A 143,413-nucleotide genomic window follows, 5' to 3' on the forward strand; every position below is an offset into this window, starting at 1 on the left:
GGGTCACGGCCCTCCTCCAGAGGGTGGGTCTGAAGTCTGCTCCATCCTGGGGCACAGGGGAGGAGAGGTGAGGAATTTCTTTTATAGGAATCTAAGCTATTGGGATGGTTTGTGTTGGGACACCTTTGCTTAGGCAAGGGTCTTTCACTCCCAGACCTATTTTATGTTTTAGTTGGAAACAGGGTCTTACTGGGTTGCTGAGAGCCTCACTAAGTAGCCGAGGCTGGTTTTGAACTCGGGCGTCCTCCTGTCTCAGCCTCCCAAGTGCCGGAATTACAAGAGCGCGCCACCACGCCCGGCTTGCATGTTGCTCTTTTAATGGCAGCGATAAGCCATTAGGCAGATTCCTGGTGGGGAAGAGGATGTGGCACAGGACACCAAGCAGGGGTGCAGCGTGGCTCTCTGGGGATTCCTCCTTTCTGGGAATCGGTGGGCGTGGCCACACACTTTGCCGGGAGGTGGCAGAGGAAGCCCCTGGAATGTCAGCCCTTGACCAGGGTTCCTCCCACACTAGGGAGCTCTGTGTCTCCCCAACACGGCGAGGGGCTGCCGGGGGAAGGTCAAGCCCCGGGTCTTAATACTATTTTTGAGACAAGATGAGCATCTTTTTGAATAAGATTTGCCTCTGCTTCGCTATTTTCCTTGATTTCAATGGATCTCTGTGACCTGTGATTTCCTGTGTTAGGACTTAGTAATCACTGCCGATAGCGTAGGAGGATTCCTCTGCTCGTCCTACTCTAGACGATCGATCTGGGCTTCAGAGGAGGTTTAGCTTCTTGAGCTTGGTTTGGGGTGTGGAGTCTCCTGACCGGGCTGCTTAAATCATACTTGAAAGAAAACTTCCTTCCTTTGTGGAAGTTGGTGGGGAGCCTGTGCCCCTGGGAGCCCACGCCGTTTCTTGAGTGTTAGTGTACGGCTTTACTAGCGGACTGTGTTCCCACCGCTTTTATGTGAAATTCCATTCTTAGAATTTAAAATTCACCAGCAAGTCACAAATTCGGTTGCATGAGACTTTCTGGCAGGCGTACTAACAACTCGGGCAAAAATTTTAATCTGAAATTAGTTGTTACTTTGTAGAAGAAGCTGAGGATTCGGCGTCTGGGGGCGGGGGGCAGGCTGTGACCCCGTCTGAATGGCACGCTGTGTACCAGGCGATATTTCCACGCTGACCCGCGGGAGCAAACTCTACATGGTGTCCTCACTGTGGCCAGCCAGCAAGGAAAACACCAGACGCCACTGCTGTGCAAATAGTGGAAGATTTGAGGAGCGGCCTGACATTTCAAAATCCTGGTGGTAGCTAAAGAAATCAAAGCCTAAATGGTTCAAATCTGAAAGCAGAGAGCCCCTAGAAGGCTCCCGTCAACTCAGACAGCAGTCGGCTGAACGGGAACGGTTCTCTCCAGCCCCATTTGTAGATAAGGTTTCTGTTTCCGCTGTAAAAATTCTCAGAGATAATTCTAGTTTTTAAAGACGTTGCTGGCTCCCTGGAAACCACAGAATGGATATTATTCTCAGGGAGGTCCCCCAGGTCCTGATTTTGCAAAAAAAAAAAAAGGACCCCCCACTTCCAGATTTCATTATGTTAATTAAAAGTGTAATTTTAAGTGCATTTTGGTCTATTTTGGGGAGGAGATGAAACTCTGAATAGGTAATGTCATCCTATTGAATAGGTAATGTCATCCTCTGAATAGGTAATGTCATCCTGGGACTGCCCGTTCTGGGGATGTAGTTTGGTTTCCTTCCTCTAGAGGGCGACGTCTCCCGGGAGGATTTCAGGTGCTTCGTGGTGTTTCAGGGTGGGGTTCAGGGATCCCTGGCAGCCAGTGAGTGGGTTTACACCCCAGCAGAGCTTGTGGGTAAATTTAGGACTGACCTAGAATCTGTTTCAACACATTCTTATTACTATTATCACTGCTATTACTGATAATAGTGGCTGTTCATACTATCTGAAGTGGGGATAAATTTTCAATTTGTTCTGGAATGATACCTTCCCAGGAGGCACTAGGCTCTGAAGCAGCTACCCTGAAGAGCACTGGAAGACTGGGAAGTTTTAAAGAAAACAACTAACATGTATTTAATCACAAAATTTTAAGTGGACCCACAGATGCTTGGGAACCAGATTACATTTGCATATTCATCGCATATGCAAATTTTAAAATGAATGAAATTAAAAAAATTTAAACTGACAGGGATGTTAAAATTAGCCAATACAGTAACTCCTAAGGTATTCCTTATCTGCCTTTTGCTAATTTCCCCTGATGGACAACTGGTTTTAACAGATTTTTAAGACATTTACACAAGAAATAGTTCAAATACTTGCTCATTAAAATATATATTACTGACTCTCAGATTTACAATTTTATTTTTATCATTATGTTTTTGGTGCTGAAGATTGAACCCGGGGCATTGTACTTCCAAGCTACACTCTCAGCCTTGTTTATTTATTTTGAAACAGAGTCTTGCTAGGTTGTTAAGGGTCTCAGTATGTTGCTGAAGCTGGCCTCAGATCTGGGATCTCCTGTCTCAGCCTCCTAAGAACTAGGATTACAAGACTTATGATTTTTTGCTTTAAAAAATTTTTTAGAACCTTAAAACACAGAATTTTAGCTCAGAGCAGAGTCATCTAATTTAGTTGGTCTGTTTGTTAGAGTCATTTGGCTTAATAAGACACAGTAGGTTCAGGAACACTGAGATTCAAGGTCAAAGGAGGAGGTAAAAATGGCCAAGGCGTGGCCCTTGTTGACAAATACGAGACTTCTGCTTATTGTTGGCGTGGGGGCAGAACTGCGGCCTTGGGCATTTTTGTGCACACTGTGTGCTCCAGGTGAGAACACGCTCAGAGAGGCACGTGACCGTCCAAAGCCCTGTGCTCATGTCAGCGCTCCGAGGGCTCTCACCTGCCCGGCGCCGTCCAGCAAGCACACGGCTGGTCTGGAACGCGGGCAGGGCACGCCTCCGAGGATGTCTTAGGGTATGGTGTGGAGAAACATTCTCCTTGCATTTGCAAGCTTTCCTTTGGGGGAGCGTCTTGTAAGTTGGTTTAGCAGAGGAGCAGTAACTGTTGTTACAATAAAAAAAAATCTGGAAAGGAAAAAGAGAGAAGAAAAAGGAAACAAATACACAAAGTTCTGCCACACGCTCTCCCAGAGGCAAACTATTGGTGTTTTAGGGGTCTGGCTGCTCTCTCAAGCACAGTCGTTCTTGGCCTCCAAAGCTGCAGACCCCGGCATGTTGAGAGGCAGGAGCGGCCAGGGAAATCTTCAATGGGAAATTCTTTCGCGAGGTCCCCTGGTGTGTGCTAGTTGACAGCGTTCCTGGATCCTATATGTTAGGAATTGGCCACTGGAAGGAAGACCTCATGGGTCCGTTTAATTTCGAAATTAAAACCCGAACAGCAGCTGGAGATGACTCAGATCTCAAGGGAACCCATTCCAGGAAACTGGGTTTTCTCTTCTGGAATCTTCGTTAGTGGATCCGGCGGCCCAGCACGGCACCCAGAGGTGAGGGCGGCTCAGCTGAATCACAGGTGGCCCCGGGGTGCTCCTGGGGCAGAAAACCCACAAGACCAGCCCCTGCGAAGTCTCTGGGCCACTGCCTGTTCAAGCAGTTAGGGTAATTTACACATAAAAAGTCAGGCTGGGAGAGATTAACTCGCTATTACCATGGAGACAAAAGCAAGTCGGATTTTGCCAAGTGTCTGTTTTAGACACAAAATTTCTCCTCTATCCTTGATTACGAATCGGAAAATAATTGGACTTTTGGGCACAATTTGAGAGCCTTTTAGCCACGTTGCTTTAATACCACAGAAGACAGGGGTTTCAGAGAGGCCAGTAGCTCCGAAATCCTCAGCCAAGAAAGGCAGAGATGCACCTAAGCACAGGGGCCCGGAGCCCCAGTCTGGGGCCCCCATCATGTGTGCTGTTGGCACTGGCTGGGGGTCTGTGCAGTCGCTTTTGAGGCATTTGCTAGTGCAGGCGCTTCCTGAAGGTTACCACTGAACTAGGCTCTGCCTAATGGTTATAATTAGCAGGATAAATGGAGACAGAGTCTTGTCTGGTTGCCACATATTTAAGGACCTAGAATGCTTTTTACATGTGCATGGTGGCGTCTAGCTTTGCAAGCCAAAGCAGATATGGGACTTTCTGCTTCATGGTTATTATCTTGGATGCTAAGAATACGTTTTTAAGAAAATTTCCAAATTTCTGAGCAGTGAATCTGGAGTTTCTTAGAGCTGCCGCTACAGAAGGAAGGAAATTAACCCGCGAGGAGCTTAGCTCGTGTCAGGTTGCTCTGTACCTCTTACATTCTGAGAAGGAAGAATGCCGGGGGTGTCCACACAACCCCCCGCACTGCTCTGTGATGCCACGTGAGCTGCGGGACCGGTGTTGCTATATTTGATTTTACCAGGTAGAGCAGAGGATTTGGAACCAGCAACTCAGTGCTTAACCAGGGCCTGCGGGTGACAAGGTCGAGCTACCAGGCACAGTCAGAAGAGCTCAAATTCTGCTACCTCAGGAAACATGTTCAGAGTCAGAGTCAAATAAATTATTATACTGGAGCACTTTCTCAGAACAGAAACGTGAGATCTGAGCTGTAAAATAAATAGTAGAAAACCAGCTTCTGATGTATTTCTTTGGAGAAGTTTTCTTAGAATCCTTCCAAGCATTTGCTTTTGAGGAGTCCCCCAAAGATGTGTCAAGCAACAGGACAGATTCAACTCCACTCTCCTCCTTTCCTAGCTGGGGACCTAACAGGTCCTGCCTTTGCTTCCTTCCTGGGACTCAGGCAAGAAAGGGAGAAAGAGTGAGAATAAAGGAGAGAATCCATTGCTCCCATCTTGTAGGGGGCACAGGGTGGGGCCGGGCCAGTGTGGGTGAGCACCCAAATTCATTGGGAGTTGAGTTTTCCTTCCACTGGGGCATGTGCTCCTCTCCTGCTGTGGCCTTGGGCTATTTCTGCAGCCCCCACTGTGAACAGGGCAGTTAGGAGTTAAGAGAAGTCCTGGATCTCAAGAGGAGGACAGCCTGGTTTTAAAAAAAGACATGCTTGGAGAAAACCAAATAAAAGACTTCAAAATGGGAGCTCTGGATGCATTTAAGCCTTTGTTTTAAAATTATTTCCTTGTGTGCATGTGTGGGTCTCTTTCTTAAAAAAGATTTCCAGACGTGGAAAATGAAAAAGCTCTTGAGTAGGCTTAATGAAAAGTCATTTCACAGAATTGCAAAATAGCTTGGGAAAGTCTTGGGGATATGATTCTAAGTTGAAGGGCCTTGTCGAGCAACCTTTGTAACAAGGGGTACCTTTGTAAATTTCAAGTGGGAGACAACTAAATGCGCAAAGAGACCCCGAATCCTTTCTAGAAGGAGGTTGGGTAAAAATGAAGGAATTAGAAGTACTAAATAGCAAGAAGGGTGTGAGATTTGATGAACTTCCCTTCCTGAATCCCTCATCTTGAGGACAGGGTCTGTGAGGACGGACACCCCGCGCTGCCCAGTCCCAGGGGCCCTAGCAGCCCATTCTGACTTTTTCCCCCTCTGCACATTTTTGAAAGAAGACTCAGACATTTGTCGCCACCAAAGAAGTCTATTTTTTTCCCCCAAAGACAATGGGAATTTCCTCGAGATCTGGGCCAAATCCAGCCCAGCCTGTATGTCTTCCTAGGGCTCTTCCTCCGGGCTTTAGAAAGGCAGGCTTGGGTTTCTCTGTTGTCTTGTTTAATTTACGTGGCCCTGGGAAATCACCTCCCTTCATCTTGCTTTAGTTTCTCTGCTGTAGGATGGGGAAGAGCAAGCATGGGATTATGGGAGGAAGGCACAAGCTCCCCTCTCTGGGACAGAAGTCCTGTCTGCATTATTATTTGTCTCTTTCCTGAAAATCATTGAGAAGGGCCGGGTAAGGGGGAGAGCTAGGTGGGACGACTGGCTGCTTTGAGGAGACAGTGGTTGACATCTCTGATGAATCTAAATGAAAAAAAAAAAAAAATTCCGCACCATTTGCTGCCAGGAAATTGGGTTTTAAAAATGGAGACTCTAGGACGTGATAAATAATAGGGTAGATTTAAGTGCAAACAAAAACATTATCAAATATTCAACAGCTGGGCTGGGAACCCATGAGCCACAGGACGCGCTGCTAAGCAGCACGGCAGGAAAAAGTGTGCGAACCGGAAGTGCTCACCCACCTGGGAGCGCAGCTCCAGGAGACCACGTGAGAAGGCGTGCGCGTGACGTCATGGCGCGGGAGGCCCTGGGGCTGTGACGTCATCACGCAGGCGTCCTCTGACCTGCTTCCCACAGTGGGAGGGAGATTCGCCCTGGCCTCCACGTCCTCCCCTGCTCATCTCAGGACACCTGAATGGATTCTGGAAAAAACAATTCCTGTGCACTGTGTATTTGTTTATTTCTCTGGGTCCCATTGCGGAGCCCTTCATTTAAGCAGCTACTCCTGTAAGGATTGAAATGGGAAAACAGGTATCTTCACGTGTGGTATGCAACAATTTAAAATCCATTTTCCTTGGAGAGCAGTTGGGGTAAGAGATGGCTAGAGAGGTTTTACGGATTTCATCCTATTACCATTTAGATTTTACTGAGCACTACTGAAGACTTGGGAAGTATTTTGGAATGGCTCCAACCTGACCCACCCAGTGTCTAATACGTGGCAGAAATAGCGGAATCAAAGGAATGCGTGCTGTGATACGGGGAGGGTTCAAACAGCAGTAGCAAAAGCGCCAAAGGCGTGAGTCACCGGCCTCTGTCCATGCTGCCCGCGGAGGCCCCGCGGCTCTTCCCGCCCTGAAACCAGACCCGGCGCGGTCGCGCAGATCTCAGGCTCCGCTTCATCCCACGTGGATTACATAGGCCTGTGATCTGTACTGAGACCTCATAATATTCTCGTTTTCTCGTTCTTGAACAAAAATGCTAATTAAAGTCATACATCTTCTGCGTGGAGTAAATGTTTTAACTAGTTGAACTGGATACTCCAGAAGATTTACATTAAAAATTTTAGGCGATTCCATATTTTATATATTTTACTCTTTTTGTTTGTTTGTTTGTTGGCCCAGAGGATTGAACCGGGGGCCTGCAGCATGCTAAACACATTCTACCACTGAGCTATACCCCCAGCGGCTGGCATTATACATTTTTATTGAAGTTGTGATGCTTAAACTGTGGGGATGGTGATGCAGGTACTGACATAGGTACCTTTTAGGATCACAGAGAACATGGGCCTCTGCCCAGGAAACTCACACTCACAGATACCGTTTTGTATACAACTGTGGGAAAGTCATAAACCCTTTGAAGCTATCAATCTCATATTAAAACTTGGGTCTAGAACAATGACAAGGATCACAAGTCCTTTTGGAAAGAGCAGGCTCTGTTCCTGAAAAGACTCTGGTGGGATTCTCACTCTTTTTTTTAAAGTTTTTCTTGTTGGTGCATTGTATTCACACTTCCTAACGGGATGCGAGATGGTGCAGACATGCACGCACACTTCACCGATTAGCCCTCAGGCTGACGACAAATTATAATAAAATCAAGGGTAGACACGAGACGATGCACGGATTTTGTTCAAAAAAGCACAAGCATTTTACTTGGTTTTACTTTTTGAAGAAAACCCAGGAATGGTATCAAATAGAGCAAGGAAGGGAGGTAAAGCTTGATGGAAAGTCCTGGAAGCCTCCCAGGGAGGGCAGGGCTTGAAGGCTCTCTGAGGGTGAAAGGGCAGTGGGCGTGTGGGCTCATCCTCAGCGGAGGGAGAAGCCAGCCAGCCCTGCGGTGCGTCTGCGCTCTCCTGGGGAGAGTTGGGTGTGGTTGTGACTTTATTTCAGGACCAGTGCCCGGCTGAAGCACCGAGGCTCTAAGACAGGGCATCCCGCTCCTCTGTTGCCGTAACCTGAGTCCAGCAGGTGCTGACTGGCCAAGAGGACTGGGCTGTTCCTGCATTGCTGCCATTACCAGCGCCCACTGCCGCCACCGCACTGCGGAAAGCAGTAGTTGTGGGGGCGACCGGCTTCCTGAGCTCCTGGGAACAACGGCCCTTCTCCTCCAGACGTATCTCCAAATGGAGTGACGGGTGGCTTTCTCCGGCAGCTGAGGCCATGCCGTGGCGTTCTCAGAGTCTGAGTCACAGGGAAGGGCTGTTTCCTCTCAGGTGATACTTTCTGTTGACCTTTCCTAGAAACCCAAAGCCACAGTGGGTCTTGGAATTTGTTCTCTTCTTCCTGGTATTGTCTTTCTCCATCTCGCTGATTTCTGACCTGGGCCTGCGCCCTGGGCATGCTCTTTCTCAGGACGCAGGCAGGAGGGTTTGGCGGCCAGTCAATGACGTTCCTCTGCGCCCACTGTGCTGCCCACTGTGCTCCCGTCCTCGGGTGCGGCCTCAGGGAGGGGCCTGGCTCTCTGCGAGACTCCCTGCCCTGAGCCATCTTGCTGAGTGGTCCATCCGGACGCCAGTTCACGGCCTCATTCATAGCTAAGCCACACCACTAATCAGCCATATGAAATTTCCTCTGCCACAGTCTCGCGATGGCAAGGCTCAGAACGCCAGACTATCTTTTCCTTTGGCTTCATGTGTGGGAAGTGGGACTCTTGCTTTATACAACCAGCAACTACAAATCGAATCATGGCTGGGCGAGCCCCGGGGTGGGAGGAAGGGGAAGCTCAGGGCCCAGGGCGCAGGCCCAGCCACAGCCCTGTGGCGTGCAGGTCGTCCTAGACGTAGCTTTTGCAGCAGCTCTGGATGTGCACATCGGATGCGCTTTCCTGTGTTTCATACGACTCGAGTGTTTCTCCTTAAACCTTATAATTTTGGCGCCATATGCTTTGCTTCTTCCTTTAAGAATACGATTTAGAGGCAAGGAAAGATAGAGTGTTATTAGAATATCAAGGGAAAATGTATACATTGTTTTCCCACTTAGCAACCCCTCCCAGCGCTTGGAAACCACCGTTTTCCTGTTTCTAATAGTTGGACAACTTTCAATACCTCATATGAAAGAAATTGAGGCAGATTTGATTTTTGGCAACTGACTGATTAGCATGACACCCTCAAGTCTCACTTACATTCTAGTGCGTGACGGGGCGCCTTTATGTCGTATAATCTTACACTGCACATACACGCCACATTTCTATACTCAGCTGTTGATGGGCATTGGGTTGTGTCCACCTCTTAGATATGGTGAATAATTTTGCGGTGAACATGGGTGTGTGCGTTTCTCCTTGAGATTCTGTCCCCACTGCCTTTGGATATATACCAAAGGACTGCCGAATCAGAGGGTGATTCTGTTTTTAACTTTTCAAGAAAGTCTCCCGCTATTTTCCATATCACCTGCCCTGTTTTACATTCTCACTAACAGTGTGAGAATTTCAATTTCTCTAGGTCCTCATCGACATTATTTTCTGTTTTTGTTTTTAATAGTGGTCACACTCATGGGTGTGACATCTCATTGTGAGTTTAATTTGTAATTCCTGATGATTAGTGATGTTGAACATCTTCTCATATACTTGTTAGTCATTTTTATGTCTTTTTTTGAGAAATATCTATGCATGTCCTTTCCCCTTAATCTAAGATTGTTATTTTTTTGTTATGGCAATTGGGCTATTTATATATTTTGGAGAGTAACCTCTTATCAGAGAGGTACATGGTTTTAAAATATTTTGTTTCATTTTTTAAATTGTGTTTTCAGTGTGTTGATTTTTTTCCTTTTTTGGAAAAAAGTTTTTAGGTTTGAAGTAGTCCAAGTTGCCTGTTCTTTTGGTAATAACCTCATTTTGGGTATTATATCCAAGAAATCATTGCCAAATCCAATGTCATGAAGCTTTTCCCTCATCTGCTCTTTTAGGAGTTTTATACCTTTGAGCCTTAAATTTAGGTTTTTAACCCATTTTGAGTTAATTTTTGTGTTTTTTGCATAAGATTCGGGTCGACTTTCATCCTTTTGGCTCTGGATAGCCGATTTTCACAGCACTGTTGGTTGAAGAGACTGCCCTTTCTTCTTCGGGTCACGTTGGCTTTCTTATTGAAGATCTTTGGATCATTTAGGGGAGGGTTTATTTCTGCCTTTTTATTTTCTTCCATTGGTCTTTGTACCAAAATCATATTATTTTGATTATTTAGCTTTTTAATGTATTTTGAAACCAAGAAGTGTGAAGTCTATAACTTTGCTTTTCTTTCTCCTCAAAGTTTTGGCTATTTGGGATAATTTGTAGTTCCCATTTTAGTATTTTTTATATTTCTGAAAAAATGCTTTTAATATTTTTATAGGAATTTCATTGAATTTGAAGATTGCAATGAACATCTTAATAATAACGATGATTATGGGATGTTTTTCCATTTATTTGTATCTCTTTAATTTCTACAAGCAATGTTTTGTAGCTTTTAGTGTAAATCTTTTGCCTCCCTGGTTAAATTTCCAAGTATTTTATTCTTTTTGATGATATCATATATGGGATAATTTTACTAATTTCCTATTCCATGGTTTATTGTTATTGTATAGAAGTGTAAATGATTTTTGTGTGTTGGCTTTATATATTACAACTTTGTTGAATTCTACTACTAGTTTTAACAGTTTGTGTGTATATGTATATTTATACATATGTGTAATCTTTAGGATTTTCTATATATAAGGTCATATCATCTATGAACAGATTGGATGTATTTAATTTATTTTTCTTGTTTAATTCCTCTAACTAGGACTTTCTGTACCATGTCAAATAGAAGTTGTGAGAAAAGGCATAAGTGTCTCCTGATCTTAGAGGGAAAAATCTCATTTCTCACAGCTGGATATGATGCTAGCTGTGTACTTTTCCTTTATGGCCTTTATTGTGTTGATGTAACTCCCTTCTGTTTCTAATGTGGATTTTTTTATTATTAAAGGGTGTTCAATTCTGTTAAATGTGTTTTCCATATTAATTGAGATGATCGTGTGGGTTTCCCTCTTTACTCTGTTAATGTGGTGTATCACCTTGATTGAATTACTTGTCAAACCATCCTTGCACTCCTGAAATACAACCCACTTGGTTATGGTGTATAATCCTTTTAACATGGTTTTGAATTTGCATTGCTCAAATTTTGTTGAGAATTTTCTATCAATATTTTTTTTCTTTTTCTTTCTGGCGGTACTGGGGATGGAACCCAGGGGCATTTTACCTCTGAGCTATTTTTTATTCTTTATTTTGAAATAGGGTCTCACTGAGTTGCAAAGAGCCTCACTAAGTAGCTGAGGCTGTGCGTGAACTCGGATCCTCCTGTCTCAGCCTCCCGAATGCTGGGATTACAAGTGTGCACCACCACTTCCAGCTTCTATCAATATTTATCAGGAATATTGGACTGTAATTTGCTTTTCTTGTACTATCTTTGTTTTATTTTGGTTTCAGAGTAATATTGGCCTTATAAAATGAGTTTGAAAGTGAGTCTTCTTTTTAAATTTTTTTCTTTTTTGGAGTGGGTTAAGAAGGATCAGTGTTAATTCTTCTTTAAAAGTTTGGTTGAATTCTCCAGTGAAGCCATCTGTTCCTGAGATTTCCCTTGTAGGGAGTTTTGGGTCACTGATCAAACTCCACAGTAATTCTGAGTCTATTCAGATTTAAAAAATGTATGCCTAGTGTTGGTAGGCTGTGTATTACTGGAAATGCATCTGCTTTTTCTAGCTTATCCAACATTTTGGCATATCTGTCCTCACTTTTTCCAGTTCTCCAAAGCCCTTTCAGTCTTTGAAACCTCTCAGCAGCGGGAATGTTCTGAAAGCCATTTCCGGTGTGCAGTTTGCTCTCATCTCCCCGCCAGCCTTGGAAAACCACAACATCTTTGAAACGGGGTGTGAAACCCGTTGAGAAGCATTTGGGCTTTTGGGGTACAAATATTTTTAAAAGTTTATTTGAAATTGACAGATACTTAGCCAGGAATGATGGCACACGCCTATAATCTCAGTTCTTGGTAGGCGGAGACAGAAGTGTAGGTTTGAGGGCAGCAACTTAGCAAGATCTTCAGCTACTTACTGAAACCCTGATTGAAAATTAAAATAGGGCTGTGGATGTAGCTTAAAGATAGAACGTCCCTGAGTTCAATTTGTATAGACGCGCGCGCGCATACACACACACACACACACACACACACACACACACACACACACTATGTCAGGTATTTGAAAACCAGAGAGAAAGATGCTTTCGATTTTAATTCACAGTGATGCTGATTGCCTTTAGTTGTTGTAGTTAACTACAGGTCTTTTTTTAAAAAAAATCTTTAAACTCTAACAGTAAAATACAAATTATGGTAGCAATATCCTTAGATTAAATGCATTTTAGTTGTTTAAACCAAATGGAACTTCCCGCCTCACTGTAGCCTATCCTGTATCATTTCCAATACCAAACAGTATGCTCTGAAACTCAGTACAAGAAAAACAATGGCACTAGTAACTAATGCGTGACAGTCGTGCTGGTGATGAGGTTGGCTGTGGCCTCTCCCTTGGGCTCTTTGGAGAGATGGGTCATCTGCATATCCCAACCCTCTCATTTGGTTCCTGGGAGGCTGTGGACCCACCACCAGGGCTCGTGGATCCCCACTCGCAGTTAACGGAGTCCAAGAGAACAGACATCTGCAAAACTTGTGTGATTTGAGTTCACTGGACGCCTGGGTGGGTGGAGATGCTAGTGCTTCAGAAGAGCGAGAACATAGCAAAACCAGACACAGTAACAAGTAGCCCACTGCTTGCAAAGCAGGCAGCTGTTTCCTGGGATGTAAATAGCTATTATTGAAAAATGATGTAATAGGGTATAAATGTGGCAAATTCCAGGTTAAAGCGCAGTGGGCTTCTTTATCCTGTGTCTTGGCCTCTCAGACCTGCTGCGTGTTACTGTCTATTGTAACTATTTCAGAAGCAGGCTGGGGATTCAGTGCTTCCCAAACTCTCCTCCTCATGGGATCTCCTCCTTTTTCTCTAGAAAATTCTGTGGAATGAGTGTCCCATGGCATCTACTTTGGGAAATGCTGACCAAACCTACTGTGGAAGAGATGGCAGTTAGCAATCATTTCCTACCCATTCTGCATCCAGCATTTAGCAAGCAGCCTATCACAACCCTCCCAGGAGGCTGCTGGCAAGAGAGGTGTTATCACTGTTGTTATCCTGCTATAGACGAGCAAACTGAGGCTTTGAACAACTGAGTGGCCGCGATGGTTTTGATATAGACGGTCCCCCAGAGACACTCCTGTCTTAGGCCACGCAGCCAGGCTTTGAGGTGGAGCATGGCTGGGGTGGGAGGCACTGGGGGCATGGCCTTGGGGCCTTTGTCTGTCCCTAGCTCCCCCCTCTCTTTCTCTGCTTCCTGGCCACCGTAAGGTGAAATCAGCTTTTCCTCTGCCAAACTCTATTGCCCAGCCATTTCTGCTTTGAAGCCTGTCAATCTTGGACTGACCTCTGACATCATGAGACCCAAATAAACCTTTCTTCCTCTGAGCTGTGCCCATCAGCTACTTTGGATATAGTGTTGGAAAAGCTAGCTATGACTTCAATGGTTTTCCGAAGGGAGGGTGTGGTGGTCTGGTGTCCAGGGTTATCTTGGTCTCCCCAACATCACTGGCTCCTTATCTGATTCCTAAGAAGCCAAAATGGAGGCTATGGAACTTTATTGACTAGTTATCATGGAATCATGCTATTGTCATGGAGGGAAATCCTTTTTCTGCTTTTCTTCTTACCTCATTCATGTTCAGATGCCATTTGAGTCCTGAGGTGTCTCTTATTAATTGTACAATTTGGGTTATTTATGCTCTGGACGTCAATTTCTGTACCATAAGCACAGATATAGACCCCTATCTAAAAGGATCATGCAAAGATAAATTTTGAAAAATTGTCACATAGCAGATGCTGGACAACTCTGATAACATAGTATTAAAAACAGTGGTTCCATAACATTCTAGACCCCTGGTGTTGCCAATACCCTTCCTCAACACCATTACTTAAACTCTTAACCAAGGAACCTTTGACCAGTTGGGGCAAGGAGAGCCACCGCTGTGTACAGCTGCAGGCAAGAGCAGCTACGCAGTTCATGGGATCACTGCAAAGTGGAGGCGAGGGGCCCCGCCTTCAAATGTTATTAAGAATCCCAAGGCAGCAACAGCAAAACACCAAGAGCCAAACCCCCGGCCTTCTGAGCCCAAGGACCTGTGGCAGCTTTGAATACAGCCAGAGACAAAGTCGGGAAACTAGAGCCTCAGGCCAAGGGGCCAAGAGGAGGAGACAAGAGGTGCTTTCCTGCTCAGGGCTCTTCATCCTGGACAGAGAGACCAAGGCGGCTTTCTGGAGTGGTCTTGGGAGGCCCCAGCACCCAGGCCGATCTCATTGGATCAGGAAGAGGAGGGTGAGGAGGCTGATGTGAAACCTTGAGGTAGGAAGAGAAGGTGTCAGCAGGGACGGGTCTGATGACACGGGCCACTGAGTCCTTGTGAACCTGAATTCAGGTTTGCGTTGGCAGCTGGTATACCACGTGGGAGACTGTGCAACAGGCAGCCCCAGGTCTGGCCTCACAGTGCTGCTAACTAAATCCCCCTGGGTTTCTTCACTGTGAGACTGGAGGTTGGCATAGAGGAGGGAAGGTGCTAACTAGCCCCAGGGAAAGGGTGAGAGTTGAAGCGGCCCCTGTGGCCACCATTGGCTTTGCACGCCCGGGACTCAGGCAAAGCCTACTCTCCCCACCAGCTGAAGCTCCCCTCTGCAGTTCCTTTAAAGACTTTAAACACAACCTACAAATTGCACCTGGCTGTCATGGTCCTGCCACCTGCTGTGCCTGTGAGGGTCTATTCTCTTGAACCGGCTTCATCCCCATACTGGAATAGAAATATGCTCTTTCCAAGTTGCTGCCTGACTCAGTTTGGGAAGGAAAAAAGCCTTAATTGCATAATCCTTTAGCAGTGGCCAAAGTAATGCAGTCACTGGATTCCAAGATCCTCACTTGCATGCTCAATTAAAACTACTTTTCAGCTGGGCGTGGTGGTGCACACTTGTAATCCCAGCATCCAGGAGACGGAGACCGGAGGATGGCGGTTCATGGACAGCCTCGGCTGCTTAGCGAGGCTCTGCAACTCAGTGAGACCCTGTTTCAAAAATGAATAAATAAAAAGACTAAAAAATAGGGCTGGTGGTGTAGCTCAGAGGTACAATGCTCCTGGGTTCCATCCCCAGTACCACACACACACACACACACACACACACACACACACACACACACAACGAAAAAACAAAAAAAACCTACTTTCACAACAGGGATGCACCCTGGGTTTATTAATCAGTAATGGGTATAAAGAAAGAGAATGCTTTCAGGTTGTGGTGGAACCAGTATGAATGTCCATCCCAAAAAAGCGAATCGTGCTCTATGCATTGTGGGTAGGAATATCTGGCCAGGAAGTGAGCAGATAAGTCACGGTGTCATCTGTGTCCGGCTGTCTGTCTACAAGCCTTAGTTGGGGCCCTCCACCCACCCCTCACATTTTCCTTCCTCCCTCCCTCCCTCCCTTCCTTCCTTCCCTGTCATCTGTCTGTACGTATGCATGTCTGTGTACGTATGTACCTATCTGCAGTCATACATCACTTAATGATGGGGATCCATTCTGAGGAATGCATAACCAGGCAATTTTGTCATTGCGCCAACATCATCAAGTCCGGGGAAACCAGACGTCACAGGGTGCACGGACATAGACATAGATGGCTGCAGCATCCTAGGCGATCTCACCTTATGGCACCACATTGTGTATGGGGTCCTTGTTTACCAAGTATCAGTATACGGTGCGTGGCTGTGTATCTGTTTTTGCCTGTGTCTATCCATCTGTTCTGCCATCTAGTTTATCAGGTTGTTTGTGCTGCTGATTCAAAGAATGAGCCAGATGCAGGTCCCCTCGGATGTCTAAGAGTCACGGAAAGCATTGGGTTTTGAAGAATTCGGCAGCGTGAGAGTCAACATCTGCTCACTCTGTTTTGCTCTGTTTTTCAGGTTCATACTTGGTGCTCAGACAAATTGAAAATGAGGAGACATCGGCATTTGCCCCTTGTGGCCGTCTTTTGCCTCTTTCTCTCAGGCTTTTCCATGACTAATGCCCAACAGCAACAAGCAGGTAAGGCCCAGCAACATCCTTGCTTTTAGAAATGGGGATAGTGTGCTTTGATATTAGGTCTTAGACATCAGGAGCTTCATACAGAAGTTAGGCATGTTTTTAGGAGGGAGCTCAGCTATAGAGTTATCTGGCAGTGTTCATCCAGTGAGAGATGGCTTGTTTTTACTAAAGCGTGCGTTTCGTACCTTGGAATTGGTTTGAAAGGGGCTTGCTTCTGCATTGGGTATGAGCAGGTAATTTTCCTCTTAGGAGTTTCAGCTTTTGAAGAGCTTGTCCACATCCCCGCCATCAGTTTTCACTGAAAAACACAAGACCACCCACTCTCCTAACTCTGGAGAATACATAGGAGTACCTTTTAAAACTCTGGAATCATGGGACCTTTAAAAATTCTGCTTCCTAAAACTATTTTAAAAATAGATTCTAGTAACCCTATTAAGAATTTACTTTCGGAGTTTTAGAAAGTGAGAAAAGCTTCATGCATTGCATACTGGGAGGAAGTGCCTTGTCTGTCTCCTTTGCCCAGGGCGCGGGGCCGATGACAGGATCCTCCCGCTGCCGGGCCAGGTTGCTCTCTTGGGGCAGGCTCGGGCCAGCTCAGCGGAAGGGGAGGGCTCAGGTCGGCCTGAGGTAAGCAGTGTCAGAGAGCAAACCTGGGATCCCTCTGATCTGGTCAAGAGGGTCTCGGGGGTCAAACTGCCACAAAGAATCGCCCTTGAGTTCAGAGACACCAGGAACCTTCCTCCCATTCTGGAGCATGTACTGGCTTGAGTGGTGGTCACTCAGTACAGGACGACTGTGGCTGGGCACCGTGGCCGTGAGTCCAGGTGCCTGGGGTCCCACTCCTCGGTAAGTCTGCCTGTCTGTCCACACTGCAAATCTATCAAATGAAAGCCAGGTGTGAATTATTTAGTAATAAATAGAATAGTATTAAGTGAATTCATTCAGGAAGTTTTACTGATAGGAAGTAATGCTTGAACAGTAGAAAAATCTAAACCAATGTCTTTTTTTAAAGATGTCAAAAATGGTGCCGCTGCCGATATAATATTTCTAGTGGATTCTTCTTGGAGCATTGACAAAGAACATTTCCAACTTGTTCGAGAGTTTCTGTATGATGTGATAGAGTCTTTAGCTGTGGGAGAGAATGATTTCCATTTCGCTCTGGTCCAGTTCAACGGAAGCCCTCATACCGAGTTCCAGTTAAATACATATCATACTAAACAGGAAGTCCTTTCCCATATTTCCAACATGTCTTATATTGGGGGAAGCAATCAGACTGGAAAAGGATTAGAATACGTAATTCACAGTCACCTCACTAAGGCTGCCGGGAGCCGGGCCAGTGACGGAGTCCCCCAGGTCATTGTAGTGTTGACCGATGGACGCTCGGAGGACGGCTTCACTCTGCCCTCAGCAGAGCTTAAGTCTGCTGACGTTAACGTGTTTGCAATCGGAGTTGAGGAGGCAGACGAAGGAACCCTAAAAGAAATAGCCAGCGAACCACTCAAAATGCATGTTTTCAACCTAGAAAACTTGACCTCACTTCATGACATAGTAGGAAACTTAGTTTCCTGTGTGCATTCATCTGTGAGTCCAGAAAGGGCTGGGGACACGGGAACCCTAAAAGACATCACAGGTAACAGCAATGCTGCCGAGCTGCTCCCCGCCCCGCTAGCTATTCTTTGTAGTTGAGCTTGGCAACCGCTGGTCTTAAAGCAAAGCCGAGGCCAAGAGATGGTGGGGGTGGGGGGTGGGGAAGAGATGAGTGTTCCCAGGTTTAAAAACAAAGGTTTGAGCATCCTTCTGCTGTCTCCTTCTCAAACACCTACATCCCAGACTAGGCCTTTGCTTTTTGAGACAGCTAATATTTTGACCAGAATTCACATTCTGCTGTGATCCCAGAAGAGGTGTTCTACTTTCCTGAGAAAAGAAAGTCTCACCTGGCTGGGCCTCCTGTCTGCGATTGGGACGGGGGCTTGTTTCTTTCAGTGAAAGCCCCAAGTTGGGAGGTCCATGAGCCAGGAGGGAGTCTACCTTGGGGTCCAGCGGGTAGCAGAGAGTACTCTTTTCTGCTCTATGGAAGTTATTTCAGAGAATTGATAGAATCCAAGTTTTAAGACACCTTAGATGTGATGTCCTTGGAAGAAAGTGATACCTAGCAGGGAGGTTGATACCTAGAAAGTGATACCTAGCAGGGAGGTTGGCCGGCAGCTGGTGAAGGAACCCTGTGTTGGCCCTGAGACCGGACTGACGCTGTGTCCTCCATGCCATAACCAGGCTCGAGCCTCTGGCTTCTCCTCAGGCGGCCTGGCTGTGCTGATGATGTGTGAATCTTACACTGATGAGTTATTGCACCGTGACATGGGCGGAGCTAATCGGTCACAAATTATTCAACCAGTCAAGCCTGCCTACAGCTCACCTTCCAGTATTAAGTGAACTGGTGGGAAAGGAATCTCCCCCCCCCCAAATCAATCAATCAATAAATCAATCAGTCCATCCATCCATCCATCCATCCAATCAATCAATAAAAATGTTCCGTACGGCAACAGTCCTGATGAGTGCCCAGGGCGAGGCTTCCCTGTTGGTGATGGGACACCAGGCAGTGTGTTAGCACATTTGCCTAGGTAGCCATTTGGCATCTGAGAGCTAAGGATTCTGGTAAAACAGGCAGGGAGCTTCAGAGGACTAAGGAGGCGAGGTGTGAGCCCTGAGATGGAGAGAAGGGGAGAGAACGAGGGCGTGGCCTAGAATTTGAGGTGGACAGGGAGCTCCATGGGCTTAGTATCAAGCACCTCCTTATAGGAGATGGCAGCAAGGGCAGCAGTCAGGTTTCAGAGTTTGGAGGAGTCAGAGTTAACTCAGAACAGCTGCTGTGGGGTCTAATGAGGCCCTACGATGCTCAGGCAGCAGCTGCTAAATTGTAGTGAGAAGTCCAGTCGCTTTTAGAGGTTGACAGACCATGGTGCTCTCAGCACGGACCTCAGTAGCGTAGGTCCATTAGCATATATTAGCATAGACCCCCTTAGCATGGACCCTATTAGAATGGATCCCACTGCCATGCATCTTTGACTTTCTGCAGACACTCTTAAAACCAAAGGCGTTACCAGATTTGGAGTTTGCAAAGAGGACATGACCGAGAGGAAATAATACTCTTTTGGGGGGTGGAAATGCAGGGTGGTAGCTAAGTTCCTGCAAGAGCCTGCCAAGGAGCCCTTGGCTGGGCGGGGAAGCATGCAAGAGCTGGGAGAGGCTGGAGGCCTCTGAGGGGTGGAGGATGGGAGGCCAGGAGGAGCAGGGAGCCAAGTGTGTCAGCAGGGCGGGCTCCGGGTCATGCTCACAGCACAGCCCGGCTGCGCAGAGGCGCAGTAGACAGAGGCCCCTGGGGATGAGCACGCCGGCGGCCGGGAGGCTGGCGCTCAGCATTGTCCACATGCACGGGGTGGGAGCCGCTGCCCTCCCAGTGGGCCCATTTCTCAGAGAAAGGGATGAGAGATGATCTGTGTTGTCTAACACTGGGCAGTGTTCTATTCCAAATGACGTGCCTCCCTTTGGCATGATGATATCAGTATTGTCCTGTCAGGTCACAGGAAAAGAGAGTGGGTGTCCTCAAGGTCACCCCAGATGGACACTCCAGGTTTTGAGGAAATGACAAGGGATACCTACAGTGACCTACTCTGACAGTCCAGTAGTCTCTGTCTCAATGATCTGTCGCTTTGAGGCCTATAGGGATAGCAATACACCTGTCACATCAGAGAAGGGATGCTTAGAGGGGTGTTCTTTTATGTCTTGGCAACTCATGAGACAAAAAACAGGCGAGTTTGCCTTTACATGTAGCCATTATATAAAATAACAAAATTGAGAATGAAAATTTTCATGCGAATGAGACAGGAGTCTGTCAACACAGCGCATGTTCACACAGATGATAAAAAACAACAACAACAAAAAAAACCTTTGTTTTTATGCCGAGAAAGCATCTCTGCCTTCTAGTGTCTAAGTCACTAGCAGCACCAGGTCAGAATATTAATGCGTTTATGTTGTCTTTTCTACTTAACTGTACTCTGCAACTCCTCTGGCACCATGACCCACTGCATGTGCTGCAGCAAAAACAGAGTAAGACACAGAGAAATAAACCCCAAATCTAAGCCTCTTCGTACGGCTCTTGGAAAGGGCACGTGGGAGGGGCCTAGGAGACTGTTAGAGAGTCAGGGATTTTGCCTCTCCTGGGCCACTTGACCCTGGAGAGTGTTCTGGATCATAAAATAAGAACATTTTATAGGTAAAATGTGAAAGATTGTCACTGTTCTAAATGAACCTTACTCGAGTCATCAGTCTCTAATGGTTGTTTTAAAAATTCCCCTTTTCACCTTTTTTTTTTTAAAAAAAAGGATATAACTAAATCATGAAACCTTTATTGTAAAAGGAAAGCTAAAGACAGCAAGGAGTTTAGCATAAACTTTCTTTACTCTGCAAAACAAGATCTCAAAAACTTGCGACATATACCTACAATTTTGAGTTTTGCATAGGAAATAAGAATGTGATTTTTCTCCCGCCTTAAAAACAGAAGCACATGCTCACCCCAAAATAGCTTTTCCAGTGCTGCCGAAGGAGCCTGTGGTTTTTCCTTGGGTGTTGTGAAAACTTTCCGCAGACAGTGCCACAGAGGGTGTAGCCTGTGAGCCCTAAGAGCACAAACCCAGACACCCCCAAAGTCTTTCAGTTTTAGATAGCTCTGGCTTCTCTTGGCACTGGTCTTGGTCGTGGGCGTGCCTGGCCATGCGCAGGCCCCCGCGGCTCCTGGGACCGTTTGGGGCTCTGGCTCTCCTGGGTAACAAAGCATGCTCTGTGTGTCCATCACTGTGTGTGTAAGAGGATGATGTATTTTACTTGGTGATGACAAATTATCCACCATTTTTATGACTTGCTGCTGTAGCTATTCAGCCTCTTAGAAGAGGAATATTCTCAGACTGTCCCTCAGCCTTCATCGACTTCATTGGCACAAATGTAAATTGCAGCCAAAACTAAGCGATACGTGCAGGAGTCGTGCCATTCCTGTGACTCAGGTACCTTTTCTTTAGTTGGCCACATCAACCATGGCTCATTGCCTCCTACATGTTCCGATGTCCTGAGTAAGCACCCTCTGTGTCCCTTGGAATCACGATTTAGGCCTTGGCATGAGGAGGTTTTGGTGATGTGTCTTGCGAGGCCTTTGCCCGATGCCAGCCCTCTCTGTGGCCTGTGACGCAGGTCGGACTCTTAGGCGCTGCTCCCTCCCCAGATCCTTAAGGAAGCTTCTGTTTTGGCTGAAGAGTGGTCAGTGTTTTGGCATTCTAAGCAAAGGTCCAGTCTTTCTTGACAGTATAGTGCCATAATTATAGAAAACACAAGATCGTAATTACTATAGCCAAACAATGATCCTTGTCATTGTAGCTTACAAAAAGTCTTGCGATAGCAACATTCCCAAGTTATTACATTCCCCTAGGCAAAGAATTAATTTATGAAGATCAGTTGTTTGGCCCTTTTGTGTATTTAGGGAGGAAAGAGCAACTCCAATGGAAGCCCCCACCCCTTAGGCTTACTCCATGGCCAGAGCCGAGAGTGCTTTTTCTCCAGAGCAGAATTATTTTAAAACATTATTATTATTATTATTATTATTATTATTATTACTTTGGGGTACTAGGGATTGAATCTCAGAGCTAGACCTCTAGCCCTATTTTATTTTATTTTATTTTTTAAACAACTTTTGAGCCAGGCGTGGTGGCGCACGCTTGTAATCTCCACGCTTGGGAGGCAGAGACAACAGGATGGCGCAGGTTTGAAGCCAGCCGTGCTGGCTTAAGAGACCCTGTTTCCAAAAATAAAAAAAGTATAAAATAGGTCTGGGAGTGTAGCCTGCAGGTAGAAGGGCTTCCAGGAACCCTAGTACCACAAAAAACAAAAACAAAACAAAACAAAAAAACTTTTGAAACAGGATCTCACTAAGCTGTTGAGGGTCTGGCTAAGCTGTCATCAACCTGAAATTTTCCTATCTCAGCCTTTCAAAAACTAGGATTACAGGTGTGTGTGTGCCTCCATGCATTGCAAAATGTTTCAATTTATGAAGATTTGTATCTTTTTTCTCAGTGAGAAAAAGCCAATTTTTCAAGCTCAAAGACAAATTATTTTTAAATAGAGAATGTTTACTTTCATTAGGATGTTTAGAATGAATGGTCTTACATACAATATTATAATTATGCCCAAAATATAGTTTTCTTGAACCGGATTATAAGTATATATGCTCACATAAATCACATAAACCCAGAATGTAAATATATATGGTCACATAAAATCCCTTCTTGTTCATAAAACACACTTAAGTTATTAAAAACATTTACTGGAATAATTTTTAATTTTAATAATTAATAATCAATAATTTTAATTGTTTTGCTTTCCCGCTAGTTTAACTCAGTCTGATTTAAATGTTCTAAAGGAGCCTTTTAGAGATTCTGCCCTGTCTGGACTTGTTGATTGCTAGTCTTTGCCCGGCATTTTAGTGTAACTCTTATTCCCAAAATCAGAGTAAAAGATTCTTGCTCACCATGATGGGGAGAGAAAGAGGTTTTGGTCAGCCATTTTTTTTCCATCCTTCAAATAAGTTCACACTTCATTCTGATTAAGGGTTTAGTAGGTGCTCATGTCCTGCTAGGTAATAAGTTTAGGATGTCATAAAAATAAGGTGGATAATTATGTCATGACTGGTTTCATATCACTCTGCTTAACCCTGTTCTGCATTACATGACTGAATACAGAGGCAATGGTAGGAACTAATGACCCAAACGTCTACCCATTCCGAACCTACACCGGAGGTCTGGGCGACTGAATAGCATGCCACAAAGCCAAGCCCAGCTCATCAGAGTATTTTTTAAATGAAAACGTAATATGTGGTTTGAGTTCTGATTCGCAAAGTGCATGCACTCTACCGTGTTGGTCTTTAAGGAAAAGCAGAGAGAAGAGTTGTTGTCCTGGGGATACAAGTCACCAGATTGTGACCTGGGACTCTGTATGCAGAGTTGCAGCTGTGCGTACGGACTCTTAGCATCACACAAGGAGGCGGGAGAAGTGGCCCCAAATGAGAAATCAGCTGTGGCTTTTGTTCATGATTCATTTTCTCTTGTGGGCATGGCGATGCATAACCCAAGCAACTACATGTCCCTCCAAATGTCGTAGTTACTTTCCAGAATATCTAGCCCTGTAGATTTCCGTTCAGAAAAGTGACTATGATGTTTTAACACTTAGGTACAAACGTGCACAGAGGAAAATCTGATAGACATGGCCGACCCCCACTGTGACTACTAAGACGTTGCCTCTTATCCACTCAGAATGCAGAATGAAAGGAGAATTTCACGTTCCTTAATCAACATGTGTTTTGTTTGTCCATATTTCGTGTTTCTTATTGGTTTCCAAAGAAACATGTCAGAACACCGAATGATGCATGTGTCACTTGTCCTAATGCTTTCACATTTTTTGCATTTCTTTCTTTTAAAGCACAAGACTCTGCTGACATTATTTTCCTTATTGATGGATCAAACAACACCGGAAGTGTCCATTTCGCAGTCATTCGGGACTTCCTTGTAAATCTCCTTGAGAGACTCTCGATTGGAACTCAGCAGATACGAGTAGGGGTGGTCCAGTATAGCGATGAGCCCAGAACTATGTTCTCCTTGGACACCTACTCCTCCAAGGCCCAGGTTCTGGATGCAGTGAAGGACCTGGCGTTCGCCGGGGGGGAGCTGGCCAACATCGGCCAAGCCCTTGACTTCGTGGTGGAGAACCACTTCACCAGGGCGGGGGGCAGCCGAGTGGAGGAAAAGGTCCCTCAGGTGCTAGTCCTCATAAGCGCTGGGCCCTCTAGTGATGAGATCCGAGATGGGGTGGTGGCGCTGAAGCAGGCTAGCGTGTTCTCATTCGGCCTTGGAGCCCGAGGTGCCTCCAGGGCTGAGCTTCAGCACATAGCTACGGACGACAACCTGGTGTTTACTGTCCCGGAATTCCGTAGCTTTGGGGACCTCCAAGAGCAATTACTGCCCTACATTGTTGGTGTGGCCCAAAGGCACATTGTCTTGCAACCGCCAACCATTGTCACACAAGGTACGTATGCTCTTCTTGCCCTCCGAGTGGGGCGGGGCGGGCCGTGTGTTGGTTTTGAGAGAAATAAGATAGCGCCAGAGGGATTTGCCTCCGGAGAACCCGTAAGTACCACAGCCCAGTCCTTCCGAGATGCGCCAGCTCCTGGATGTGCAGTGTTTGGGAAAACTAAAGGTTGGTGGGTGAGCGCACTGCTGGAGGAGTAGTCATGGAGAAGTGTGTTTCTCCGGCCGACTCGATGAGCCTGCTGCTTTGACAACTACTAAACGGCACTGTGTTGTCTGGACACAGTCCAGTCAGCCTAAAAAGGGATCGGAGGGCTCATGGGCTCTGAGAAAGCTACTCCAGGGCAACGAGACGACCTCGAAGTGTGTGCGTAGCTAGCCGTCTCTTTCCAAAAGCGGCAAAGCAGTTTGGTGTCTGCTCAAAGTCCCCCTGCACAGGGTCCGTGAGAGCCACTTCTGAAGGTGGGGGTGCAGAGTGTTTACTGTTTGGAGCATTTATGAAACATGGAACGTTTTCCCCTGTGCTTATCAAGTTTTGGAGTTGAATTTTTGTTTGGCAAGGTTATGATATACGATCAAAAGGGGAAGGCGTTGGGCCAAAGAGCCATCTGGAAAAGAGTCATTTAAAAACACATAATAACCAGCCAAGTCACATAGGAAACACACATTAACAGACATGGGAGATGCTGGGGCATCAGGGATGCTCAGGTCCCCACCGGATGGACCGAGACATCAATCTCTTTTCAGACTGCATCAATTTCACGAGCTGGCCAGGCAAAGCAAATGCCATTCAATGGACTAGGGACACAGTGGCCCCCAGAAATTTGCAGAAGCACCCACTTACTTCCCAGTGCTGCCTACGCACACTGGAGCATGCTCGCACAGTCAGTGTTGGGACTGAGGTCTGGATCTTCTCGTCCTTCCAGCGCCTCCACAAACTGCAGGTGGAGTGGACACCGGCAAATTAACGAGGCCATTGCAAGACTCCGAACATCCCCCACAACCCACGGTGTAGATCGCCCCATGCAGAGGCGCTCCTCTGCACAGCTCTTATTGGCTAGTTTTATAAGAACAGCAACATGTCTAGGTCTACAAGATACCATTGTAAGAAAAAATTGCTTTGCCCCTTGTATCACTGCGCTTGAGGAAGGTTTTCACTGGAAAAGGAGTGACAATAATTTAATACTAAACCTTTTTTGGGGGAGCACACCATTGTATGGAATTAGAGTGGAACATTTTAAAGTCTAGATTCAAAATTTTATTGACCCTGTGATGGACGTGGCCTCTGCTTAGTAGCACCTGCTTAGTAGCATCAGCAGTGGTAATTACTGCCTGCATGTACAGATGAGAGCACTATAATTCCTGACCCATCATTGTAAAATTCAAATTGAGTTAGAGCAAATTGCCCCCAGATGACATTAAGACAGGGCTTTCATTGGAATGACAATTGTAGGCAGAACGCTCAGGACCAGCCCCTCTACTCAGGGAGCATCAGAACAGAGTCCTGGTGCCACCTGGCTCTCGTTGTAGACCTGGCTTCTGGTCCTGGGTCTGCTGTCGACCAACTCTCACCATGGACAGGTCACACAAACTCTAAGATCTGATTTCTTGAATTTATGGCAAAGAAATTGTTTCAGGAGAAGGTTCAATTTCTTTCTTAATAACATTTTTATTCAATTGTCCCTATGGTGGACTCCCCTCTAGCTACCCATAGTTTTAACTCTTCATTTACAAACATCATCTTTAACCTAATGATCACCTTGTAAATATGCAATAAGTATTCGTGATCGCCTGGTATGTGTCATTTATCCCAAGTCCTGGAGACACAGAGTGGGTGAAGGGGACCGAGGTGTCTGTTGCTCTGTTTCTGTATAACAGGGAGATGAATAACAGAAGTGTAAACCAATGACCAAACAAAACTGTCCCCGGGTGTGATAAAGTAGAGGAGGGCACTCAATGGGGGCTGTGATGGCTAGAACAGGGGAAGAGAACGTAGAGGGCCCAAGAAACCCCGGATGGAAAGGAGACCGGCCCAAGAGGAGAGAGAAGACTGCTGCAAGCAGAGGTGGCAGCAGGCAGGCGGCTCTGCAGGGCCAAAGAGCGCCTCCCAGGCCCTCAGGAAGTAGCAGCCTGGGGTGCATGAGCACAGAGCCTGGAGTCCAGGCTCACTTGATAAGAGCGAGGCTGGAGAGACAGCAGGCCGGGGTGGCAGCCAGCGGCTTTACTGCAGGTGTTAAATCTGAGGGAGGCCGGAGAAGGCACCTGGCGGAGAAGTGGGCAGGAAAAAGTGTCCTGGAGGAGTGCGGCCAAGAGGGCAGGAGGCCTCGGGGCCAGCTGGAGGGTCTGGGTGACAAGAGATGTCCCCAGGAGGAGGCCTGGGGAGGCGCAGTGAGCCAGGTGGGAGACCCAGGTGACAGACGTTAGGAAAAGTGTTTGCGGCCTAGGGAGGGGAAGTTGGTGACGACCCAGTAGGACGGAGGCCAGGACCATGCGCTGGGTGGTCCACAGGTCACTGGTGCGCCTGGAGCGATGCAGTGCGGTGTGGGGCCACAGTGCTGCAGAGAGGAAAGGCAGGCACAAAAGGCTGTGGTTTGGTCGGAGCAGCAGGGGGCTCCTTTGGCTTCTCTTCTCAGTGTTGGATGAAAGGAGATCCTGGCGTGGCTGTGGCAGAGGGCGGAGCAGAGCGTACAGTCCTGAGCAGGTCCTTTTGGTACCCAGGGTGGCAGGCTGGCGCCGGTTTCCATGGGCTTCCCAGGAACATCCATTTGTTGGGTAATGCCCGGAGACGAGAGAGGACCAGGATGGAGGCTTTGTCAGGAGGATCTGATGGGGTCCTGGGGATGGAGGGAGCCAGGCCATGGGAGTCAGAGAGGCCATGGTGAGGGGCATGGGTAAGGGCGTGAACTGGGAGGGCTCGATGGTCCTAGATTTGGAGGTCAGTGGGCAGAAGGGGGCACATGGCTGGGCTGGAAGGGAGGAGGCTGGCCAGGGTGTGTGCGATGTCACGGGGCTGGGGTCTATGGTGCCTGCAGGGCAGGTATGGCCCCAGAAGCAGGTGTGGAGTGGACAAGAAGACACACTTTCTTGGGCCTGCTAGGGTGTTCAGGTGACTGGGTTCCCGAGTCACAGAGGATGGTGAGGGGGATTGGCAGGAAGACGGCCCAGGGAAGGGTGGAAGGCCGGGTGCTCTAGAGGACGAGTTTGGAGACAGTCGTGGGGGACAGTGGGGTCCCCTGGAACCCCGGGCTGTCCAGGGCTGCTGGGAACAGACATCCTGGGCATGTGCTGGTGCCAGTCATGGGGGCAAAGGCTCCACGGGGCAAAGGCCTCTTACTAACGGAAGGGGACTTCTGGCACAGAACCCCTGAGGGCCTCGGGTGTGTTTAGAATTCACAGAGCCCATTCCATGCCCAGCTGGGCTCCGTGTCTGCCAGATCTGGACAGCGGTAAGCACCCCATGGCCCCATGGTGCCATGCGTAGTGGCACGGTGGTAGGGGACCACTGCATAAGGATTTAGCTGCTGCATGTGCTACATGCAAAAAAGCCACAGGTGATGACTCTGTGGAATACGCATGTGTACATAAGCGTGTGTGTATGCACATACGTGTGAATGAGATGATACGTCCACTACACACCTACACATTCAGGATTATCTGCGAAGATATTGTAAACCCAAATCAAAGGGCCCCCTGAGCGCCTGGGAGTCTTTAGTTATTTAAATTCTAGAAATTGGTAGCAGGAAGGACAGACTGCCTTTCTCCTGCCACCATGCTCACTGGGTGGCTGCTAAGCTAAATTTGTCTGTATACGAGAGAGAGGGGGGGAGAAGAGGGAGAGAGAGAGGAGAGAGAGAGAGAGAGAGAGAGAGAGAGAGAGAGAGAGAGAGAAAGAGAGAAAAGAAGAAGAAGGAGGAGGAGGAGGAGGAGGGGGAAGAGGAAGAGGAGGAGGGGAGAGGGAGAGAGAGAGAGAAAAAAAGATGAGAGAGAGAGAGAGAGAGAGAGAGAGAGAGAGAGAGAGAGAGCGCACGTGGAGGTTCTAAGCTGAATGGAGGAAGAAGGCAGGGCCTGGCTGCTCATAGCCAGAACCATCACCACAGAACAGTGAGAAAAGGTTAAATGACCTTCCACATGCACGGCTGTCCCAGTAGATAAAGGAGAACTTTACCAGCGTATTAGGGCGTGCCAAGGCACCCTGTCTTGGAAGGCAGAGCCCTTCTGGGTCACTGGGGCGTGCTGCTCCTCAAGCCATTGCTTTGAGCCCCCACCCCTGAGCTTCGCCCCACACCTTTTCCTCTGCTGGGTGTTGCCAGATCAAGCTGCCATACTCGCTGGCTGACGTGTGGGGCGGCCGAGGCCGGGCACAGCTCCCTCTCGGGCCAGCAGCTGTGCCCTCCTGCCCCGGCAGCACCTGGTGGGGCAGTGAGGTCTAGTGTGCTGTCGTTCCCATCCCTGAGCAGGCTGTGTGTGTTCTGAGGCAGCAGCCAGGCCAAAGCTGCAGGCAGCGGCCTCCTTGAGGCAGCTTTGCTTTGTGGTATCTTTACATCCTCCCAGCCTTCGTCTGTTAGGATCTCTGCAACCCAGGTTCCTTAAAGTGAAGACTTCTGTGGCACCTGATGGCTTTGCTGTGAATTTCCCCTTTTAAGTTTTATGATGCTAAGTCTTTTTTTTTGGTGGGGGGGGGGTCCGGAGAAAGGAAGCCTTGAAACAAACAGGACAATGGGGGTGTTTGTTCCCATGCAGCTTTTGTACTCGGCTGTGCGTGGTTTTGATGTCAGGATTGTGCTGCAAAGGGCCCTCGAGGGTGAGACTTGTTTCTTTAGTTATTCAAAATCTGGCTGCGTTCTGACCAAGTTAGGAATTGGTGGCCAAGGACTTACCGCCTTTCTCCTGCCAGCATGGCCACCGGGTGGCCGCTTAGCTCAGTTTGTCTTTGTACCTCTGTTTTGTAAAATGTATCAAGAGTCGGCAGATGCCACTCTTGACACATTTGGGGCCATGGGGCACTTACTCGCTGTCCAGAATTCCTCCCAGGGTGCCCCTGATGTCATGCTGGCCAGAGCCCAGGGGCCGTCCGTGACGTGGAGTTGGCTTTGTGGGTGGTTGCTGGATGTGACTGGGAAGGTCATTCCACTTACCTCTCCGTGTTCCCGCCTACAGTCATCGAGGTCAACAAAAGGGACATCGTCTTCCTGCTGGACGGGTCATCGAAGCTGGGGCTGGCCAACTTCAACGCCATCAGAGACTTCGTTGCCAAGGTCATCCAGAGGCTGGAGATCGGCCAGGACCTCATCCAAGTGGCAGTGGCTCAGTATGCAGACACCGTGAGGCCCGAGTTTTATCTCAATAGCTATCCTGGTAAAAAAGAAGCCATAACGGCCGTGCGGAGAATGAGGCCCCTGGAGGGCTCGGGCCTGAACACGGGCTCCGCCCTGGAGTTTGTTCGCAACAACCTGTTCACCAGCTCGGCCGGCCACCGGGCCGCCGAGGGGGTTCCCAGGATTTTGGTGGTGATCACAGGCGGCAAGTCACAGGACGACATCAGCCAGCCGGCCCAGGAGCTGAAGAGAAGCAAGATCATGGCCTTCGCCATTGGGAACAGGGTGGCCGACCAGGCTGAGCTGGAAGACATCGCCTTTGATTCCTCCCTGGTGTTCGTGCCCACTGAGTTCCGTGCCCAGCATCTGCAGGGCATCTTGGGCAACCTGATGTCGCCTCTCAGGACCCTCTCTGGAACCACTGAAGGTATGGTGGCCACAGCTCCACATGGAGCAGGGGAGCTTATGGGCAGAAACTCTGAGAGCAAGACAGAATGGTGCTGTGCTGGTGTTTAGCTGAGGGATAATTATTTAATAGTGAAAATAATAGCCACAGTGGAGACTCCCTTCGACTCCCTTTCCCCCTCGGCTGAGGATGTAAAATGTCGGACACTAAAGCTGTGTGACCTGCACTACAGGACCACAGGCCAGGTGTGTCTTCTGGTCGAGGAGGTCATGCCTCAGCTCTTATCCTGGTCGGGGCAGTGTCCTCGGCTGCTCTTGGTGACCTGGTTGGCCTTCTCTCGCCTCTGAGGTGGACCCGGCTCCCTCCTTGCCACGCTGATTGTGCTAGTGAACAGCTGGCCTGAGCCGCACAGGAGGCGGCAGCCTGGGCTTTGACCCTCTCTCCTCTCTCTTCCCAGGGTGTCCTGCAATGGGAAGGGCATGGAACGGGTGGGTGTGCAGACCAAACCTCGGGCTTTTGAAAGCCCTCATTTGATGTGGTTGTTGGTGAAGTTATTTCTGAAGACATTAAGAGGGCCTCTGAGCTTAGCTATTGATATATGAACAGAGAGAAGATGACAATTTTGGAGGCAGGTCTTTTCGCCTCACAGACTGTCCACCCGAGGACTGCATGGTGCAGGACTGTGCTGCGTGGATGCCGGCTCCCTCCTCACACTCTGATTTTAGGAGCCCTGAAATCTTATTTTCCTAAAACTTCAACTAATTCTTTTATAGCCCAAGTTCAGCTGGTTAGCACATAGGATCAGTTAGTTTAAATTATTGTGAGGCATCAGGGAGAACTGGGTAATATATTTTAAAATACTTTTATTATTGTATTGTAATTATATGTCATAGTGAGGTTTAAAGTGAGAGAGACATACATGCATCTAGCACTTGGTGTGTTTCTGTTTTTTTTTTTTTTAAGGTGCATGTTAAATGGACTGAGGAAGAAAACAGTTGTTCCTTAGTCCCCATGAGGACTTGTTACCCAGGATATTCAAGTCCTTCATGTAAAACGGCGTAGTGTTTGTGTGTAACCCACATAATCCTCTTGTACACGTTACACCATCTTGACATTACTTATAGTATCTAGTACAATGTAAATGCTAGTAAAATGCTGGTCTGCCATATTATTCAGGGAGTAATGGCAAGACAAAACCCTGTACATGGTTAGTACAAACTCAGTTTCTCTCAAATAATTTTGATCCAAGTTTGGTTGAATCCAGAGACATGGAACTCACAGAGACGGTGGGTCTCATCTGAGGCTGATACCTTTTATGTTTATGTGTAGGTATAACCTCGGCCAAGTACAGCAGATCACCTCCCTGCATTTTGCTGGTTGCCCACGATTCCGTCACATCTGGGAGGGACCACCCTGGGTGCCTGGTTGGATTACTGTGCAGTGTCCGTGACTCCCCAGCAAGAGAGGGGTGCCATAGGGGATGGCAGATGAGAGTCCACAGGAGACTTGCAGATACAAGGACCTTCTTTTGGTTGTTTTTAGTTTTAAGAAGCTCCTGCTCTTAGGCTAACACGGCTGGCTCTCCTGAGCTGCCGACGGAGGGCTCCGCGGCCATGCCTGTGGGTGAGACCGGAGGACCCTGCAGTACTCACGTAAGCCAGCCATAACTGTGCTCTGAAAGATGAAGAGTGCGAGCCATGCGTGGTGGCGCACACCTGTAATCCTTTCACTTGGGAGGCTGAGACAGGAAGATTGCAGGTTCGTGGCCAGCTTCAGGGACTCTGTGAGGCCTTCTGCAACTTAGCGAGATCCTGTTTCAAAATAGAATATAAAATAGGGGTGGGGTGTAGCTCAGAGGTAAAGTGCCCCTGGGTGGTTCAGTCTCTGGTAACACACACACACACACACACACACACACACACACACACAAAGGATGCAGTGATCCAGCACCCAGGGACGGCTCAGCGAGGTCCTTCTGCTTCTCCGTTGTCCAGCTTCTCCCGACCCAGGGATCCTGATAATGTTGTTGGTGGCAAACACTCTCGCTCTGGTGCCGTGTGTGTCTGTGAGCCCACGGGGCTGCGTGCACTTGGCTGTGAGTGTGCCTCACGAACGCCAGCCTCCACCAGGAGACGGCGTGCAGTCGCTGCCGTGTCCTGCCAGCCGGCGCTTCGCCACGCTGATGCCCTGTGTCCTTCGCTGCCATGCGTGCCGTGTCGCGGGCACACATGGGGAACGCTTGTGTTGCGCGTCTCACTTTGTTTTCTGTGCTTCACTGCAGTTCACGTAAACAAAAGGGATATCATCTTCCTTTTGGACGGATCGGTCAACGTTGGAAAAACCAATTTCCCTTATGTGCGTGACTTTGTCATGAACCTAGTTAACAGCCTTGATGTCGGAAGCGACAATATTCGCGTCGGTTTAGTGCAGTTTAGTGACACTCCCGTAACGGAGTTCTCTCTAGACACATACCAGACCAAGTCAGAGCTGCTGGCGCATCTGCGGCAGCTGCAGCTGCAGGGGGGCTCGGGCCTGAACACGGGCTCGGCCCTGAGCTACGTGCATGCCAACCACTTCACCGAGGCTGGCGGCAGCAGGATCCGTGAACACGTGCCGCAGCTCCTGCTCCTGCTCACGGCCGGGCAGGCTGAGGACTCATATTTGCAAGCTGCCAACGCCCTGGCGCGGGCGGGCGTGCTGACCTTCTGTGTGGGGGCCAGCCAGGCGGATAAGGCCGAGCTAGAGCACATTGCTTTTAACCCGAGCCTGGTGTATCTCATGGACGATTTCAGCTCCCTGCCGGCTTTGCCTCAGCAGCTGATTCAGCCCCTAACCACGTATGTTAGTGGAGGTGTGGAGGAAGTGCCCCTCGCCCAGCCAGGTAAAGCTCCCTGGGGCGCAGCCCCCTCCCTCCTTTCTCCTCCTGCCTCCCTGGCCAGAAGTGGCCAATCAGAACTCAGGGGCCTAGTGAGCCGCGGTAGGAAGAGGATTGGCTCACTTTGGTGGAAACGTCTTGAATGGGGTTTAAGACAGTGTACTGGCAAGTTTAGATTTTAGGTGTTTGTTGGTGAAAGCCTAAAGAAGTCTGTTTATGTCTTGTCCATGTCATCTGAGCCTTTACTCAGAAACATGTCACTCCACCAGTGCCTACGAAGATCTCAGAGTGGGAAATCCAGGTGGGAGAGAGGGGGGGAACGGGAGGGAGAGAGAAACCCTTCCGTACCTGGACATGCCTCGGCACTGCTTAAAAATGGAAATCCTTTTCTTTATATGATATTTTTATGTTCCAACTCTTCTGTATCCAAAAAAATGACACCTGCTTCTTTACGCAACAGCAGAGGATTTCCAAAGGGGGTCCAGATGAGATGCCGATGGCGGCGGTGTGAGATGGCTGTATCTGTTCTATCCCTTTGCCTACGTCACACAGACGCGCGGCAAGATCAAACCATTGGAAACCTAGCTAAGATACTTCTAAGCACTATTTCAGCTGGAAATAATATTTACATGATGCAGTGTGGCCTCCTCTGGACTCCTATCCATGTGTTCTGCAATCCAGCAGATTAGAAAGCACTGACAGTCCTGACTCACGTGGCAAGAATCGACACTCTGTGGGGTCTTAACTAGCCCATCACCTTCAAGATACTGAAAAGACAATCCACTTCGAGCAGATACATGACAACTCAGGTGTCCTTGGGTGGCAAACTGATATTAGCCTCGGTCACTAACGACCGAGGTCAATTTCTTAGCAGAAGTCCACCAAGGACTACCTTTCCCGTAGTTTTATTTATAGCAATGTGATCCCACTGGGTGATCAGAGTCCTGTGGGGTGGCTGCCCACTGGTTTGCTCTGTTGAGGGCTAGGGAGGTCAACTTGGTTCTATTCTTTTGCAAATCTCATTGCTTAGGAATAGTACGGTTTCTGACAGGCTGTGGGTTCTCCCTTCTTGCCGGTCCAGGGATCCATGCTGGTGGTGCGGGGCTGTGCCCACTTGCTGCCTGCCAGGATCTCTTCCCTCACTGTCTCCCCATCGCTTGCTTTGCAGAGAGCAAGCGAGACATTCTATTTCTCTTTGATGGCTCTGCCAACCTTGTGGGCCAGTTCCCCACTGTCCGCGACTTCCTCTACAAGATAATCGAGGAGCTGGACGTGAAGCCGGACGGCACCCGGATCGCTGTCGCTCAGTACAGCGATGACGTCAAGGTGGAGTCCCACTTCAGTGAGCACCCAAATAAGCCAGACATCTTGAATCTCGTGAAGAAGATGAAGATCAAGACGGGCAAGCCCCTCAACCTGGGCTTCGCGCTGGATTACGCGTACAGGCACATCTTCGTGAAGTCTGCGGGCAGCCGCATTGAGGATGGGGTGCTGCAATTCTTGGTGCTGCTGGTGGCCGGGCGCTCGTCCGATGCTGTGGACGGGCCCGCGAGTAACCTGAAGCAGAGGGGCGTAGTGCCGTTCATCTTCCAGGCCAAGAACGCCGACTCTGCCGAGTTGGAGCTCATCGTGCCTTCCCCGGCCTTCATTCTGACTGCAGAGTCACTCCCCAAGATCGGAGATCTTCAGCCTCAGATCGTGAATCTCCTGAAATCTGTGCAAAATGGAGCGCCAGCGCCAGGTAGGGGGAGCCCCGTGGCTGCTTCTGCAGCCCTGGGCTTTGGGCCTGAGTTGAGGGGGGCTGCCGCTGGCCAGGGCCCTCCACCAGAGTCCTCCTGGAGGCCTGCAAGGGAGGTGGGAAGTTAATAGGTGGTGTCTGTAGGAGACACGAGTCTTCTCTCTTTGCTTTGATTTCCCAGCTGCTTTCTAGGGAAAAGCAGGAGAATTTAGGTGGTTATTTTTAAGAGCATTAGAATATTTTATAATAAGATGCATTATAAAGATTTAGAGATCAATAATCTCCCCTCTTTTTGCAATTTTTTTAAACTATAATAGAAGCCGCATAACACGGTTGCTGGATAGCTGTCTTCAGGTCCTCCTAATGCCTTTATATGGTTTCTTTATTGTTAGAATTCCTGAGCTACATTTGTTAAAAATTAAAAGCTTTGGAGGAGGTAGAGAGGTTCCCATTATAAAGGCTGCATTAAAATTTCCAGCTACTAACTTATATGACCAGGATGTCACGCCTAACCACTTCTCATTGGTCCACAAAAATGTGCCAAGGAGCGACGGGTTTTGCTTATACTCCTGGGGTTGAAAGCTGGGGTCCTAGAGCACCGTGGCTGCCCGTTCACAGGAGGTGTCGGGGAGGACACGGGAGCCTCCGTGTCTCACAGAGGGCAGGCGGCTCTGCCATCCCAGGTTGCCCTCCACCTCTGGTCTGGAGTAGACCTTTGTAAGTTAACCCCTGTTCCCGTGTGGCCGAGTCCTGAGAGGACTCTGTGAATTGGTGAATTAGCTTCCTGCTGCTGAAGAAAAAATCAGAACACATTTATTGGCTTGCAACAAAATGAATGTATTACTTGAGAGTACGGTGGCTGGGACACAAAGCCAGCCTCGCCGGGCTAAGCCCAGGTAACCACGGGCCTGTGTCCCCTGGAGGACCTAGGAGTTTTGCATCTCTGAACCCTCTCCAGCTCCCGAGGCTGCCTGCATTCCCTGTCCTCTGTCCTCAAAGATGGCAGGGCTCATCTTCCCTCTCTGGCCTCTGCTCCCGTCCTTAGTCTTTCTAACTGGGACCTTGCTGACTCACTCTCATAAGACACTTTGAGATGGACGGCACAGGGCCACCTGGGTAATCCAGGATAATCCTGCTCCGAATCTTACACTTAGTCATGGGTCTTTTCCCCAAGCTCAGGGATTGGAGCTGGACCCCCTAGAGACCTGCCACACTAAGGTGCATGTTCCCCAAGGCATCAAGTATCTTTCTCGCAGTTTCAGGTGAAAAGGATGTGGTATTTCTGATTGATGGCTCGGATGGCGTCAGGAGCGGCTTCTCTTTGCTGAAAGACTTTGTCCAGCGGGTGGTGGAGAACCTGGACGTGGGCCCCGATCGCGTGCGCGTGGCCCTGGTGCAGTACAGTGACCGGACCAGGCCAGAGTTCTACCTGAATTCCTACATGGACCAGGAGGCGGTCATCAATGCCATCCGCAGGCTGACCCTGCTGGGCGGGCCGATCCCCAACACTGGCGCCGCCCTGGACTTTGTCCTGAGGAACATCCTGACCCGCTCTGCGGGGAGCCGGATGGAGGATGGTGTCCCCCAGCTGCTGCTTGTGCTCACGGCTGAGAGGTCTGGTGACGATGTGAGGGGCCCCTCGGGGGTCCTGAAGCAGGGCGGGGCGGTGCCCATCGGCATCGGCATCGGCAATGCGGACATCTCTGAGATGCAGACCATTTCCTTCATCCCGGACTTCGCCGTGGCCATCCCCAACTTCCGGGAGCTGGGGACAGTTCAGCAGGTCATCTCTGAGAGGGTGACCCAGCTCAATCGGGAGGAGCTGAACAGGTTGAAGCCGATTTTTCTGCCCCCAACAAGCCCAGGTAAAGGAGCAAGTCTTTGGGTCCTTGTTCCTCATAATCACCTGGGGCTACTTGTTTAGATCTTGGGTTACATGGTGTTTTTGTTCTTACTACCCCTGCTGTATCTAGTTATCTGAAACATAAGGATCCCTGTGCCCTTTGGGGGGCTTCGGTGGAGGGGCTAAGATTTGTGGTTTTGGCCAGATTAAAGCCTCCAGGAGGAAGGCACACACTTGGTTTAGATTCTGACTCATCTGCTGAGAGCACCCCCTGAGGGTCGATGCCTGCTCAGCATGCCTTCTGAGTGGCCCTGGGAGCCTGAGCTGCAGCCCTCTGCCATCCAAGGGGACCTGACCACCGGCACCCTGATGTCAGGCCAGGCCAGGGTCCCTGAAATATTGGCATCTACAGTGCTAAAGTGCACAGGTTGCCTTTGAATCTGCTGGGGGCTGGGATGTGCTCCCCTGTTCCCGCTGCATTCTGTTTCCCCCTTTCCAGACCTGAGAATGGCAGGCGCTCTGGGAGCCGAGAGGAAGGAAGGAGGCTGAGACGCTACAGTGCATGCCTGCCAGCCTACTCTCCCTGGGCACAGCGGCACGGCGGTCACAGCGCTGAGGGGGAGGGTGCTGTGGTGGTATGGTGTGGAGAAGGGAGAGAGGGCAGATGGGAGTGGCCCCAGAGAGGATACTGACCAGAGACGCAAGTCAGAGTCAGGCACAGGATGCGCCCTGCGCGTAGTGAAGGAGCCCCAGAGGGCCAGCTCCTCCACGATGGTATCTAGGACTGGGTGGGACAGAGTGGCCTGTCTCCGGGCTCCTGTGGACTGTTCCAAAGTGTTCTGTGATCAGAGTAGTGTGAGAAACAGTGGGAGAGAGTGAAAGTGCTACCCCCCTCTCTCTGGTTTGTGGGAGCTGTGTGTCTCTGACACCGCAGGGGAACAGGCATCCCCAACCTTTCTGAACACAGAAGTTGCTGTTCCACCGGGACTCGAGGCCCAGCCCCGCTAAGGGTGCACTTTGAAGTATTGTCCCCGTGTCTGTTTCGATGGAAGTTTGGGTCCTTGGCTACTGGCTCCTTTGCTCTTCACATTGGCCACTTTCCACCCTCCCCTTCCTTCCATTGCTGCTTCTCCTCCCTGGGCTCTCTGCACCCTGAGAAGACACAAGTTAATCAAAGAGAACTTCTGGAAGGTGCTCTGGCTCCCAGTGCATTGTCCAGGTCTCAGCCTCACCCTGGTTCTTGGAGGCCCGTCTCTGCCTCCTCTCCTCTGGCCTGCTCGGCAGCCATCTGCAACTCTCCTCCTGTCTTCTGCCTCCTCTGTTCTCCACTGAACCCGCTCATCCGACTCATGAGAAACATACACTTCTTTTTCTTTTTCTCAAAAAGGTCCCTCGATGCCCTGCTCCCCCCTCCAGCAACACCTAGCTCCTTTAAAAAAGAATTTTTTTTTTTTTTTTTTTTTTTTTTAGTACTGGGGATGGAACCCAGGGGCATTCTACTGCCGAGCTACACCCCCTGCTCTATTTTTTAAAATTTATTCTTTATTTTGAAACAGGGTCTCACTGAGTTGCAAAGGGCCTCACTAAGTAGCTGAGGCTGTCCGTGAACCACGATCCTCCTTTCTTAGCCTTCCAAATGCTGGGATTACAAGCGTGTGCCACCACGCCTGGCTTCCTCTTTAATTTTTAAATTTCATTTTGATGTGTGGTACTGAATATTAAACCCAGGGATGCTCTATTCCTAAACTTCACCTCCGGCCAGATTTTCAAAATTTTATTTTGAAACAGAGTCTCCCTAAATTGTCGAGGCTGGCCTTGAACCTGCAGTTCTCCTGTCTCAGCTTCCCAAATACTGGGATTACTGGCATGCACCATTGCATTCGATACCCCCAGTCCTAAGCTGGTCTTGAACTTGAGTTCCTTCTGGCTCAGTTTCCCAAGTACTGGGATTCGAGGTGTGCGCCACTGCACCTGACTCTCCTGGATCCTTTTAAAGGACTTGTCTATACTCTGTGCAGACCTCTGACCACACCCCAACCGTGGCTCCCCTCCCCCCTACAGGAAGCGCTCTTCTAGGCCTCTCCATCTGGATAATCCCTGCTGACTTTCCTCTTGTGCTCTGTCTCTGTCAGAGCTGAGACCCCCCACCCCCTTCCTGAACACAGTGCTCGCTTGGTGTAGATGCGGCTTTCCTGGTTTCTGACTCCCTCGGAGCACTCCCTCTCACCCTTTGCTGGCTCCTTCTCTTCCCTCTAGGGAGTAGACACTGAGATGTGCAGGAACCGCTCTATGGGTGAGTTTTTATCCACAGTGGTAGATACACAGCTCTCTTGCCTGTTGGGCGGTGACTCTACGACAAGCGGGAGGTGGCTCTCGAATCTAAGAATGTGGTGATGAAGCCCACCCTCACGTTCACGAAAGTGAAGCCTGGCTTCACGTTCCCTTCACAGGTGCTGTTAGCAAGAAGGATGTGGTCTTTCTCATCGATGGGTCCCAAAACGCAAGCCCTGAGTTCCAGTACATCCGCACCCTCCTCGAGAGGCTGGTTGAGTCCCTGGATGTGGGCTTCGACACCACCCGGGTGGCGGTCATCCAGTTCAGCGAGGACCCCAAGGTGGAGTTCCTGCTGAATGCCCACTCCAGCAAGGACGAGGTGCAGAATGCGGTGCGGCGGCTGCGCCCCAAGGGCGGGCGGCAGATCCACGTGGGCAGCGCCCTGGAGTACGTGTCTAGGAACATCTTCAAGAGGCCGCTGGGGAGCCGCATAGAAGAGGGCGTCCCCCAGTTCCTGGTCCTCATCTCCTCTGGGAAGTCTGACGACGAGGTGGACGACTCGGCCGCAGAGCTGAAGCAGTTTGGCGTGGCCCCGCTCACCATAGCCAGGAACGCGGACCAGGAGGAGCTGGTGAAGATCTCTCTGAGCCCCGAGTACGTGTTCTCCGTGAACACCTTCAGGGAGCTGCCCAGCTTGGAACAGAAGCTGCTCACCCCCATCACCACCCTGACTGCCGAGCAGATCCAGCAGATCCTGTCCAGCACCTCCTACCCTCCCCCAAGTAAGGATGCTGGGGCCCCGGGGCCAGGCTGCTTGTGTTAGGAGACCATCAGGCGTGCCCAGGAGTGGAGGATGGCTGGGCTGTTACTCCACGAGGCACGGGAGGGGAATCTCAGTAAGAGGGTGTGGAAGGGTGTTTGGGGTTTGAGCTGGAGCCAGCTAACTCTGTGGAAGGCTGAGGGGAATGGCACCTTGGTCCCAAGTGGGTGTTGTCAAGAAGTGGAGGCTGTCTGCAATTGGTCACCTTGTTGGTCTTTAGAAGACTTGGTAAAGATTGGAAAAGAAAGCTGGGTGTGGTGGCGCACCCTTGTAATCCCAGCATTTGGGAGGCTGAGACAGGAGAATCCGGGTTCGCGGCCAGCCTCAGCTACTTAGTGAGGTCCTTTGCAACTCAGTGAGACCCTGTTTCAAAATAAAAAATAAAAATTAGGGCTGGGGGGTGTATCTTGGAGGTAGAATGCCCTGGGTTCCATCCCCAGTACCCCAAAATCAAACAAAAAAAAGATTGGAAAAGTAGCGCCGGCCACCCCCATTGACCAGGGTGGTGGTGTTGGCATCTTGGTGGTCTGGACAAAGGCCTCCTTTTTGTCTGTGTTCACATGTGACTGCAGAGGGGCTCATTCCTGTCTCGCCTCGCCGTGGCACAGAGAGGCTGCGTCTCTGCTGAGGTTCGGTGGCTCATTTGTGCTGGTCAGGGTCCCAAGGCTGTGCATGCCGGGCTGCCCCCAACATGAGGACTGCTCCTCTCTTCCCAGTGAATGGTTCATTTACAAGGTCAGCTCAGCGTCCACTGTGCAACGCTGCTGCTGTCCGTGGCCCAGTGGGGATGAGGCAGAAGCCAGCCTGGCATTTATTAAGTGGAAAAGTATTTATAAAATGGCATCAGAGAAGCATTTGGAAACCCACCTGATAGGAGAATGTGGCTCATCTTCCCCAGGATGCTTCGATAAGTGTGGTCTGTGTGTGTGTGTGTGTGTGTGTGTGTGTGTGTGTGTGTGCACGTGCATGAATCAACCCGGGGCCTTCTACTTCTGAGCTGCACTCCCAGCACTAGGGTCTCGCTAAGTTGCTGAGGCTGGCTGCAGACTTTCCATCCTCCTGTCTCAGCCTCCCAAAGTACTGGAATTACAGGTTTGCACCACTGTGCTTTAGTGAATTTTGAAAAAGCCGAACACCCCTCGTCCAAATGTTTGAGATCAGAGTATTTCAAATTTGAAATTTATTTGGATTTAAGAATATTTTCATATATATAATGATATTCCTTAGGGATGGGACCCACCTCTAAACAAAATTTATTTATGTGTCATAGACACGCTACGCATCTAGACTGAAGTTAATTTTGTACAATTAAGAAAATAATACAGTACACATAGCAAAGTTTCAAGGTGTGGAATTTCCCACTTGCAGTTTTGGTTTGGAATATTTAAGATCTCTGATTATCAGATTAGGAATACTCCACCTGTAGTTAAAAGCCAGCTCACAGCCAGGCATGATGGCACATGCCTATAATTCCAGTCTTAGGAGGCTGAGACAGGAGAGTCCAACCTCAGCAATGCAGTAAGACCCTGTTTCAAAATAAATAAAAAGAGCCAGGTGTGGTGGTGCATGCTTATAATCCCAATATTTGGGAAGCTGAGACAGAAAGATTGCAGATTCAAGGCCAACCTCAGCCGCTTAGTAAGACCCTTAGAAACTTAGTGAGACCCTGTTTTAAATAAAAAAGAAATCTAGGAGTCTAGCTTGGAGGTAGAATGCCTCTGGGTTCAAATACTAGTACAAAATAAAACTCGTGTAAAGAAATAGGGGAAAATAGTAAAAATAAAAATTGAGATATACAGTCCAAAAGAAACCCGAGGAGACCAATATCTGGAGACAGTTCCTGGGACTCTCCTGTAGTAGCACCGAGTTAGGCATGCCCTGCCCTGAGGGCTGAGGCTGACAGCCAGGAAGGCCACGTTAGGAAGGAACCTGGTTTTCGGGGCTGTCACCAATGTCCCGTATAGACAAGGTAGGGACCTTTAACCTTAGCTGTCTCTCATGTACAAGAAGGACGTCGGCCGGTGACCGTGGTCCCTTCTTGTAGCAGTGGTTCCTGCTTCAGCAGATCCTGGTAATCCAGGATGAGTTCCTCCATGGAGTCAACTCAGAGAAGGTGCCAGAGAACTTAAGCTGCTTCAAGAAGCAGAAATTGTGTCTGTAAAAAAGGCCCTGCTTTTAATGATTAATTTCAAAAAGTTCAAGGGAATACTAACCCACGTGCATTGGGATATATTACTAATGTTGATTAATATCATGGTACGACATAATGCAAAGGTCAGAAACAAAGCAGGAATTATGGGGCGAGGGGAGGTGAGGAGCTGAACGCCCCCTTTCTCTCTTTCTCCTGCAGCTGCTGAGAGTGATGCCGCAGACATCGTCTTTCTCATCGACAGCTCTGATGGCGTGAGACCCGACGGCATCGCACACATTCGAGATTTTATTAGCAGGATTGTTCAAAGGCTTAACATTGGCCCCAATAAAGCGAGAATCGGGGTTGTGCAGTTCAGTAATGAGGTCTTCCCCGAATTCTACCTGAAGACCTACAAGTCCAAGGTCCCCGTGCAAGACGCCATACGGCGCCTGAGGTTCAAGGGAGGGTCTCCACTGAACACCGGCAAAGCTCTGGAGTTTGTGGCCAGGAACTTTTTTGTTAAGTCTGCCGGGAGCCGGATAGAAGACGGCGTGCCCCAACACTTGGTCCTGTTTCTGGGTGGGAAAAGCCAGGATGACATTTCTAGGTTTTCCCAGATCATAAGTAACTCAGGAATTGTGAGTTTAGGAATCGGAGACCGGAATAGCGACAGAACAGAGCTGCAGACCATCACCAGGAACCCCCAGCTGGTCTTCACACTGCGAGAGTTCAGAGATCTCCCCAACGTGGAGAAGAGGGTCGTGGACTCATTTGGACCCTCTGGGGCTACTCCTGTGCCTCCAGGAGTAGAGGTATCTCCTCCTTCTAGGCCAGGTATGAGCTGTATGAACCTTGACTACCGAGCGGGACATTGGTGTTTGTAAAGTAAGAATTAACTAGTATTCCTCATAACAGTTTGCTTCTATCAGGATTGTTTCAGCAGATAATATTAGAAATTAAACACGGGAAAATAGTTCAGTTGAAACTGTAGAGAGAAAGGCATCCCCCAAGCACAGGGTCATTAACCGTCCCTAGATACAAGGGTTATCTTGGCCCCCACTGAGATGTTCTATGAAGGTACATTGAGGGCTAATCGCACTCATCGACTCTCAGAATAGGTTGGCATCTGTGAAGCCGGGCAGTCCATGCCCCACTGGACACGGCTGTGAAGACAGGCCATGCCCAGAGGTGGATGCCCATTGCGATCAAGGCTTGCCCTTTTCCCTGGACTGATGTGACCGTCAGATATGCCACTTGCAGCGTCTTCCCCTGGCTTCTGTTGCTTGCCTGGGGGGTTGCCAAGAGCGAACCAGATCCTCCGGCCACCCACACCTCCCCTGTTCCTCCTGGGAGATGGCCATTCAAACCTCTGGGGCACAAGCTCTCAGACAGTCCTCCAGAGGGTATGGGGTCCCCTCCTGATCTCCAGTCTGTCTTTCCTAACCTTTCTTGCCCCACCCCTAACACCTTTCCTCCTGTTCCTTCCTGACCCTGTCTTTTACTTTTGATGGGAAATACATGGTTTGATGGATTTTTCCCAAAACATCTGAGCCCACTGGCCACCAAGCTCAGGTCGCTGTTGAATTCTTGGCACAAGGCCTTTTTGTATGGGATGGCCAGGACTCTCATCACAGGGTGTTCATGTCTCTTCTCCTTTAGGTTTAGACAATGTGTCGTGTATTTTTTTGTTTTTAGTGTAGTGCTTGGGGCTGGAACTAGAGAGTTTTCATAGTGAACTTTTTAGACATGTATTTTGGTCAACACCTTGGGCCCGGAAACTCAGTCTCTCCTCTTGTTCACTGTGATCACTCGTAGAGAAGAAGAAAGCCGACATTGTGTTCCTATTGGACGGCTCCATCAATTTCAGGCGGGACACCTTCCAGGAAGTGCTCCGCTTCGCATCTGAGATCGTGGACACGGTTTATGAAGAGGGCGACTCCATCCAGGTGGGGCTGGTCCAGTACAACTCGGACCCCACGGACGAATTTTTCCTGAGGGACTTTTCCACCAAGAGGCAGATCATCGACGCCATCAACAAAGTGGTCTACAAGGGGGGCAGACACGCCAACACCAGGGTGGGCATCGAGCACCTGCGGCTGAACCACTTCGTGCCCGATGCGGGCAGCCGCCTGGACCAGAGGGTCCCTCAGATCGCCTTTGTCATCACCGGCGGGAAGTCGGTGGAGGACGCTCAGGACGTGAGCCTGGCCCTCACCCAGAAAGGCGTCAAAGTGTTCGCGGTCGGCGTGAGGAACATCGACTCGGAGGAGGTAGGCAAGATAGCGTCCAACAGCGCCACGGCCTTCCGCGTGGGCAACGTCCAGGAGCTGTCTGAGCTCAGCGAGCAGGTTCTCGAGACTCTGCACGATGCGATGCACGAAACCTTGTGTCCGGGGGTGACCGACGTCTCCAAAGGTAACTCCCTCCACACACGTGCTTTTAATCCTGCCCTCGAGACGTCTGTATGCTTTTTGGCTCTCCGATCCCCGCTGCTGGCCTGCAGATCAGTTCTTTAAGCATTTGGTTGCTTTGGACATTTATTTATGTCCAGGTAGATCAGGCCCTGGTGCTCACATTGTAGAATATTCTTCCAGTGTAAAAGTAGATGCCAGTTTTTCAGTTTTTTATGCCTTTTTTTGTGGTACTGGGGATGGAACCCAGGGGCATTCTACCTCCGAACTACACCCCCAGCCCTATTTTTTATTCTTTATTTTGAAACAGGGTCTCACTAAGTTATGGAGGGCCTCACTATGTAGCCGAGGCTGGCTGCAAACCGAGATCCTCCTATCTCAGCCTCCCAAATGCTGGGATTACAAGTGTGTGCCACTACTCCCGGCTCAGTCTTTTTTGCCTTTTTAAGATATATTTTTTCTATTATGTTATTCCTCAAATAATTCTGATATATTTATCCTTTTATTTTGGTTCTTGGGACTAAACTCAGGGACATTCTGTCTTTGAGTTACACCTCCAGCCTTATTTTAGTTTTTATTGTTGTTGTTGTTGTTGTTGTTGTTGCCGTACTGGGATGGAGCCCAGGGGCATTCTATCTCTGAGTGACACTCCCAGCCCTATTTTTTATTTTTTATTTTGAAACAGGGTCTCACTGAGTTGCAGAGGGCCTCACTAAGTAGCTGAGGCTGGCTGTGAACCAGGATCCTCTTGTCAGCCTCCCAAATGCTGGGATTACAGCGTGTGCCACTACGCCCAGCTTTATTTTCTATTTTGAAACAGGGTCTGTCTAAGTTGCTTAGACCTTGTTAGGCTGCTGAGGCTGGCTTCAAACCTGCAATCCTTCTGTCTCAGCCTCTGAAGTACCGGGATTACAGATGTGCACCACATGTGTGGCTTTATTCTTGTTTTTGATTAGGGGTTAATTGGATCAATTGCTGGAGAGAAGAGCATTTGCTTTCTAAGGTGTGGGTTATTTTTTTGTTTGTTTGTTTGGTTTTGTTTTTTTTTTGCGGGTCTGGGGATGGAACCCGGGGCATTCGACCTCCAAGCTATACCCCCTGCCCTATTTTTTATTCTTTATTTTGAAACATGGTCTCACTAAGTTGTGGAGGGCCTCACTAAGTAGCTGAGCCTGTCCATAAACCGCGATCCTCCGGTCTCAGCCTCCCAAATGCTGGGATTACAAGCATGCGCCACCATGCCTGGCTTCTAAGGTGTTTTTAATTAAAGCATAAATTTGGAATGCATTGATACACCAGCTATGTATTATCACACCAATATTGATGAATACCTCCAAGAGAACAACCTTACCTTAAAATGGCCTCCAACTCTGCTTCCTAACCTCTGCTTTCATTGTTCCCCATGAGGGAGGCAGACCTAACCCTTCTCAGAACTCACGCGGAGATGCCATCTTGCTGTGAGCACACGGTCCTGGCTCGCATCGCAGGGCGGCACCTGGCAGGGTGTAAGTAGAATTCTCAGCAGCCTCAGTTTAGCACTCACGGCCTGCATGTCCCCTTTCAGCCTGCAATCTGGATGTGATTCTGGGGTTCGATGGATCGAGAGATCAGAATGTGTTTGTGACCCAGAAGGGCCTCGAGTCCAAGGTGGACACCATCTTGAATAGAATCAGCCAGGTGCAAAGAATCAGCTGCAGCGGCAACCAGCTGCCCACCGTGCGGGTGTCGGTGGTGGCGAACACCCCCTCGGGGCCGGTGGAGGCCTTTGACTTCGCTGAGTACCAGCCAGAGCTGTTCGAGAAGTTCCGGAACATGCGCACGCAGCACCCCTACGTCCTCACGGCCGACACGCTGAGGGTCTATCAAAATAAGTTCCGGCAGTCGTCACCTGACAGCGTGAAGGTGAGCGCCCCGTGGGGCTTCCTGCGGGCCTGGGCACCCTGCCCCGTATTATTTCCCTATAAACACTACATTGGGGCTGGGTTGTTAGTGGCATGACACAGGGAGGAGCCTACATGTGTTAACCGACTATAATTTCACATCTTTACCTCCTTTTGCTAGTGACTTAAGCTCTAAAAGAGAAAATCCTCGATGTCAATAGTTAAACTTGAGTAAGTTGAATTTGCAAGTAATTCGTGTTTAATGAAAGCCCTACAAATTAAATGAGGCGCGCACTCAGCTTGCATTAGTGTGTGTGCGCGTGCATGCGTTCACGTGTATGGTATGCACACACACCATTACTTTGTCAGGGTTGTCATAACAAAGGGCCATGAGCTCAGTGGCTCAAACGCCAGACATCCATTTTGTCCCTGTGCTGCAGGCTGAGGGCTGGCGCGAGGTGTTGGCAGGGCTGGTGCCTCGGCGGCCTGTTCCTTGGCTAGTGATGCAGCCTCTTTCCTGGCTCTCAGAGGGTCTTCCCTCTGAGAAAATTTTTTTATATATTTGTTGTCTATGTGTATTTCTTCTATTAGAAGTATCTATTCTGTTCTGTAGCTATTTTTAAATTGGGTTATTTGTTGTTAGTTGTTTTGATGTTAAGTTTTTCTGAGTTCTATGTATATTCTAGATCTTACTCCCTTAAAAGAGGAGGAGCTGGTAAAGCTTTCCTTCCTAGTGGGCCTGGACTCCTCTTTTCTTTGCAGGTGGTCATTCACTTTACTGATGGAGTGGACGGAGATCTGGCTGATTTACACAGAGCTTCTGAAGCACTCCGACAAGAAGGTAGATTGCAGGGGCTTCCAGAACAGGAGACGTCAGCGCAGGCCAGGCAGTGCTTGCCCTTCTGCTGAGATAAACCTCTCTGCTAATAGCTCCTCCCTGGTGCAGGCAGCTGCCCACTCTGTGGCCCTTCATTGGCTGTTTGGGCTGTGCAGTGGGGCTAACAGGACCCTTCTGATCTGATTACCAAGGCAGTCTTGTGACCAAGTCCCGGCAGAATTCTAAGGGCCCCAAGACCCGGCAGAATTCTAAGGGCCCCAAGACCCATTCATACGGCAGAATGTTTTTGCAAAAGAGCAGAGAGTCGATGCCTTTAACTCCGGTACATGAACTAGGAATCAATTTACTAACAAAACAGACTGCTGAATTTTCAGGTTAGCTAAAAAATACTGCAGTGTTTGGACTGAAACACATATAAATAATAGAAAGCAGAGTTGGGCATGGTGGCGCATGCTTGTAGTCCCAGCGCTTGGGAGGCTGAGACAGGAGAATCGCACAGGTTTGAAGCCAGCCTCAGCTACTTAGTGAAGCCCTCAACAACTTAGTGAAACCCTGTTTCCAAATAAAATATAAAATAGGTCTGGGAGTGTAACCCAGAGGTAGAGAGCCCATGGGTCCCAACCCCAGTACCACACACACACACACACACACACACACACACACACACAATTCGGATAATGGAAGCATACTTGGCAGAGATGTAAGGGGACGGACAAGCACACAGACCTGTCAGCAGGCCACCTGCTTTTGAATGTGGAGCCACTGACTATCAAACAGGATGCTGACTCAAAGGTTTAAAGAAAAGTTTATGGAAGCCTAATTTTCCTATGACCTATCCATTAGCTGCCTTTCTGAGCCTTGGCTATGATAAAACGTTTTCTGATTTTGGAGGACTTAGTGTGTCTGTTCTTGCCTACCCCAGCACCTCCCTGTTGCTCAGGGTCACGGTGCAGGGACTTGTGCGTGGACACACTTCATGATGCCACGTCACATAACGATAGTAATGAATTCAGTTAGCAACATTTTGGAAATATGAACCTCACGACTTTCACCCCACTCCAGCCCTAGGAGGTAACTCCTCCAGCTGAGAGAGCGGCTGGGCCAAGGAGGAGGGATCCTCGACTAGTGCGGCTTCTTTATTTGAACCAAAGGAAGCCAGAAGGGAATGCATGAGAGCGCTTCTCTATCCAGCAGTGGCCTTGGCCTTTCTTTTATTTTAGGGTATAAGTTTGCAGATCCTTAAAGGCTTCCCAAGTTTCTATATTCCAACTCTTCAGAGCAGCAATTTTTTTTTAAGTCAGTGAAACATATTAAGTCAGAGCCAAATTTTATGCTGATTTTTTTTTTTGGGGGGTGGTACTGGGGATGGAACCCAGGGGCCTTCTACCTCTGTACTACACTCTCAGACCTATTTTTATACTTTTTTATTTTGGAAACAGGGTCTCTTAAGCCAGCTAAGGCTGGCTTCGAATCTATGCGATCCCCCTGTCTCTGCCTCCCAAGCGCGGGGATTGCAAGCGTGTGCCACCATGCCTGGCTATGCTGATTTTTTTTAAAAAAAAAGAAAATAAAAAAGCCAGAGAGTGAAGACATTGCAGTTCTTAAAGGTCTAGGCAAACGCGTTAACGGTGTCTCTCCTCACAGGTGTGCACGCCCTGATCTTGGTGGGCCTTGAACGAGTGGCCAACTTGGAGCAGCTGGCGCACCTGGAGTTCGGCCGGGGGTTCATGTACGACCGGCCCCTGCGGCTTAACTTGCTGGACTTAGATTATGAACTAGCGGAGCAGCTTGTGAGTTTGGTTTTAGCGTCTTCATACACAAACCGACTTAGATACTGTCATCTTTGGCATCTGGAGCCAGTGAAGTCAACTCTGGCCTGGTGGGTGGGGCGGGGTGTGGGTGGATCACTCAATGCGCTCGGGCCCTCTCTAGTTGCCGTAACAAATGTGAATCCTGTAACTGAGCTGGCCGAGCTGGCCAAGCGGTGAGCCGAGACCCGGGTCCGCAGGTGCGCGGGAGCCCCGGGATTTCCTCTCTCCCTGTAGCAAGCGCTTCTTTTCATTCATAAGATTACTGGGAATGTAAAACCTTGCAATCTACCACCCCAGACAGGAAACTGTGCCCACAGCGTCTGAAAGCTTACACCATGAAAACAAAACCACGTCAGAAAGGAAAGACCGAGGCCGCTGCCTCACTGCCTTCGCTGTAGTTTCCTTTGGTGTGCAGGGAGGGGACCCAGGAGGCAGGCGAGGCTTCCTCTCACCTGGTCCAGCCCCTCTCCCTTCTCTCTCTCTCTCAGCTGGGGCTGAGTGGGAAACTCCGAGGTTCTTTGATGGTGATAGTGGACCGTGGCTACCTACTTGGGTTGAACCGACCGCTCCTCATTCCTTCCCACTTCTTCCAGGGCTAGAAGTAGGATAGTATTTTTCTTTAACCTTGGTGGAAGGAGGTTGAGTCATCCAGGGAATCTGGGACAGGGGAGAAAGTGAACGCTCCAAGATGCTCAGAGTGAGAAGTGTCTGAGCAGCGTTGGCCGGGCAGGTGGAAGGTCTGCGGGTCGCGCCCTTTGCCACCCAGGTCGGGGCTGGGGTGGGAGGAAGCCGAGGCTGGCTGCTGCGGGCTGGAGATACTGCCGCCTGAGCTGGAGGGGTTTGTGGCTCAGAGCTGGGCCTCCTCCTGCCTAGGGCTGTGTTCCACACTCTGACCACGGCCCCCTGGAAGGCAAGCCAAGCACTGCTATTTTGAAACCATCCTTGATTCTGGCCAGCTGCAATTGGCTTGCTAGGTTTTGAGTTAGAAGTTTAAACACACACCATTATATTTAAAATCTGAAGCATGAATGCCTACGTTGGAAACCTCTAGAAACAGGCCTAGTCTAAGGGGGACGTTGTGAATAAGATTTACCTGACTGTGTTTGGTCTCTTCTCTCCTGTGGGAGACTCCCTCCCCTTAGACTGCCAAGAGCTGGGTACTCCAGCCCGGGCCTGCCTTTGAGGGAACACCCCGGAAGACTGCAACCCCCCCACGGGCCGGATCTAATCTGGCCCAGCATCTTATTTCTGATTTCTTTCAGCTAGGCATTTCTTGTGAGTTGAGCTCATTCCTTTTTCATTTGGTAGGACAACATTGCTGAGAAGGCGTGCTGCGGGGTGCCCTGCAAGTGCTCTGGAGAAAGGGGGGACCGAGGGCCCATCGGCAGCATTGGGCCAAAGGTACAGTCGCGTAGCTCTCCCCTTTCCTATCCCCAGGCTAGACTTCCAAGCCAGGCGTTGCTAAAGCCGGGCAAAGCTCTAACATCACGGCATGGAGGGGGCGAGGGAGAGGCCTCTTCCACGTTGTGGAGCTGGAGTTCCAGGTGCAGACCCAGAGTGCCTCGCCCAGGATGCAGCCAGCTGAGGTGGTGCCCAAAGGTCCACATGGCAGCCACAGTTTCCTTCTCTCCTTCTCTGTGGGTCTAGGGAACCCATTCTTTAATAGTTTGGTTTTTCATTTCATAAAATAATGTTAAAACCAGCCATCTCACCACCTGGCAGCCACGTAGCAGCTCAGCTGGGATTCTTAGTGTTTGCCTCTGAGTAGAAAACCAACAGGCCTTTTGGAAAAGGAAGAGCCCGAGAGTCTGGTAGAAAGAGCCTGAGTTGTGAGCGGAAACTCTGCTAACTTCCAGGCAACACCCAAGTCGTGCTTAGTATCAGTACCCCCTGCCATGAGCATCGTGGGGTGCTTGGCGCAGACCCCAGACGACATGGACTTAACACAGGCACCGCTGTCCTTCGTTTTAGGGCATCGCTGGAGAAGACGGCTACCGAGGTTACCCTGGCGACGAGGGTGGACCGGTAAGACGCCTCCCCTCGCTCCTCCCGCCCTTCCTGTCCCCTGCCCCTCGAGGGCTTGGCGTGAATTGGGGTGCTCAAAACCCATGAGGTTGCCGCTGGCTTTCTTTCTCTTTGGGAGGACAATTTTTTTTATAACTTCCTTGAACAACTTTTCTCAGATTTTTATACTACGGAAAATCGTGTAGGAATCTGTGCTTGACCAATGTGGGTGTGCATTGTGTGGGCTGTTAAGAGGGGTTAAATGAGACAGGGGTGCAGAATAGAGCGTGCCCAGTGTCTAGTAAATATGACAGGCGGCAAGCTGGGTGTGGTGGCACACGCTTGTAATCCCAGCATTCGGGAGGCAGAGACAGGAGGATTGTGGTTTACGGACAGCCTCAGCTACTTAGGCCCTTTGCAATTCAGTGAGTCCCTGTTTCAAACTAAAAAATAGGGCTGGGGGTGTCCCTTGGAGGTAGAATGCCCTTGGGTTCCATTCCCAGTACCTCAAAAAATTAGTAATAATAAGACAGGGGGCACAGATGGGAGTGGGTGAGAGTGGGCAGCAGGAGCCCAGCAGGCTGTGGGCCACCCCCAGGGGACACCTCCCAGCCCCTGGCCCAGTCAGTCCTCCATATCCAAGGGGCCGTGGTGAGGTGGAGGAGCCCATGGCAGGGCCTTGGGGCCAGGGTCTCTCGGGTCTGAGAGGCTGTGACATCCTTGAACAAGCTCTTTGGGGACAGGGGGTAAAGATGCTCAGAAGAAATAGGTGAGACTCAGGCAAGGATGCTGGGGTCAGGGCTGGGCCTAGCTCTGCTCCACAGCTGAAATCCAAGGCCAGTGGGGGAGTGGCCCAAATCCTCCGGGCTGTCCAGCGCCCACACACCACCCACATACCGCACCGCTGTCCTCTCTCCAGGCAGTGCGTGGGGTGCCATGACCCTCCCAGAGCCCACTCCCTCCAGCGTGCTGATGGTTCCTGCCAGAGGACGCAGGGGCATCATTGTCCTGGTGAAACCTGCCCTCTATTCTGTGACGCTGGCCCTGAGGCAGGTCCGGTGGGACAGGACTGGGGCCACTTGAATGCACTTTGGTTTTTCACTACAGGGAGAGCGAGGTCCGCCTGGCGTGAACGGCACCCAAGGCTTCCAGGGCTGCCCGGGCCAGAGAGGCGTGAAGGTACTGTGGGGGTTCAGCTCAGCGTGTGCAGGGGACGCAGGCCCCCCCCAGGAGCCCTGCGGGAGGAAGGCTGTCCTCAGCGGGGCCCGAGGGAAGGCAGCTCTGGGCTAGAGGGGAGTCCGGGAATGGAGAAAGGGTCTCCGTTGGAGATGTCAACCAGCCAGGGGACGGTCAAGAGGGTGGTGCAGGGCAGCTTGGGCCCTATAGCCCCGGGTCTGGGAGCAGCCCAGAGGCACTGAAGCAGAGGCTTGGCGCTAGGACTGGCCAGCTGCCACGTCTGCCTGCTGAAGTTTGAGAGAGATGTTGAAGGGAAGGGCCACCATGCTGTGAACCATGCCGCTGGCCTTTGCCTTTGGTGCCTCTTTCTCGGGCTTTGGGGGCCAGTGTCTCCTGCCCAGGGATCCAAGACCACCCGGGCATTCGGCTCCAGGCATATCAGTTTGTAACACCGCATGTACTTGTGGGAGAGGAGGCCAAAGAGACCAATCTCTGATTGTGAAGTTTCAGGCACAGGGGTGGGGGATTGAAATGGGGCAGGGGTGGCCCTCGGCTTCTTCTGCCCCCGCAGGGAGGACTCATGTTTTCCCCTTGCCTTCCAGGGCTCTCGAGGATTCCCAGGAGAGAAGGTAGCCAAACTCATGTTTTTTGTTGTTTGAACCGAAAACATCTCTAGTCTATCTCTCATGGTTTCCTTGATCAGAATGGCCCCCATGCTCACCTGTCCGCTTCCTCCCTTCCAGGGTGAATTGGGAGAGATCGGGCTGGACGGCCTCAATGGGGAAGATGTAAGTGGCTTCACTGTCTATGTCCACACTGCTCCTGGTCCGGGAGATCCCAGCCACTTTCAGCACTGTTGATGGCAGAGGTCATGCGAGCTGGGACTGTTTCTTGTCTTTTGCAGGGAGACAAGGGGCTGCCCGGTTCTTCTGGAGAGAAGGGGAGCCCTGGGAGAAGGGTAGGTGTACTTTCACCATGCTGCTTTTATGGAAAGAACGTGAGCACCCATTGGGGGACTGGGGAGTCCCTTTACTCAGGCATCTGGAGCCCACTGCCGCCCGCAGCCTGCCCGACTCCTGGCCGCGGGCTCCGGCCGTCCCTGTCCCCTGCCTTCTCTGACGCGCGACATGACATTTCATTTCCTCATTAGAAGCGTGTGCCCCCACAGCACAGGGGCTGAGTGTGTCATAAATGAATCCCCACTGCCGAGGCCCCCCAGTGAATGTTGGTGAATTAGCTAAAAAAAAAAAAAATTAGATGCAGTATTCCCTTCATGTAAGCTAAGCAAATGGTAGATGTTGATCTAGTTAAGATTTATGAATGGAAGAATGTGATTTCCAGGGCAAAACAGAAATATTGATGAAAAAAAGGTCTAGAGGCTTAATGTGTAACAGAAGGGCTGCAGTATGTGGATTGGTACCAAATTAAGGATTTTGGTTCAATAAGGAGATTTCAACTCCCTTTGTCAAGAAACAAAGCAACTCAATGAGCTGAGCTGTGTGTCGCTTTACTTAAGGACAGGAACCGTTCTACTGTCCACATACCCCCGTAACATCATGCTGCGGGTCTCAGATACACACTCAAAAAAGGTTGTTTTAGCCGGGCGTAGTGGTGCACCCACGCTTGTAATCCCAGCATTCAGGAGGCGGAGACAGGAGGATCTGGGTTCAAGGCCAGCCTCAGTTACTTCGTGAGGCCCTTTGCAACTCAGTGAGACCCTGTTTCAAAACAAAGAATTAAAATAAATAGCACTGGGGGTGTCACTCGGAGGTAGAATGCCCCTGGGTTCCATCCTCAGTACCTCAAAAAATAAAAAAAATATAAATGAAAAAAAAAAAAAGCGGTTTTAGCCGGGCATGGTGGCGCACGCTTGTAATCTCAGCACTTGGGAGGCTGAGACAGGAGGATCTGGTTTGCAGATAGCCTCAGCTACTTAGTGAAGCTCTCTGCAACTTAGTGAGACTGTATTTCAAAATAAGGAATAAAAAATAGGGCAGGGGATGTAGCTCAGAGGTGGAATGCCCCTGGGTTCCACCCCCAGACCTGCAAAACAAACAAACAAACAAACAAACAAACAAACAAACAAACAGACAAACAAACAAACCACTGTTTTAACTCCCCCCGAAGCCCCTGGTGCTGACCTTTCGTCTCTGTGCTTCATTCAGGGTGACAAGGGACCTAAAGGAGACCAAGGAGAGCGAGGCGATGTCGGGATCCGTGGGGACCCGGTAAAGATTTCTTCCGCCGGCACCTGGGAGGGGGGCAGTGGGAGAGGAGGAAAGGGAGCCGCGCTTTACAGACTGCTTTAAAGTTTGTTGACAAATTGTTTCCCTTGCGACTCGGGGGCTGCTGGAGAGGCTCTGGTGCCCCAGCTGTGAAGACAAGCAGTTGCTAGTTGTATGGTAGGAAGAGCTGGTGGTTGCCGGGCTCTTGAAATTTGCTTTTGGAAAAGAACCTTTTGCGGAGTTCCCCGCCTTGTTCTAAAAACCTTTGTGCAAAAGGCTGTCCTGCCTGCCTCTTCTCCCGGCCACCACCTTCTGTAACCGGAGTGGGACAGGACTGAGCCTGGGCATCCTCCTCCCCTGGGAGGACCCTGGCCACCCTGCAGGGTCCAGAGAGGCTGGCTGGCCCCACAGTCAGGCTCCTTCTGGGTGGGTGTGATCTGGGGGAATGTGGCCGAGGGCTTGGTCCTTCAGAGCTTGGCCTTCGCGTCCTCTGGCCCACCTAGTCCCACAGAAGTTCTTTTCTTCATATACCTGACTCATTCCCTCGCTCTTGTGATTCTTAGGGTGACTCAGGACGGGACAGCCAGCAAAGAGGACCCAAAGGGGAGACGGGTGACATTGGCCCCATGGTAAGCACTTCATGTTCAGACTCTCTCCGGGCTCAGGGCCAAGAAACGCCTCTCAGGTTGGCTCCTGAGCAGCTGCAGGTCCCCGGCGTGGCCTCTCGTGAAGAGGGCCCATGCAATGAGCAGCAGCGTCATGCAGGGCTGGCGAGTGGGCTGGCCAGGGAGGGAGAGCCGCCTGCACTGAGTAGGGCAGCACCTGGGGGAGTGCATGGCCCTTCATGTTCAGGAAGAACTGGCTCAACCAGAGGCCCTCGAGGTGGGACGCGCCTCGGTCTAACAGCCCGCGGGCATCCGGATTCTCCACCCTGAAGGCCTGTTCTCGAACGATGCTCCCAAGTGAGAGACCTGCTCTGCACACAGGCCTCATGCCGATTTTCCTTTCCCACCAGGGCCTCCCAGGGAGAGACGGTGTGTCCGGAAGGCCAGGAGAGGTCGGGAAGGCTGTGAGTACCCTGAGGGCTTTGGGGGCTTCTGCCACTTCCTGCCCGGCACACAGCTACTCAGCAGCTTTCTTCAGGGACTTCAAGGATCCTTGAAGCCTGCCTTTTAGTCTGTGCTAACAGAGCACTGTGGATGGGGCCATTTGCAGTGAACAGTTGATTTGCTTTTTTTCAGTGCTGGGGGTGGGACCCGGAGCCCCTGCATAGGTCAGGGAAGCTCTCCATCACTGGGTCACACTCCCGGCCTGCCATTCTGGAAGCTGGGCAGTCCAAGCATGAACGTAGCACTGGGGGCCTCCGTGTGATGCCATCCATAGCGGAAGGCAGAGGGCAAGACGAGGCCGCCACCCCGCTCTCGCTGCTCGTAGGATTCTTCATTCTTATAACTCGCTCTGGGCTCCACTTCTTCTCCCTCCTCCCTCCTGTGCCCTTCTCTTCCCACACACACCAAACAGGTCTTTGCTGCTTTCAAATATTTGGCCAGGTGTCACCCTACCAACTGTTAAAAAAAATCCAAACGGAAATACTAATGCCAAAGGGTGGAGGAATAAGGCCAAGATGGCTGAAGAGGTGCCAGTCCTCTGTTGGTTTTAGTTGCTTTCTCTTTTTATTGTGTGTGTGCTGCTGTCACCCAAATGACCAAACTCGGCGCCCTCTGTCCCAATGCATTGCATCTTGGGATTGCTTGTGGGAGGCACTTGAGAGACGCCTGTTGCTAAGTCAGGCATTGCATGCCTACTCTTGTGGTCTTGTTGAAGCCAGAGTGACGTAAATGATCTTTATGCTCCCTTTGAAGGCTTCGTGGGCTCGGGGTGCAGAGAGCAGGGTACTTGTCACTGGGAGAAGAGGGTCCCTGTTCTGAGGTGCGGTGCCTTGCAAGTGTGTAAACCTTAGGGGAAGTCCAGAAAGCCACTGGGCACCAAGGACAGGTCTCTGCTAAGAATTAGACAGAGGAGAAAGCTGCCCATGGGTGTGCACAGTGAGAGCGGGACCCCGACACTTTTTTTTTTATTGCAGTACTGGTAATGAAACCCAGGTGCATTCTAGCTCTGAGCAACAATGCCCCCAGCCCTATTTTTTATACTTTATTTTGAAACAGGGTCTCACTGAGTTGCAAAGGGCCTCATTAAGTAGCTGAGGCTGCCCATGAGCCAGAACCCTCCTGCCTCAGCCTCCCAAATGCTGGGATTATAAGCTTGTGCCACCACGCCCGGCTCCCAATACTTTCTGATGCTATTTAGGCCTCAGGGGCTGATGTCTGGGCAGATTATACCAGGTGAGGGACTGTCCAGAGGCGTGGCTCCTGTGTGGCCAAACAGTTGGCTAAGGGCTTCATCCTGCTTCTAAAATACATAAGCAAACACATTTTAAAAGGTTTGAGCATTCTTGCCGAATAATGCTGTGGAAAAGAAATGAGGAAATGCCCACTGATCATTGCAACGAGCTAGTACCACTCAGTTTGGGAGCAGAGCGGGACTGGGTTTGGTGACTTATAGACTGCATACAGTTGGGTTTGATTCCTTGCCCAAGGTGGAAACTTGGGTGTGAGCTCAGGTCTAGTGGAGGGCTTCTGCGGTCTCAGTTCAGGGGTTCACTGCTGGCTGAGAGTCCTCCTGGTGCACTGTGCCCAGGACAAAATGAATTGCGTCCCTCCACTGGGCTCTGTCACTCCCGTGTCACCCCTCTGGGCCCTGCAGGCTGCTCCTGATGTGCGCCATGAGTCACTGAGAGCTGGTTGCCTCTGATAAAACTCTAGGATGTCTCTTTTGACGGGGAGGGGAAAGATTGTTTCTCTGTGGCAGAGAGGAGCAGCCACCCCCCAAACCCAACTTTGTCCATGGAAGGAGGCCAAGGTCATCCACAGAAGCAGCTGGTGCTCCAGTGAGTCTCTCCAGCAGGCGATCTGCGGGTGGAGAGTGGAGACGGGGGTGCTCAGCAGGGGACCAAGCCTGCAGCAGGGCCGGCACACCCCTTTCTCTGGAATACCAACCCTTAACCTCATGGAGATAACCCGGGACATTCGTGGGTTCCCACCCCACACCTCTGCACCCTAGACAGCCACGAGGTGGGGACTGGTGGATTACGTGTGAGGCACACCCACATGTTTGAACTGAAGGTCACTCTAAAGCACCCAGGAATGTGTTGCAGACACCAGTCCAGCCCAACCTGCGCAGACGGGGCTCTGAGGCGCTCAAATGCTCTTAGGCTCTTGGCTCCTTCACTGGACTGAGTGTGTTGTGTTTGGCTGGGATGGCCCAGAGACTCTGGGACTCCCTTCTGTCATAATGGATGGAGTCTGTTCTGCTCACTCTGCTTGGGGAAGGGGACAGAAGGCCCACCTTCCTGCTTGGCTCCTCATTGGAAATTGGCTGGGATTGGGTGACCAGAAGTCATATTTTGCTTGGCGGGCCTGAAGCCATTTTGAAACTTCCCTCTGAGTTTCTAGCAGCAGCAGTGGGAAGAAACTGTAAGTGGGGTGATGGAGGAGGAAGGGAACCTTTGATGTGCGCTGTCCGGGGCCGTCTTGGCGCAGTCCTGGCTTTTGACACAGAGTGGGTGCCCGCGTCCCTGTCTCCCCCTCACAGACCACGTGACTTCTCTTTCCACAGGGTGGCTTTGGCCGGAGGGGACCTGCAGGCGCTAAGGTGAGCCCGAGCTGAAGTGTCTGCTCAGAAGCCACGCTGTGTCAGGAGACCGCCGCCCACGCGCATCCGGCAGGATCCAGCCCCTCTCCTTGGGCGGCCTTGGCTCTTGAGCTCCATACCCAGCATCTCCTTGAACTCAGCCCCTTCTCTAGGCTTTGTGAAGTGGTTCCCGGAGCGGGTGGGGGTGAAGGGGAGGGAGAAGGATAGAACAGGTGGTTTCCGAGCATCGTTCTCCCAGACGCACCCTCTTATCTGGTCTCCTCACCCGTGCGAGTCAGGTTTAGGTCTGAAATGCCCTCTTCACAAAGCCCTCTTGAGGCACAGGTGTGGCAAGGGCTGGCTGTAAAGTGCAGGGAGATGGCTTCTCTGGGCGCAGTGCCTCACCCTGGGGGGCCGTGCTCTTCACCTGTAACCTAGGGCAGCTCTGTGCCCCTGACCGCTTCCCTGGTCCAGAACTAGGTGTAGAGTCAAGCGCTGGTGTGGCTGTGAGTTGTCTAACTTCTCTCGTGTCTTCTCTTGTCTCAAAGGGCAACAGGGGCGGCCCCGGCCAGCCCGGCTTCGAGGGAGAGCAGGGCACCAGGGGCTCACAGGTGGGTCCCCGCGCCACGGCAGGCCTGTGGCTACTTTCCCACATTTCCTGGCATCTAGTGGTTTATAAGTTGAGGTGATGTTCACATAACACAAACTTCAAAGTGAACAATTAGGTTACACACTTACAGGTGTCGTGGAATCATTTCTATACATTTTTAGTTTTATTTTATTATTTTTTTGCGGATCTGGGGATGGAACCTAGGGGCATTTGGCCTCTGAGCCACACCCTCTGCCCTATTTTTTATTCTATTTATTTATTTATTTATTTATTTATTGTACTGAGAGTAGAACCCAGGGGTTTTCTATCTCCAGGCTATACTCCCAGATCTATTTTATATTTTATTTGGAAACAGGGTCTCACTAAGTTGCTGAGAGCCTCACTCAGTAGCTGAGGCTGGCTTCGAACCCGTGCGATCCTCCTGTCTCAGCCTCCCACGCACGGGGATCACAGGCGTGCGCCACCGTGCCCGGCTTATTCTTTATTTTGAAACAGGGTCTCACTGAGTCGCAAAGGGCCTCATTAAGTAGATGAGGCTGGCCACAAACTGCGATCCTCCTGTCTCAGCCTCCCAAATGCTGGGATTACAAGTGTGGTCCACCACGCCCAGCTTACATTTTTATTTTTACTATCCTCAAAGGGGACTCGGCACGCACTCCCGGCCCCTGGCCACCACGACTCTTTCTTTTTTTGTGGATTTTACTATTTCCATCATTTCTTACACATGGCACTGGTGAGTAGGCGGCATTGCGTATGGCCGCTTTCCCTTACTGCATTTTCCTTTCAGCCATGTTATGGCATATGTCAAGGTCTCATCCTCTCTGAGGGCTGGATAAAATACCTCACTGCCTGGAGAGAGCGGTTTATTCCCTTGTCGGTCGGTTGGTTGCTGTGCTCGTCACTGTGAAGAGCGGCACTTACAGCAGCCTTTTATTCTCCAGGGCCCACCTGGTCCAACTGGTCCTCCTGGCCTGATCGGGGAGCAGGGCATTTCTGGACCTCGGGTAAGTCCATCTCCCTCTGACCCCTCTCTTTAGCAGCGTGCAGCACCATGCCGAGCCGGCCACGGCTCCTGGGGATGATGCTCTGGGACAGATCAGATCCGCCCTTTAATCCTTTTCTGCCAGTGTAGACCCTGGCTCCAATCCCAGGCCTCTCAGTGAGCGGAAATTAGAGACACATTTCTTGGTTCCCCTGTGGCTGCTGAGTCCTGTGCTCCTCCTCCCAAGCGTGGCCCTGGGTGGTAAGCGAGGGAGGTTGTGGCGCATCTCAGATATCTTAGGATGGTACTGCGTAGAGTCCAACAGAGCTCTCACATCTGCAGAAGGCCTCATGGTGGGCTCCTCAGGGTTAGTTATCTGGGGTAAAGGGCTCCTCATCTCATAGTTCAGCCCAGAACCACAGGCATCTGCAGTAGTTCAGCCTTTGTTGAGAGGTACCAGGGAACTACCTGTTCTGGTTACTCTTGCCTCAGAGATACTAGCCAGAGAGCCATCCTATCAACTGTTACAGAAAATAACAATGACTGGGAAACTGTATGTGGAACTTGGGACTGTTGCTACACACACACACACACACACACACACACACACACACACACACATACCTGTTACAAAGGCAGTGGAGGGGAACTTCATGAGAACTGTTATCTGCTTAATAACCCTTTCTTAACTACTTTCAAAATTTCTTAAGTTTGTTACTTTTTGTATAAGTTCTTAGTTAACAAAGAGATAAGATGGCATAAGTGCACAATTATCCAAACACTTCATCAAGAGCCAGAAACCTTTATATAATTTGTGTTTTCCTAACATTTTTGGGCTGTGTTTAAGAGTTACTTTCATTCATTAATTTATTCATGCAGTCAACAGGTGCTTGGGTACCAGGACACAACAGTTGCTCACTGTAGGGCGTTGAATAGCGGGGGAAATAAAGTCACATGAAGGCAGGGACTTGTCATCTAGAAGGGAGCCTAAAGTGTACTCGATAACCACAATGTGCATTAGTTTGTGAAAATTGTCCCTGAAAGGTAACATACATATTTTAAAGACATTTCTGCCCATGTAAATATTGGAGTCCTTGGCACTGAGCTGCACGGGACTTGGAGGCAGGACAGGTCACCTGCTCTTGGAAGCCCTGGCCTCCGTGCCGGGGAGAGCGGACCCAGAAGCCTCTGTTTGGACAGTTGGATGCTTCATGACACTTGACATGCTTCTTCCGGTGCTGCAGGGAAGCGGAGGTGCTGCCGGGGCCCCTGGAGAACGCGGCAGAACCGGTCCCCTGGGAAGAAAGGTTTGTCTGGAGAAGGACAGCACTTTTCTGAGGATGGGGATGTGGCCAGACACCCGTCCCCTCTGCCTCAATTGCTATTCTGTCCACCTATGTGGGGTGCAGGTCGCCCCCTTCCCACTGCTCCGCCCACTCAGCCTCCCTTGGACCCTCCGTGGTGGGGTCCCTGTCCTCTGCCGCCCTCGCTGTGCCCCTTCCTCCTGTTTAGACCCCTCCCCAGTTATCCTGTCCATTCTCGCCTGGGCACATAGTCTTTATGTGCAGTGGACGGGCAGCGGCTCTGTGGACCGCCAGGTGACCCACGAGACCAGATCCCGATGAGTTGGGGTAACGGTGAGCTCTTACCAGCCTTTAGGGAAAACTACACTCATCAGAACCTTCCGAAATGATAGCGTTTTCTCAGTAAAGAGGCGGCACGCGGCTCCACAAAGGCTCTGCCCGGGGGTGGGGGTCGCTGCTGAACGTTGTGCCCGACACCTGTCTCACGCCTTCTCCCCACAGCTTCTGTCTCTTCCCCCTCAGCCTGTCCCAGTGCATAAACCTTCCTGGGTTCTCTTCCAGGAGGCTATACACAAATGTTGCAATTGAAAACTATACATATCTATTACTTTTAAATAATATTTTCATATATTTATGGTGTACAGCATTATCATTTGATGCATATATATATTTATATAATGCACAATGATCAAATCAGGGCAATTCATATTTTTTAGTGTTGGGACTTTCAAACTGCTCTTTTAGTTATTTTGAGATATATAATAAATATTGCAAACTATAGTCACCCTGCTGTGCTATAGAACACCAGAACTTAACCCTCCTTTCTATGGTACTGGTATCCACTGTTAAACACCTCTCTCTCTCCTTCTCTCTCTCTCTTTCGCTCTCTCTCTCTCCCTCTCTTCCTCTCCTCTCCTCTACTTTCTTCTTCTCCTTCTTCTTCTTCTTCTTCTTCTTCTTCTTCTTCTTCTTCTTCTTCTTCTTCTTCTTCTTCTTCTTCTTCTTCTCTCTCTCTCTCTCCGTCCTTTACCCTCCTGAACCCTTAGGGACCCCCATTCCCCTCTCTACTGTTTTGGGATCATTGTTGCTTTAGCTTCCACATATCAGGGAAACATGGTATTTGCCTTTCTGTGCTTGGCTTACTGCAATTAAAGAAATCATCTCAGCCGGGCGTGGTGGCGCACGCTTGTAATCCCAGCATTTGGGAGGCTGAGACAGGAGGATCGTGGTGGTTCGTGGACAGCCTCAGCTACTTAGTGAGGCCCTTTGCAACTCAGTGAGACCCTGTTTCAAAATAAAGAATAAAAAAATAGTTCTGGGGGTGTAGCTTGGAGGTAGAATGCCCCTGGGTTCCATCCCCACTGCCATACACACAAAACCAACACCTCACCCAAACCCCGAGGTTGAAGTGCAGGGCTGGTGGCCCGACTCCAGCACTGGGCTGAGCAGCCGCAGCAGCCAGGGCTCCCGACCCAGCCCCGACTCACAGTGACCTCTGCTCTGTCTCTCCTCTAGGGCGAGCCTGGAGAGCCAGGGCCCAAGGGAGGAGTCGGGAACCGCGGCCCTCGAGGGGAGACGGTAAGGAAGGGCCCAGGCGTTCTGCCTGCAGCCCCAGCCAACAGGTGCAGGGAGCTGGGCTGGTTCCCAAGGGGGACAGTTGGCCATCGCTTCTCCTATCCCTGGGGATACGATTGAAAATAGTGCAACCTACTGCCAATACGCTTCAAAGTGAGCTTTCTGTCACTGGGAGGAGAGCGTGGGTAAAGACGTTTTCTTCCCCCTGAGAAGTGGTTTCCTGAAGCTTGAAGCTCCTTGGCTTTAGGTGCCACGCAGGCGACTCGAGGGGGCTCTTGTGCCAAGAAGTAAATGATCTTGGGTTAAAATGAAACTGGGTTTGAGAAGGCCTCCACCATCCAGGTGGGGACAATTCATTCCAAATGTGACAAGCTAGGAATAGAGACTGTTATTTCAAAAACTCATTTTGAAACTGTTGCCTAACAGCCATCCTGGCTACTCACCAACAGTCATTGTGTCATCTACATTTCTGCATAGGAGAAAAGAAATCCACAGTTGGGAATTTTTCTAAAACGAGTCATGATAGCTGAAAACTCTGTAATTGGACAAGGCTCATCAGAGTGTTACAATCCTCAGACTTCAAAATCTTTTATCTTGTGTTTCTTTAAAACATTAAAAAATTAAAGTTAATATTTTAATTAGTTCCATTAATAATGGTTAAATAATATTTTAATATCTTAAAATTAAAATTTACTATTTAAGAAAATATAAACCATTTTCTTTAGAATATTTGTCTTGTGTTTCTGAAGTTTAAGAAAACTGTATTTTCATTACTTTTAGTCTCGGATTCAGAGGGGGACAGTCAGGCTTTAAATCAAATCCCTGAAGGAGATCTCCTTCTGAGTCTGCCTCTGTGAATCTTCTCTAGCCATCAGTGTTCTTTAAGGAATGATTTTTCCAGTAGGTTTTAGAGACTTGGATGCAGACTTCACATGAATTCTGATTCTTCAGCAGTTATTAATGGTGTCCATTCTGAATGCCCACTTAAGGGCCATGGGGGCAGATCTGAGCCCAGCGGAAGGAGGTGGTTGATCTAGGAAGGAGGCCTTGGAAGGAAGGGTATGCTCAGGGGAGGAGATCTGGGCCCAGAAGGCTCTGGAGGGCAGAGGTGGAGCTCAGTGCTCCTGTTCTGAAATAGACTCAGAGACTCATGAACATGAAAAATTACAGTGGCCTCAAGACTCCTCCCAACACTGAGATCCACTGCTTTGATGAGCTTGTGAGTCTACTTCCAGCAGTGTTTTCATAATTGTAGTCCATGGCTCTTTGGAACAAGAAGTTCATTTAGAACGTTTCTAGTTCCTTATTCAGGCTTTCAGCTGCTGAACATGCCCTTTGCACCCTCTACCTGTAGACACGGCCTTATTCACACACCCGCAGGACAGGTGGGCTGGGAAGCGTTCCTGTTCCCGGACACTGGTGGGGAGACCTCTCAGGGGTTCTGAGACCATCGGCTCAGGCAGCAGCAAGGGACGGGCTGTGTTGTGCCCTACGTGGGCACCTGCAGTGACATTTTCTTTCTCTCTCAGGGAGATGATGGGCGAGATGGGGTTGGCAGTGAAGGACGCAGAGGCAAAAAGGTAAGTACCTGTGGAAGCTTCTGGAAGAATCTGTGCTGCCGGGAAGTCCAAGGACAACTTCTGATGTCTTATATTTTTAGAGAATCATCTCCATATATTTTATTGTGTTTAAGTGATATTTTATGTTTGGGTGATTATTTTTCCTCTTAAGATCAACTTATTTTAGATGATTTCAGATTGGTACCTAATAGTGACTCATGTATTTGTCTTTTATAGGGAGAAAGAGGATTCCCTGGGTATCCAGGACCAAAGGTAAGTATTCCCCAGATGGTAAGACATCACCCCTGTTATGAAAAAGCCCATTGCGTGAATGAACTGAGACTCCGAGCACGGTGGCTTTAGTCTTAGGTCAGCCACTTACCAACTCCACTACCCTGGGAAAGACCCCACCTCCCTGAGACACTCCTTCCATCAAGTGGAGGTGACTGTTCACACTTGCTGTGGTGCTTGTGGGGTTTAAATGGAGTGAGGCTGCAATAAGAGAACTCTGCAATCTGTAAAATGCTATATGGCTTATGTGACATTATTATTATTATTATTATTATTATTATTATTATTATTTTGTGGTACTGAGGTTCCTGGAAGCCCTTCTACCTCCGGGCTACACTGCCAGACCTATTATATATATATATATATATATATATATATATATATATATATATATATATATATTTTATTTGGAAACAGGGTCTCTTAAGCCAGTAAGGCTGGAACCTGCGTGATCCTCCTGGCTCCGCCTCCCAAGCGCGGGGATTACAAGTGTGCCACCACACCCGGTGACATTTTTATTATTGATTAAATAAACCCAATCTGTCTGCAAATGCCACAGATGCCCTAGTGCCCTTCTGGAGAGCTGCCCAGCTTCCCAGCTGCCTTGGGAGGTGTGGTCTCCTCTGGAGGTCCTGCCCAGGGACTCCAGCAGGACTTCCCCGTTCCAGCGCTTGATGTATCATTTCTTGGCTCTCTTCCTAGGGTGTGCCTGGTGAGCCAGGGGCCGACGGAACACCAGGACCCAAAGGCGTCAGAGGCCGAAGGGTGAGTTCACCTGTGCCTTGCTGGAGGGGCGAGAGCATGCACCACAGCCTCAGTTACTGCTGGGGCCTCTGAGAATTAGCCTTCTTCACTAGCAACCCTCCCAGTAACGCCGTGGGGTGAAAGAATGCATCCCCAAGCCCTGGGCCGCAGTCCTCACCCACTGTGGTTATGGTCTGGCTGGCTCCCCTTGTGGGAAGGCCCCAGAGCCCCTAGCCCTAGCACACCTTGGGGATCCGGAGCCCCTGGTTGCCCCAGCTTGGTGTGAGGGAGGCTCAAGTCTCACACGGGTGATGCTGGGAGCCTGCTGTGTGTCTGGCCACCCCCACCCAGACCAGAGGCCCCAGGTTTACCCAGGCATGAGGGCCTCGGGCAGATGAGAAGGCTGTAGCCAGGGCTCCCTGTACCCTGGAACATGAGACTCTTCCTCCGGCGACTTTTGCCTCGGATTTCTCTCTTCAGGATGGTTCACCCACCCTCCTAAGACTACCCTGAGACTGGAATTAGTACTCCGTGGTCCAGATATAGGAAAACACTGATAACTCATTTTTAGCTTGATATATAGTTAAAAATAATCACGACTACCTTGTGAATTTGATCAGTGAGGACAGCCCATCTGGGCCATTTCTCCTTGAGTGGAGTTTTGAAACATTCCATCAGTGGTCTATGCTGAGTGATGATCAGATTCACTCGTGGTGACCAGTTCTCTCGGGCGTTCACAGATGCTCACGTGAATGGCTGCTGGGCCGGCATCTGTGTTACCTTACCTTGCCAGGGAACTCGGTTGCTTTGTTAAGGTCATATCACTGCACTTGAATTTTAGAGATGTTTGAACTCCTTTGCAGTGGGAGATTGCTCATGGTGCTGGGGCCCGGGGTTAGATCATGTCTCCCTCCCCTCCCTGAAGAGCTGAGGATGTCTTGTCTTCTGCCACAAGTGAGCACTGTTTGTTTTTCTCCTCTAGGGAAATTCAGGACCTCCAGGGGCAGGTGGACAGAAGGGAGACCCTGGCTACCCAGGGCCATCTGTAAGTACCACCTGGGTCCAGTCCAATCTCAGGGATGAGGGCTGGCCACTCCATATGTGGTCCCTGAAACCTGCCCTCAGCTCCTTCCCTCCTGCTGGACTTTTCTTGTTGTTGTTGTTATTATTATTATTTTATTATTACTATTTTGTGGCATTGAGATTGAACTCAGGGGCATTCTACCACCAAGCTATACTGCCAGCCCTATTTTATTTTTATTTTGCAACAGGGTCTCACTAGGTTGATGAGAGTCTCACACCCCCAAGCCAGGTTTTCTTCTAAGGAAAACCTTGGTTCTTGAAGTCCTCTCCCTTGCTCTTCAAGTCACTGATGGAGGGAGGGGCTGTGAGTGGTCCGATCTCCTCTTCCCGTCTTGTTTGTGGGGTCCCAGGCTGTTCTCTGAGACGCCACCCACCCATCAGCTGCGCTGCTCAGTCTGCCCTCTCTGCTCTTACAGGGTCACAAAGGCAACAGAGGCGACTCCATCGATGTAAGTTGCATGCCTCCGGAGAGCGTTGTGGCCGGGTCCGTCTTTTAACCTCTCTTCTCACTCACGTTTCCATTTTCTCTTAAAGCAATGCGCCCTTGTCCAGAGCATCAAAGATAAATGTCGTAAGTGTGCATCCCCACATCCATAGCGCTGCGGGGGCTTTACACGTGGGCTCCTCACTCCTGAGACGTGTCCCCCACACTCTCCTCTGTTTCCTTTACAGCCTGCTGCTATGGTGAGTTCATCTCAGTGGCTTGCTTTCTTCCAAGAAAGAAAGATGCTTCTGGTGAGTGAAGTTCATGTTTGCACCCCCACCCCATCCCCAGGACCCCTGGAGTGTCCTGTCTTCCCCACGGAGCTGGCCTTTGCCCTGGACACCTCCGAGGGGGTCACCCAGGACACCTTCAGCCGCATGCGCGATGTCCTACTCAAGATCGTGGACGACCTGACCATCGCCGAGAGCAACTGCCCGAGGGGGGCCCGCGTGGCCGTGGTCACCTACAACAACGAGGTGACCACGGAGATCCGCTTTGCCGACTCCAGGAAGAAGTCCGTCCTCCTGGAGAGTATCCGGAACCTCCAGGTGCCGCTGACATCCAAGCAGCAGAGCTTGGAGACCGCCATGTCCTTTGTGGCCAGAAACACGTTCAAGCGCGTGAGGAGCGGGTTCCTGATGAGGAAGGTGGCCATCTTCTTCAGCAACAAGCCCACCCGGGCATCCCCACAGCTCCGCGAGGCTGTGCTCAAGCTCTCGGATGCTGGGATCACACCCTTGTTCCTCACCAGCCAGGAGGACCGGCAGCTCATCAACGCCTTGCAGGTGTGGGCCCGGTGGACGCTCCCTCTCTTCTGTCCCCCGGGGAAGTCCATAGCACATCATGTCAAGGGTCCTGGTCAGGCCGGGTGCGCGAGGAGCTCCCTCGAGAGGCCCCCAGGGCTTCAGCAATAGAGCAGCATCCGACACCCGCACCTCTCTCCCCCAGGTCCCTTCTCACGTGCTCATGGCTCTCATCAGGTAGCGGGCTCTGCATGCCCATCGGCCAAGTGGAGCTGTCAGCGCTGCCTGAGCCTCTCCCCTCCCAGTGGGGGTGAGATGACCTGTTCGGTCTCTTCCTTAGACCTGACTCCTGCCCAGATGGCCCCTTAAGGCTCGCTCTGAGCTCTCTGAGACCCTGCCCCAGGTCTCCATTTCCAGCAACAGGCCATGAGGTTTGTGTTGCTTCTGGGCAAGGAGTTTCTGTAGACTATGAAGGCTCCTCTGGGCCACCAGGCTGTGGAACCCACCCCATGTTCCCCCCAGGGAGGCTTGGAGTCTCTTCCAAGGGCTCCCCAAAACATCAGCAGTCCTAGGACTCCCAGAATGCACCACTGTGCAGACCTCTCCTCAGCCAGCCTGCAGGGTCAGTCCCCAGGGTGGACATGCGCCCATCTGGCCTGTTCACTCCGTAGCTGTTCTTCTTGCCAAGTGGACACTGGGTGTGAAGGACAGGGCCCAGACCCAGCCTCAGGGGTCCTTGGCCATGGTTCCCCGTTTCCATACTCCCAACCCCCACCCATTTAAAGTCATGAAGGCGTGCCACGCAACCTCTCCATGGCTTGGACAGCTCTCCTGCTGTGTGAGGCTGGGGGGTGTCTCTAGGGTCTTGTCTTCACATGAGGTATTCTGCCACTGCCTTCGTCAGCAAGAGGCAGTCGAGACAGTGCTGTCATCCCTCCATGTTTATATGTTTATTGTTCCAAACCACAGGGCAGTTTGGGCACAGAACACTGGTCTTGGAAGTCCAGTTTATTTATTTATTTATTTATTTATTTATTTATTTATTTATTTTTTTTCTGCGGTACTGGGAATGGAACCCAGGGGCATTCTACCTCCAAGCTACACCCCAGCACTATTTTTTTATTCTTTATTTTGAAACAGGGTCTCACTGAATTGCAAAGGGCCTCACAAAGTAGCCGAGGCTGGCTGAGAACTGCAATCCTACTGTCTCAGCCTCCCGAATGCTGAGATTACAAACATGTGCCGCCATGGCCAGCTTGGAAGTCCAGTTTTAAACCCCACTCTACAGAGGGCTCTTTTTGTGGCTTTTGCCTTCTGTGGGCTGAGTGGCTCAGAGCACAGGTGGTTTTTAACAGCCCCGTTTCTGGAAGATCAAGAACTCACGCACTCACGGTGGTCTAAGACTCTGCCCTTGGTGCCCAGTGGCTTCCAAGTCAAACACTACGAGCAGACGTCCTGTACCTGTGCCTGTTAACTGCAAACGTGCGGGGATTTTGCATCTAAATCCTAGAGCAGCATTGCTTTTCACTGTCCCCTGCCCTAGATGTAATCGTATTTGATGGTAAGATACGTGAAGAAAATACATTTATTAGGTAGCTTAGCTAACATTTCTTCTTTGTCCAAGAAATGGGCAACAAATATGTCTTTCTGTGCTGATTATCCAATATAGCTTTCTCTGACATGAAATGAACAGACATTTCAAAGCTGAGAAAGAGACGTACTCTTTAGATAAAACATTCAAGAAAACCCGTCACTGACTCACCCAAACTAGTCACTCACTTAGTGGATCATGGCCCTTGGGTGCCAGCTGCTGTCATGGGTGAGAGCCTCCCCATTTCCTCAGAGGGATTTCTTTTCTTGCTTTGCCTAAGTAGGTTTTATCTAAGTCTCCCAGGGTGGGGAAGGATGCTCTCACATTTGCTAGCTGCTAAAAATAATCATAATGTTTCAGCCCTTGCTATTTGCCAGAGAGTCCATCAGGCACTTGCATTTTCTAATTTAATCCTCCAAATAATTCCCTTTAGGAAGGTACCATCAATCCCTATTTTACAGCTGAGAAAATAGAACCCAAGAGAGAGGTTACATAATTCTGCTTTGGGCCCATCAGAAAGTTCAAGAGTGGGATTTGAACTCCAGCGTATTAGAATAAAACCTGTGTTCTCCTCTTATACTCCCACACCCAAGTGGGAGGGCACCGAGCTCCCGGGAAGCTGATCTTATTGACGGGACTCTGATTTTCTCCTCGGCTGTATCCTCCAATGGTTCCTTATTGTGTACTCTCCTACGGTGAGCATTTTCTTTTGTTTAAACCAGATCAATAACACAGCAGTAGGACATGCGCTCGTCCTGCCCGCAAGGAGGGACCTCACGGACTTCCTGAAGAACGTCCTCACCTGCCACGTTTGCTTGGGTAAGGCCTTCTGTAGCAGGGACATCTGTCCAGTGGCGACTGCAAACTGTAACATCCTCGGGACATTTGATTGAAGAATCGTGATCTACCTAAAGAGTTTGAGTTAAACTAAGATTCACATAAAGGCTTATATATACCAGTGTAAATACTACATAAGTTTCCATATTTATTTATTTGTTTGTTTATTGATTTTTGGTACTGGGGATTGAGTCCAGGGGCATTCTACCTTCAAGCTGCACCCCCAGTTCTTTATATTTTGAAACAAGATCTTGCTAAGTTGCTGAGGCTGGCCTCTAAACCCTGTCTTAGCATCCCAAGTACTGGGATTACAAGCATGCGCCACCATGCCAGACAGTAATTTCCATATTTAAAGAGGACCTCCCAAGAAAGAGCTTTTCTTCCATAGGGAGGCAATGAGTTTTGTAGGCAACAATAAAGAAAGTAGCCTCTGCTTATGTTCCGGCCTTAGAATCTGGATTCAAACTGTTGACTTGAGTGACTCTTAGGAATAGATTTCTTCAAAATGTGGCAAAGAATTAAGACATGTCTTTTATTTTAAATGCATGGTACAGTATAAAAATCTTACTTTATTGTTTTATTTCATCTAATAAGTATTAGGTGGTAAAGATTGGTATCCGGCCACTATTAACACTGCAGGACATAATTAGAGTTCTATCTTACACGGCGATTCTAATTACCAGGCTCCCAGCAGACTGGTGTGCTGCAGGAGCCACCAGATGAACGGTCCACTCTCCTTCTTTCTAGACATCTGCAACATCGACCCGTCCTGTGGATTTGGCAACTGGAGGCCTGCCTTCAGGGACAGAAGAGCAGCGGGCAGCGACGTGGACATCGACCTGGCTTTCATTCTGGACAGTTCAGAGACCACCACTCTCTTCCAGTTCAATGAGATGAAAAAGTACATCGGGTACCTGGTCAGGCAGCTGGACTTGAGCCCAGACCCCAAGGGCTCCCAGCACTTTGCCAGAGTGGCCGTGGTGCAGCACGCGCCCTACGAGGCCGTGGAAAACGCCAGCGTGCCGCCCGTGCAGGTGGAATTCTCCCTGGTGGACTACGGCTCCAGGCAGAAGCTGCTAGCCTTCCTCAGCAGCGGGATGAGGCAGCTGCAGGGAACCAGGGCCTTGGGCAGAGCCATCGAATACACAATAGAGAACATCTTCGAAAGTGCACCCAACCCGCGGAACCTGAAAATCATAGTCCTGATGCTGACAGGCGAGACGCGGAAGCAGCAGCTGGAGGAGGCCGAGAGAGCTATCCTGCAGGCCAAGTGCAAAGGCTACTTCTTTGTGGTTCTGGGCATCGGCAGGAAGGTGAACATCAAGGAGGTGTACAGCTTCGCCAGCGAGCCCAACGACGTCTTCTTCAAGCTCGTGGATAAGTCCACTGAGCTCAACGAGGAGCCTCTGATGCGCTTCGGGAGGCTGCTGCCATCCTTCGTTGGCAGTAAGTGCGGCTTTGCACGCGTGCCCCCGGGCCATGCTTTCTGCTGGACCACAGTCTCCGGGCCCAAGGGCAGGAGGGCAGTTGTAGAAGAGATAGCATTGTGCTGGCTCATTTATTCAAGAAATGTGCATTGCACCTGCTGAGTGTCAGGAATGCTTTTAGGAGCCAGGGCTGGCAGGGAGCACACAGACAGCAATCCTTGCCTTGGTTTGCTCATTTATTGCACCGGATTTGAGTGGATATCTCCTTGCAATAAGGTGTTCCATGGGGCTTAGGATGGGCTGGGCAAATGGGTCAAAAACACATCGTGCCTGCCATCATAAAGAAGTGTACCCTATGGGGACGTTGAGGAAAGCTTCTCAAAGGAGTTATATTGACCGAGGCTTAGCCACCAAACCCATACTTGGTCTGCTGGTTCTTTTTTTTTTTTTTTTTTTTTGGTGGTACTGGGGGTGGAACCCAGGGGCTTTTCTACCTCTGGGCTATACTCCCATACCCATTTTATACTTTATTTGGAAACAGAGTCTCATTAAGTTGCGGAGAGCCTCACTAAGTAGCCGAGGCTGACTTGAACCTGTGCAATCCTCATGTCTCAGCCTCCCAGGCGCTGGGATTACAAGTGTGAGCCACCACGCCCGGCTTTGCTGGCTCTTTGACCATGGGGTTCTCCCTTCCTGGCATGCCGCTCCTCCCACCTTAGCAGAAAATCCTAGTTCATTTCCAAAACTCATTTCCAACTCTCTTGCTCACTGTGAATGCCCCTCTCCAAGGCTTGCTCATGTAGAACCTGAAGGTCATCTACTGTGTGTTCTGTTGGTTGGTTGGTAGTGGGCCCCTGATCCCTGGAGACTGCACTGCCCATCATACTCCCCAGGCCTGGACTGATGCACACCAAGTTAGCACAGGCAGCATGTGGAACCAGTGAGGGATAGAAAATGGAAGGACAGTAGGTAGACAATAGAAAGTTGAGGTCTGTGAAAGTGATATTCACTTTTGTGAAGACCTGCCTCCTGAGGTATTTAGGGTAACGTGAAGAAAGGTAGGTCATGGGCTTACCCAGGGATGATTTTTCCTGTGCTCAGAAATGTAAAAACTGAAAGTTCAACAAAGCATTGAGAAAACATTTAAGTACAGTTGGGTCATTATTCAGTGTTCAGAGTTTGGAACTTGTTAAACTCTCCACCTGATTTCTATACCTTTTTCTCTCATATTGAGTAAGTAGTATCTTTACTGAAACACTACCACATAGAAAATACTGACTTAAAATGTTTCATGGGTCAAGCATTATTATACTTAATATTTGTAGGACTTAGCTTGTCTAGACAAATTCATTCATTCAACAAGTATTTATGGTCTAAATAAATATTTCATGATTTAACTGATTAGCAGATTAAGTTTAATGTCCATGTGATTTGCATGTAGTTTAAACATTTTTTTTTCTGTTTTTCTCTAGGTGAAAATGCTTTTTACTTGTCCCCAGATGTTAAGAAACAATGTGATTGGTTCCAAGGAGACCAACCAGCAAAGAATGCTATGAAGTTTGGTCACAAACAAGTGTAAGTGATTATAACTATTGTCTCAAAATTGTAGTACTAGATAAAATACGGAGATCCTTCAACTAGCCGCTAACTTTATGGATAAGGACATTGAAATCCAAAATCTCACTTCCCAAAAGTAATGTGGGCCATTCTCAAAGAATTGACTATATTAGTTAGCTTTGCTGCATAACAAATTTCCCCAAATTTAGGGGCTTAAAACAGTAACTCTTTATTTAATTTGCATTTCTTTGGGTTAGTAACACCTGGCTGTGCTCAGCCAGGTGGTCCTTCTGCTCTCTTCTGAGCTCCCTTATTAGCATGTGTGGTCCACAGTCTCTGTTGTAGACTGATTGATCCAGGATGCTCTCAGCTGGGATGGTTCATCTCTGCTCCCCATGGCCTCTCACTCTCTAATCGACTAGACTTTGCTAGGTGACCAGGCAGGTTTCCATGGGAGAAGGTGGCAGGATTCACCTAGGGGGTCTGGCCGACTCTTCTGCCACATTCTATGGGCCAAAGCATGTCCAAACACCAGCCTGGAGTTAGGGCTGGGAAGCTAGAGCTGAGGGGAGGACCTGGGACATCACAGCATATGGGCGTGGGCACAGAGAAGGTAGATTGAGGCCTTATGTCCAAAGAATCTACCATATCTCGTGTGACAGGATTTCATAAAGAAGGGTTGGATACAAAAAACTTGGATTCCAAATCATAAAATTATTAATGCTATAACCACGTGTGACGGTGGGAACGCCAGGAGGCAACTTGTGTGTTCTACTAGGAACCAAACTGTGAGTCGGGTGGCAGGGAGCACTGTGGTTCCCACGGTGATGCTCCTGCCTGGCACCTGCCCTGTCTCTGGAATCAACTCAGGAATAGGGAGGAGAGCAGTGCGGCCACACAACAGGGGGCTGTAGAAACTGACCCCACGGAATAGGTCAGCAGTGTGTGCCCTTAAGAGAATGTCTCAGTAGTTCATGCTCTGGGGAAAGGGGTGGTGCTTTGCACTCACATGAGGTATGGATTTAAAGGTTCCTTGGAGAATGGACATCCAGTTTACTCTGGAGGGGCAAGAGAGCTGCCTCTTTCTGCTGCAAACTGTCTTCTTTATCACCCCTTAGCCCTTCAGCTCTCGCCTCTGCCCTCGGAGTAGCTCCAAACCTAAGCCTGTCAAGCTAAAAGTTATGACCAAGGGCTGCCACCAACCCTCCCCAGGCACTGTGATGCTGGCCAGGCTCAGGTTCCCAAGCTCCATTTTCTAGCCTTTTATTAACCTTGTCATTCCTCTGGAGTATTCCCTACTTCTTATCTATAAGAAAACAGAATGAACAAAGTAACAGTATCGGGAGTTTTATGATATCAGCTTGAAAATATAGTGTCTAGGACAGGCAGGGCACTTCATCCGTCACATAACTGGATCTTTATTGAAAAGCTAGAACCAAGTGTGGGTCTTTGCTGTTGTGTTATCTGATGTTGTTGCTGCTTTAAGGATTCATCATAGATCAAGAAATTGTTAACAAACACACACAACACACACACAATCAATGCAAACAAAAAAATATATGGACCACTTTCAGCCAATAGCTATGGGAACCAAACAGTATGGTGTCTGCTGACTTCATAATTTTTCAGCTTAATGAGGCATTTTGTTGGATAGTTTTTATGGTGAAAATAACTAATTACTGATTTTATTTAATTTTTATGTATGTTTTCATTCAATTGTTATAATTAGAACATTGTAAATGACTAATGTTTATTCTTTCTTCTACCTTCTTTCTGGCATTTAAAAAAATTATTTATTTGTTTGTGGCACTGGGGGTGGAACTCAAGGGCTTTTCTACCTCCTGGCAATACTCCCAGACCTGTTTTTTACTTTATTTGGAAACAGGGTCTCACTGTGTTGCTGAGGCTGGCTTAGAACCTGTGTGATCCTCCTGTGTCAGCCTCCCAAGTGCTGGGATTACAAGCGTGCGCCACCACGCCTGGCTCTTTCTGCCTCTTTTATAAATTGAAAATAAGATTTTCTATGCACTCAGTATAATATAAGCTTCACTTTTAATTATTCTATTTGTATGTACTGCTTAAACTTTTTTAGGCACAGATTCTAAAAATAAGAAATTGAATATGTGCAATGTTATACCTAATTTAAAAAGTCTAGCATATATATTTTGCTAAAACAGCAAATTTTACCAAACTTATGGGGTGCAATCTTTGTCTATTTTAGACAGCATGTAAAAGTGTGGGTAGAGGTAATACTTGATTTGTTTTCACAGAAACACTCCAAATAATGTTACATCAAGTCCTACTTCCAAACCAGTGACCACCACAAAGCCAGTGACCACCACAAAGCCAGTGACCACCACAAAGCCGGTGCCCGCCACGGCCAAACCAGTGACTATTGTGAATCTACCGCCTGCTAAGCCAGCCGCCGCCAAGCCCGCGGCCTCAAAGACAGCCACGGGCCGACCTGTGGTGGCAGCGGCGGCCAAGCCTGTGGCACCAGCAAAGCCACAGGCCGCGAGACCTCCTGCCGCTGCTGCTAAGCCAGCCGCCGCCAAGCCCGAGGCCCCCCGGTCACAGGCCAAGCCAGCAGGCACCAGGCCAGCCACTGCCAACCCTGCAGGTAAGCAAGCCTGGTGAGGGCTGTCATCTGGTCTTGCCTCCTGGACCAATCCAAGGGCCTGCCCTCAAAGCCTGCCAGGAGGCATCATCACCTGCATGAGGTGTTTTAAAAGGTGCTGGTCCAAGTGTCCAGTTGTTATACACTGCTTTCCTCTGCATCGTCTAGTCTTTGTCTTACAGCCTGGTCAGGGATGGTGAGGTGGTGGTCTCCGGCCCCCTGGGCTCTCCCCTGCATTGCCTGGCCCTGCTGTGGCCTGTGCTGGGAGCTCCCGTTCTCCCTAGGATGCCAGAATGGTGCAGCCCAGCTTGCCTGAAAATCCAGTTATCTAGCTAAAGGGATGAGTTACTAAGTAGAAGTGGATTCAGACCCTATTTAGGAGCGAGCAAGAGAGAGAAAGCAGAAGCCCCTGTGGGTTCTGGTTCTTAGGCTGGGAGGTGCGTGTTTCTGCCAGACCTACCTCCCCAAGAATGAGACTTGAAAAGACCAGGATAGGGCCATTGTGGTCATAAACTTGGTTCCTGCCCTAAGACATGTGGTCACAGAATAGGTGCCCTGTGTGCGGCACCAGGGTGATATTAGGGTGTTTAGTTCAGGGAACTGAGATGTGGGACCCTGGGTGAGCAGCCTTTCTCCAAAGACTGACTAACCTCAGGCCCCGACGGTGGAGAAATACATCGCCAACTCTAGAAGGTAGGTGAGTCAATGGGACTGGGAGCGTGTTCTCTTTTCCTCAAAGACGATGCTGTAAGATACTACAGAATATAGCAAGCCTTTGTCAAGGAAGATGAGGGCGGGCACACACACTCATTAAAGGATGGAAACGGGTCTTCATTTCATGAGCAGAGAGAAAGCAGTGTCCCTTTATAAGAATTTTAAGTCATGTACTCAAATCTTACGACTTTGTAGGTTTTTAAATACAGGCCTTATTTTGTATTGGACATTGGTGGATTAGCACCCCGGGTCTTACATTTTCAAAGCATCTCAATAGTAGAGTTTTTCAATAGAAAAAAAGAGGCAGCCGCTACCTATTGATGATGGCTAGTGGGATTTTTAATGACTGTGATGTGTAATTACAAGTGATTGTTAATGTTCCATGCAAGCTAACAGATGACAAGACTGATATTTCTCAGGAGCTGGAAGAAGAAATTAGTTCTCTGCCCAAGTTTCAATCAATGGCCTCTTGGCACAGCCGGGTCAGACTCCTGTCCGGCCTGGGTGTTGCAGTCCCGGGAGGTTTTGGTCTCTGTCTCCACACTCCGCTCTGCTCTGTCTTTCAGTTAAGACAATCCGAGAGGTCCAGGTGTCTGAAATCACAGAGAACAGCGCCAAACTCCACTGGGAGGGGCCCGAGCCCCCCAGTTCTTACTTTTATGACCTCACTGTCACCTCAGCCCACGACCAGTCCCTGGTCCTGAGGCAGAACCTCTCCGTCACCGACAGAGCCGTCGGAGGCCTGCTGGCCGGGCGGACGTACCAAGTGGTGGTGGTCTGCTACTTGCGGTCACAGGTCAGAGCTGTGTACCGAGGAAGCTTCAGCACAAGTAAGTACGTGGAGCCCGGAGGACCGCGGGCACTGATTTCCACACGGGATAGTGAGTGGGACATAAAGGCAACAGTTATTAATGGACTCTGTCCTTGAGTACCCACAAAGTTAAAAAATACAAATCAGGCCGGGCGTGGAGGCGCACGCTTGTAATCCCCACGCTTGGGAGGCAGAGACAGGAGATCGCGCAGGTTCAAAGCCAGCTGCGTGTGCTGGCTTAGGAGACCCTGTTTCCAAATAAAAATGTAAAAATAGGTCTGGGAGTGTAGTGCAGAGGTAGAAAGGCTTCCAGGAACCCCAGTACCACCAAAAAAAAAAAAAAAAAAAACAAAAACCCACCAAAAAAAAAAACAAGTCAGTAATCTTGGGTGCTTTGATGGTATCCTGACTTTATAATAATAGAAAGGAAGATGGGTGCCATGGGATGCGTGCCCCTGGCCCTGGGTACTTGGCTACTTTAAAGAGAAAACCAAGCCCTCGGGGCCTGAGCTGCCCTACCCAAGGTGGCACCCAAAGAAACTGGGCCTGACGAGGCTCTCTGCTGCTCAGCCCTGTCCCTGCCTCTCTGTTCAGCGAATGGAAAAATGGATCCTTAGGGAGCAGTGGAGGAGTAGGAGGAGGCGCGCCTTCAGGGCTGGGGTCCCTGGCTAGCGTGGAGAGGTCTGTCTCCCTGGCCCCAGCAAGCTGGCACCTGCCGGCTCCTGCATACCTCTGAGGCTGCTTCTGCCTGCCTCTCGGCCTTTCTAAACCATGCACGGGTCTCCTCTCTCTTCTTTTTGAGGCCAAAGGCCCATTCACCCTAGGATTCTGTTTCCTTGGATGGCAGCAGAAGACGGTCTGTGGGAGATGAGCGTGTTGGTGCTCAGGGATCCCCCATTTGCCCATTAACTGATGGATCCAGCGGGTAGACCACAGCATAAACTAGTGTAGATGCTTCTCAAATCTGTGTTTCAAAGGCCTGGCTCTAAGACACCAGCCCTGAAAGGAAGCTCCCTGAGGGCCCCTCAGCCCATCGGCCTCTGATCTGCTGACTCGCTTCATGGTGTTCTCTTTTGTAGAGAAGACTCAGCCCGCACCTCTTCCTCCACAACCAGCCAGGCCGGCTGCTAGTTCAACCATCAATCTAATGGTGAACACAGAACCAATACTTCTCACCGAAACAGGTAAGTAGTGAAACGATCAGGTCCTTTAGCAGCACTAAGAAAGTATTATTTCAACAATTTTGAATCATTTAAAGTCTTGATTCTAGGTCATGGTCTGGGTTGAACTGCCATGACTTCTCTGGGGAAAGTTCCAGGTGGGTTCCAAGAGGCCCTACCTTGTTTTGTTCTGCTCACTCCCTATTGTGGATGGGCCTGTATCTAGCAGTCTTCAGACTCCTGGAGAAATTGGATGGGAGTTGCTTCTAAGGCAACTAGGTCAACTAGGTCAACTAGGGTCAACTAGGTGCAACCAGGGTCGGGTGGGTAGGGAGACCCCCCCAGGCTCCACCCTTTTTGTCTCTGTTCATAAGCAGTTTCCTGAGTCCTATTAAAGTCTGTAGATGGGCCTTTGGTCCCCGCAGCTGCAATCCTTCACAAGAGGATTGACTTCCAACGGGAGTCAGTCACGAAGAGCACACTAGATTTTCCTGGAAGATATGGGTCAGGACAGCCCCAGCTCCAACTTCAAAGGCATTGAAATCTGTGCACACCACTCTCTGCTCGTGAGCTAACTGGGTCCCTCCTAGGGAGGAAATGCAAAATTTCTAGCAAACTCTTGCTTCATTGAGCAAAAATGACTTGGAATAACTACTAGACAGCAGGCTTCGGGAGGTTTTTGGTTCTCTTATGTGTGGTCCAGAAGAATGAGAATGTATAAACAGAGCGTAGATAACATAAGCAACATAATCTTTAAACACTAGTCTGGTCGGGCTGTTTTGTTTTTTCATGTGGAGTTGCAAGTTTTGGAATTAGGGAAGTGTATCCCATCCAGGCCTTTAACCCATCGATCTCCTCTCTCCCGGTGGGAGAAAAGTTTTTGAAACTCTTACTGTGTTTCTGTGAAGACTGTGGGGATCTTGATAAGTTAGATTTAAAACTTGCTCCTTCACACTGGTACAGACACAATACTCAGTATGCATTATTTCTCCAAAGACATGTTTTATAAACAATCCAGACAAAATTAAATTTCAAAACTATCTTTTCTAGATGAATATGTATGCACTTCAATTTTCTCATTTTTTTCTGCTGCATTAACTAATTAGTAACACATTTTAGATTTACACATATGTGTCCCTTTCTTAGTAGTAAATATCAACTACTGACCAGGCATGGTGGCACACACTTATAATCTCGGTACTTGGGAGGCTGAGACCAGAGGACTGCAAGTCTAGAGGACTACAAGTTTGAGGCCATCCTCAGCAACTTAATGAGGCTCTCAGCAACTTAGCAAGAACTTGTTTCAAAATAAAAACTAAAATTGTCTGGGGGTATAGCTTAGAGGTAAGATTCCCCTTAGTTAGATCCCCGGCTCAGCAAGGACCTGCTCTTCTGTCATGGGTTTAGGAAGCATGGTGACCTGTGTTTGAGGGATTCTGGGGAAAAATTTGAATGGAACTAAGCTGGGCGTGGTGGCCCACACTTGTAAGGGCAGTACGGGAGGCTGAGACAGGAGGACCACGCAGGTTCAAAGCCAGCTTCAGCAACCTAGTGAGACCCTGTTTCCAAATAAAAAATAAAAACTAGGTCTAGGGTGTATAGCTCAGATGTAGAAGGCCCCTGAGTTCCATTCCCAGTAACACACACACACACACACACACACACACACACACACACACACACGGAAATAGAGAATATGCTAAGTGAGACTGGCCCTGTCAGAAAGTCAAGCTTATATATTTTCTCTCATATATGGACACTAGAGAGAAAATAGGAAGCATAGGGGACTTTAACGAACATGGAGAAAGACGTGCAGAAGAGTGGCAGGGGATTGGAGGAGGGCGCTGGGGAGGGAAGGGCTTGGGGAAGAAAAGTGCTCAAATAATGTTGTGTCCATAAGCCAATCCCAAATGCCTGGCCTAACCATACGAGCTGAAGAAAGATTTCAGTGCAGAAACTAGCCTAAATCGCTAACGAAATGCTTAGTATTTTTTATTATTTATTTCAGAAATTGACAATCTGTAGAACTGATCACATTTTGTTTAAGCAGGCATTATTACTGGGTCAGTTATAAAGTCCTGGAGGAACTATCATCTTAAGCTCACCAACACTTTATTTCTTTTATTCTAAAAAGCACAATTTTTCTCCATTGTAATACTTCTGAGACTTAAATATGACTTACAGTTGATGACATGGCATGGGTTTTTGGTGGTGTTTTGTGTTACTTGGTAGAACATCAAATAATATTGCATTATAAAATGAAGATAACTTAGATTTGATGAAACACAGTATTCTGTTAGTCAAGTTCTAATATGTATAATCGATTAACACAAAATGATATAATAGGGAAAAACCTGACTTTACGTTAACAATGATCCAAAGAACTAAACCTCACAAGTTGAGTTAAATTAAATAACTACAAATATTTGTGCTCCTTGGCTAAAGAGAGGCAGTCATCAAAAAGGAGGTCTGTTTATCTCTGCCTGAGAATGTGATTTTATCAGTTGCTTGTTCAGGTTATAATGAGCCTCAAAGGGTATTTGGCTTTTTTTTTTTTTTAAATTGAGAAGTCTTAAAAAAAAGTCAACTGGTCAAGATCTGAAAGCAAAAGGATCCCAAACTTAATCACAACTGCAATGAAAAGTAAAGCTAGAATTAGAAAAAAAAGTTTCTTTTGTCCTTTTTGAATCAACCAATGCTAAAAATGAAAGTTTTTTATTCAGACATCAGACCTACCTTCGAGCTCTGGAAGTACTTTACACCGTATCAACAGTGCGGGAGCCAGAGGCCATTGAGTCCTCATGTTTAACAACCATGGAACTGATGAGCAACGTGTTTAGGACAGCCCACAAACACTCCCCACCCTGGCGGTTTGCTCCAGTAGACACTGGAATGCATGGAGATAACCTGCTGGTTTGGAAAATGTCAAAGCTGGTGTCTTGAAAAATGTTTTTAAACACTGGAAATTTCAAACTACACAGAAGGCTGGACTGTCCAGCCAACATGTTTTCTGTTTTAAAGAGTATTTTTCTTTGCTGATTATCACATAAATATGCCATCCCTGGTAAGAATTCAGGACATACAGAACACCATGGAAACATGACCCCCCCCCCCGTGGCTGTGTCGATGCCAGTGATGACCACCCTTAGTGACCCAATGTGGAGCCAGCCTTACTTTTTTCTATGAATATTATGCATGGACAATGTGTATTTGTGTCAAGGGAGACCATGTATGTGAGCACACGCACTTTGTACAAACATAGACTGTTTCTCAGGGCTCCCTGTGCCGCACAGTTGGGGTCCCCCTGCCTAGGGTCAGTTCTAACTCTTCTGAGAACACGTGCTTGTGCCCGTCGCCCTTCTCATAAGCCCCATGGCCACCAGAGAGGATATTTCGCCAGACGGGGTCTGAATCCAGCCACCCTGCACATTCTCTGTTGTGAAATTGAAACAGTCCAGGCTAAAGTGAGCCAGGCAAGGACGTTGATAACTTTTCCTCCTGAGCGTCTTCAAGGCTGCCATTGGGTTCTCAGTCACAGAAAGTAGTATTTAACGATACACAGCCGGAACCTGCAGAGTTGTGCCCAAAGGGGCCTCCTCCCGTTAGAGGGAAGACATGAACAACTAGGTAACTATCGTAACCAAAATCGCTTTGTTTTAGGAAAAGTCCGGTGTAAGTCCAATGAAGGCCAACCAATTTCCTTTGTACAACAGGACATTATATTTATTATTATTATTATTATTATTATTAATTATTATTATTATTATTATTAATTTGCTTGAAAACAACTACATTAGCATATGTAGACATAGCTTAGTAGAATCTGCCCAATATGGGGCTTAAAACCATAAGACTCCATAGAAACATAACATCTCACACTTTCAGGATTTAAAAATGGAGAATCCTAAATTTCGTCTTTGAATGGCGCGGGACTCTCGTCAGTATTTCTCCTGGCTTTCCAGACCTCTGTGTCCACAGCGCAGTGTGTCTTTATATTTCGATTCTGGCCTGGACGAGGGCAGGCAGTGCAGGAGCCATGGTTTGGTTCTGGGGACTTGGGTTAGAATGGAAAGAAAGTGAGGAGGCCGGTGGGGCAGGGAGCCAGCTCCGGCGGCAGCGTGGCTGCAAGCTGAGTGTCCTGGAGCCCCGGGGGGCAAGAGGGAACCGAGATGACCAGGCCCGAGGTGCACTCGGAACAAATAATACTGAACAGTGTGGGCCATCTGGGGATGCTCCAATGCTCTGGGAGGAGAGGAGAAGATGAGACAGACGTTGGGCAGGCCTCGCAACTGCAGGAGACCCGCGGAGAGGCCGGGAGTCTGTTCGGTGGTTCATTCGTTGTGCCTTGCTGTGTCCCCTCCACGGCATCCCCTAAGAGGCCAGCCCTGTCCTCCAGTCACTAGCACATTTGAGAGAGGGACGCTTGTTTTGTAAGTTGTCACCTTGTTATTCTGGCTTCCATGGCCCCACTGGCTTTCTGGGCTCCCAAGAGGTGTAAATACAGAGCTACCAGCCTCCACGCTTTGCAGACAGCCTCCCTGGGGCACGGAGGCCACTTCTGAGCCTCGGTCCTCTGTGGCTTTGAGTCCCATACGTCATGGCTGACCCAAGCTGGGATTGTCAACCTAGCGACCTAGTTTCTCCCTTCCCTTGTCGGTGCTGGTCAGAGCTGCAGATGTCTGCTATGTCTGCAGCTGCGCATGACCTGCCTTGCTGGATCCAGGAGAGCGGGGATGGAGCCCTTCAGGCGGAGAGCCTGAAGATTCCAGCCTGTTAGCCACTCACATACGCATACAGCATTATCTGCGCAGGGACTTTGGTCAAAAGAAGGCTTACGTCTTCTAAACTTTCAGATAATGGTTAACGTCCATGTATCTCTTTCCCAGCGTGATCTGGAGTTTGCCAGAAAGCTTTGTAAACAGAATTCTTACTGAGCATGGGCTGTCAACTTTTTCCCTAGGCATGGCTGGGGAGGGGGCCTCAGCTTGACTTTGCAGCTGTCAGAGTGTGCATTTAAAACATAAACTTCTTAACTGGAAAAAGAAAGCCTCCCAGTCTTCAAAAGCGATTTGCTGTGGGACATTTTTGCTGTAATGAACTTTACTCCAGTGGCCCTTCTTGGCACGGGGTTCGGGTGCTTCTTGGCTACACACTTGTGAGTGCGTGTGCACACACTCATGAAGGTTTTGTGTTTCTGCTTCACCTATAATTTTCAAATGACTTGGTTTGTAGTGAAATGCACAGCCTTATTTTTGAACAAAATTCTTTGTGTGTGTGTGTGTGTGGTGTGAGGGATGGAACCCCAGGGGCATTCCGAGCTATACCACAGGCCCTATTTTTAATGCTTTATTTTGAAACTGAATCTCACTGAATTGCAAAGGGTTTCATTAAGTACCTGAGGCTGTCCTCGAACCATGATCCTCTTGTCCCAGCCTCCTAAATGCTGGGATCACAAGCGTGCACCGTCACGCTGGGCGAACTATATTCTAAGGGGATTTAAATTCCATTTGGCCAAAGAGTAGAAAGCTCCGAGGTTTCACATTCGGTTTCTTTTAGAAAGATTTTTACTGGTGGATTATGATTATATATTGTAGCGAGGTTTAACACGACCCGTTCCTGTGTGCACACAGCTCTCTGGGAGGTTTTCCTCCACACCCCATCCACTACCCCGTCCCTCTGTCCCCACACATCCTACTGACACGGGTAGTGATGCCATCATATATGAACTTGACGTTATTTGGTCTATTTCCTTTCTCAGGACTCCTTTTCTTTCCTCGACTTCTCCCCCTCCCTCCGCCGTCTCCACGATTTCATGATGTCCTTTTCCTATTCTATTTTCTCCCCAGCTTCCACATGAGGGTAAACACACGGCCCTTGAGTTTCTGGGACTGGCCGGTCTCCGCATTCTCTAGTTCCATTTATTTTCCTGAAAATGACCTAACTTTGTTCTTTATGACTGAGTAAAATTTCTCTGTGTATACACACTGTATTTTCTTTATCCAAAATTTAGTGGTTTCTTTTTCTGAGAACTTAAAAAAATTAAAGAATAAGGGGGTCCCGTGATTGGGAAGAAAAAAAACCCCAGTTCCTTCCATTTTTAATTATCCAATGGCCCTGACTAAGGTTTGGGACTCTGTGTATCATTTATAGACAGCTTTGTATGTAGGGTTTTGTTGGTTCCTTGCAAAGATGAAGTGATGATGATGTCCCTGCGGTGGTGAGGATGCAGGTTCGGGCGGGCCGAGGGGCCTTTCCACTGGGCAACTCTCCTCTCTTCCCTCTGCTGTGGCGTTGGGCTCCAGCTCAAACCCAGCACTGGGAGGAACCTGAAGTCTCATGGAGGTTCCCTTCTCTCCTTGCAATTCCAGATATATGTAAGCTGCCCAAAGACCCAGGAACTTGCAGGGATTTTAAAATAATGTGGCACCACGATCCAAAGACCAAGAGCTGCGCGAGGTTCTGGTTTGGAGGCTGTGGCGGAAATGAAAACAGGTTCCAGTCACAAGAAGACTGTGAAAAGGTCTGCGCTCCAGGTAAGGGACGGCTGTCCGTGCTGATGGCTGTGACGTAAGACCAGGCGGAAGGTCCAGGTCAGTGAGTCACCCTGAAAACAGCTGAGTCGCCATGACTATGGGCCGTGTAGACAGGAAAGCTGTTCACATAAAACACCTAAAAAAAGTAAGATTTTAAATTTTACTAAAAGAATCTTGACATTAATTTTTAACTAATTGCTTTGTTTCCTGGAAATAGTTGTATTTTTGTCAACCAAAAAATGTGGGGCTGGGGATGTAGCACATTGGTACAGTGTTTGCCTAGTACTCTCAGGGCCCTGAGATCGAGTCCCAGCATCCTCTCAAAAGGAAAAGCAACAACAACATCAACAACAACAACAACAAACCTCAAAACCAAACAAACCCCAAAGAGAAGTTACATACAATTCAATGAGGCCAGTAAGGCCCAGCTCAGGTAGCTCCAGGTTCATAGGAAGGCAGGCAGGCAGGCAGGCAGGCAGGCAGACATCGCCATTTACCTATCACTCTTCAGAAAGGTTACCAAGCCCCTACTACTCATAAAATATTGAACCAAACTTGATTATTAGAAAATAATATAATGATCAATTAGACGGAATGGCAAAGATAAACGCGCCTACATGTTCACCTTTAAATAATTCTGTTTCCTATAATATTGTTGTCACTGGGGCCGTCCAATATCTCCATCGTACTGGAAAACTTGGTTAGAGATGAACAGCGAGATCCTGGAGGCAGAGCGGGCTGGGCAGAGTTCCGTTCGCATAGAGACCCGGGAGATGGTGCCAGCTGTAGCCACCAGGGTGGACTCGGGTACACGGAGAGCCCGGAGCTCCGGGCTGAGCAAGCCCCAGGAAGCCAGCGATGGGTCAACTGTGCAGGGACCCGAGAAAGGGCCGTTTCAGGGGCTGTGGGTCCTGTCGCCATCAGTTCTGTGGCCTTTGGGTCAGTAATGTACTGTTTCTTCTCCCCTCCCCCTCTCCTGCCCCCTCTCCCCTCCCCCTCTCCTGCCCCCTCTCCCCCTCCCCCTCTCCTGCCCCCTCTCCTGCCCCCTCTCCCCCTCCCCCTCTCCTGCCCCCTCTCCTGCCCCCTCTCCCCCTCCCCCAGTGCTCTCCAAAGCCGGCGTCAACAGTGCTATAGGCACCAAGCTCAGCCTGCAGGACACAGACCTCTAGGAGGAGCAGCCTTCCCAACTCGTCTTCACAGAAGCTCTGGGTAGACGCTCAGGCCCTGTGCCGGCTCGGTCCAGGCTTTGATTGACACTCGAATTTGGAAGGGAGCCTTGTGCCACACGACCCATCGCTATGGTGCTAAAGCCCTGTGGGCTCCTCGCCCTGGTCTCCAGGCTGTTATACCTGTACTCTGAACGCTGCGTATCAGTTAGCCACTGCTGGCGTGTATGTGAACATTCCTAGGAATCCGAACTCCCTCTGGGGTTCCGTGTGCTGCCTGTTCTGGGCAAACGTAAGCTCTAGAAAACAACCCCCGACGGCACAGCTGTTCTCTGCTCTCTTGCTTCGCGCAGTTTCCCCCTTAGTTAAGCACAACTTTAGATGCAGAAAGAGGAGTCCACTTTCTCCTCACCGCGGTTCCCGGGTCGGGCTTCCAGAGCGACTCCTCTTTTCTTGGTCTGCTAACAAATGCTCTAGTTAGAAGGAGGCAAACATCCCTCCATCTGTGCGCACTGCTGGGGCTGATGCCGTGATTAAACAATGAAAAGAAAGTCGTCACAGAGAATATTTTTGCCATCCCTCTTATGTTGCTGTTGTTGGGGTGTTGTTTTTTTTGAGTGAGGGGTGGGGTTTAATGTTAATTTTAAAATTTTTAGGAAATTTATACAAAGAAACTTTTTAATAAAGTATATTGAAAGTGTCTTGGGCTTGGAGTTCTTGGCTGTCTGGTTTCCAAAGCATGATTATCAGAATCACCCCCGGGCTGGGGAAACGTGGCCTGGCCCTGCCTGCCGCTGGCCCCAGCCCCACCCTTTGGTTCCAGGGGAGGAGAAACACCTGTGCTCCGGGTGCACCCCCAGGCCACCAGGGGGGCTGAGCATCCTTCAGACTGGATGCCACCAGGCTGACTGGGGCTCTGTGGCCAGCTGACTGTGCTCCTTGGGAACAGGGCTGCTCTTCACTCTCCTCCAACTTTTGAGTGAACTCCGGAGCCTCAGCCTCCTTCCCTGTCCCCCTCTGTAATGATTCTGTCCCCCCAGAATGGCTAAGAGATGCCATGGGACCCTGCCTCTCCCTTCCCCTCCATGATCTCCAAGACAAAGCATGTCTATATGTTTTAGGAGGTGGTGTTTTTTTCCCTTGAAGACTTCTCACTTTCAGAAATAATACCAACACCAAGCAAATACATGTTCAGGCAGTTCCTGGATGCTACTTAGGAAGGAAACTGAATTTGTTGGACAAAAAACATGCACCCTGACGGGCTGTGGTAGGACTCCAGGACCCTGGGTGTGGGAAGAACCGTTTGATGTCAGGTCTGCGGGAGGACTTGTCAGTTGACCGTGCGGAGGGCCAAGATGGGAACCAGTATGGCGTCTAGAGCTGCAGAGATGGATGGTCACAAGAACCACCCTGGAGAAGTCTACTCAGACCCTTGAGGGGAATTTCTAAACTCTCAGAGTGGGTACATTGTTATTGATATGGTGGAAGGATCGAGTTCATGCCCTTGTCAGTGTGAGAGAAGCCGGGGTTTCTGTGGGCTGAAGAGATCTCTACTGGAACTTGTGGGAATCCTGGGAATGATGCAGAGCTTCACGGTCCATGATGTGGGGGTTTGAGTTTATCTGCTAGTGGCACTGAAGGGCCAGTTAAACACTAGGGTAATATCATGGCTTAGATATAGACTATCTCCTGGAAAGGCTCATGTTATGCTGATCCAGAAATGTTCAGAGGTAAGATAACTGAATCCTGATGTTCTAATCTCATCAATGGGTACTTTCATTGATTGATTAATGGATTTATTGAGCAGCAAGGTAGGTAGGTGGAGTGTGGTGGAGGAGGTGGGTCACTGGGGTGTGGCTTTCGGGACTATGTATTTGGCCCCCATTCCTCCCTTCTAAGTCATGGTTCACAGGTACTTTGGGTCACAACGGTGGGAATGAATACTGAAACAGGTAGATTGGGAAATTACAGAGCTTTGGGCCCCTTTGCAAGCCCTCACAGTCAGTGGTCTCCCCTGGTCTGTGGAAATACTCTGAGATGCCTCTTTCAGCACCACCGAGTGAATGATACTGTAAGCTGTCTGTTTCTCCTGAAAGGTTCCTTATACCTCTGGGCCCTGCCTAAGCCTGCATCTTGAAGACTCTTTGTTTAGCATCCAGTGGACCCACAGAGAGCCCACCAATGGCCCTGAATTCCCTTGAAATGGACCTTAGAGTTAGGTGGGAAATGGCATTTGGGGACTTTCTCAGTGACACTCGTCTCAAAGTTCCCTAGCCCCACAGGAACAGCCCTCACCCTGTAACATGTCTGTTCACCTTCCCCTGCTGAGTATTTTCAACAAACTTTACCCACTGGAGGAAAGGGATGTATGCAGTGGAAGGGGGGCCTTGCTGGTGCAGTGGTTGGGAATAAAATACAAAGAAGTCTGCATGAGTTGGCAAGGGCTGCTGTAACAAAGTGCCACAAGATGGATGGTTTACAACAACAGAAATGTTTTCTCATAATTGTCAAGGCAGGAAGTTCAAAAGCAAAGTACTGAAAGAGTCACGTTCCTTCTGAGACATATACAAGAGTCTTTCTTCTTCTCAGCCTAATTTCCTTGTGTCTTATCATTACTGTGATCATCTAAGAACCGACCATACAATTTAAAGGAAGATTTTCTTGTTTATGGTTTTGGGTTCAGTCCATGTGAGGCTGGGAACCACGATATCAGGGCATGGTGGTGAGAAGTGGAGAGAGGAAGAGGGTTAGCTGTGCTCTCGCATCATGGAGCTGAGAGCCAGGGAGAGATCAGGGGAGGAGGAGACACATAGAATCCAAAAGGCTGCGCCCCAAGGACCCACCTTCTCTAGCCACACACTTTGGCCACTGTCCAGAAAGGTCCATTACAATAGATCCATCCGCTCACAACCAGGCCCCACTTTCAACATTGCCACCCCATTTCCATGAGGGCTCGAGGGGCATTCCAGTTTCAAACCAGTGTACCTTGTCTCTTCCTACCTTCCTGTCTTTACTCCTCCCTCCCTCCCTCCCTCCTGTCCTTCCTCCCTCCCTGTGACTGCTGCGATCCCGGCACTCCTTGGCTTGCAGCTCTCCTACACTGGTCTGTCTTTGTGGTCACAGGTCCTCCCCCTGTGTGTCTCTATCCTCACATAGCATCTCAGGAGAACAGTGTCAAAGTGGATTAATTTCCCCTCCTTTCTTAGCATGACCCTGTTTTTTAAATGTTAAGTATATCTTCAATGGCCTCTTCTAAAGTACCGTGGTTAGGGCTCTGATATGTTTCTTCATGGTGGGTGTCAAAGTTCAACCCACAACATAACCTTAGCATTTTCGATTCTTACTTCCAATCTGCTATGTGGCTACCACCAGAACCTGGGTAGCAGCTCCAGTGGTGAGATCTCAGCCAGCTCATCTATGGTTAATAGAACCACCCTGAAGGTTGTTCATCCCTAGGCATGCTAGGTTAGTAGAACCACCAGGGATTCTATCTTTCCTGATTCCCCTTGGCCAGTAGAACCTTCAGTAAACTACTAACCCCTAGCCACCTCTGGTTAGTGGCACCATCAGCAAGCTCCTTCTACCCCTAGCCACCTCTGGTTAGTGGCACCATCAGCAAGCTCCTTCTAACCCTAGCCACCTTTGGTTGGTAGAACCATCAGACAGATTCTATCAATTCCTTGTCATATTTAATCAGTAGAACCACTGATCAGATTCCATCAACTTCTTGTCCTCTCTGGTCAGCAGAACCATCATGACTGGACCTTACGGCACCTTACGGCTGAGTCCTGTGCACTTTACAACTCCCATCTTAGCTCCTATTCAAAGTCTTTCTGTTTTTAACGTCACACAGGCTAGACACCTGGCTCCAGATGTGGCTTGAGAAGTCCGTGAGCTGATCTCTTCTTCCTCTAAGCCTGTAGAATTTCATGTTGGCGCTCCTCACTGGGCTCCGAAGGCCAGGGCAGAGCTGGCGTCTGTCTTTGGCCTTCCCTTGGCTGGCTCCTACCTGCGACACGTGCCCTGCGCCAACTCCTCGGCAGGCAGAGGTTGGTTCTCTGGGGGAATGTGGCTGTAGGTGCATTCCTTTGCCCCTTTTGAAGCTTCCTGTGAGGGAAGTCCACCCTACAGGTGCTGGGGGTGGGAGGTACATAAAAAAGTTATCTCTGCTCCAGCACCCTTCTTGGGTCAGTCGATCCACAGGAAATACACATGGCCTTGCCACACCAACTAGCCTCCCTCCTGCTCAAACACCACTACCCATCCCCACTTCCAGGGATTGGGTAGGACCAGTGGACAGCTGGTCTCTAGCCCTTGACTCAGTGGTAGGGGAAGGAATGATTCAGATGCTAGCCCCCACTCAGCATCTCTGAGTGTTGTCTTAATGCCTGGAAGGCCTTGGCTCAGAGCAAGGACCGGCTGGACACTCTGCCCTTTACACAGGAGGTGAAGGAAGCACGTGACCTCTTTGTAGAAGCACAGTTTTGCCTTTATAAGGCCACCAGGACCGTCTCCCTCATCCACTTCTATCTCAGAATCCACGGGGGTGGCCTTAGTTCAGTGCTCTGAGCTGCAGCCCTTGGCAATCAACTTTGGGAAAACAGTGTCCACTGGCTACCCAACACCAGACCTTCTAGAAACTGAAAAATCAGACGGCTCTGGGCCCTGGTAATGTGCCGGACTCTTCATTTTCTCTGTGACTCACCCCACTGGTTTATCTGCCAGAGATAAAATATCATCACATACAGCATTGTTCCCTGGATATATATTTCAGGCTCCCCCAGAAGCAGCCCGAGGGCTAAGGATTGAGATACAAGTTGTTTATTTAGGAGCTGAGGGAAATCACTGAGCAGCTAAGAAGAGAAAGTGAGACTGGAAAAGGAAGGCCATTATTAGAACGTGGGTGGTCAGACCCCATCACGGAGCCCAATCCCCTCCTGCCCTTGAAGGCCTGCAGAGGTGTGAGGCGCTGGGGTGTGTGGTGGCTGCTCCCTGGAGAGGCAGTCCTCAGTCCTCCTTGCGTGCATGCCCACTGCCATGGGGCTGCACACAGGCCGTTCTTGGTCACGACCTGCAGATGCTCATGTACGGAGTCTCCAGAGCACAGGGAAGTGGACAGACCCAAAGCATGTGGTCCTACCAAGCTGCTAATATTTGTGTCATTACTAGAGGGCCTGAGAGCAAGCTGGGGTGAGGCCTTGGAGGACTTGCTGCCAGATTGCTCCAGGGCCCAGGGTCATCTGCTAGCCTCCTGCCCCCTGCTGCCGGCACACCCTCTGCACCACCCGGGATTCTAGTTTCCTGGGCTGCTTAAGCCTGCAGGGAAAATCAGACCCAGAGTCTCTCCTGAGCCAGGAATGCTGGAGGAGACAGAACTCCAGGTGTGTGGCTGGGTGAACGGGCTGAGTGCTGGTACGTTGCGGGGTGGTACTGGGGCGGTGGAGGGTGGTAGGCTGTAGGGATCTGAGAGGTCGGGGGTCTGTGGGGCAGAGGGGATCTGAGGTGCTGCGCACAGTGGGGCCTGATGCACAGAGCAGGTGTGTGTTGCTGGGATGCAGATTAGAGGAAGAGAGACCTGCGGGGCCACGGCAGAGCGGCAGAGCGGCTCCCTGGGAGCCATACCTGGTGCACTGGTGGAGACAGGTGGAGAGCTATAGGTGAGGCGTCCCCCTCGCAACAGGGGAGGGGACAAAATGTGGATGCAGGTGGAAGGGGGCTTGTGGAATCGGAGGGAGAACTTGACAAAACTCTTCTGTATAGCTTCAAAGCCTTTGGGGCACAAAGGGTCAGGCCGGAGCCGAGGGAGGGCAGGGTCCACAGGAGAAGGGTGGGGTGCTTTGACTTGTGCTTTTGCTGCTGGGTAGTGAGGACTTCCAGGGGACGAGGCGGATCGCAGGTGGACTCAGTGCCCACGTGGAGCTGGCCACCCTAGCATTGAAGTGACACTGCCATGATTGGAACACGCTCGCTAGGTACATGTAGGCAGGTAGGAAGTGTTTGGTGGAAGCAGCCCCTGGGGGCGTGGCCTTGGGGACCGTCTGTCCAGGGCCCCTTCTCTCTCTTTCCTTCAGGCTGCCATGAGTTGCGCTCAGCTTTCCTCTGCGGCTCCCTGTGCCATGCTGTCTGCCCTGGAGGCGGCGGACTGTGGACTGGACCTCCGAAACCGTGAGGCAAACACACCCCTCTTGGCCTCTGTTGTTTGTTCCAGGTGTTTGGGTCACAGTGACAAAGAAGTAGACTAAAACATGGGCAGAGGGCAGTTCATGGGCTCAGCCTCCCCACACTTACACTTTATAGGGACGGAGCCCAGGGGCATTCCACCTCTGAGCTACACGCCCAGCCCTGCTTTTTATTCTTTATTTTGAAACAGGGTCTCACTGAGTTGCAAAGGGCCTCACTAAGTAGCTGAGGTTGTCCATGAACCACGATCCTCCTGTCTCAGCCTCTGGAATGCTGGGATTTTAAGCTGCACCACCACGCCCGGCTCCCAGGCTTTCAATCTTATGTGAAGACTCTATCTCCATGTAAACCCATCTTGTCCAATAAGGACAATTACTAGATGATACTGATCGCTCACCAGATACTGCGTAATCCTACGTGACACTCTGGGATGTGGGGAGACGTCAGGGAACAACCCAGGCAGACCTGCATTCTTGCCCCGAGGAGGAGACAGGCAAAATGTAGCAGACCAGAAGTCACAGGATAAAGGCAGGCTGTTACGGAAGGTGGCGAGGACCACGAGGGCGAGAACGTGTGCTAGGGCAGGGGGCTGGCAGCGCTGGGGTGGGGTGGTCAGCGCTCTGTCACGGCTCTCCGGGGCACCACCGCGGGCTTCCCTGAGAAGTGGCTTTGACAACACCTGAGGAGGTAGGGGAGGTAGTGGAGTGGAAATCTGGGGCTGGGGAGTTCGCACAGAGGGGATGCCGAGAGTTTGGAGCCTCGGTCCAGGTCCATGGCTGGCCTGGGAGAGCCAGAGGGGGCACAGGGGCCGTGCAAGCAGGCTGGCTTTGCTCAGAGACAGGCGAGCCATGCAGGGGCGATCACGCCATTCTGGGAGAGGTGTGTGTGTGTGTGTGTGTGTGTGTGTGTGTGTGTTTCTGGGGATTGAACCCAAGGTCTTTCTACCTCTGTGCTATATATAGTTTCATCTCTTTTTATTTTGAAACAAGGGCTCACCAAGTTGCCGAGGCTGGCCTTGAGTCTGCAATCTTCCTCTTTCGCCTCCCAAGTATTGGGATGCACCACTGAGCCTGTCTCCTCCTCGGGGCAAGAATGCAGGTCTGCCTGGGTTGTTCCCTGACGTCTCCCCACATCCCAGAGTGTCACGTAGGATTACGCAGTATCTGGTGAGCGATCAGTATCATCTAGTAATTGTCCTTATTGGACAAGATGGGTTTACATGGAGATAGAGTCTTCACATAAAATTGAAAGCCTGGGAGCCGGGCGTGGTGGTGCAGCTTAAAATCCCAGCATTCCAGAGGCTGAGACAGGAGGATCATGGTTCATGGACAACCTCAGCTACTTAGTGAGGCCCTTTGCAACTCAGTGAGACCCTGTTTCAAAATAATGAATAAACAACAGGGCTGGGCGTGTAGCTCAGAGGTGGAATGCACCATTGAGCTGTCTCTGGGATTTTTAAAGGATCCCTGGCTCTGTGTGGGGATGAGATGCCAGGCCAGCCAGGCAGAAGCCGGGATATCCACCGGCTGTTACAGTTTGGGGAGACCAGAGTAACAGCGACGGCAGTGCAGAGTTCTGGGGTCCGGGTGCACCTGGGTCCAACACATGCTGCCATCAATACAGTCCTGTGTTCAGTTTGCATTTGTTCCCACAGAGCAACTAAAGCCAAATCCTTGTCACATGGGTGGCCCAGCCTGGGCTCAGCAGGGTGCGAGCTCAGCTGCTGGCTGCTCGCCCCTGGCCCCTGACCCCTGACCTAACTTCTCTTTCTCCAACACCTACCCTTTGCCAGACGGCGTGGGGGGCCGCATGTCCTTTCTCAACCTCCAGGACGTCCCTGATCCTAATAGCCCATCCTCCTGGCTCTCGCTGGGGCTCAGGCTGGCTGTGCAGAAGGTGTCTTGTCTCTAAAGATTCCCTGTTTCACATTCCGCAAGATATAAATGTCTTTTGAGCTAAGGTGCTGAGGTCTCGCAGCCTATGTGACCTTGAGGAACGCAAGTCATCTCTGGGAGAACTGCAAGACACGCACAGCCCTCGGTGCCTCACGCACGCTAGCTCAGTGGCTGCTGCCGACTGCTCTCATCAGCCCACGTTTTTAGATGATAAAACTGAGGGCTAGAGTGATCCAGATCACCCAGTCATCACCTAGGAGCAAGTTACTGTGAGCCAGCAGCTCCGCAGAGCCCCAAGGATGCCTTGGCTCCTGAGGGACCCTGAGGGACCCTCACTGCGGCTCTCTACAGACTTCCAGTTGTTTCTCTAGAGAGCGAATTTGAACCATGGGTCTTCTCCCAGACAAAGCTTGCCCCTCTAAGGACCCTCCCATGACTTCTGATCTTTTCTTGGGGATGGAGAGTCTCCATCCCGCTCCATCTTTTCATGGAAATTGGTGCTAGCTGCTCTGGCTCTGTGAAGGACTTGGAGATCTGGATGCCTGGCCACTGTGCAGCCGCCTGCTTGGCCTCGGGGGCCCGGTCCTGGGGCCATTTGCTTGGACTCTGCTCTGAGCCCTTCTCGGTCCTTCCAGCAGCATCATTACTGAATTTTTGACCACAGTTACTTTCTACTTTTTATTTTTCTCCACGATCAAAAGAAATCACAGCTCATGTGACTGGGTGCCAGTCTTTTTTTTTTTTTTTTTTCAGGAAGCTGATATTATGAACCCTTGAGATTCATTTTAAGTTTCTTTCCCCATGGCGATTCACTTTTAGAGGATAGTTCATATTTTCCTGCCTGATTTCCCCAGTCAGTTCCAGCTGGACCTGGCCGTTCCTTGGGAGCCAGGCCCTCAGGGCTCCAGCAAGCTGGGCGCGGCTTCTGGGGAAGGGAGGTGCTGGGTCTTTGCCCGTGTGGGCCTCTGGTTTGCTCCCCCAGTTGACGAGCTTGGTCTGAGCCTGGATGCGCCCATGTGTGTCCGCCCTCCCTTGTAGCCGAACGCAGGTGGGCGGAGCGGTGGGGTGCTCTGAGGCCTGGTGGACTCCCAGGGGGCCCTTGTGTTTGCTCAGAATCAGCGCAAGAGTCGGCCCATCCTTCGGAGGTCCCGAGGCCCCACGAGGGCCCAGCGCAGGAATCCCTTTCCACAGCATTCCTGGTACTGCAACTCACTGCAGGCCCCAAATTGGTGAAAAGCAAAGCATCACAGAGGTAGTAATTTAAAATCCAGTTGTTGTTTGGAGATATTAGGTAGTGTTGAGGGAGACCAGCATAGAGGGCAGCCTCTGTGCATATCAAGGACACTTTTCCAGTAACTCGCAGATTGGAAAACAGTTACTGATTTCCTGCCTTGAATCAGAGATGGCTGAAAACCTTCGTGCCGCTGTCCAGAAAGTCACCTAGTAAAGACATCTGGGCATCTGCAGAGGCAACTAGCCGCACCTGCTTGCTTTCCAGAGAGTGATGGGTTTCCAGTAGTTGAATGACTTTTCCAGGAGGTGTTGGAATCAGAGATAGCACAATAAAAAGGAATTGGTGGAGCCTATGCACCCAAGCAAAAAAAAAAAAAAATTTTTTTTTGGTGGTACTGGGGATTGAACCCAGGGGCATTCTACCTCTGAGCTACACCCCCAGACCTATTTTATTCTTTTTACTTTGAAATAGAGTCTCACTAAGTTGCAGGGGACCTCACTAAGTTGTCGAGGCTGGCTGTGAATCTGCGATCCTCCTGTCTCAGCCTCCCAAGTACCGGGATGACAAGTGTGTGCCACCACGCCTGCCTGGGTTTTGGTCTTTGCAGATTCAAATTTGAGCTGTTGCCTTGGACAAGCATTTGTAAATAAGTCTCAGTTTGGGTTTCCCCAAGGCAGACCCTGATTAAATTTTGGTTGTTGGTTGTTTATTTGTGAAGGTCTGAGGGACACACAAGTAAGACTACTGAGAAGCAAGACAGAGGATTGAGGAAGTCGATAACAAGAAGCAGAGAGAGAAAGAAAGCCAGGGATTCAGGACACAAGCCTTCTCTAAGGCCATACCCATCAGTGATTGACATCTCTACAGCCCGCCCGGCTAGGTTACCACCCAATAAATCCACCACAGTGGATCTATCCACTGGTGAGTCTACAGCCCTCCTTACATCTGCTCTGAATATCAGTACATGAGCCTTTCAAGGGAGATTCTCCATCTCACCACAACACCCAGTTCCTCACCCGCCTCGCCCTCTGCTGGTCTTCATTAAGCCCTGGGCCGGAACTACTGCTAGTGATGAGCGACAGTGATTTGAAGACGGTATAGTTGTTGACTATTAATTTATGGATGCGCATAAGGACTCCGAAAATGCCTCTGCCTTTTTTTGTTGAAGCAAAAGAGAACTTCAAAGATATATTCCCTGGCCCTGATCTATACACAATTAATAGTTTATTAAATTTTCCACTTCATCCGTGGAATTGATGCTGCTCATGGTACAACACAGCTTCAGGATAACAAAAATGAGTAGTACACAAATGTCCAGAGACCATCTATGCACATTTTATATTATTTAGGATAAAGGGCCCATAGGTAAGTGTGGTGGCATATACCTATAATACCAGGACTTGGGAGGCTGAGACAGGAGGATCGCAGGTTCAAGGACAGCCTCAGCAAGTAGTGAGACTCTCATCAACCTAGTGAGGCCCTGTTTCAAAATAAAAATAAGGCTGGGGATGTAGCTTGAAGGTAGACTTCTCCCAGATTCAATCCCCAGTAACACACACACACACACACACACACACACACACACACCCCAATAATCGTAATATAGTAATAGAATAAAGGTTCCAGGTTAATATATTATTTAGAAGAAAGGAGAAAGGTTACGAATTAAAATATTCTCTTAGACTCTAAAATTAAATTCTATTCTATTCTCTTTTAGAATCGATTCAGGAAATACTTTCTTTCTGCAAGGTTTCCCTGGGAAGAGTTCGCTTCAAGGACGGGGTCTGTTTAGCATCAAGCTGTAACTTTGCTTTGTAAAGTAAATGTCAGAGAGGAATTTATGTGAGTGGTTCTAGGGTTCCTGCCACTGATGACTCACACCAGGATCGTCCGCGTGGTAACTACTGGCTCCAATCCTTGCCCTTCTTGGAGTTTCAAAATAAAAATCCATTTTCCCTAAGTGTGCATCTATAAGCAGGTCCCCACATTCACTGTCTCCAGTGCTAGCTGGAGGACCGTCCCTGCCTGGGCCTACCCTTGTCTGGTAGCCATTCTCTCCCATCTCCTCCTGCCTTTTAAGGAAGCACGCAGCGCCCCTGAACCAGTTTCAGCGGCTGCATTCTGGCCTGCATACACGGAGCCCACTGCCTGCCAGTTAGAAGGGGAGTTGCCAACGTGGCAGAGAGGAGGCTAAAAATAACTTGGTGGACTGTGGCAGCTCTGGCCCGGCAGCTAGTCTCCGCAGACTGAGATGCATAGGGGCTGTGTGCGGAGGCCTCACGGGCCAGCAGCTAGTCTCCGCAGACTGAGATGCATAGGGGCTGTGTGCGGAGGCCTCACGGGCCAGTAGCTAGTCTCCGCAGACTGAGATGCATAGGGGCTGTGTGCAGAGGCCTCACGGGCCAGCAGCTAGTCTCCGCAGACTGAGATGCATAGGGGCTGTGTGCGGAGGCCTCACGGGCCAGTAGCTAGTCTCCGCAGACTGAGATGCATAGGGGCTGTGTGCAGAGGCCTCACGGGCCAGCAGCTAGTCTCCGCAGACTGAGATGCATAGGGGCTGTGTGCGGAGGCCTCACGGGCCAGTAGCTAGTCTCCGCAGACTGAGATGCATAGGGGCTGTGTGCAGAGGCCTCATGGGGACTCTACTCATTCCCTGGTCTGGCAGAAGCCATTTCTCCAACATCACTCCAAACGGGTTGTTGGTGTTCAGAGAGGTGGCGTGAACATGGGGCTTCTCGGGTCTCTCCCCTCTGCAACCTGACCGTGAAGCTCCTCGTGCCCCCTGGGCTCCCGGGGCCAGGAGTGTTCATCTCCCTCACTACAGAAGGTCAAGGTGGATGGAGGGAGATAGAAATGTACTCAGCGAGGGAACGTCTTAGCAGCTGACACGGCTGCTCAGACGAGTCTCAGGGACACCCTTGGCCTCAGTGCCTGGGTGTGCCGGAGCTCATGGAGGATGCGTGGTGGAGGTGGGGCTGCGGGGCTCATGGCTGAGCAAGGCCAGAGGAGGAAGGGGGCAAAGAAGGAAGATGTGTCCACCTTAAAGGCACTCAAGTTTGATTATCTTAATACGCTGCCAAGTAAACGTCTTCTAGGAAATCATGGCCTTTGGGCCACTAGTTTGCAATCTCTGACGGAGAGGCGTAAATTAACATTCAATACCACACATACTCACCTGTAATCCCAGTACTTGGGAGGCTGAGACAGGAAGATCACTGTTTGAGGACAGCCTCAGCTATTTATTGAGGCCCTCTGCAACTTAATGAGACCCTGTCTCCAAATAAAGAATAAAAAACAAGGTTGAGGGTGTAGCTTGGAGGTAGAATGCCCCTGGGTTCCATCCCAAGTTCCAAAAAAAAGAGAGAAAGACGAGAGAGGAGGACAGAGAGAGAGAGAGAAAGAGAGAGAGAGAGGAGAGAGGAGAGAGGAGAGAGGAGAGAGGAGAGAGGAGGGAAGGGAGAGAGGTGTGAAGAGTGGGGTTAGGGCTCTCAAGATGCCAAGGAGACAGGGCGAGGACTCAGCATCTGGCCTGCTGTGACTGGTGAGAGAGGAATGACCATGAAGCTTCCCGTAGCCTGGTTGATAAAACTGGGCGGACAGTGGACCCACTCCTGACACAGGGATCACACGACGGCTATAGAATACTCAAGAAAATAATGAATCTGTGTTTTGAGATTCTCCTGGGCATATGCTGGTCAGCAATCAGAGCCCTGCGTCTGAAGTAGGGGAAATCGTCGGCTGGGTGGTAGGGACTGGGCGGGGTGGGGGCTCTTCAGGGACGGTGTCCAGAGCCAGGAGAAGCCAGGGTGGCCAGTGGGAGACAAGCACCTGGGCCTGACTGGGGCAGAGCCTCTGTGGGGTTCCCAGGGGCTGGGAGAGAGAAGCCAGCCAGAAGGGCGAGTTCTGGAAACCAAGTGCAGGGAGGTTTTCAGCGCCCAGGCTCCAGCAGCCACTCACTGATCAGGCGGGGATGGTGCTCTGGCGGTGATGGCACTATGTCTCGGAAACCCAGGCTCTGCCAAGGGTGCTCCTGCCTCAGTGACTGCCAGATGTTCTTGGCCACCCTTGTTCCTTTGTTTTCTGTTGGTCCATTTATTGCTCTATTTTATTTTATTGTGTGTGGTACTGGAGGTAGAACCCAGAGGTCTCCTAACCTGTGATGCTCCCGTCCCAGTCTCCCAAGTACTGGCATTACAGGCACATACCACGGCGCCCAGCTCATTGCCCCATTTTATTTACTGAATGGCTTTCACGAGTACTGCACCTTTTAAAAGTCCCTGCCATTTTCTTTTACATGTGTGGCTTTGCATTTTCCTGAACTCAAGGTTAATAAATTTGTTCTCTTACGAAGTACATCTCGGTTGCCATCTGTAGTTCTAGGACACAGAGCAGTGTGGTGTCCTGTCTGAGAATTGTCTGTTTTCCACCCAAACCATGTGGCTCCAGAAGCCACATTTTACTCAAAGAGCCACCGCAAAGCACAAAACCCAGGGCCAACTGTTACTCATGACTGGATGTTGGTGGTCACATTAGGCGGTCAAGGGCTTGGGAGTGGCTGGTGCTTAGAGATGTCAGGCTCTGACTCAGATACCATGGTACCACAAACTGAAACTGGAAGGCAGCTCATCAAGGTCCTGTTGCTGAGGAAACCTCCACTGGGTGAGCAGAAGCCCATGGCTCTCAGAATCTCTGGTCATCCTTGAGCCCAAGGGCCAGTGGGCCAGCCTAGGTCCAGTGGCTTGCTAAGGGAGAAGAGAGGCCACAGCAGCGATAGTTCCATGTGACATTGTGTGTGTTCCCAGCCAAGGCCCTCTCATGGCCGGAGCCTAGACCCTGGATATCTCCTCTTGACTTGCATGGCTGGCTGTCAGTCACACCTCTGTCCTCTGCTTCTTGAGTCCAGCACTCCAGAGTGCGGGTCCTCTTCCTTCGGTTGGGGAGAGGGCCTTATTTGGTTGAAGCGTGTAGGGGTTAGGGGATCGAATAAGGCTGCTTATGAGTTATAGTCTTAGCCCCAAAGCCAAGCTGCAAAGACCTAGACTGTCAGTGAGAGGCTAACCCCATAGTTTCCCCAATGGAAGGGCCTATCACTCGCCATTGACCAGTGTCTCCTCTTCTGGCTCCTTCCTTCTGAGGGGCCCTGGTCCCTCATGTCCTCCCTCCTCCCAAACCCTCCCGGCGCCTCCAGATCACCCCAGGGTCAGCAGACTGTCCTTGGATCTCAGATACCTCTCTCTGGATGAGTTTTTCCCCTTATTTGCCTTATTTGAAGACTGGCTTTTTGCTGCGGGGAAGCTCTGTGCTGCGGGCTCTCGGGATGTTTTTTTGAACCCAGACACTGCCGTCTGTGGCTCCTGATAGGAAGCTGTGGTCCCCAGAGCTGCTCCCCACCCCTCCTGGAGCCCGTTCCCGCCCCACTCCCACCTGTCTATTCTCAACATCTCTCGTCACTCTGTCGCTTCCTTATTAGGAAATCACAGCCCCGTCCCCATCCCAGGAACTGTGACCCTCCTCAGACACGGCTGCCGAGCCCTGGTTGAGCTCCGTCAAGACCTGGAATCCCGGGCACTGGACCTCTTCTTCATCACCCGCCACATCTCCCTCGACCTACTGAGTCAGCTGCATCCAGCCCCCACAACCTTTGTCTAAACACTTTGGTTTCAAGCACCCTCTCTGCGGTCCCGTCTCCCTCCTCCCGAGTTTCTTGTTTGAGCCCCCAGTGCAGTGCCTTCTTATCTCAGATACCCCACTCCCCCCCTTGTTCTTTATTATCTCTTGTCTTGCTTTGCTTCTGTCCATCCAGCTCAGCTTCCTGGTTCCATGATTAGAATCATGCCCTGCTGGGCATGGTGAGACAGGAGAATCGCAGGTTTGAGGCCAGCCTTAGGAATTTAGTGAGACCATTAGTAACATAGTGAGACTCTGTTAAAAATAAAATAAAATAAGCCGGTGTGGTGGTGCATCACAGCATTTAGGAACCTGGGGGGACAGGAGGACCACGGTTTGCGGACAGCCTCAGTTACTACTTACTGAGGCCCTTTGCAACTCAGTGAGACCCTGTTTCAAAATAAAGAATAAAAATAGGGCTGGGGGTGTAGCTTGGAGGTCGAATGCCCCTGGGAGGGCTGGAGGTACAACTCAGAAGTAACGTCCTTGGGTTAAATCTCTAGTACAACATACAGAAAGAGAGGAAGAAAGAAAGAAAGAAAGAAAGAAAGAAAGAAAGAAAGAAAGAAAGAAAGAAAGAAAGAAAGGAAGAAGGAAGGAAGGAAGGAAGGAAGGAAGGAAGGAAGGAAGGAAGAAAGAAGAAAGAGTTATTTCCTTTCTGTGTCATGAAGTGGGGATGCTGCAGCGGCTGGTTCCTTCGCCACCTCCTGACGTTTATTCCGTCTGTCTGTCTGTCCACGGTGGCAGAGATGCCCCTGCGTGTGGTGCTCCCCCGGGAGCCCGGCTGGGGGTGTTGCCTTCATTGGGAACATCACCAGTCATAATGGCAGAGGCCAAAGAAACATGGAGACCCTGGTCTGTCTCGAAAAGCCTCCCCTGGGAAGGGAAGGGACATGTGTGGTCACTGCTGCTCTCATCTCTTGAGCAGGCCTGGTGACAGAGGGTTGGTGAAGCTCCCCACCCCCCAAGGATGGCAGGAAACACGAGGAGAGAACAAGACAGCCCGCTATGACAGGCTCCTGAACTCCCCGCTGCGGCACACCCATGCCCTGCTCCTCACGCCTCCTGTAACCTGCTGGCTGTACCCGAGCCCTTCTGCCTGGCACGCCCTTTTTTTTTTTTTTTTTTTTTTTGGTGGTACTAGGGTTCCTGGAAGCCCTTCTACCTCTGGGATACACTCCCATGGGCTACACTCCCAGACCTATTTTTTTTTTTACCTTTTTATGTGGAAACAGGGTCTCTTAAGCCAGCGCGGCTGGCTCCGAACCAGCGCGATCCTCCTGTCTCCGTCTCCCAAGCGCGGGGATTACAAGCGTGCGCCACCACGTCCGGCATGGCGCGCCCTTTTAACCAGATTCGTGCTCAGCTAGTTTGATACCAGCTCAGCCTTATGCTCTTTTGCTCCATTTGAGATAGGAACCCACAAAGGCAAACTAATACCCCGGGGACCGAGCTTTGCTGGGCCTTGCGCCGGCACCCAAGGGAGACAGTGCTGGGCGTGGGATTCCCAGACTGCTTGCCGAGGATGGGAGTTCAGCTTCTGTAGTCAAGGGTGGGCTCGTGCAGGCGAAGCCAGCCGTCCTGCTTGTCCAGGACTTCTACCCGCGGCTCCTCAGGTCTTCGCTCTGGGCACCACCCGGGGGTTGGCACTGGACACGGCGGTCTGGGCTGGTGCATTGGGTCTGTCTGCAAGGTCTCTAGAGATGCTGAAGGACTCACTACCGCCACCCCCGGAGGGGGCGGGAAATGCCCACAAGCCCCAGGGAAGCCAGGACCAGGGTGGATGGCTGGGGTCCATGGCAGCTCAGTCTAGGTGGGGGCTGCAGGGGCCACCCAAGGGGCTGTGTGGCTGGTGGGCTGCAGGATCACCGGAGCAGTTCTCTCACCTGGGCCTGCTGCTGTGCCGAGGTTGTTGGGGGATATTGACCCCGCTCCTCTGGGTCGCCACTTCCTGTCTGGCACCAGTGCCCATGACCGCTATGGTAGGTTCTCACTACACAGCCCATGTGCTCAGCCATCCTCGGGAGAGCCCCGCTGCCACCCTAGGGCCTCCAGCACCAGGGAGCCATGACCCCAGCCCATTTCCACTTCATCCTGTCCTGCCGCCCTGAGTGGACAAATGACTGTAGCCTGCAACCAGAACCTGTGTCTAAAAAGCCATAGAAAAGTTAAGAAAAGCAGAAAGGCACCTCCTGGGGAGGGTCGGGTTCCTCCTGTTCTGTCCCAGCTGCATGCCACTTTCCGATGACTTCTTAGTTTACATTTGAGAGTTTTGTTCCTGCAAATGCAGACAAGTTCAGTTCACGATGCCTACGCTATCACTAAGCTGTTACTGTAACTACAGGTGGGTCCGCAGGGTCACCGCCCCGGCCGTTCTGGCGCCATGACGAATGGCGATCTGGCGGCGGTCAGCATCCTTGGATGCTGGTCTTGCATGAATTAGTCGTGATTCATCTCAAGGAAAACATTTGTTGCTGCATTAGTCATGGAGAACCCCGTGGTCCAGCCTGGCTTCGTGTCGGCAACTTCATATATGTTATTTTACTTAACTGTCCCGACGGTCCTATGAAAAGGGCACCTGGTGGAGAAGGTTCAGTGGCAAAGAGGATGCGGGATGAAGAAGACACGCGAAGCCCGCTTTGCCAGTGAAGAGAGCAGGCTCTGAGGGTTGGCCTGGCAGGGTCCAGGTGGCACACTCGTCCAGTGACGGGTGTTGGTACATTGCCACCTTTCCACCCTTTCTGTCACCCTCTGTGTTTAGAGGGAGATTGAGAATCTCCATTCGTACCCTCTACACGGGCCAGCTCTTTGGTTATTGGCTGACACCACCATAGGTGTGACTGTTCATGCCCAGGATCTTGGGACAGGTCTTTTGAGGCCAGGGGTGACGCTGTGGTGTATCCTACAGCCCATCCATAAGGAAGATGGTTGAAAGCTACGGCTTAAGTACTCTGATAAAAACAAATTGAGTTGTGAAGTATGAAACTGGTTCTCCCAAAGCAAAGCAGGATTGACATACTCCTGGAATTAGTGCTCTTGTTCCCAATCACGTGTGTTGTCTTAGCCTCAAAACTGCCCACCTATATAGCAAGTGTATTATTATTATTATTATTATTATTATTATTATTATTATTTGCTGCACTGGGGATGGAACCAAGGGGCATTCTACCTCCAAGCTATACTCCCAACCCTATTTTTGATTCTTTATTTTGAAGCAGGGTCTCACTGAGTCACAAAGGGCCTCACTAAGTAGCTGAGGCCCTTCCCAAACTGCTGTCCTCCTGTCTCAGCCTCTCTACTGCTGGGATTACAGTTACTTAACCATACCCGGCAGCATTTTGAAGGAAGTCGTTCCAATTAGTCGTTCCTGAGGCTCGCTCCCAGGTGTATGGCTTTCCAAACTGGTTAGGGATATGGAGGTGGGCGGTGGGGAATGTGCTTGGGGGCCATGACTAACTCACACACGTGGTACTGGAGGGAAAGCTGGTGGTTCACGTGCAGGCTCCTTAGCTCAGCTACATTGACACACACGAGTCAGAGACGGCCAGCATAGACACTGGCCTTCATCTCATTGACAGGAAGCTGCACAAGTTCATGCATCAGGCACGTAAGGAAGACCTGGACATGGGGCCGGGCTCCTTCAACTCTGCGATCTTTCCATGGTGCTAGGGAAGCTAGGTATAATCTTGTGTAAGGTGGCTAGTCTGAAGACATTCCATCGCTGTGAGTCAGTCAGTGGATATCTGGGGAAAAGAACCGCTGTGTGGCTCTCTGCCACTGCCCACGGGGTTTGCTTCCTTCCTTGGCAGGGGTGGCCCTGGGAATGTGGTCTATGTGGGCATCCTCTGCTGTCCATTAGGGCAAGCTCTTCCTGGTCTGCTCTGGACGTGCTGGGAAGTGTGGGTGGATGTTGGTGCAATTAGGTGCATTACTAACTGACTAATGGCGTCCAGAGGAACCACTGACTCAGAAGCCCACAGGCGTTGGCACTGCGAGCAGAACTCTGTCCCCGGTTCTAGACTGTTGAGTGTTTTTATAAATGCTATGAACGGAAGCATGGACATCTGCATTTTCACCTGTAAAGATGCATGAAATTAGGAAGGAGAGTGAAGAGACCTTAATGGAAGAGGGACGCATCAATAATGATAAAACTTAAAAGGTGTAAGTGTAAATAATTCGGGTCTGCTGAGCCCAAGGACCACAAATAAGCTCCCAACTTAGGATAAGGGGTTAGTAGTTTAGTAGAAGCCTGTGGCAAATATCTTGATGGTGTTAATCAAAGTAAAACCAGTTAGAGCTGAATAAATGCAGATTTACCTTACACCCAAAGTTGCACTTCAGAGAGAGAATTTGATCTCACACGAGCTTAGAGCAACGTGGTATCTAGGTCAAGGACTGATTGGATGATGACTAGGAGTTGTCAGTAAGTGGCCTAGGTAAACTGTAGTGTGCATGGGCCCAGGTGTCCAGAGCATGAGGAGAGACCAGTCTCTGGCCTGCGGGGCAGTTGAAGGAGCTGGAGCTCTTGCATTTGACAAAGAGAATCTGAGGAAAGAGACCATAGATCGCTCCCTTCGGATGTGTCCAAAGCTTTCCATCAGAAGAGTGATCATGCTTGGTCTCCCTGCTCTAGAGGCTTAAAAGGGGTGGTAGTGGTGGTGGGAAGTGAGCTGGGGCCAGCTCCTGCTTAGCCGCATTCTGGTCCAGACTGTAAACACTCTGGGAGCAGACTGCAGATGGGGACGTGGCCGCAGGGCTTTGATGTGCACCAGGAGAGTTTGCTCAGGAAATGCTCCAAGGCAGAGATGAAAGCCAGGCTGAGCTTTGAAGGCCGGGGAGGCTCTGGCCATGGGGAAGCTGGACGTGCCTTGAGGTGCCATCCAGGGACAGAGAAAGCAGCGTGGTGAGGCCGCGTGTGGGTTGTGTAGTTAGATTTGTGTTTGCACCAAGCGGCCACTGGCTGGCTTTGCAACCTTGGTGTGCGGGGTGGAATAAAGGCCCCCGGGGATGTCTGTGTCCACATCTGGGAGCCTGGGAATATGCCACATCATGAGGCAGAGGAGACTTAAGGTTGCAGATGGAATTGAGTGTGCTGAGCAGCAGATAAAGAGATTATCTTGGATTATCTGGCCAGGCCCGATGTGTGCAGCAGGGTCCTTAAAAGAGGCAGGCAGAAGATCAGAGTGGGGAGCCGAGATGTGGTGCGTGCTGTTTGCTTTGAAGTGAGTGGGGGTCACGAGCCACAGCATGTGGCAGTCCCTACAGGCAGGGGAAGGAGGAAGGGAGACAGGAAGGAACGTGGCTCCGCGCCTTGACTTCCATCCACCAACACCCATTCCAGACATCTGCCTGGCAAAACTTTAAAATAATGAAGTTTGTTTTATCTTAAGTCACTAAATTTGTGAAATTTGTTAAGAAGCAATAAAAAACTAACATGTTCAGGTTAGTTTGAAGTTTGACCAGTGTATTTTATATATAAAGCAGAGAAATGTGTTGGTCAGTTTTTCATTGCGGTGGCCAAACCTGACAAGAGCAAATCACAGAAGAACGGGTTTATTTTGGCTCATGTGTCAGAGGATCCAGTCCAAGGTGGGCTGGCTCCATTGCTCGGGGCCTGAGGTGAGGCAGATCATCATGGTGGAAGGGCGTGGCAGAGGAGAGCTGCTCCACTCATGGAAGCTGAGAAGCAGAGTGAGAGCAAGAGCGAGATACAGAGAGAGATACAGAGACGATAAATTCTTCCAGGGCACACCCCAGTGACCTACTTCCTCCCGCTAGGTCCTGCCTTCCAGCAGTCTATGCAGCTATCAGTGATGGCCCATGGATGATGTCAGGTCAAATCATTGCCTCAAAGTCTCACCTCTGAACCCTGCTGCATTGGGGGGAGCATGCTTTCAACACATGAGCTTTTGGAGGATGGCCCCAAATGTATTAATATCTACCTCCTAGAATTCTTGCAAATAAAGTATCTAGCACCCTGTTTGACCATATTGCATATGCTCAATAAAAAGATAGCCATCATTGTTATTATTAAAGATGGTATTACATGTGAGCTTTCCTCAGCATCATTTAGCTGTCAGATAAATCTGTAACAGGAATCAATATCTTTCCCCTTTTTTGTGAGATCGCCTAAATATATCCTTTGCTTTTCCTGCCTAAGACACCACCACCACTAGGATATGGGGCCACAGTTACGTGACTCCCCATTTCTATCTCTGGAGAAAGACTGATTGGCCCAAGTACCTAGTTTAGGTCAAGTATGTACTTACCCTAGTTATACTGACTATGTGGATAACAGGGCAATTTCTAGATAAGTGGTGCTCAGCAACACACACATATGCACACACACACACACACACACACACACACATGTGCATGCACACACACCCACACACCCACCACCACCACCATCATCATTATTGTGTCCAGAGGCCATATAGAGAGCTGCTGCCCAAGTTCGGGATGTCTGGTCAAAGCCATTTCTCCCAGGCACAGAGGCACAGTCTTGATACAGTCCAGACATAGCTTCTTACAACCTAGAACACCAGTACTGACTGTTTGTCATGCTGTCCATGTGGTAGAGATGAAATGAGATGAAAACTGAGAAATAGGTCCAGAGAACATACTGTTTTCTTCTGGGCATAAAAAAAGTAAAGTGTGTCTGTGTGTTGACATATTGCCCTGGATGTGGCCTGAACTCCTGGCTAAGTCTATCTGATGGACTTACTTTCAGCCTAATGGAACAATTTTCTTGTTCTAGTGTCCTTCTGGGCCACACACAAGGGAGGGAAAGGAGGCTTCCCTGTGGTGTGGGTGGATGTGCGGCTTACCCGGCAGCCTGATTCATTCCTGGGGAGCATGAAAGACTGGGGAAACTAGGGTACACCCTGGAAATTGATGGAGAAACCTCAAGGCTCTCCTCTCTAAGTTCAGGAGTTCTCTGGTGACTTATTTACTTAAAATACTATTTTTTTTTTTACTTTCCTACTTATGAGGAGTACATTTGTGAATGTGGAAGGACAGAAATATTGGATAATTATGATTTTTATTTTCCAGGCTCACTAAAGGAAACTGGCCATTCTTGGGCAGTTTTTGCACTAAAAAATTTTATCTCCATAGTTGTAAGTTTACTGATTCACAAGAGTCATCTATGGAGGAAAATAGAGAGGTGCAGTTTGCCGGCTTTGTTCTCTAGTATCCCCTGGACTGCAGCTCCAGCCTTCTCAGGCCACATTCAAACCACATTTACTTATTTTTTAATTTAATATTGAATTTGTTGAATGTTGAATGTTTCAAACATTGTTCTACGCATCCTGAATATAACCATAAATAAACCAGACAGACTTACTGCTTTGGGCAGCTTATGGATGCTGGGTAGAGACTGCAAATTGTCCAGCAAAATCCAGTTTTCCTTACTTTGGACACACCCTCAAATCCTGTTTCCCAACACCCCTTGCAGTGATATATGACTATATAGTCAAGTTCTTTCCAACCAATGAGCAGACGAGATGTCCCCGTTTAAGGCCTGGGACTTGGCCAAGGAAAACTTCCATGGCCATACTTTCACGTTGCATTATCTCCTGCTTTCTGGATTCAAGGGCGCTAGACCTCGGAATGAAGGGAGTGAATCGATCCCTGAGCGACATGTGGGGGAGAGCCGGCTGACTGCCAATGGGTATCTGCCTTGAGCAGGCATCCAGCAAGAATCAACACTTATGATGTTGGGACGTTTCCTGTTTGGGTCTGTTATTATTACATCACTCTACTCCAAGTAATATACAGAGGCAGATAAATATAGAATATATTAAGTGGTGGCAAGTGCTCAGCTGGAAAACAGCACAGGAGGGGAATTGAGATTGTGTGTGTGTGTGCATGTGTGTGTGCATGTGTGTGTGCATGTGTGTATGTGTGTGTGTGTGTATAATGGAGGGACTTTCTGAAAATAAATCATTTGGAGAGATAACTGAAGGAAGTGGAGGTGTGAGCTAGGCGTGGAAAGGTGGAAGGAGAGGGTGTAGTGGTGACGGACCAGCCCGCCAAGCTGAGACAGCTGCCAGGCTCTGTAGAGACTCTCTTCCTGGTATCGAAGGGTGAGAAGGGGAAAGGCCCGAGAGCCGACCCCTCAAACAAAGCTCAGCTCTTCCCTTTCTTACAGTTTTACAGAATGAAGGCTGGGTCATTGAGCCATGAACTGTCTCTGGCTAAGGAGCAGAGCATTGGGTTAGGAATGTGTTAGAAGATAAGATGTTATCTGGTAGTCTTTGCAAGAGGGGCAGAGGTTGCTGGACAGCAGCCTCCTTGAGGCGGTCTTCTTCCTTTAAGTAAAGCAAGCAGAAGGTGTAATAAAACAGGAGAAATGGCTTAGATAGCAAAGGAGCATCAAAGCCGCTGTCTTTAGCGCCCTCAAGAAAATTCTTCTGCCAAAGCAAGCAAGAAGCTATAAATCCTTAAGTCAGTATTTTTTTAGACTTAGAGCAGTTTCCCACAGATAGCTTTATGTCTGGGCGAGGCCCTAAGAAGCTCGTGGCTCCTGATTTTCTGGCTCTTCTCAGCTCTGCCCTCCAGTCTGGAGGATCTCTTGTTTGTCTTGTCAATACGGCAGCTTTAGCTTCTGCTATGGCACTGTTTCCCAAATGGCCTGTTTTTCTGAAACTTGGTAGCATTTCATTGCTAGAAATAGAAAGAAAGAACTTGCCTTAAAAAATAATGTACCTGCTGTTACTGTTATTATTGTTGCTGTTGTTAAGAATATTGACTTGTTGTTTTTGAGCTCCTTAGTAAGGGTGGAAAGAGGGTGTCAAAACACCCCGATATTGTGGCACTCGCTACGAACTACCCCGAGGCCCCCGCCTTAGTGGGCACGGCGCAGGCCCCAGAGCTCGGCAGCGTTCCTTTCAGCATGAAGGGATCTTGGGGACCAACAGACTCCCATCCTGCCAATTCCCCCTCTTAGTGCCAGTGACTTGCTATTAATTTCTAATTTTTCTTCATTATAAATATTTTTGCTTACAAATAATAGAACTACTAAGCAATAGGGGAATTTTTTTTAGTAACTATTGAGTTGGCTTACAGAATTCAAACCTGGATTCATAGACTAATGACCATCTGTATATTTCTGTACAAGAGATAAACACACACACATTTCTGCTTTATTCTGCATGTCCTTGCTTCACCACGATACACATTTCAACCTGGAACACAGTCAATGGGGCACCAGTTCTGTTAAAGAAACCAAACCAGAGAGGATATTTGCAAAATAAGAGAGAGATCGAATTAGAAAAAAGAACAGGGGAGAGGCAAAAACCAAACACTGAGGTATTCAGCAGAGAGAAAAGGTCGGTCAGTAATTCTGGTGTTGATATGTTAGAACAAATGAGCGATCCCGGGTGTGGCTCTCTTTGCACGCGAGGCATCCTAGTCAGCAGCTTTGCCTGGGAGCAAAAGGCACTGGTGCTGGGGTCCACCTGACACATGGCGAATGCTGGGTTTTCCACTAGGGATCTGTGCAAATCTCTGGGCAAATTAGACAATTCTGTGGGGTTGGTGTAAGGATTCAGAAACATAATGCCTATAAAATACAAGCCCAAGTCTTGGAATTTAGGAAGCTCGTGTGTGTGTGTGTGTGTGTGTGCTTCTTTTGTGGTACTGGGGGTTGAACCCTGGACACTCTACCTCTGAGCTACATCCCTAGTCCTATTTTTTATTCTTTATTTTGAAGCAGGGTCTCACTAAGTTGCAGAGGGCCTCTCTGAGTAGCTGAGGCTAGCCACAAACCTGTGATCCTCCTTTCTTAACCTCCCAAGTACTGATATTACAAGTGTGAGCCACACACCTGGCTTCAGTAATACATTTTAATTGCAATATGTTTTGGAACCAATATCTCCACCCCTGGGTCTGTCTTTTAACTGGGTCTTCTTCTTCTCCTTCTTCTTCTCCTTCTCCTTCTCCTCCTCCCCCTCCTCCTCCTCCTCCTCCTCCTCCTCCTTTTCCTCCTTCTCCTCCTTCCCCTTCTTCCCCTTCCCCTTCTTCATTTTCTTCTTCCTTCTCTTCATTCTCCTTCTTCCCCTTCCCCTTCCTCCTTCTCCCCTCCTCCTCCTCCTTCCTCCTCTCCTCCTCCTCCTCTTCCTCCTCCTCCTCCTCCTCCTCCTCCCTTCTTCTTCTTCTTCTTCTTCTTCTTCTTCTTCTTCTTCTTCTTCTTCTTCTTCTTCTTCTTCTTCTTCTTCTTATTCTCCTTCTTCCCTTCCTTCCCCCTTTTCCTTCCTTCCTTTTTCTTTTTCCAGCTTTACCAATTCTTTACTACAAATTAGTTGGAGATAGAAAGGGAAGAGAAGAAAAGCAGCATGGAGGGCCTGCAAGTGGACCTCTGCCCCCTCCATCCCTGGCCTGTAAGTAGACCTAGTATTGCCTCTGCTTTTCCAAAGGCCCTCCTGACCCTTTCCTTCAAGTCCAGGGAGTGGAGCCTGGGAAGTGAGCACCACATCTTCCTTCCTCTGGGTCAGTCTGAGCTTCCTTCCTGTGAGCTGACAGAGTCACCAGTTCCTACACAAATCTCATTCATCTTTTGAGTAAGAGGTCCAGACAGTGAGATATGCCCGAGGCAAAGGGTCTTTCCAGTTGGGCATGGTGGAGCATGCTCCCAGCATTTGGGGGGCTGAGACAGAAGGATCACAGTTCAAAAACAACCTCAGCTACTTAGTGAGGTCTTCTGCAATTTAGTGATACCTTGTTTCAAAATAAAGAATAAAAATAAAATAGGGTTGGGGGTGTAGCTTGGAGGTGGGATATCCCTGGGTTCCATCCCTAGTACTGCTTATCTATCTATCTATCTATCTATCTATCTATCTATCTATCTATCTATCTCCTGTGGAGGTAACTAGAAGCTGCGCCCTCTTCATTCTCTCTGTGGTAGACACAGGCCTCATGTTCTTGCTGTTGATGGGGAATGTGCTGGCATTGGAAAACTGTTTTGGTATTAATTTCAAAATTTAAAAAGTAGTCAGGGCCCGGGTGCTGTGCAGGCACTCAGACAGGGAGGGGAGGCAGTTGTTACTGAATTCTCTCACCAAAAGTGATTACTAAGTACACAAAAGAGTTGTAGCCCAGGGCCTTCATAGTTTAAAGACAAGTTTACATAATAAATAGCTTCTAGCAGATAGGCTAAATCTTCCCAAGGACGTGAGAGGATGGTACAGGCCTTCCTCAAAGAAGGGAGATACCACAAGACCCCTGAATTTGTTAACCAAGTAACTCATCTTGGTCGTAACAAAGGTTTGCACCAGAGATAATGGGCGGCCCACACCTCCATCAAGCAGATAGAAAGACTATCTATTTGTTAAGCAGGATGGAAGATAATGAATGCTCAAAAAATGGTTCTATGTTAAAAAACTTCTGTATCTTACCTTCAAGGCACTCCACGGCGTTTATCTCTCTAATGCAGTGCTTTATTATTCTGTCCCTTCTCTCTACCTTTGTAATAAAAAAAATTGCTTAAGCTTGCAGCAATATAGTTCTGGGTATTTTTTCTAATCTAGCTAAGAACAAGAACCCACATCTGCATCTCAGCTGTAGCCATAAAACAGGCTGGATCCTTGAGTGCAGTGTGGGGCAGAGGCCCTGCTGTCCTATAGAGGACAGGCACGACAAGTCCAGCAGGCATCCTGTTGTACTGAGCTCCTGAGATGTTGAGGCTGTGGTTTCTGCAGTGTGTCCCAGGCTCCTGGCCCCACCTGCCTAGTGATGTGCCTCTTGGAAAGTGATGGGACCCGGCCAGCTGGACTTCTACAGTCAAAAACCCACATTGCTACAACATGTGGTAATTGGCCAGGGCCCATTCCCATCTGTATGTCTGCCTCAGCAGAGCCACTCTTTGCAGAGAGAGAAATTATCTAATGTACCTCTCTTTCCCAGTATTTAGCAATGGCTGGTGTTCAAGAAACATAGAAAATGGCTATTGAGTATTCCTTACATGAATTATTTCCCATAATAGGACTTGAGAACTAGCATAAGGCTCAGTACCTTTTACCTTCATTGATGCTTTCAGTTTTTATTTGAATTTCTCTAAAGTCATAGACATCATGACTCTAGGAATGACACCTGCTGGACTAGATCCATTAGACATTTGTCTTTCTTCACTTATGATGGAAGTCAGTTAAATCCCTGCATATCACATGCTTCTATGAAAATGGAAAAAATGGAAGTAGTTTTGTAATATTATGATTTTTTGGAGGGCTTTTGTCTACAGTTCCTGCTTATAACTCCCTCCTGAGGCAGGCCATAAGTTACAATTTCTCTTCTGTTTTGGAGTTTTCCCTAAACTCTGACCATCTTGTCTGTTAGTAGATGATAAGATCGCCACTTAGCGGGGGTCCTGCCCCAAACTCTTGAAGGTGTGCCGAAGACTCTGAACAGACTCATTACCTGCTCTGTGGACATTAGCGCATACCCTTGCAATGCAGTCTCCATTGCAACCCCAGGGAACCTTCTAGCTGAGCTCCTGGTGGCACCTGGAGGTGGCGCGTGGAGAGGGCGTGGCAGCTCCCATCCTGGTCCTGTACGTCGTCCCGTGCATCTCTCCACCTGTGTCCTCTGTAATGACCTTCACAACAGCCTGGTGGGCATGCTTCCCCAAGGCCTGTGAGCCACTCTGGCAAATCTCCTGGAACTGGTGAGAGGGTTCTAGGAGCCCGATTCACAGTGGCCAGTCTGAAGCACAGATCACAAACCAGAGCTGTGGCTGCTTCAGTTTCGGGGAGGGGCAGGCCGGAGATGAAGCCACAGCGGGCAGAGGTGGGCTGAGAACGCTGGCTGGTGAGGACTGTCCCCCCTGCCGCGGGATGTGAGAGCAGAGCCGGGAACAGGGATTGAGTTTCAGGTGATTTCCCACCACATCCTCCCAAGCACTTTAACTTGAATTCCAGACCGAGGAGTTAGCAAACTTTTTGGGAGCTGGATGTAAGCCCATCTGGGCAGTACTCAAACTTGCTCAACGTATGAAGATGAGACCATGTTTGGAAGAACTTGAGAAGAGCTATCCCAGCTTCCTTTGCTTAACTACTTTGGGCCTTAGTTTCCCTGCTATAAAATAGTATAATTTTCCTAAGAAGCCATTGAATCAAATTCTTGAGCTCATAGACTCCAAGCTGGGTGTGGTGCACACCTGTAATCCCAGTTCTTAAGAGGCTGAGACAGGAGGATTGTGAGTCTGAGGCCAGCCTCACCAACTTAGTGAGACCCTGTTTTAGAATTAAAATAGAAGAGGGGTTCAGAGGTAGAATGCCCTTGGGTTCAATCCTCAGTACCAAAATAATGACAATATAATAACAATAACAATAGCCGTGATAAAAGCGCGTAGACTCTATGCTAGCTGTCTGCCTAAAGTACTTAGCATTTGGGCCTCAGTTTCCTTATCTGTAAAAAGAGGCTGACAGCACCTGCTTTGTGGGGCTGTTGGAGATGTAACGAGTTAGTGTTCCTAGCACTAGTGGCACATAGCTGTAATTCCACGTTAACTACCTCAGCTCTAGAAAAGCTGAGTTAGAATACCCAGCATCCTACCTTTCTACCCCTGGGCACACTTCTTTCCAGTATTCCCTCTGATTTTGTTCTAACAGACTCTCAAGCCTCACCCAAGTGTACATTGATACAGTTAACTCCAGTGCGCGATCAAAGTGGTGCCATGCTTGTCTGCTTTTCCAAAACAGGGATCAAGAAAACTCTGAGTTTCAGAGACGGCAGCCTAACAAGGAAGGACGGGGCAGGGAAGCCGTTCTTCTAAAAAAGGAGATACGCTGAGTAAACAGTCCCCGAAGAGGGCCCGAGTGTGTTCCAGATGAGTAATGATTTATGGACGGGAAGTGTGGGTCGGCTGGGACTCAGCTTCACAGCACAAGGCAATGGCAAGCAGATGTTGGAGCTCCGTCCCACAGCCCCGGGGCGAGCCCGGGAAGGAGCGACTGGGAGAGGACGCAGAGAGGCCCGTGGAGGGGCCCTGGCCATGACGCTGGGACACGTGGAGAGAGAAGAGCCAGGAGGGCGGGAGGAGAGGCTCGGCCCTGCAGACAGAGGGAACTCAGACACCCTCCAAAGCCAGCTCGTAAAATCTTCCATTAGCCAGAAACCTGGTGCTTGCCCGGGATATACATTTTGTTTTTATATACGTTTTCATGGAAACCAGCTGAAGAGGTTGAGACATTTTTATTGACTTCAAACTTTTGGATTACAAAGATTGTGTGTGTGTGCGTGATAGCGTGTGCACGTGTGGCTACGCACAATATAGTTCAAAATGCATTCCAGTGAGATGCCTCTTCTCTCCGATTAAGTCTCTGTAAGGGCTCAGTTGCCTGAAAGTTGAGAGCTAGATTGACATTGTTTTCTTCAGTACTGGCGATTGAACCCGGGAATGCTCTACCACTGAGCTACACCCCTTGCCCTTTTTATTTTTTATTTTGAAACAGGGCCTCGCTAAGTGGCTGAGGCTGGCCTTGAATCTGTAACCTTCCTGTCTCAGCCTCCCAAGTACTGGGAATTGAGGTGTGTACCACCACACCGGGCTCAAGATTGGTTTTTAATTTGATTCTAAGAAACAAAAAACAGTTGAAGCGTGTCTTCCTCCTTACTGATAAACCAATGGAGACCAAATTAGAGCCGCAGGAAAGGGGCTGACACGCTGTGGCCTCTGGGCCAAGTTTCACATGCAGACGGTTCCCGTAAAGTCCACGGGTGTGTGACCCATAAAGCCCAGTGAGCTTTCCAGTTGGTGATATCTGGTCATTTGCAGAACAAAATTTGCTATCCCTTGATCTAGAATACAGTGCCATTGCAAGGGAAGCCAGCACATCAAATTGCAGGTCAGCACAGTAATTTCCATGGCTAAGGCAAATAATTTTATGCATCCATAGACTGCCAGTTGGGTTGCAAGAGCTCCTTCGCCGTCTCCCTCCTGGGCCTCAGGGCTCCATCTGAGGAGTGAGGCGCTCAGGATCTGTGCACATGGGCAGAGGAGCTCAGCCTGGCTGTGCTGGAAGAAAGCACGCGATGTTTGGTCTGGATAGTCAGGGCAACTCTTTTTTTAAAAATTTTTTATTGGTGCATTGTAGTCATACATCTTTTTTTTTTTGTGGTACTAAAGATGGCTCTCAGGGGCATCTACCTCTGAGCCACACCCCCCCCCAGCCCTATTTTTTATTCTTTATTTTGAAACAGGGTCTCACTGAGTTGCAAAGGGCCTCACTAAGTAGCTGAGGCTGTCTGCAAACTGCAGGCCTCCTGTCTCAGCCTCCCCAATGCTGGGATTATAAGCGTGCACCACCATGCCCAGCATAGCCATACATCTTTATAGAGTACAAGATGGCACAGGCAGACATGCACATATCACTTACTTAGCCCTCCTCCAGTTCCCACCTCATTCCCTCCCTCCTTCTCATGTTTGGCTTAGTGATTGACTTTGCTATGTTTGTGACTGTACATCATGTACGTTATCTTTCAGACCTCATAAAAGTACTGAACAATGGGACATTAAAAGTTATCAAAGAGCCAGGCGTGGTGGCGCACGCTTGTAATCCCCACGCTTGGGAGGCAGAGACAGGAGGATCACACAGGTTCGAAGTCAGCCTCGTTGGCTTAAAAGACCCTGTTTCCAAATAAAAATACTATAAAAAATAGGTCTGGGAGTGTAGCCTGGAGGGAGAAGGGCTTCCAGGAACCCCAGTACCACCAAAAAAAAAAAAAAAAAAAGAAAAAGTTGTGGAAGAGTGTATCTTGGGCTCTGGAGGGACCCACAGAATAAGGCACCCCGGAGAGGCAGTTGGTACATTATACCTTGGCTTATACAATATGACCCTGATTCCATAACCATGAGGATAATTTGATAAGTAAAAGCAACCATTAGGCCAATGTCAACCAGACTCTCTTGGGTGTTCATGTGTGCCAGGTGGGCTGAGCACTTCCCATCAATTATCATGCTTAATCCCTGCAGTGGCCTCCTGTGGGTGGAGGAACAGACTCAAAGAATGGCGACCTTTCCAGAGTCAGATAACCATGAAGAAGCAGAGCCGTCGTCCGAGAATGAATTCTTAACCATTGCCTTTACTGGTTCTCACATGTTGAAAGTTTCCATGTGGAGTGTTTGGGTATAAATATGTAGGACACCAGCACAACTGAGGAACAGATACTTATTTATATTTTCTTTCTTTTTTCTTTCAGAACCCACAATGATTAAACTGTAAGCACAGAGGTATCCAACATGCCATCCCAGATTTTGTTTCCTATGGAATCGTCAGTGAGTGGGATCTGGCCAACCTCAGCTTTCTGGACTGAAGGCCTTTCCTTCCAGGAGACTGACTCTGTTTTCTTGCTTGTGCCTTGGCACGCAGCCCAGATGACTGCCCAGTGGATCTAGACCTAACCCCATTTGAAAATAGAATCTGTTTATAGCCAGAGCCATTTTCTTCTGCCTCATATTTGCCAGTAGTTCCTTATCAAGTAAGTCCGCAGAGGTCCAAAGCCACACGGCAGAGGCCCCGCGGGGAGCTTCAGAGTGGCCTGAGGATGGGCAGACACGTCCTTTGGCCACAGCCACAGGCCAGCTTGATGTGGGGCTTTACTATGTGGGATAATTGGGATGCTACCCCATTCTCTCTCTGGAATCCATCTTGCACAACTTTTAATAAGTCATCAATCAATCTCACCTTGGTTCTCGTGTTGGTAATGTCTGGATGTCTTCAAGATTATTTTAATTTTGTTTCTAAGCAATTCCAATAGGATGTGTTGAGGAGTGCCTCCCCTTCAATATTTACTCTGTTTGAGGGCATCTCTGGGTTTCTTGGATCTGTGACCTTATGTCTTTCATTTTATTGTTTCTCCAAATTCTTGTCTACGGTTTCTTCCAAATATTTCTTTTCATTCTCTTTCTGGGATACAATTACAGTTGCATTAGACTATTTTGTGTCATTTATAAGAATTGTATTTCTTTTACACAAATTACAGGACATTATGTGCAATTTCAAAATCTTTTCACTTTAAACAATACATGGTAATCCCTTTAAAAATCTTCATTTTTTTTTCAAAATTATTCCAGCATGTACATTCATGCTGTTTTATTTACCAGACCCCTTTTGACAGACCTTCATACCAAGACCACATTTATTTTTGGAAATGGAGAACTAAATATCTTTGAATATATAGTTAATACCCAGGTGCTCTTATTTTTGTGGGAAAGACTCCTGGAGTAGAATGAATGGTTTAGGTCAAGGGATAAGTGCATTTAAAAACATTTTAATAGCCATAGAAACACTGCTTTTGAAATGATCACAACAAATAACTCAAAGCACCCATGACAGTGATTTCTCTCGGCCCCCGAGGCATCGTCAGTCTTTTCTGTATCGGCGGCTCTTCATCATTTTCAGGCTGATCTGTGATGTTTTCCCAACACTTACTTCCACTTTAAGAAGTAGGACCAGGCACAGCGTTTCTGATAGAACTGTATCCAGAAGTCAACCACAGTTGTTGTTTCAACAGTCCGTCTCCTTTTCGTTTTTTGTGATCCATCTTTTATTTCGTCCACCGTGACTTATATTAGACCCTTGCTATTGCCATACAGCTTTTGGAGATCGCTGCTCTATTTTTCTCCTCTCTTTTCTATTTGTGTTTTATTGGCAATTTCTCGCAAGTGACCCTTCAGCCCGGTGATTGGCCCTGCTGAATCTAGCGATGAGTCCATTGAAGTCTTTCTTTTATTTCCAGCATTTCCATCAGTCTCCTTCTTATAATTGCCATCTCTCTGCTGAAATCATTTACCTTCTCATGCAAGCTCTTCACTGTCTCCACCAAAGTCCTTCATCTGAAAATCATAGTTACTTAAAATTCTCTCCCCTATGGTGTCAGCTTCTGGCTGTCTCTGAGTCTGGTTCTGTTTGCAGGTCTTGGCAGTGGCTTTTTACTGTCTTGTCCTTTTTCTGTCTCATAATTTTTGATCAAATGTCAGCCGCTGTGTATGGAGCAAAAATGACTGAAATTGATGGTATTTATTCCTGGAAACGGGCTCACCTTTTCTTTTGACCGGCTGTTGGTGAGGGGTTGAGTCATTCTCGTCGGGAGTCGAACTACAACTTGAATTTATCGTTGCTATGGTTACCCTTGGTGCCCCTACAGTTTCCATTCCACTACACTCACTGCGCTTAGGGTGGGTGCTGAGGGTGTTTTCCAATATTCCCACTCTGTTTCCAGTTTTCTCTGTGAGATCGCTCCTACGACAGCCTGCATGTCTGTGGGGTTGCCCCTCTTTAAGCCCTGTGCCTGTTTCTTGGTGCTTCCCAGCCTGGAGGAGGAGGGTTGGGGGTGCTCTGCTGTCCTGGGTCGGCCCCAGCCTTAGAGTCTTGGAGTGTGTCTGTCTTATTGGTCCTCCTCCTCCTCTTCACTGCTGCCAAACTGTCTTGAATCCTGCCCCTTCCCCGGTGCCAGGAGGCATCAAAAGACTTGCATATGGACTCCTGGGTCCAGTCTGTTTTTTTGATCAATCCCATGGCAGAGGGATTTCTTTTGTTCTTTCCAGAGGAGCAATGGGTCTTTATTTACATACTGAGAGAGCGCTGCAGGCTTTTCCCTCCCTTCTGACACTGACTTGAGACTGCGCCCACATGCCAGCCCTTCCTTTGGTCCTCACCAGCCACGGGGCTCTTTTCATCTTCCCTCTTGCCCCCAGTCTCACTACTTATCTCCAGGTGGCGGTAGATAGAGAAGAGACCCCCAGGAGCCTGTCTCCCCTTTGTACCTGGGATCCCGAGGGGCGTCAGGTTGTTGCGGCGTGTTACACAATGTAACTGGAGCCCTGTTATCTGTGTGTATGGCGTCAGGAACTACCCCGTGATTGCATTCTGTCTCTCTGGTGAGGATGCCGAGCAACAGGAGCTCTTTATGACTGCTGGAAGGATGCAAAATGGTGTAGTCACTCTGAAAGACAATTTGGCAGCTTCTTACAAAAGTAAAGATATTCTTACTGCGATCCAGCAATTGTGCTCCTTGTTATTTACCAAAAAGAGATGAAAACTCATGTCCATAAAATCCTGCATATGGAGGTTGATAGCAGCTTTATTTATAACTACCCAAGCTTGGAAGCAACCAAGATGTGTTTAGGCAGGCGAATGGATAAATAGACTGTGGGGCATCCAGACAACGGGCTATTATTCACTACTAAAAAGAAACGAATTTTCAAGCCATAAAAAGACACAGGACAAACTTAAATGCACATTACCAAATAAAAATGCAATCTTAAAAGTTTATATACTATACGAGTCCACCTGTATGACATTTTAGAAATGGCAAAACTACGGACACAGTAACAAGATCAGTGGTTTCCAGGGGTAGGGAGGGAAAGATAAACACAGCACGGAAGACTTTTAGGGCAGTCGCAATACTCTATGGCGCTATTATTATGAACACATGTCACTGCACATTTGCTCAAACTCATAGAATGCACAACACCAAATGACGCCTCATGTCATGGGTCCTGGGTGATAATGATATGTCAGTGTAGGTTTATTATTTGTAACAAACATACCACTTCGGGGGAGGCCATACATGTGAGGAGGTGGGGCCACAGCAGAAACCTCAGTATCTATTGGTTAATTTTGCTATCAACCTAAACCTGCTCAAAAAAGTAAAATCTATTTAAAAAAAAATGACTGAAAGCTACCTGGAATGTTTGCAGTGGAGGGAGTCTGGGGCCGGTGGGTGAGAGATGAGATTGATAGCAAGATTTTATCTACCTACTAAGGAGTCCATAGATGGTGTCTGAAGTTATCACTGAGATGAGATCACATAGCAAAGAGTTTATCATGGAAAGAAGGCCTAGGCGATCCTCAGGGACTTTGAGAGCTAAGGTTAGAAGAGGTGGAACTGGAAAGGAAGACAAGAAGTTGTCAAGAAGCTGAGAAGTCAACAGAGGAAGCATGTGCCCTGCAAGCTGAGGTGCCATGAGAGTGCAGATGGGCCCCTAATAATCTGGTTGTGGGATAGGAGAAAGAAATTAGCTTTAAGTTACACCAACAAAGAAGCAGGGCTCCGGCATGGACAGTAGCATAATGAAACACAGAGAGGGAGTGCAGGTGGATCTCCATGGACGGCTACAAATTGGCAAGAATTAGGAAGAGGAGGAGCAAGGCTTGGCTAAAATAGGGAGTAAACGAGGATCCCTGTTCCATTTTAGGAAAGCATGAACTCTTCTGAGATCTGCTGCACTCCACTTGAGTATTTTAGAAAGGGACACAGAATGGTCCACTTTGCATTCAGGAAGCTCGCCACAGGAGTTTTGTGTGTATTCGATGGGAAGGATTAAGCAAGCAGGCAAGAGGAGAGCTCTGCTAGAGTCCAGGAGAGGAGCGATGAGGACTCCTCTGCAGTGACCATGGAAAGAGTGGGTGGTGGAGGCAGACACTGAGATACTGGTGAAACAGTAAGGTGGGAATTGCCTGATATGTTAAGAATTTCTGATTTTAAAATTTTCATCACGAAAGCATCCTTTTTATAGAAATAAATTACTGACTAAAACTAACTGGTGACAATCCAGTTATAATTAATCCAAGTAGAAACATCATGCCTTTAAGGATGTCGAGTCACAGGCTGCTTTAGTTGGCATTCTCTCTGCTATGACTCAAAGTACCTGACAACCACAACTTAGAGGAAAGAGGATTTATGTGCGCACAGTTCTGGAGAATTCAGAGGTTGCAGTCCATGTTAGGTCATGTGAAGTCCGTGGAGATCAGGGCTTGGTGGGGGGAAGCAGCGAGAGAAGAGAGCAAGGGCTTTGATCTCGCATCACAAAGGCTGGGAGCAGGGAAAGTTAGGAGAAGGGAGTCCATGGACATGTGTACAGTCCCAAAGCCACCTCCTCCGTGGCCTGTCTCCTCCAGCCACACTCTACCTGACCAGGTTGCCACACGGTCAGTGCATTTCAGTGGATTTATCCACTCATGAGATTAGAACGCTCACGATTCAATCGCTTCCCCTCTGAATATCCCTGCATCAATACATGAGCTCTTACAGGAGATACCCACATCTGAACCGTAACAAGATTACAAGTTGATACGACTGTAGACCATTTTGGAAAGCACCATGGGTCCATGTCCATTTCATGCACTTCACATACAAGGTATGCCCCAAGTTATTAAATGTTTTTTCTCAGTCACTGGGCACACCCATTATTTGTTTGAACACCACTGTCACTAGGCCATACTTGGTTACATATACCTTGGTGAGCTGCAAACTTATTAAGAAACTCCTTCTTCTTAAGCTGAAAACACCAATGAGAATTGCTAAAAAAAAAAAAAAAGAAATAAAACAAAACACATGCCATTAATGCATCTGGACAGGCCATCTTAGTAAGACCCAGTTAATTTAAAAATCAGCCAGGTGTGGTGGCTCACGCTTGTAATACCAGCATTTGGGAGGCTGCGACAGGAGGATCGCAGTTCGAGGACAGCCTCAGCTACTTAGTGAGGCCTCTGCAACTAAATGAGACCCTATTTCAAAATAAAGAATAAAAAAATAGGGCTGGGGGTACAGCTCAGAGGTAGAATGCCCCTGGGATACACCCCAGTACTGCAAAAAAAAAGTAAAAATGTAATAATCTAATCTGATTATACTAGAATCACATAACCTGGCCCATTCCACATGATGGAATTTGCCAAAGCAGTGTAGCTAAAATGTGATCACCTGCCGGCATTTGATGCAAAGAAACTCGTCATTTCCTGATAAAATAACAGATGCTACTGGGTTACTTCAAATCCTGAAGTTATCAACTTCAGACTGAGATCACAAAAGTGATATGAATCCAGTGGGATTCAGATGGTGATCCACAATGTCGTCCTGGCAGGGATTGTAATTGGGGGGTGGTAGAAAGAAGGACTGTTCCTTCTTAGGCCTCCATCTTAGCTGTAGAAACCACAGGGGAAGTTTGGGGCTGAAAGTAGAAACCTGGAAATATCCAACCATCCTCAGAAGCTCTGGTACTTGTCCCAAATCTGCTCCAGGGTAGACAGACACTTTCTTCTCCACTTACACAACCCAATCACAGCTACAGAGTTACTGCTTCCTGACTGAAAAACAGTGACGTCCAGCAGCAGGTGGTCCCTCTCTCTCCTTATCTCTTGGTAAGTCTGTTCCTTCATATGGATGCTGTCTTCTTCAACAAGAACAACTTAGAGGAGGAATGATTTACTGGACTCACAGTTCAGAGGATTCACTCCATGGCTGGTCATCTCCAAGGCAGAAACATCGTGGCAGATGCACATCGTGGAGGAAAGTTGCTTAGCTAATGGTGGCCTGGAGGACAGAGGGGGAGGGGCTCTGGAGAAAAGGAACCCTTTCAGGGAACACCCCAGTGGGCTACTTCCGTGACCAGGTGCCATCTCACAGTGGTCCTTCCAGCTATCGGTAGCTCAGTCCACCAAATGGACTCCTCCACCGACGAGGCCAGAACCCCACTGATACAGTCCTTACCTAGAAGTCCCCTCTCTGACCCTTCTGCATTTGGGAGCATGCTCTCAACACATGCACTTTGGGAGGTACCTTCTAGATTAAGTAGGATATTTTCTTTTTTCTTTTCTTTCTTCCCTCCCTTCCTTTTATCTTAATTTCATCCCAAGTGTTTGGATACACCAATAAACGAACAGACAAGAGTCTCCGTCCTGAGTGGAGTTTGTATTCGAGTACGGGAGGCAGCCCGATACGATCATTGGTGAGCTAATTGCCTGCTGCCTTGAAGTGAAGCCCGAGGACCTGAGTTTGCCTCTTCTGGTCGCTCTTTGATTTGAGTTATTTCATGTCTCTGAACCCGGAAGGACTCAATATGTTTTATTCTGTTTGCATTGCTCTACAAGTTGATGTCATATTATCCATATTACGGACAGAACTGAAACTGCAGACGTAGCAAGTTTTACGGCACTTAAATGGCGGTTGGATTTCTGAATCCTGTAAGCCTGTACCCTGTGTGTGGGCTCCTTTGTCTTAAGATGAGTGACTTCCAACGCGAAGCAAAGCACTTTGAAATGAATTCTTGGGATGGCCCCCAAACCAGCCGCCTTTGAGAAACCTACTATGAGAAGTGGCTTTTCCTGGCGGGGCTGTGGTCACGGGGCCTGCGGTTCTGTTCCATTTGCTCCGCTGGGGACGGGGCCAAGGGCGGCAGAGCCTTATCGTGTCCATCACTGCTCAAGTTTCCAGTGAGTCAGATCCTCTTGGGAGCAGAGGGATATTACATTTAATGTTCAACCTTTATTGACACAGAGAAATTTAAGTAACTAGGAAGCTAAGGCAGGTCTCCTGGAACTTATACTAGGGCAAGGCTCTTGTTGTTTGGGTCTCGTGGCTCAAAGTGACACTAATTTCATTCTGGTTTTGACTGTGCGATGTTAGCAGATGTAGGGAATTTTCACTGGGCCTCCAGAATTTCTTGCAGAGAGATACTTTCCTGTCTTGGGCTTCTCTGGACTTTATTTCTAACCTGGCACATCTCATGTCTGACCAACCCCGATGAAAGTGCTGCCTGGTCTTTCCAACAGCACCCAAGTCCTGCCCATGCCAGGGAGTCTCTAGGTTTTGCCACCATGCTGCCAGACACTGAGGGTCATCGTTTTAAAATGGTCCCTAATCCACCTCAGGCTTTGGTTTTATGTAGACAGAGCAATGGGGATTCTCTGCATATTGTGGTTTTTCATTTGAAAATAATTATTCTTTCGCAGAGATGGTAAAACTCGAAATCATTTTAACCAATTATAATATCCCATTCCGTTAGCTGTTCCCTGTTTTGCAAGAAAAATAAATGAAAACAAGATTAATATCGGGAATTTTCTCATGCAGCAAATATTTACTATGCACCTACTGAACACAAAACACTGTGTGCGACATCAGGGTCCCGTTGAGACCACAGTAGATGTGGCTCCTGTCCTCATGGAACTTGTCTTGGAGGAGGGTAGTAACGGCACCAACACTCTTTCAGGTCAGCTCTGAGTGTCCCTCCCCTCAGCCAAGGCGGTGGAAACAGTCCCCCCTTGATAATATCACCAGGAGTGGAGGTGAACAAATGTATTGGAAAATCATCTAACATAGATCCAAATTGAATTCACTGCAAACCCAGTCTCAGTTTCCTCCGGTTAATTGAGGTGTTGATCACACATCGAAAGGGGCCTTTGGAGAACTTCTGTGTCTGCCGAGACTCCAGCAGTATACTTCCTCCTTCTGATATTGCGCCTGCTGATAATCTGGCTAGGTTGGCATACAGAAGTTTCTGGTCCTATCTTACAGTGAAATTGGAACGTGATTCTTAAGATTTTCCCGTGTTTTATCTGCCATGTTTTTTTATTTTTAAAATTATGGAAAGAGAGGCAGAGATGTGTCTCTGAGCTGAAGACATCTTGGTGGATTCCAATGCTCAGGATGGGGACTGTCCAGAGGGAGTCGCCGAGCAAGATGGGTCAGCTGGCCTGTTGGAACCGATTCTTCATCCCAAGCCACTGCTGTGGGTGACCGGAGAAATTCCTGCAGATAGAGCGGGTGGCTGCTCTCAGGGTTTGCGCTGAGGGTTACGGGGTTGGGGGTGGGCATTTCCTCTCTGGATAATTCACTGGGGGAGTTTAGTGTGAGCTGGGGAAGGGGTGGCCTCTGGTATTTCCCTTACTGCACCTGCCCAATGAGTGTGTACTGCACACACACAGTACTGGGTGTCAGGTGTCCCCTCCTTCCACACATGAACATTGCTTTTTCTTGGTTAGACTGACTCTAGTGTAGAAATGCACGTCCCTCCCCTTTGAATTCCATCCAGTTGCTTTTGGCTCACTCTTCAAGTTCCCTGAGTCCATGAAAAGAGGAGGTTGGAGGGAAGTGTCAACGCCTTCCTCAGTTCCCACTCCTGCAGTACCGCGTGGCTGGGATCCTGCCACGCCGACAGCTACTTTGTGAACGGCCGGGTAAAATGCAGACAAGACCCTGTGGACAGTTCCTCTAACACTCCCGGCGAGTCCCCCTTTCCTTCTCAGGACCTAGATTCTCCATGTCTATTTTCCACATCCTTCCTCTCCATCATCCCCATCAGCAACCCATGTCCTAATATCTCCTGTCCAAAAACAAACAAGAAAACACCACAGAGAAACAAGGACTCTACAGCCATCCCTCCCCCTCCCGGCCCCACTTCTCATGTGGACACAGCCAAGACCCTCTCTCTAGCTTCTTTAAATGTGTAGGATCGGGCTTCTGTCCCCGCTGAAATGGCTACTTCCTAGATCATCAGTGTCCCTCCAAGTTGTCAAATTCCCAGGCTGAGATTCTATCACTGTCTTACTGAGGCTGCCAATGGTCCTAGAGCCCTTGACCTCCTTGGATACCTTTCCCCTCTCAGCCTCTGTGACTCTTCTCTCCCCTGGCTCCCTCTGAGATTAGAATCCTTCCGGCCCCATGGTGTCTCTGGTCTTGTCTTGAACTCTCCTGGGAGCCCCCACTCCTGTGGGTGGAGCCTGCCTCCCACTGGCAGGGCTGGGTGAGGTTTGGCGGAGAGCTGAGTGTTCTCAGCCCCAGTTAAAGTAAGAATGCCCCAGCAGACAGAGCAAGGCATGGGGTGAAGACACAGATGACAGATGTAATCTTCGCTATGAAGTGAAGGTCTGCTCTGTAGTCAGATTCACAGGAAACCAACCCGAGACCTCGTTGCTAGGTTATGTTCACAATGGCAGGGCAGCAGGCATTGTTTTCTTTAAAAGTGTCACTTGAGGGGTTCAGAAAGTGAGTCCCGGTTGGCGCTGGGGTCACACTGGTGCTGCCCTGCAGCGTGAGGACCGACCCCATTCTGACTGAGCGGAAGCTGAGCCAGGCAGCCTGTTAGCAGCGCAGTGTGGCCCCGTGGGACTCAAGTCCTGTTGACGTCTTGGCTGTGGGGGCCTCTGGTTTGCTGACCTGATCAAGCCTCTTCTGCAGCCGGCAAGCTCAGGACACCTGGACTTCATTTCTAGCTGCTGTGAATTCGAGGCTGTACTCTGGGGGCTGCCAGTATCACTCCTGGGTTTCTCCTCCTTCAACATCTTTTCCTTCTTTTTTGTGGTGCTGGGGATCAGACCCAGGACTTTGTGCATGCTATGTAAGCACTCTAGCACTGAGCTACATTCCAAGCCCCTGGATCACCTTATTTCACTCTTTTTCTTTTCTCTCTCATACTTAGTTTTTAATTTTTTTTAAGCTTGGGGTTAATCATTGTAAACTATATTTTAGAAAAAGAAATCAAGGTTTCAAAGAGATGGCAGAACAGAAAGTACTAGAAAAGAACTAGAAAATTATGGAGAAAGGAGAGAGAGAGAGAGAGAGAGAGAGAGAGAGAGAGAGAGAGAGAGGAGAGGTGTGTAACAGGAGGAGTGATTATTGGCATTGGACCACTTCTTTGTGTAACTTACTTCTGCCTTTAAGCCCTGCGCGGGCCCAGAGTTGTACGTACCACCTCCAGATGATACTTGCTGTTATGCATGCTCATGTCCAACCTTCTGGCTTGGTAGGATGTTTAATACCTAGTCCATTATGGGAAGTTCAGCTTACCTAGTAACCTGGTGGCCTGTCATTAAACGTTCAGTCCCTATTAGGCCCAGTAGCAGGTCAAGTGCTGTAAAAAAAAAAAAAAAAGTTGGGTAGTTATATATGGAGGATGTAAGAGCTTTACTCCAGAATCCCAGGGTCCTGGACTGTGACTCGCCTACAGCAGCCTGCCAAAGGCTCTAAACAACATTGCAGTCTGACATCGACACTTGAAGCACCCTGGGATCTGCGGGATCGCTGGGCCCAAGCAGCGGAACAGCCGCAGGGCCGCCTGGGTCTGCTGCAGAGCCTTCTCCCATGCTGGGCCCCATTCAACACCAGTAGCTTGCTGAGTCACAGTGTAAGTGGCAGTTACACGCCCTACTGAGGCGTGTGTTGCTTCCACAGAGGCCGATTGCGTGCTGTTCTTTTTTGGTTGTAGGAAGGGCCAGGCTCAACAATTACTCCGCTACCTCTAGAAGAGATATCTTGACAGGCCCCACACTGCTGGACCCCAGAAGTTCCACTGAGGTAAAGGGCCACTGAACGTTCATCACATTTATTTCCCTGACACACAAATGTCTGTGTGACCAGTAAGTGTAAAGTTATTCTTTCTTTCTTTCTTTCTTTCTTTCTTTCTTTCTTTCTTTCTTTCTTTCTTTCTTCCTCTCTTTATTTTTCTTTCCTTATTTCCTTCTCTCTCTCTTTCTTTCTCTTTTTGTGGTACTGGGCATTGAACCCCATTTTGCCTACAAGCTACACCCCAACCCTATTTTTTATTCTTTATTTTGAAGCAGGGTCTCACTGAGTTGCAAAGGGCCTCACTAAGTAGCTGAGTCTATCTGCGAACTGCGATCCTCCTGTCTCAGCCTCTCGAATGCTGAGATGACAAGCATGCGCCATCAAGCCTGTTCTCCCTAGTTTCAATCAGTACAAGGCCATCACCACGATGGGGCAATGTGGTATCTCGTGGCAGTGAAAGGCAAGATTCCTGCTAATGATGACGGAGGGCTAGACAGTCAATGTCCTCCTGAGGCGCCAGTGAAGTTGGACCTCTGGCTTTGCCAGTTAAGATCAAGACGCTAGAGTCCTTTCTAACTCCCTGGGCCCCAGCGTTAATACAGACTCATATCAATATATTAGGCCCAATCCAACTTTCTGTTTAGTTCACCATTAGTCCACATTGTAGTATCCGTTCTCACATGTGTTCCCTAGATTTATGTCTGTAAACATTAGAACACTTCAGTAGTACTTCTGGATTGCGGTACACCTACCCCCGGGTCACACACCTTTAATGGTCTACTGAGACTTTCACCCAGGTGTAAGTCTAGGGGCACAAGGGATGGTTCTGCAGAGACAGTATTGTCTTTTTTTTTGTGTGTGTGTGTGTGGGGGGGTGTCTGGGGACGGAACCCAGAGGCATTTGACCTCCGAGCTACATCCCATGCCCAATTTTTTAATTTTTTTAATTTTGAAACAGGGTCTCACTGAGTTGCAGAGGGCCTCACTAAGTGGCTGAGGTTGTCCACGAACCGCGATCCTCCGGTCTCAGCCTCCCAAATGCTGGGATTACAAGCGTGCGCCACCATGCCCGGCTCTTTTTTTTCTTATAAGTGGCCAATTAAGGTTATCCAATAATGACATTTTTTGTCTATATCTATCCAGTTCATACTACAAACTATCAGTGCTTTCTTTGTTACTAAAATAGAGCTCTTAGTGACTTTAAATCAGATCAGATTGCAAAGTATATTCCAGAAGCTGCAAAACCAATTCATAAGATTCTTCCCTAAAATTCTCTTCCTCTAGAGCCACACTCTGTACCATAATCTATGTTGCTGAGGGTACATATGATATATATCATTTCTATTAGATTAGACTTGCCATGTGGAATTTATTTATTTATGTAATCATGGGGTCTGTAGTCAGTAAGCTGAAAGGTCAGAGGCGTGGCTCCAGTCTCATTACAAAGGTCTGAGGAGACCGGTGTTTCAGCTCAACATTCAGACAGAAAGAATCCCTTCTTACTCAGACACTGTGATCTATTTAAGCTTCCGGCTCAGTGGAAGAGGCCTGCCCACATTAAAGAGGGCAAAGAGCTTTGCTCAGTCCAGGGATTCGAATATTAATCCTACCTAGAAACACCCTCGCAGACACGCCCGGCTTTGAGAAACGCCTGTGTCCCAGTCGAGGGGACATAGGAAGTTATCACCACGATTGACCCTCGGGAGCGAAGTTCCGATAAAGGCAAAGCTATAAGGCAGTGAATTGATCAGTGTTTGCCAGGAGAGAGGGAGGGGAAGAAGGAAAGGAATGGTGACGCACAGGGGACGTTAGGGCAAAGAAAACTCTTCTGTATGATATAGTACTGCCAGTTATTCTAGCATTTATGAAAACCCACATATTTTGCAGCAGAAAGAGTAGATTTTAATGAATGCAAATTAAAAAATTAGGAAGTTGGGGGATCCCCAAAAGAAATGTTTATTGACCAAAAAAACACACCTAAATGTCCCATGAATGAATGAAAGCACTTCAGCGAGGGCGTGGGGTCACGGATGTGGGCCTGAGTAACTCTGGAAGTGAGTGGAGTCTGAGACCAAAGGCAGAGGACGCGTGGGTAAGAACCACGCTCTGGCTGATAAAGCTGCTTCCCAGAGCAACAGTCCTCAAAGTGCACCCACGGCACCGTAATGACAATCCGTTAAGTGGATGCAACCGGTAGGTTTCTTATTGTCGGAGTGGAAATTTACAGGTAAGCAAAGGCAAGGGGCAGCGACGGTCTCTGTGGTCGCCGTGAGCACTGGGAGCTCAGTACGAACTCAGTTTAGCCCAGTGTAAATAAATGCTCACGTGCAGAACTGCGTGGCATACGTGTGCACGTGCAGGGCTTAGCCCACTCTGGGTTCTCGCTCTGTCGGCCGAGGGGCTTTGAAGGGCACGATGCCCCAGGAAACAATGATCTTATTGGACAACACTGCTCTGTGATGGAAGGAACCAGGGCTCATTACAACACTGGCTGATTCTGGGGCGGGGAAATAAATATCTGAGATGAGCATGGAACAACTCATGGTGTCAAAAAATAAGAAAATGTTCAAAACTAGGGGGAGGTGATCCCACATGGCTGGACGGTATGTGGAAATAGTTCAGAAGCTAACTTGCAGAGCTCCCAGGGGCCGGAGTTGGAACCATCTGAGCCATAAAATGCAGTAGTACTATATTATAATTCAAAGTATAAAATATGCATCCATGATTCATACTGATAAAAACTGAATAAATTAAGAAGCAGGGCAGAGAGACAAATTTTCCTTGTAGAAAAATTCCAAGTAATTGATGAAGCTATCCCACCCCCGAGAAGGAGGGCATAATTCTCCATCCCTTACGCGTGGGCTGTACATCCCGTAAGTGTGCGACTTGCTTCTGAGGGAAGGAATGTGCAGGAGAAAAACAGCTCTGATGAATGTCTCAGCCAGGTGGTCAGGCGAGGAGCAGAGGCCCTGACCCACGTCAGTGCCCGTGCACCTGCTGCTGTGTGATGCCAACAGCAGCCTGCCTCTGTGGCCTCCCGCTCAGTTAAATCCTAATCCCAGCCTTGCTATGGGAAAAATGTTAAATTCCAATCATGGAGCGTCCTACAAAACACCTGACCTATACTCCTCCAAGTTGTGAAAGGCATCAAGAACACGGGGCCTTTAGGGAACTGCCATCACCAGAGAAGCCTAAGGAGACATGGCGTGCAAGTGGCCTGTGGCGTCCTGGGTGGGATCCTGGAGCAGACAAAGGACATTAAGCAAAAACTAAGGAAGCCAGCGTGGTGGTGCACGCTTGTAATCCCAGTACTTGAGAGGCTGAGACAGGACCATGCAGGTTTGAAGCCGCCTCAGCTACTTAAGGACCCTCTCGGCAGCTTAGTGAGACCCTGTTTCCAAATAAAATATAAAAGAAATAGGTCTGGGAGTGTAGCCCAGAGGTAGAAAGCCCCTTGGTTCCATCCCCAATACCACACACACACACACACACACACGCACGCACATGCACACACACACACGCACACACAACTAGGGAATGCTGAGAAAAGTCTAGGCTCAAATAATAATAATACAGTAATACTGGCTTATTCATTGTAACAAGCGCACCATAGTATTATAAGTCATTAACAGTAGAGGAAATGGGGACTGGGGTATATGGGAACTCTCTGATATTTCATTATTGTTTTTGTAAATCTAAAGGCCTATTGGTAAGGTGCGATTCTTGCATACAATCACATGGACAAATTCTCAAACACATTATATTAGGTGAAAGAAACCAGACTCTAAAATCTACATACAATATGATTCCATGTACCTGGCATTCTGGGAAAGAAAAAACCACAGAGCCGGGCAAAGGACCAAGGTTCTCTGGGTAGGGAGGAGACACGTGGTTGACTTCAGAAAGCTTGGGGGAAACTGAGGGGTGATGGGAGTATCCCCATCTTGACTATAGTATTTACATGGCTAAGTTTGTTTTTCAAAATTCTCAGAACTGTACACTAGCATGGCTGTGTTTTGCATTCATGAATTATACCTCAATTTTATTTTATTTTAATTTTTGGTATTGAGGGTGGAACACAGGGACATTCTACCTCTGAGCTCCACCCCCAGCCCTATTTTTAATTCCTTACTGGGATCCTCCTGTCTCAGCCTCCCAAATGCTGGGATTACAAACGTGCACCACCACGCCCCACAGCACTCTCACACACTGACAGCTCTCTATCTCTCTTGTCTGGATTACTGAATGTAAAAAGTCAAGAAGACAGTGAATTTTCTTCTTGAAAGTTCAGAGAAACATCACCACCCAGCAGGGCCAACAATACCTGCTTAGGTCAAGCAGCACAAAGAATCCACGTGGTGCCCCTCCTAGGGAAAGAAAACCTTTGCATGTTCTGTTTAATGTTTTAAAATACACACAATTAGCTGGGCGTGGTGGTGCACGCTTGTAATCCTAGCACTTGAGAGGCTGAGACAGGAGGACTGCGGGGGTTCGAAGCCAGCCTCAGCTACTTACTTAGTGAGGCTCTCAGCAACTTAGTGAGACTCTGTTTCCAAATAAAATATAAAATAGGTCTGGGAGTATAGTCCGGAGGTAGAAGGACCCTGGGTTCCATCCCCAGGACCATAAATAAATTAAATAAATAAATAATACATACAACGGGTGGGCTCTTTCTTTTCTTTTTTATTTTCTTTCCCTTTTTTATTTTCTTCTTTTCTGCCAAAGAACAGGAGCATGTAGCCTCCGTGTGATGGAGGCTCGTGCTCCACCCCCGCCCCATCTCGTAGGTGTGGGGAGAAAACGTGAAAGGCTGCATCACATCACCAGCATCGGCAGGCCGTCTGCCCTCCTCCCCTCCGCTCTGTGTATGGTACAGGGAAGGAAGGAGGCGGCCACAGGAGGACCAGGACCCTCCCGACAGGTACCGAGGCTGGCAAGGGTCCCTGACCACCCTCAAGGACCGCCCCACCAGAGCCCCAGCGCGCAGCTGAAGCTTAATCGGCATTTGTAAATGAGGACGGTGGACATTAAGGAATGGCACAATTCACTTACAGTGGTAAGCTTGTACTAAGGTCTCCCTTTGCACACCAAGGCTCGTTTGGTGGACCTGATCTCTAAGACCATCACCCTCATCTGCGGAAAGTCCTTCTGTGGCATTAAGAAAACTCTTCTCCCAGCCAGGTGACCGGCACCTCACCACGACACCCCTGTGAACCCCAGGCTCATCCCCAAGCACCCCCTTGCCCACCTCCTCCTGCACTATTCCCAGACACTTGCTGTTGCAGGACCAAGGCAGTGGAGATCTTCATAATGGTCATGCCAGCTCACACCCAGTCCACGGGTCTCTCTGCCCCGCCCTTATCTGTGCCTAAGGCACCGCTCAGGCCCACGTCTTGTGAGCATGCGCCCTGGACCTCTGGCTTCTCTTGGCACCCCCCTGCCAGACAGAGCCCTGGGTGGGGGGTGACTATGTCTGAGTCATCTTCCAAGTAGGTGCTTGATAAACGGTGGTTGAATTTCTGCGTTTGTAAAGCATGGCCTCTTCCAAGGAAAAAGTGATCCTGGCACGAAGGAAAAGCCAGGCATTATTTGATCAAAGGGTGGAGCTGGACATGACTGACCGGCTTGTCCAAGGAAACACACACACAAATGTAAGAAAAAGTTGCTAAGACACTGAGGTTCTATTTTCAAATGTCACATGAAGCCAAGTATAAATTGCAGCACCATTAACCAAAGGAAATGTTCATCTTGGAGACTGAGCCTGCAGATCTAAGCCGAGTACGTGTGCGATTTGAACAGTCTGGCCTTCGGAGGGGAGGCGACGCTCGTGTGTCAGCAGGGCAGGGCTGTCTGGGCAGTAAAATGCAAGCAGGGCCTTGGCAGGGCTGCGTCGTTTCCGGGCAGCTGGGCTGCTCCTGTCTGGCTGTGCTCTGCCCGCCTGGATCTTCCCTGCTGCTGATAAACCCCACGCCCTGCCTGTCCCCCAGTACTTAGCCTGCATGGTGCCCCCACACCCCAAGAGCTTCCGTCCCGCTCACCTCTCATCCTCCCTCCAGTGAGCTCTGTGGGGCACAGTCCGATGATGGACAGCGTGTGCTTTCTGAATGAATGAAATAACTAAACGAATGGAAAGAAAAATGTGAAAGAAAAATAAGTGGGTAAAATGTAAAAGAAAAATAAATAAATGGATAACTTCTAAAAGCTATAGATCATCCTTTTGTCTCAGATGCTCTTGCTATGTGTCCCAGATTCTCTCTATATACCTGATACCTCCACTCAGCTTCTGGAATCCTGAAATTCTCCCTGTGGTGAGAAGCCGGCGGGTGGGCCCGAAAGGTATATCCCAGCATCACCCATCGGAGGTCTGACTACCAGAGCCACCAATGCTCGCCTGGTATATAAGCTTAGCTCAGTACCTACACTCCCCCAAACCAAGTCTTCCCAATTTTATAATAGGACTAACTTCCCAAGGCTATCATTCCCAGACCATGTGCAGAGGCACCCCAGGATGGTACAATAAACCTACCTGGAGTCAAGGACGTTCGTAGCTGTGCTGTCAGAGGCACCAAATTGTGGCATCTGACACCACTTCCAGGTATAGTCTCAGAATCTAATGGACTTGAGGGATACCCAACTGGTGTCTGCTGGAGGTTCGATGCTTGGGGGAAAAGCTCTAAGGTTTTGGAATCAGATAAATTTCCTGTGTTGATTGTCGTGTAGCAAGAGCAGAGAAAGCATGATTGTTTTTTCTTGTATACATCATCTCCAGGACGTGTGAGAATTTAATGAGAGAGACCCTGACAAGTCTGTCACTTGTTCAGTGATCCGCAGATGCACGATCGTCACTGCTCTGCTCTTTGGGCCAGTTTCATCATGGGATTTCACTGTCCATGTGAAAATGGTGAACTAAAACTTAAGCAACAAAATGATGAGCGGTGATAGAAATTTCTTAACTTTCCTGCGAATTACAAATGGACTGAAACAACAAAATCATTTGAGAAAAAAAGTGCATATGGGAAGAGGCAGGGACTATAATTCCCGAGGGGCGTTCCTTCCAGGAAATGCAACCCACAGACATTTCCGAAGTTTTCACTGGGAAAAATCCACTACAAGAAATCAACTGTCCTGGAGCTTGCTACCCTGAAAATCCACACCCCAAATAAGACTTAATCCAGTGAAAGGCAATCCCTAGACGCAGAGTATCTGAAACAGTAATTAGAATAATCAAAGATTAAGTACTTTGTCTCTCAGGTACTAAATGTACTAGAAACAACTTATTCTGCTATATTTAGTCTACTTGTCTTTTTTCCCTTTCTTTCTGATGCAGAATGTCTTGTTTATTTGTTTCCAAGGTATCCACCAACACATTTGTTATTTTTTTAAAGTCAACCAAACCATGACTTGGCCAGTGATGAATAATATATAAATGTTATGTGTTTAAGCAAGAGTTGCTATGTCATTTCCAAAAAGATCTCCCAAGAGTCAGTGAAACCAGAAAAGTATTATTGGTTTAAGGGCCCAAACACCAAACAGGACATGTTAATGTTCTTCTTCCAAAGAAGCTTCAAAATCACTGCATGCGCGGGACCATGTTTTTTAATGGAAATACTAACACATATATTAAGTTATCTTGAAGTCCTGGATATTGTCAGAGCCCTGGACATGCTCAGATGGGAGCGGGAGCAGCTGCCACTAACATTTTCGGGGCAGTGGTGAGTCACGCTGGTATGCGTCTCTCCCGCCAACTGTGTGCTGATGTCTTTTCCTTCCACATGCAAATCTATTTATTGAACCAGAAGCACCAGAAAGTCTGAGAATAAAGGCCTTAGGTTTTGCTTGAATCTAAACTGACTCTAAATAGCAGGCTTGTGCTTTTTCACGTTGAAACGCAGAACAGATTTGTGCATGGTAAATCAAGTGTGGGCTGGGTGCACACCAAGGAGTTAGTTGGTGGAGTTTTTCCGTCTTCAGAGAACTAACTCCCTACCCAACTTCTAAACTGCAGGGGTAAGAAGGGCAATCTTGTAGTGAAAAAAAGTCGATATGTTCATCATGGGGAGGAGACTGTTTCGTGTGCTGAGTGACTGACTCCACGGTGTATAGAACAACAGTTCTCAGGTTGTGCCTAGTCCTGAGCTCCTCCATTTGGAAAAGCAGGTGTTTACCACCAGGTACTCCATTTCAAGTCTAAGTGCCAAGGTAAAATGACTCAACACCTAGTTTGTACAAATAAATAACCGCCATCTGCCTAGCACAACCGTAATGCACAAACACATAAGTAAATTAATGGTGCTAATAAAAAAAGACCACCTGTGGACTTATCCAATCCAATCAGAAGCACATGGACACCTGGGCATATTGAACCTTTACCAGAGAAAACAGTCCATGAGCTTATGAGTCTCACCTAAGATCCAGGAAGGAAGGAGCGCCCCAAGAGTGGAGAGGGCAGCACAATCGCTTCACCACCTGCTCACTCAGCATGAGAGTTGCCCAGGAAAGCCGCCAAGTGCTGTTTCTCCTGATCATGAGGATGGCATACCTGAAACCGATGCTCTAAAACCGATGTCCTTCCCACCCTCGCCTGGACGGCACTGGCCATCTGCTCTCTGTCCTTGCTCTTGGAGGCTGTGGCCACCTTGACCCTTTCTTGGCCAGTCTTTACCATACCCATATCATCATGTGAAGTGTGATGTGTGACAGAAATGTTATCGACATTAATATTTAAGATTATGGTGAAATTAAAATGAATGAAAGAACTTGTGATTGACTTGGTCACACCCTAAGTGAGCTGTGAGTACTCAGTCAATTAACGCCAACGGAAGGGATGTGGCCCATGAATTTATTATTATTCAATAAATTATGACACTGTGGGAAGACACAAACATGTCCAGTCTATGTAGTGACACAACTCTCTCACAATCACCGCAAAGAAACAGTGAGGGTCCCAGCGGTTCATTACCTGAGTCTTAGTCTGGGAGCGACTTCAAATTGTAGCCTTTGATAGACCTTTAAAATGAAAAGGTTTGGATTTATAATGTCCCCTGAGACCTCACGGAGAGTTGCCAGCCATGTTGGAGGGGGGACTTGGCTGCTAAGGAGGGGTACTCGGGGATTATGTAGCACGCCTCCTTTCCTTGTTATATATAATTATATAAAGTTCCTCCTTTTCTTGCTTCCAGCCTGCAGGATGCGAGAGCAGAGAATTACTATCTCCCTCTCTCTGCTTCTTGCCGCCTGCCCTGAGCTCTGCAGACCTGGCCTGACATGGACTGAAACTCTGAAATCCCCGGAAGTGTGAGCAAATAAGTCTTTGTTGTAAGTTGTGTGTGGTCAGGCTTTTTGGTCATATCAGTGAGAATGCTACCTGAGACAACAAGTCATCTACATTGTTCACAAAACTCAGATATCTTTGCTTTGTGCCTTGTGTCCCTATATTATGAGGATCATGAGGGCAGGTAATATAGTATGAGGATCATGAGGGCAGGTAATGTTTCCCTTTTGTTCACTGCTGTGACCTCAGGTCTGAATGGTCTCAGGTCCACAGCGAATGCTCAATACACAGTGGGTAATCAACAGAGAAGAGCTCAGGTATTGTTATATATCAGAAAGCAAGGCTTTAATCCATCCACACATGTCTTGTCTCTTTTAATTGTTTTTATGTTCTAGAATGTACCACCTCCATTTTACAAATGACCAAGGTAAGATTGGAGGAGGACGATGACTGCCTCAGATGGCACAATGGCAAACCCAAAGCCCAGGCACGGAGCCTGCCAGCCACACAAGCTTTGTTTAAATAAACCAGACTGCCCCAGCGGCCCACACGTCTTGAGTGCCACTAGCATCTATCATCCCTTTGCTTCTGGAGATTGAAGAAAGCTGTGACCACAGACAGAACCAGAGGCAGTGGGAGCATGAGGTGGGGCTGGGGAGTCTCTCCCAGACACTTTGTCATGTAACTATTATTTTCTTTTGAAAATGGCAGGATGGAACCAGGTTTTGAGGGGGGTCCCTAGGGCCTGGGGTCCTGCCATCTCCTAACAAAATGGTTGCCCATCTGCGATATCCACTTAGGATCTGTGGATCGAGGCACAGGAGGGTGTCCTGGCAAAGGCACCAGATGCCAGGTGAGCACACAGGGTTGGTAAAGACCCCACCTTTACCCCTGCCTCTTTTCCCTCATGGCCATGTGGGATTAGTGTCTGAATCATTAGGTTCCCTCTTTCTCTGACCTCCCGGGTACCTTCTGCCAATTTAACTTTCACTGTGGTTGGATATGTTTCCCAAAGTTCATGAATTGGAAACTTAATCTCCAAATTTCTATGTTGGGGACATTGGGAGGTAGAGCCTTTGGAAGGCAATTAGAATGACCAGATTAGTGGCTTTATAGCAAGAGGAAGAGAGACCTGAGCTGGCACATGTTCCTGTTCTCTTGACACATGATGCCTGAACCTCATGGTGAAGGAACAAGAAAGTCCTTACCAGATGCCTGCACCTTGATCTTGAATTTCCTGGCCTTCAGGATTATAAGAAATAATTTTTTTGTTCTATACATTACCCAGCCTCAGGCATTCTGTTATAGCAGCAGAAACAAAACTAAGACATCTTCCCATGAGTTGATCACAAAAATATCCTTTTCTCCAAGCTCCATCTTGTGGGGTTTGTATTCTGTGAAATACCACGTGAAGACCATGGTTTATTTGTTCGCATGGCCAGAGAGGAGAACACAGGGTTTTACACCACTAATAGCTCTATGCAACAACTTGGCAAAGAATTCGTGGCTTGTAGGTGCCATTCTCCAGGAGGAAACTTCCAGTAATAATCTTCCTTAGCTGGAAGGCATCTCAGCCCCTCAGTAGTGCTGAAGCTGGATCCAAACTTGGGAAACAGCTTCCCAACATCTCATAGTGAGTTAGTCTTGATTGAAAATAATATTTTCCTCCTGGCACATCACACCTTCTTTTTTTTTCCAGGAAAATTTCAGCTTCATCAGAAAAAAAAAAAAAATAGGAATGCTATAGGAAGCCACATGGATTTGTAGGTTTGTGGACTTTTCCCGTCAAAGTGACATCCCCTTCGATTTCATGAGTTCCCCAGTCACACACATTCCATCCATGAGGCTTCTAAATAGACACAGGAATTGAATCCAAGTCTGTCCTGGCCCATCATTCAATGTGCAGACTTGGAAGAAAATTTTTTAGCTGATCAGGAAGGCATAGAAGGATGTCTGGGCAATTCCAGCATATAAGCTCAAAATTTGCTTTTGACTTTTCAATGAGAAACATAGCTCCCTTTAAAAATTTAGAAAATATAAAGATATACTGATAATATATTTATCAAACAGGAAAGTGAATCCAGTCTTGCTGAGAAAGAAAAGAACCTCCTAGAGCTGACAGACGCCACGCCTGGCCTGGCTCGCCTGGGGCGGGATAACTACCATGGCTGGCTCCAGTGCCCGAGTGGAGAAGGCTTGATAGCAGAAATGATTTTTCCAGTGCTACATCTGGGACAACTGTGGGGGCCTTGCTTTTTCTGGCATTCCATGAAAAATTAAAAAAAAAACAATTTTCCTTTGAAGTTTTGAATTTTTGTTTTTTATTTCAGATTACAATTTGAGGTCAGAAAATAAGGCACAAGGAGTCCACAAGCACGCACACATTTGATTTGGAACAATTCCTTCCTCCCCATCCCCACTTCAACTGTCCTAAACCCAGATGGTTTACGGCTTGATTAAGCCAGGGCTGGCCAGCACCGGAGGGATTTGGCTTATTGTGTTTTCCTGAAAAAGTGGTACTTAGTGCATGAAGCTGGTCCACACTGAGGAAAACTGAGACCCCCAAGTGCCTTTAAAGAACAATTTATGAAGCTATTTCAGGAATAGGAGTAGAGCAAGAGACGTGAAGGAACCAAATATAGAAATCAAAGAAAAGTATGGCTCAAATTGCAGAAGTGTGAGCTGTGTGTTGTTTGTTCAAAGCAGTGTTGGTTGTTTCTTTTAAAAAATTCTGAACTTGCAATTTTTCCCCTCAGAAGTTTTGTATCCATTGCAGTTCGATGAAGAAGTAGAAGCCACACTGAAATTTAAGCAAGAAAAATTGCATGTAAAGAATTATTAAGTAAAATGGAGCATCCAAGCAGCAGGGGATTGACTAGCAAGAAATGAACTGTAAGGGATAAGGTAACGAAACATGCAAGGAACAGCCACTCCCCAGAGCAAAGTCAGAGCACTCCAGAAGACCCCACCCCCACTCCCAGGGCCGAGAGGATTCCATCCGCTGAAAAGACAACCACATCTCACTGCAGAGCAGAGAATGGCTACGATGGTGCCCAGTACAAGTTGATGGAAAAAAGAAAACCCTGGAACTTGCCGGAAATACATTCTCCAGAGTTCCAGGGAAGGCTGTTCATGAGGAGGTGTCTTGGTGGAGAGGCTGCCAAAAGGCCACATAGTCAGAGATGTTGAGAAAGGCTGACCACCGTCTATATTAACCACTCCTCTAATTCAATCACAGTCTCACTGAGTTATTTTTTGCTTAGCCATAAAATTAGTCTTCAACAACTTGTACATAAAATGAAAATGGGAAACAGTGAATGAAATTCTTAATGTACAGGAAAATGCTTATATATGATAATCAAATAGAAAATACCCTAAGCTCCTATAAGCCTTGCGTATGCAGTTTGGAATTAGGCCATATGAGTATCTATGGCTTCTTCCAAACACTGTTCCATATTCCCAGCCAAAACCATGGTTACTCTGGTTCCTTACTTGGTAGAAGAATCCCAGTCATCATTCCCAAAGACTGTAAGTTCTTGTCATTCTGCCTCTTCTTTGTTTTTACTACATTTTATTACTAGCTAGTTTTTACATGGAAGGACTAAGAAGTATGCAGAAATTAGTGCTCCAGACATCCTCCTCTTTGACCCTGTTGTGTAGCAGCCCCCCAACTTCCTCCTTGGTAATCAGGAATAGTCACTCCCACCAGTTGACTGACTCTTGTTTTGACTGTTATTCTAGAAGACGCCACATGCCAGTCTTGTCTTCTAGCTTGGTGGAGTCACTGTAGTGTTCATTAATTCCGGTTGGAATTCTTACCCTCACTACTGTGATCCAAACACTAGACACACAGATTACAGGAAGAGAGATTTATTTGCTCATAAGTCTGGACATTTCCACTTACACTGGCTACCAAGTGGGAACCAGGGATATCGGCCCTCAGGGACTGATGATGGGAAGAGAGGGAGAAGAGGAGGGACGGGGACATGTGCAGTCTCCAGGGCCACACCCCAGGGACCCACCTCCAGCCATGCCTTGCCTTCAAAGTCCACATCCCCGAGACTCCAACATGGCTTGCTTCAGAGCATGAGGTCTAGGGGACATTTTACTTCCAAACCCTAACACCATTGATGGAAGAATCCCTGCCCTGCATTCTAAGATCTTTGAAACCACAGACCTCCAAATTGCTAGTATGGCAACTCAATCCTCAGACCCATGTAGTCTGGCCATACTGGTTTCTAATTCAAAGCATATAATGTAACCTGTAAAGTGAACCCTGCTTTTAAGAAATATTTTATGAAGCTGTTTTAGGAATGCAAACAGGCACTGAAGAAACAAGTATGTAAAGTTTTCAAATTACAAAAACGTGCGCAGAATATTATTTATGCAATGCTGAATCCTCACATTCTCAAATTCATATTTTATCCTATATTGCCTATAAAAGGAGGGTTGGAGATTCCCATATGGAAGGCCATGAGTTTGACACGGCATTGACCATCTTTTTAGCATCATCATCACACCAGGCACAAAACTCTTACTCTCCAGGTATCGTAGAAAACCAAAAGGTTCTAAGATGAACTTATTATTTCCATAACATAATTTGTCACAACTTGGAAGAAGTAAAGATGAGAAATTAGGTCAAAGTTTAATATATAGTTTAAGAACTCCAGAGTTCTGGACGTTTTATGATTTAGGCCAGTGCTCTTAATGACCATGTCTTAGAGCTCCCTTAGGTAGAAATGACTTTATTAGCAGAGATTATGGTAAAAGAGACTTGGGTTGAGTCTCTACAGCCAGTACAGATGCTGGAGGCATCTCATCTCCAAAGTCTGAGGATTCTCTGGAGGAACAGGCTTCTCATTCTATTTTACTCAGAGGGACAGAGGATTAGAATGTCAGGAAAGGAAGAAGTAACAGAGAAAGAAGAAAGGAAGAAAAATACAACATAAAAACCTGTAAGATATTTTTACATATATTCCTAAGTATTCTCTTCTTTGCAAGTGTGGATTGCTTCCTAGGAATAGTGTAGCATTATAATTCCACCTCTAGTCTTTCAGAAACTTAGCCTAACCTAAGGGTTAGTTGATTGGTTGGTTGGTTGACTTATTAATTGGTTGGCTGGCTGATTGCTTTCTTGGTTGGTTGGTTGGTTGGTTGACTGGTTGACTGGTTGTTTCGTTGGCCATTTGATTGACCAGTTGGTTAATTGGCTGACTGGTTGATTGATTCTCCCATCTTATCCTTCCATTGGTACCATAATTTACATGGCACTACATAGAGATATGTCACTGCAATTGAATCTTTAAGGATAGTTTTAAGTAAAATATTTTAAAGTTAACACAAAATGAAGTTAAGAGGCAAAGAGAGTTTATTTATAGGCCAAATAATTTGTGGTTTTATGCTCTGTTGATTTGGGAGCAAGAAAAAAAAAGAGGAAGAAACCAAAACCACAGTTGGAGAGACTCAGCAGTAATCAGAGTGGAGGGTAAAAAGTTGTGGTAGGAGATGGAAATTTAATGTGTTAGCCAAACCTCAGTCATGACGAGTTATCTTCTAATGTCTATCCTCAGTCTGTCCTACAGTGATGAACTTCTCCCTTTGCACTTTATAAAACAACCAAATGGGCATCCTTTGAAGCTGTGGTCACCCAGAGACCTTGGGGATAACGAATGTGCTTTACTTGCCCTGCACAATATGAATATGAACTGTTTAGGAGAGAAAGAACAGAGAAGGGTGTCCTGCAGGAGCTTCAGACCAAAATAGCGCATACCCCATTTCTCTCTTTGCATTCTGTTCTGGTCAAGAGTGGTAACAAGGGCTGAGGAACTCTTCCATGGCAAAAGAATTCAACAGCTATCTGAATTCACTTTTTTCCATGACTGAAGGTAACTTATCAACTTCTTTTGGAGGCTATTACTGTGAAATGAAGGATTGGAGTAGATTTTTCTAAAATTCCTCCATTACATTATATAATTCAATGATTATAGAATTCTAACCATGAAAAAATGAAAGATACTTAAATGAATTATGACATTCCAGTAAGGAATATTAGACAGAAATTTAAAATAAAAAATAATTTTTTGTGGTACTGGGGATTGAATCCAAGGGCATTCTACCTCCGAGTTGCACCTACAGCCCTATTTTTTTTTTCTTTATTTTGAAACAGGGTCTCCTTAAGTTGCAGAAGCCTCACTAAGTAGCTGAGACTGGCAGTGAACCTGTGAGCCTCCTGTCTCAGCCTCCCAAATACTGGGATTACAAGCATACGCCATCACACTTGGCTTTAAATCAAAATTTTAAAGTGAAACTTGTACAGCTTGTGCCCAGATCTTAGTGTATAACACTGTTCTCCAACAAAAGAACCAGAGTCTTTGGAGAAATGGCTGATTATAGGACTGGGATAGGAAATATTTAAGAAGAGGTTGGAATATTATAGTTTTAGATAGCAAGTATGGAAGTACTCAAAAATTTTTAAAAGGAAAAAAAATAAACAATGGGGCTTGTTAAAGGGCCACAGGAGCCAGCTGTCAGCATTCCCATCGCCAGAGCTGAAGTATTTGAACAAGACAAATTCACATGGGATTAGAGCCTGAGGTATAAAATAAATACCATAAGCCCGTTGTGATACCAATAAATGATTGGCCGGGCATGGTGGTAGTATAATCC

At 48.7% G+C, this 143,413-nt stretch overlaps 1 protein-coding gene across 1 annotated transcript; it reads left to right on the forward strand.

The window, feature by feature from the left end:
• Positions 1 to 16,001: 16,001 nt before the first annotated feature.
• On the forward strand, positions 16,002 to 84,309 carry COL6A3 (collagen type VI alpha 3 chain; the record flags this gene model as incomplete). Its single annotated transcript, XM_080689292.1, has 42 exons — positions 16,002 to 16,092; positions 17,105 to 17,722; positions 23,608 to 24,210; positions 29,370 to 29,954; positions 32,215 to 32,814; positions 33,977 to 34,549; positions 35,803 to 36,411; positions 38,840 to 39,445; positions 41,834 to 42,448; positions 43,430 to 44,029; positions 45,590 to 45,927; positions 46,668 to 46,746; positions 48,388 to 48,533; positions 49,863 to 49,955; positions 50,526 to 50,579; positions 51,666 to 51,737; positions 52,337 to 52,363; positions 52,478 to 52,522; positions 52,639 to 52,692; positions 53,900 to 53,962; positions 54,523 to 54,588; positions 54,975 to 55,028; positions 57,635 to 57,670; positions 58,198 to 58,260; positions 59,201 to 59,263; positions 60,486 to 60,548; positions 62,061 to 62,123; positions 63,650 to 63,700; positions 63,917 to 63,952; positions 64,673 to 64,735; positions 65,697 to 65,759; positions 66,214 to 66,246; positions 66,332 to 66,368; positions 66,470 to 66,481; positions 66,573 to 67,066; positions 69,338 to 69,434; positions 70,200 to 70,898; positions 72,352 to 72,454; positions 74,707 to 75,056; positions 76,334 to 76,597; positions 77,658 to 77,762; positions 84,107 to 84,309. The coding sequence occupies 42 exons, from the start codon at positions 16,002 to 16,004 to the stop codon at positions 84,307 to 84,309; spliced, it is 9,489 nt and encodes a 3,162-aa protein (XP_080545418.1).
• Between the last annotated feature and the right edge of the window lie 59,104 nt (positions 84,310 to 143,413).

Source organism: Muscardinus avellanarius, assembly GCF_963383645.1.
Source record: "Muscardinus avellanarius genome assembly, chromosome: 2".
NCBI lineage: Eukaryota > Metazoa > Chordata > Mammalia > Rodentia > Gliridae > Muscardinus > Muscardinus avellanarius.